The sequence below is a fragment of the Cibotium barometz genome, chromosome 8 (assembly GCF_041138505.1).
Source record: "Cibotium barometz isolate CiBa-2024 chromosome 8, ASM4113850v1, whole genome shotgun sequence".
Taxonomy (NCBI): domain Eukaryota; kingdom Viridiplantae; phylum Streptophyta; class Polypodiopsida; order Cyatheales; family Cibotiaceae; genus Cibotium; species Cibotium barometz.
The window spans coordinates 39,494,226-39,638,404 of NC_141053.1; the positions used below are offsets into that span (position 1 = coordinate 39,494,226).

The 144,179-nt window shown below is 45.2% G+C and overlaps 2 protein-coding genes across 5 annotated transcripts; one reads left to right on the forward strand and one right to left on the reverse strand.

Moving 5' to 3' along the window:
• The first annotated feature begins 28,974 nt into the window (after window positions 1-28,974).
• LOC147636246 (copper-transporting ATPase PAA2, chloroplastic) lies at window positions 28,975-117,580 on the forward strand. 4 transcript variants are annotated; one of them, XR_015266508.1, is made up of 17 exons: window positions 28,975-30,162; window positions 30,406-30,483; window positions 33,262-33,359; window positions 33,505-33,558; window positions 33,696-33,782; window positions 33,882-34,049; window positions 34,163-34,273; window positions 35,081-35,149; window positions 63,788-63,897; window positions 63,995-64,100; window positions 64,199-64,265; window positions 66,785-66,864; window positions 67,351-67,838; window positions 67,964-68,145; window positions 69,492-69,623; window positions 100,539-100,689; window positions 117,003-117,580. XR_015266508.1 is itself a non-coding variant. In XM_086801680.1 (17 exons), exons 1-17 carry the CDS (start codon window positions 29,448-29,450, stop codon window positions 117,089-117,091), a joined length of 2,772 nt encoding a protein of 923 aa, XP_086657806.1. In that variant the 5' UTR covers window positions 28,975-29,447; the 3' UTR covers window positions 117,092-117,580. The 4 variants fall into 4 exon arrangements, 2 of the variants coding, with proteins under 2 accessions (XP_086657806.1, XP_086657807.1); XM_086801680.1 differs by having other exon boundaries at window positions 67,977-68,145; XR_015266509.1 differs by lacking the exon at window positions 69,492-69,623.
• A 16,884-nt stretch (window positions 117,581-134,464) lies between these two features.
• LOC147636247 (GDSL esterase/lipase At5g08460-like) lies at window positions 134,465-137,668 on the reverse strand. Its single transcript, XM_086801682.1, has 5 exons — window positions 137,171-137,668; window positions 136,650-136,768; window positions 136,126-136,380; window positions 135,448-135,697; window positions 134,465-135,027 (listed from the first exon to the last, which is right to left on the reverse strand). Exons 1-5 carry the CDS (start codon window positions 137,427-137,429, stop codon window positions 134,804-134,806), a joined length of 1,107 nt encoding a protein of 368 aa, XP_086657808.1. The 5' UTR covers window positions 137,430-137,668; the 3' UTR covers window positions 134,465-134,803.
• Window positions 137,669-144,179: the final 6,511 nt, after the last annotated feature.

Here is a 144,179-nt window from a genome sequence, read left to right on the forward strand (position 1 = left end):
ATTTTGGTGTAGAGGAGTCAATGGTTGGAAAAACTATTGGAACTTCTTGGGAAGTCTGCTCCCCAATAGATTCATATGTGGACTCTACAGCATGTTTTGGTCTTCGTTTATGAGCTCTTTGATTCTTCTTTTTTGGAGTAGTCGATGGATAAGTTGAGGTCGAAGAATCTTCTATTGACAATGGTCTAGAGGGGGTTGAGCAACTAGCTTTAAATCCATTTGATGGCAATGCTCCCTCCTTGTAATCATCCTTGAGAGCTAGCAACTTCACTGAAGGTTGCATAAGGACCAGAGTTTTGCAGTTAGGATGTTCTACCATATGTTCAATCTCTTTTACTACTACAGAGTCACTTCTACCTCTTGCACTTGTCAACCAATTGTAACCAAGGGCGATTGGCCCTTTGAAGTTACCTTTAGCAAGACTAGGAAGTCACACAAGGTGCTGATTATCATAATAAGGTGTCAATTTTTAACAAACCAAACATTTTTGTAGTTTTCTTCTTGCTACCCTTCACTCTAGCTTCACTAGGTTGAAGCTCGGGCTTTCCTAGTTGGCACTAAGCAATACAGCTAGACTACACTGACTAGTCCACACCTACCCACTCCACTTTAGCGTGTTCACATTATGAACCGCTTGTATATACTCTAGTATGTGTGTTAGTCACTTTATCTCCTTTGTAGACCTCTTTTGTTGAAGAAGAAGAAGAACAAATTTTCAGCCTCTCACCTTGTATCTTCTCTTCTAGAGTTTGTGAGAGTGTGTGTGCGCTTGCAAGAGCTCAGGCTCCCTTCTCCCCTGCATCTTTTCAAGTTTCATGAACTGCAAGGTTAAGGCTAGGTTTTCATGCGTGATTGTGTGCACTAGATTAGGGTTTCTCTAGCGATTGAGAAATCAACATTCTCCATCAACTGGGGCGCTTCTATTGTCTTGTTGATCATTTATATTTTTAAGATATTCTTTGTACACTCTTCATTATATAATTGAGCTTAGGTTTTCACAATTTATACCGGATCGGAGCAGGCGCTTGCGTGTTTGTGTTTGCATAAATCTTCCGCTGTGATTCTCTTTGTTAACACTCTCATAGCATCACTGGTGTCAGCCCCTTTGGTTCCTACAAAATTTTCATTTCCAGCATCTTGTGTGTGTTATCGCCTTGATTAGGGTAGAATCAAGGGAACATAGTAGGGTTTGGAAAAGTCTCTTTTGGGTACTGTTTGCTGTTACCACTTTTATCCATCATGTCTATAGATGAGTGGATAGTGGCCCTGGCTGAGATGACGATGACCAAGATCTCCACTCTTGGTAACTAGATGGCACACTCCTCTCAGGTCAAACCGATCCAATAGGTCATCCTTCATCTCTAACTTCTTTCCTTGAGCAAACAGAGCTAACGAAACAAGAGCAACATGCAACAGGTGTGTCTGAAGACTTGAAGGAATGTCCCCTTGGCGCAGGTGAAGACAATGTACCCAAAACAATCTGACTGGCTGCACCTGGCAAAATGTTTCAGACCTTTGAGGTTGCGCTCACTGTAAAATCCCCAACAATTGTCAACATAAAAAGCTTCCTTTTGAATGTATCCTCCCCGCGCCCCCGCCCCCCTCCACCAAAGGAGGCCGTTGCCCAAATATGTAGCTTCATTTTTCTCTACAGGCGGACCTAAGTCCCTTTTTGATGCAAACTCTGGTTTTCCTGCTGTGCCCACAAATGGAGGGGCTCTTCCATCGAAGTTTATATATATATATATATATATATATTAGCTGGCAGTGCTGTGGGGGAGTCTATGAAAGCACCAATGACTAGCAGAGAGAAAAAAAGCCAGCTAGAGAAAGCAAAGGAGAATCCTAGCTACAACTCCTTAATTCCCCAAGTGGATGGCCATAGTTATATATATAAAAATAGTCAAATGCCACAATCAAGGTCCAAGCATCCCCTAAGAGTGATTAGCACTAATCACTATGCTAAGCCAAAAAACTAAAAATTTTCAATCCAAAAACCTCTTCGGTCCAGGCATCCAAACTAAGCACAAATGTTATTGTTTCACACACATGCAAATACAACTTGACTAATTTGCATGCTCCGGATGCAATGGTGGTGTTTGTTTTCCCTGATTCTACCGTTTAGGGGCTCAATTGAGCATTTTTTTTCTTTTTTGAAAAAAAATATGCAAAAATTAAACAAAATTGAAAACAAACTTGAAACTGCAAGGATTAAGCGTAACAAGAAGTGACGAGAAACATGAAAAACATGAAATTGATGCAAAAAACAACAAAAACATATGATTTCGGGAGATATTCGTTAATTCAATCATTCCTTTTCTCATTAAGTAACATAAATCAAGCATGCAAGCAATGCAAGGATGCTTGGCAAGAGATTGGTGTCTCGGTAATGGAACCATTTATGTCGGGCCTTTCGGCTACTTACGCCTGGGGGAGCCTAAACTCCAACCCAAACCCAATATGCCATGGGAAACATGAAATGCATTAGTGAAGAAACTCTCACTTACCTTTATTCGTTTGCTTGAATCAGGGACCCCTCATGGTAGCTATGTCAATGGAAGCACACCAAAGTAGCTCAACAAAGCCCCACCACCATGCCTCAAGTGTAGACACTACTCTCTCTCACTCCCTCCCTCCCAAACACTCACACAAGCATTGAAGGCAAGAGATAGGCAAGGTTTGAGAGAAGAATAGAGCACTATTTTTGCTTCTTGAGAGCATATAAGAGTACATGAAAGAATGCATACAAGAATGAGGATTTAAAGTTACACTTTGACCTTTATACTTGGCTCATAGTGTTCACACTTGGCCGGCCAATCTTAAAAATGAGGTTCTAGTGCATCGAAGACTGCCTGGACTAGTGCAAACACCTTATCCGAGCTAGTAACTCTAACCTTATTATCCCATAGCGCGCCTTTCATATACAAGCAACGATCGCACATGTAAAATAATCCATTACAAGAGAAATATGAATTCTCCAATGCTTAGGCTAGTCAAAATATGTGGTCGTCGACTGTAGTGTCGTAGAAGTCTTCGACAGAGTCTTCGACGACTCTTAACATATGGATAACAAACATGCCCTTTTTGTCCCATTTTGCTAGAGCTTCAGTAGTTAGATTAGTTGGTCTCCCATCTCCAATAATCTTGGAAGAATAATAGTGACTCCATATTCAGTTTCCAGGTTGCATAGTTTGTACTATTTAGGTTTTTAGCTCCCTCCAAGTGTAGGCTACTTAGGTTGGGTGCCATTGAGTCAGTAGAATATACAATTTATTGCACCTTTGGATTTCGACAGTTGAAGGCTGACTCCGAAAGCTATTCCTAACTGTGGTAAACTTGACCAAATGAGTAAACTTGGCCAAATGAGTAAACCTCACCAAATGCTGAATGTCGATTCTAGAATGTGAAAAGATGTGCGACAACAGGTGGTGACTGTTAGTAGCAGGTCGACGGCTTGACAGTATAGCAGGTCGATGATGGTGACTGTCAACAATAACAAGTCGACGGCTTGACAGTATAGCAGGTCGACGGCTTGACAGTATAGCAGGTCGATGATGGTGACTGTCAACAATAACAAGTCGCTGAAGTTAGCAGAGCAGGGTCGACGGTTGTCTCAGTAGTAGTAGGTCGACGACTTGTTAGTAGTAGCAGGGGTTGATGGCTTTGTTAGCATAGCCTTGCGAACATGGGGGAAAACACATGCTCCTACACACATAGCCATGGAGTACACATGTACACATGAACATGGTGTAAGAGACATGGATTAAGAACAAGATAAAAGATACAAGATAAAGACACACGCAAAATATCATAGTGTATTCCATATCCATCATTTATATTGTATTGTGTATCCAATTTATATTACAAGAGGGGCTTTATATAGCCATCCAACCATGTAACTCTTGGGATACCCATGTGACTATTGGGCTCCCATGACTTCCGCTGGCATAAGATCCTAACTCCCCACTAGCCCTCTTGTAACCACTTCTTCATATGGCATCTTTTAATGACCAAATCCCAGAACTCATTAGCCTAAGCTAATGCTAGTAATGCTAGGGGGTGTTCACACCCAAGCTAATGCTAAAAATGCTAGGGGGTGTTCACACCCAAGCTTTTACCAAAAATTCTAGGGAGCGTTCACACCCGTCAACACCTCTCTTCCCCTTTATTTAGTTAGGGATGTGCTATCTCCTATCAATGCTAAGTACATCATGAAAATTTGTGAATAAGTGGCTGCTATAGAAGGTACAATACAAGCCATTTCAAGTCATATAATATATCATGTAGAACCACATAAAACTGATGGTAGACCAAAGAGATGGTGGGAAGATGATTTCCACCAATTTGATGAAGAGTCCACAAGTATATACTGATAAAGAATCTCGTCCATGGGCACTCAAGTGTGCTACTTTTTGTGTCGATGTAGCCACCTACTTCTTCTCCATGTGTCCGGGAAGTCAGCTTTATCTCCAAAACTCCACAAAGTGAGTCATCCCCCTTGGCTCCTGAAATTACAACACCCAACAAGTAACTACATTTTAGAAATCATTACATCATTTTTCTCTATAATTGTCTTATGCTTTTAACATTTTCCTTTTTGGTTTATATTTTGTTTGTTCCTTTTCCTTATAGGCAACTTGGTAGGTACCTGAGATTTTCCTCCGGACCTCATGCCTTTTCACTCGATCTTATAGGCATCTTGTGGTAGGTATCTCACTGAGCTTTCTCGTCCGCCTTTCATGCCACTTATCTAGGACTTATAGGCAACTCAGTAGGGATCTTTAACTGGGCTTCTTTCAGACCTCATGCCTTCTCACTCGGTCTTATAGGCATCATTGTAGTATCATCATCGAGAGTCTCCTCCGGCCCTCTCATGCCTCATTCTTTCAATATTAATATCGTGGTTGGGACACCATTGGGCTTCCTCTAGACCTCATGCTTTCTCACTCGGTCTTATAGGCATCATTGTAGTATCATCATCGAGAGTCTCCTCCGGCCCTCTCATGCCTCATTCTTTCAATATTAATATCGTGGTTGGGACACCATTGGGCTTCCTCTAGACCTCATGCTTTCTCACTCGGTCTTACAGGCGTCTCAGTAGTATCCTCAGCTAAGCATCTCCTCCGGCCCTCTCATACTTCATTCTTGCAATATTCATATCATTTTTTCATTCACACAATTTTTCAAGACAATACTTCAATAATTGTATGTATTTGAATTGGCCAATTACTTACCATTCAAGCTCATTAGGTTGTCCACCCCGAGTTGCCCACAAAGGTGAAGGATGCATTCCGTGTACTCTGTGCAGTAGTCATAGATGAGTTGGATCATCAAAGCCAACATGTCATATGCCATATGTGTGCTTTAATGTGCTCATGAAATCCTTTAGATTTTTAATTGTCTTCTTTCTTATGTGATTTAGATTTTTGAAACTCATACAAGATTCTTGTGAACTCATTCTACAATGATAGTGCTTACACGGATAGAATTAACAATTTTTAGTGTGGTTATTCTTGTCGTGACACAACTCACACTTTCTTTCCTTAAAAAAATAAAAATTGTTTGATTTGATCAAAGTCCTTGCAACTAGTGCACCACACTAGCGTAAGACCAAGTGTGCTTCTAATAAGTAGAGCTTGGTGCAATACCAAGGTTCTTGCCATTCACACACAAAGGCTACTTGATCTTAACTTTTAGTGTTCATTTTGTAAAAAAAACCACTTTGCTTATGTCTATTTCCCGTGCATGGAAAGGCATTATAACCCCATCATTACAAGGTGCCCAAGGAATCATAATAAATGTATCATTCTCAATGACGTGAGGATCATCACAACGAGTAGCCCATGTGCATCATCGGCCATGGCTACATCTACATCAAAGAACACATCATCATCATCCTCAACTATGTGAGGGATAGCATTAAGTAGCCCATGTGCATCATTGGCTATGGCTACATCAAGTAAAATAGCTACATCCTCAGTAAGGTGAGGGAACCCATCGAGTAGACCATGTGCATCATCGGCCATCATTGGCTACATCATTACAAATAAACATAACAACATTAGCAAGTGAGGTGGTGGAATGCTCTTCACCCCCCTCATTAATACATACAATAGGAGTTGCAAAAGACTCAAGACGGATGCGTCAAGTATCCCCATGGATCTATATAATAGAATCTAGCCACTCTGAGTCGAGTATGCACCATGCACCTTGTTAAATTCCACCACAAAAATGCTCTCGCCTTTGGCAAGGTGCTCATGCCTTTACCCATGACACGATATTGCCCTCGGTCATGGTAAAGCTCAATGCGAGCATTAATATCTCCCACAACCTTGAGCTCACAACATAAGAAGGCACACTCTATAAACAAATCAACAAGAGGCAGCTAGTCCCTCCTAGAAGAAAATCAGAGCTTGCATAACAAGCTGAATAGAGAAAAGAGGAGGAAAAGAGAAGGCCATGCTTCTCCCAGCACACCATGGAATGTATTTGATGTAGTAAGAATCCATGGAGACACAATGGTGCCTTGTATCTTCTTTGTAAGAGTTGGCCCCTTTCGTTTTGTAGAGGAAATGCATTGGAAGTAAGGTTAGAAAAAATCCCTTATATCATCAACGGTGTGATCTACTAAAGCAAGCAAAGATCCCCCTTTGGTGGGGAGGATAAGGGCAACAGAAGTCTCGTCCAATGGTAGAAAGAGGCCCATTATTGTAGGAGGGCATGGGTGCTACATGAGAGGTCTCCTATAGAGGCAAGAGGGGATCAACTAGACTACTATCCATGGAAATTGGCATAGGTGTTATGCCTAGGTAGGGTTCTGTAAATAAGCAATGTCACTTGAAGGCATGCTACTTCTGCTCTCAAGATATGCCGCATCATTACACATGACACTCTTGAACACATGGTAAAAAATGTCATAGGTCACTCTTAAGGCTACCTCCCATAGCAAAGGCTATTGTAAGAACTTTGCCATAGATTGCGTTGAAAGGAGGACTACAAAAAATGCACACTTTTGCCGAGGCCCTGTAGGTCTCTGTTCCCTAGACTGCTGGAGAGCTCGTTGGTCTGGGGTGCGAAAAGGATAAGGGTGACCACCGAGACGAGGGTGGGTGCATTCATTCTCCATGAACTCATTAACCATGGCAAAGAGGCAGATGGAGCTCGGATTGATGTCGTTGCCACTATTGCTATAGTATGGCACTATCTTCTCTACGCAAGGCCTCGATCCCCACATCCCTACCTTGGCAACCTCGGCCCCACGCGGGCATCCTTGAACCTTGCCCCACGTGGAAGCAAGAGTATACACAATATTGAGTGAAAGGGATGCCATGAATGGCCTCAATGCATCCTATGACTCCTCATATATACCTAGGTTTGAGATAGGCTATAGTGCAGCATGGGAGATAGCTCTTTCCTAATAATAAATATGCATGGGGTAGTAGTCGTCCAGAAGGGATTTGGGCGCATTATGGCAAGGATTTGGGTGCATTATGGCAAGGATTATTCATGACCTCGATGGCGAACACCTTGGCAAAGCTCTTATTAGTGTGGACCAGACGCACCGTCCACTCTAGCCACTTGTAGGCTCCCTCGTACTGAGAGTCCTGGTAGAAGGCGACAGAGGGGGAAAGGTCTGGCTCAAGGGAAGGTGCTAGTAATTTTTATGATCTGCCATCTATGTTGCCAGAGCAGAGAGGACGGGGCTTGCTTCATCACACAGCAGCCCCTTTTGCTGTGAAGAGAGGAGAGTGGCATGGCGTGGAGGGAGAATTGTGAGGCGCGCACAGGGTAGCATCGTAATTCCGATGTAGAGAGGCGCAGCATGGATCAGGATTCTCCATGTGGCACTATCAAGGGCTTTCCACATTACAAGCAAGGGGAGCTCTGTTATATATAGAGAGAGAGATATTGGAGCTCTGTTATATATATAGAGAGAGAGAGAGGTATTAACGTCGATAGGATGCAACGCGAGGGCATATATGACCACCAGCGGTGGGACTTGAACTCAAAGACACAAAGAGACAAATTTGAGATTCCTTTTCACCAAACATTACTGCCATTTTCATGAATTATGTGTAATTGATTGCCCAATGGCTTCCTTAGCTAGGAAAGAAAGCGATAACCTTGACCTCATGTTTTCTTTTGTGTAGATATCAGAGAGCTCAATGAACAATTCCATTCTTATGAGAATCATAACTGGGAGATTATGATTGCTTTCCACCACAGAATGCTCCTATGTGCAGTTGGGAGGATGACGTACTTAGGACCGTTATATTTTGGACTGCTTCAAAGCTCACCGAAAGCTAAGGAGCTTGCCAAATGTGCTTTTGCAGATGCAAGGCCTAAGTATCATCCCATTACCCAATCTGTTGTATAGGGCTTACTACAAAAGTTTGATCAGTAAGCCAATTATCAAACCTTTTAATAGACTAAAACAGCCCCCTTGTGGTCTCTCCATGCATTAGTGACCATTCCACACTCGGAGCATGTGAATTTTGGCATCTTCCCTATGGTACATGTGGGTGTGGCCATGTCCGTATATAATGGCCATACACAGCAAGTTGGGCACACTAAACACTGGAGATTAATAAACAAAGGGAAAGAGAGAAAAGATAAACATTATGGGTAATCTATAATCAAGAAAATAAAGAAAGAATCATGTATGCTACTAATCTCTCTTTTGGTAAGAAATGCTTAAGGATTATGCATTTGACTTCTAAGAGCTTGTGGGCAAGGAGAAGATCAAAGCTTGTGGTGCCGTGATGGCCAAGTGTTAGCATAGCCTTGCTAACATGGGAGAAAACACATGCTCCTATAGATATAGCCATGGAGTACACATGTACACATGAACATGGTGAAGAGACATGGATCAAGAATAAGATAAAAGATACAAGAAAAACATCATAGTGTATTCCATATCCATCATCTATATTGTATTGTGTATCCAATTTGCATACAAGAGGGGATTTATAAAGCCATCCAACCATGTGACTCTTGGGATACCCGTGTGACTATTGGGCTCCCATAACCTCCACAAGATCCTAACTCCCCACTAGCCCTCTTGTAACCACTTCTTGATATGACATCTTTTAATGACCAAATCCCAGAAATCATTAGCCAAAGCTAATTCTAGTAATACTAAGGTGTGTTCACACCCAAGCTAGTCACACCTGTCTCAATAGGCTTGTCAGTCATAGTAGGTTGACTCAGATGGATGACTATGACAGTCAATGTAGATGGCTGATTTTGTCAGCTGATTTAGGAAGTTGATTTTGGCAGCTGGCTTCGGTAGTTGGTTCAGATAGCTAGCTCCAATAGCTCTTTTAGATAGTGGATTCAGTTAACTATTTCAGATAGTTGACTTTGATGATGACCGAAAGATGATGTAGCATTAGTAGGTTGAAAGATGATGTGGCTTCAGCAGGTTGGAAGATGATGTGGCATCAATAGATTGGAAGATGATGTGGCATCAATACGTCAGAAGTTGACGTTACTTGAGTAGATCAAAAGATGATGATGTGGCATCAGCAAATCAGAAGCAGATCAGAAGATGACTTGGTAGTATCAACATGTTTAATGATGATGTGGCTTCAGCATATCGAAAGATGACATGGCATCGGTAAATGAGAAGATGATGTGGCATCAGCAAGTCAAAAGTTGATACAAATTTTGTAGATCTGAGTTTGTAGATGAAAGTTCCTGATGCTAAATTTACAACCCAAGTGAAAAATGATGAATGCAAGAATGCAGAAGACTAACTTAGCAGTTTGTGTAGCATCGACACGAAGAAGAACGGTTACAGATCTGAGGCAACGTGTGATTGAAGCTAGCAAATGCTGGTGTGCTTTGATCTCAAAGGCTAGGTGGTGCCTAGGTAGACTCTACACAATGGAGTAAACAATAATCTGGTACCATGTTAAAATTATGAGGACATGTATTCACTTCAGTTCACCCAATACATTATCAGCAGCAGTTGTGTACAAAACTGGATTTTATAATGATCCAAGATGAGCAGTTTGATGAAAAAGTAACACTTTCATAAAAGTAATAAAAAATTCTTTTATGCATAAAAATCAATTTTGATGAAAGTAACACTTTTATAATAAAAAAATTCTTTAACGGATCTATTTATGCATAAAAATAAATTTTGATGAAAGTAACACTTTTACAATTAAAAAAATCTTTTATGCATCTATTTATGCATAAAAGTCAATTTTGATGAAAGTAACACTTTTATAATAAAAAAATTCTTTTACGCATCTATTTATGTATAAAAATCAATTTTGATGAAAGTAACACTTTTATAATTTAAAAAAAATCTTTTATGCATAAAAATCAATTTTGATGTAACACTTTTATAATAAAACAATTTCTTTTATGCATAAAAAATCAATTTTGATGAAAGTAACACTTTTATAATTAAAAAATTCTTTTATGCATCTATTTATGCATAAAAATCAATTTTGATGAAAGTAACACTATGGTCGAGTCGTACTTTGTGATTGTGGCAGTTAGGTAAGCTATGCAAAATTATCTTCTGAGACAATGGCAACCTGCAATTCCCCCTTTGATGTAGGGATCGATTTCTACCAAACAGACAGCACATCTGCAAGGCTTAGGAAACCTTAGAATGGTGTGAATCTTGAATCTTTTAACAATTACTACGAGTAATAGGTCTTATTAACCTTGAGCCTACAAATATTAATATCCAACAAAACTAGTAAACTCTTTACATGATAATTAGCATCTCAAAATAGTGTAAAAAAGACTATCGTTAATGGAACTTTTCTAGTTTGGTTAGTTTGGTTGATATGGGACACAACTCCTCCCTACCAGATTGTATTGAGCACAACACCCAAAAATGTCACTATTATTTTCATTTCATGTAACAAAATCATTGTAAACTCGTATAGTTTTTATATGGATATTTATGCAAATCACGGAGGTTTCCTTTATTGAGTCACTTGATGACAATACTGAGGATTCTTTCACAGCATGACTTTAGAAGAACAATAGGATGATATTGAAAACTCCTTAGATTCTTTATCTCAAAATGATGAGTCACCAATAGTGGACTCCTTTGAAGATACCAACACTACCAAAGAGGATATAACACTTGTTTCAACATTATCCACATGAGATGACACAATTGACACCAATTGCAAGAGGATTTCCCTACTTTTTAGTTCCTGCTCATGCATATAAATTCCACATGAGATGACACAATTGACACCAATCGTAAGAGGATTTCCCTACTTTTCAATTCCTGCTCATGCATATAAATTCCAAGTCATTTTTGTTCCATAATTTGATGCATTCTCATTTCTTGGAATGTGAGCATAGGCCCCTCCCATTCCCTGAGAGTATTTTACATGCCTTGCATAACTTCAATGGATTAGAGGTTTGCAGGGCACAATCTTTGGCTTCCTTATTGAGGGACTGTTTCCCACTAGGCTTGGAGTTTTCTTTACATGGATGAGGGGTTTTAGGGATATACATCTAATTACCTTCAAAAAATTGACAGGGACTCCTCCTGACTTGGTAATGACTTTTTCTTGCCAAATAAAATTGTGGGGTGTATGTATCTTCCATAGTTTTCAATTCCTGTTGGCATAGAAAGTCCAAGTTATTTTGTTCCATGATCTGATGCATTTACTTTTCTTGCAATGTGAGCATACGTCACTCACATCATGAGATTATTTTACATGCCTTATGATGCATAGCTTCAATTTATTTTTGCAACAACAGGGTATTGATTAGAGGTTTTCAAGGTATGAGCTATGGCTTCCCTCTTGAGGAGATCTTGACCACTAGGCTAGCAGTTTTCTTTACACAGATGAGGGGTTTTAGGGATATACATCTTACCTTCAAAAATAGAGAGAGACTCCTCCCAACTTGGTGAGTGCTCTCTCTTGCGAACGAGATATTTTGGCTTCCATGTCAATGTGATGTCATTGCTGGATCCCTTTAGAGGGGAATTCTTCTAGGGTTGTCTTGTTGGCCTCTTTTCAAGAATGGAGGAGAGTGGGGTTCCAATTTTCTCATCTGTTAGGAAGAATAAGGAAGTTTCTCTAGAGTTTATGAGGGTATTCTTTAACAAAGTGACTAGTCTCCTTGAACTTGTAGAGTCTAGGAAGGTGCCGAACCTTATGGCCATAGAGAACTAGATGCCTTTAGGGGTGACCAAGTCCATCTCCTTTGGTGTATCATTTCCCTTGTCCCACATGATGCATTCCCTTCTTGCATTGCGACCTTCATTCTCATCAATTGATAGAATATAAAGCACCTGGTCCAGTCGACCGGTGTGAGGCTAGAAAAATAAACCAAAAGAAGCATGTATATATGTATAGAACTTTGGAGTTTGTATGTCAGCAATGATGGTTGGCTGCACTTGGGATAGGTGCTACTACATGTTTGATCTTGAGAGTGGGGGGGGGGGGTTGTATCTTGAGAATGCATCTTTACATTTTTGTAAATATAGCATTGTGCTCTATGCATTGTGTGTGGGAGGTGATTAGGTGGAGTGACGACCAAAGTATGATAATGCTAAGGCTAGGCTAATGGTGGTAATAGGGTTTTAAAAAACATTGTATGTAAAAATTTTACAAGGTTTTTGTAAGTTTTTCACACCAAGAACCTATTTCAAGCACCTTTGGTTTTTCAATTGTGCTGATATGCGGAGATTTTTCACTTTTCCATGAGTTTCCACATGAAGGTGTTAAAAATTTTGTGGAGCAATTGGAAATCCCTTGCTTGATAAAAAACAAGTAAGAGCCTATCTTTATACTAAGGATTCTTTGTTACTACTAATAGGATGAGGCCCAACAATGGTTGAAGGTCTATGAAGGTTCTTTGGAAATAAGAGATCCTCCACAAGAGCTCACCTATGAAGCTACAAAACAAGAGTTCCTTCAACATTATCAGAAGACTGAATATCCAAATCAAGTGTGGCATGAAATTCTGGGGTTAACGCAGAAAGGTAATGTGGATGTCTATGTTCAACACTTCACAAAGTTGTGGGATAGGTGGTGTGTTGCTTTAGGGAATGAAACCCCTCCATCTATGTTGAAAAAAGATAGATTTGTTGTTGGTTTAAGGGGGAATTTAAGGTTAAAATTGGAGTTGAAGAATATTCAAACTTTTTAAGAAGCTATGGAAATAGATAAGGAGAAAGAATGGAAGATGATGGGGTTGGTTCAACTTGGGAAAGAAGTAAGCCATAGTGTGGAGATTATGGAAGAGGTGGTCAAAGGAGAAGTCAAAAATTTAGTACCAACCTCACCTCAACTATTGGTGAAAAACCAAGATGATGACGAATTAAAAAAGGAGATGCATGTAGTCAGTTTCTTCAAAAACCTTAGTTTGAATTTGCTAGGGGGTGAAAGAGGAAGAGGAAGAGGTAGAGGATACATACCACTTGGTCTAGGACATGAAGTATATGGAGAAGGACATAGTGAAGGGAATGTTAGAGGTAGAGGAGTGCTAGAATAAGGTTTGAACCTTATAATTGTTTTAATTGTGGTGAATGGGGCCATACAAGCCCTAATTGTGATAAACTTTCTAGAAGAGGGGGAGATATGTATCCTTTACCACCAACCTTATCTAATGATTTTGTAGCACAAATCAAAGACAAGCCAATATCTAGCGGCGTGACACCTGAAGAGAAAGGCAAAGCAGTTACATGAGTGTAATACAAATAAAAGAAGTGACAACAAATCAAGAGCTTAATGTTATGTCGTGAAGAGATCTTGAGAGAAAGAGTCTAAAGGTGATCAAGCAAAGGCTAAGAAGGGGAAACGACAAGAGGAAGCATCAACAAGCAAAAAGAAAGCCAAGCCAAGAAGACACTATCAAGCAGCAGACTTACCTCTTGGAGATGGTCAAACAAATTATGTGCTAAAGGAGGATCTTCTCAACAAAAAAGTGGACATTTCATATGGCTAACTTATGTCTAAGATTAAGAAGATAATGGAAGAGATTGGTGAATCCCTTCTCCTCCCATTAGTAACAACTCCTCTAAACATGGCACTGGGGCTCAGAGAGGGTATGGAACGTAAGGCTGCCTCCTCGACTCCATGGTCGAGTATGTATCTATCAAGATTCTTCTGGTAGGCTCAAATGATGTGATTTGCATCAGCACCTTGAACATGAGTTTTGGTTTCAAGAGTGGGTTGTCTACGCAGATGAAGCCCTCATATTCTGCAGAGCTGTCAAAGACTTAAGAATATTTTCATTAGAGAAATCTTGGATATTATAAGGGTGATGGTTGTGTATCTCACCTCGATCGGCCTTGGTGGAGATAGAGTTGGTGCCAACATCTCCTTGAGGGCAAGAGTGTTAGTGGGAAAATCAATGGGGAGAGAAGAGAAGCGAGAGAATATGCAATCTGCCTCAGTTTTGTAGTTGGAGATACATTAGGAAAGGAGTTTAATAACTTAGTGGCAATGGAAGAGAACACTGGATAAGTAAAAGATGAGGAAGTTCCTTGTGTTTCTTCTTGACCCTCTCTGGAACTTGGGGGTAGGAGGCTGGGCTTGTTAGTTTTTATAAATTCCTAGAGATCACTTATATCATTGGTGGTTATATGAGGATATTATATATGCTCTTTATCAAAATTAAAAATCACATTTGTGAGCATAGCCTCCAAATGTTTATGGATATTTTGATAAAGTTTGATAATACCAAAATGATGATATAATTTAGATTCGGAGAGGTTTGGATGCTGATGGTGAGCATAGCCTCCAAATGTTTATGGATATTTTGATAAAGTTTGATAATACCAAAATGATGATATAATTTAGATTCGGAGAGGTTTAGATGCTGATGGTGGGTATTATATACTTTAGTCCATCCATGGTGGCTAATAACCCATTGGTAACTTCGTGCAACCACCTCGTAGTTGGCCGGTGTCATTGGGATATTATCTGGGAGAAACAGGTCAAGTTTATCAACATTGTCATCTAGGATTTTTTGCTGTTATAGCACTCGATACCAACTACGAAGGTTTAGCACTATGGGATGCAAAGGGAAAAAGAAAATATTAGCTAGGTTAGTTAGAACTATATCCCCCCTGTAGGATTCCCATTATGATGCTTGGGTTAGCATTCCTTTTTATATTTTAGTGAATGAGGGTTAGGTCTCCTAGACTGAGGTCTTTACTTAAGTTAATTTCATATTGAAGAAGAGAGAGGGTTAGTGTAGATAAAAACACTGTTAGAGTTTGAGGAGGGGCACGTCGAGGAGTTACTAGTAGCAAAAACGAACCTATCTTCGAGGTGAGCTAGCGTAATTCATCTGGTTGGTCAGTTCATTGGGATCTTTGTTGGAGGGCGAGCTGGCATTCAAGATCCTATATTCTTGAGTCTTTGGTGGTGAGAAGAGTGTGGAGATGACAACTTCCCGCACATCTTGAGCACTAGCCAGTTCTGCATATCTTCTATTCGCTTCCTTTGCTACAATACTGGAAGTTGTGGCCTGATCATAAGCTTCTTCAAGTAGTCTTTACCACTCCTCTGCCATAATTTGGCTTGTAGTCACTGGTGTACATGCTCAAGCACATGTTGATGGCTAACCAGCATCTGATCTATCTCTTAGGACTTTGCAGTGATCACTTAATTGAGGGCCTTCAGTTTCTCAGCATGTGCTTTGTTTATCTACTCTCTTTCTGTTTGAAGGCTTACCACTCTATGTTCTGCTTGAGTAATTGCCTCAGTGAGTGTTTTGATTTGTCATGTATATCCATCTTCCTTTGCTTGAAATGTGGCATGTGCTTCGAGTCTAGTTGCTTCGTATATTGTGCTTCCTTCTCCTTGTTATATGCCACTTCCTTTTACAATTAGACCTTGTCTTGTTTTAATCTTGCCTTGAGCTCCTCGTTTTCTTTGGTGGTATAGACTATGGTCTTGCTGATGAACCTGTTATTACCTTCCAAGGTTTGCAGGCTTGCCTCTTGTTCCTTGGCTGCCTTTAAGCTCTTTAGGATCACTTCTGTGTGTATGGAATCCGTGTGCTATCTGCTCCTTAAGTGCTTTCACTTGGTCCGTGGACTCTTGGACATGTTTCCATAAGGTAGCATTCCTGTGATGCAACATGTGAGTGGTAAGCAAGTGACCTATCCATACTCTTTGCTCTTGGGTGTAAAGATCTGCACTTGTGGAGGTTGAGCTTTTTGTTTGGTGCACCAACACTGTATCAAGGCCTTCCATGGTTTCTTTGAGAAAGCGATGAGTGTCAAGATTTTGCAAGAAGGATCCTTCTTCAATTGTGCCCTCAGCTTCCAATCGCCTTCGCTTACTTGGACTTGTGGTATCATCAGTTCTCTTCCTCTTCTCCGCCTCTTGAGCCTCTTGAGATTCTGGGTGTGCTGAGGTGGCCTCTTCATTCCTTCCGCCCTCATCTTTGTGGCACTTGTGTGTTGCTGGAGCTTGTGTTGCACCAACCTAAATCATGAAGTAGCAGCAGGCTGTGAAATGGCTGAGCACATGAAGTGTAAAGATGTGAAAGGCTTAAGCTGTGAAATGCTTAACCCGTGAAGGGCTTAAGCCATGAAAGGCTTAACCTTTGAAGGAGCATGCATTAATTAGTAAAAGAGCAAGTGTTAATTCATGAGAGCAGGTGTGTTAGATTATTGGTGTTGATGGGTAGCCTAGATGTAAGTAATCCAATTTTAGCCATTTTGCTATATTTTTCCCAAAATAGTATACCGCTATTTCACGCGGGTCACACCCGTATGCATTTATGATGAGATTTGGATGGTGACAAGATGAAAACAAGGATGACAAGATGAATGAAAATAAGAATGACACTGATTTTGTTAATGTGTGCGGCAGACAAGAGATGACTTAATGAAAATGAATGAAACCATGGTTCCCACTGATGAAAACGAATGAAACCATCAAAAGTGTGTGAAGAGCTCCTACTTGGGAATCGATGCGGCTGCAAGCAATCATGGGAGGAAGCACACTGTCAAATGCAATCTAGATGGTGATGCAGACAAGGATAACAAGCAGTGAGGCAAGCCAGACGATGAAAAATAACAAAAACGGGAAAAAGATGTATTTATGATCTATCCGTCGGCCCCTTGCAGCCATCTTAATTGGGTATGCCACGTGTTTGCCCGCGATTTGTGGAGGTTCTTTTACCGTTTCACTGCATGAAGTGGCACGAGTCGGTTCATGACGTGAACCATTTTGAATTGTTTCACGGTGTGAAACATTCCTGAGTGGTTCACGGTGTGAACTAGCTTGAACCGGTTCACAACGTGAAACAGCTTGTACCCTTATGCATGCAAATATTGATACCCTATTGTTTTCTATATGCTCAAGCACTCCAAGGCTATATGTTATGCATTCTAGGGAGTAGAAGTGTACATGTGAAACGAATGAACATGTTTCATGGCATGAAAAGCATACCCTTTTACCTTGTACCCAGTTGTTGGAGCTGGGTAGCCTTTGTCATCCTCCTTTCTTTTAGTGCCACGAGAGTCAATGTTGTACTTTGGAGCCTGTGGGTATGTGTTGTTGCAACCGCTTAAGTTCAGAGTGATAAATTTTGATTTTCCCCTCCATCAAGTGGGAGGAGTACATCCACGGAATCCTAGTGAAGTTGTTTTGCTTCCTGTGCATGTGAGTGCACGTCTTTCTCACCCTGGTCCACGACTTGGTTCAATTTTTCCTCCTTGGTGGATGTCATTGGTAGCCTCGCTCTCCCTTTGATTACTTGGTTGAGCTCGTTTCTTTTTACAAATCAACTTTGGTGCACATTTGATTTAGTTGGGACTTGGTCCTGTCTGTGCTTATGGTACTCTTCTATTTTTCTAGAAGTACATGTGGAATTGGGTTTTGGATTTGTTTTTGGTACCCAACCGTTTTGCTTACTTGATAATAGCCTTGTGCCGCTAGTAAGTCTTTTTGGACCCACCACTGTTGAATGCTGAGTTGTGTGCAGGGTTGCTTTGAATAAAACTTCCTATCCTTGTCTGGCTTTCCTTGTCTCTTGCTTGTAGTATGTCTTTTTTGCTTTGTCACCCATGAGGCTTTGTATGTCTCATAGTATCCTTGTGCTCGAAGCTGGGCCTTGGGAACCCACTGTTTTTTGCATGGATACTTTTGCTGCCTTTGCTTAGGTTTTCTTGAAGAGAAATGACCTTTTGATGTGGATGCTTGTTTTGTTAAACCTTTTGTTTTTCGTGGCATTGGAGATTCCATGTTGCATTCCAATGCATGTTTCCCCTTATTCAATGGACTCCATAATGGCACGGTGATGGTGTCTTTGCCATCATCAAGTTGTACCTCTCATTTTTCCCATTGGATGTGGCAGTTGTTGCTGGTGCAAATCCAGGTTCATCGAAGAAGCATGTCCTCTTCCATTGTTCCTGCAAGCATAACAAACACCTTCCTGACCAAGGGATTATTTTTGACAGAGATGTTTATATTCAAAAGACCTATTGTATGTGTAACAAATGGATGCACTTTAAAGGGTTTAAGGATATAAGATATAAATGACATCTTTCAAACACCTTCCTCAAGAAAGCCAAGTGCTCAGTCTCTAGCATGAGTGTACACACAGATCGTCAATGAATACCTCCAACCACTTTTGCAAGTAGTCCTTGAAGGCCATGCACATTAGTTGTTGGAAAGTTGCTGGGGCATTGGTGAGGCAAAAAGGCATAACCTTATAAGCATATGTCTCCCACATCGTATTGAAGGCTGTCTTATGATGGTCTTCTGGTGCTATGAATACCTGATTATACCATGAAATCCATCTAGGAAGCTGTAGGCTTCTCACCTGCTACCCATTCTAATACATGTTCTGTATATGGCAATGGGTAGTGGTCTTTCTTGGTGGTTGCATTGACCTTTTTGAGATTAACAGAGAATCTCAATCTTTCATTTTTCTTTGGCACAATCATGATTAGTAAAAGCCAATCTATGTGCTTGATTTCAAAGATGAAATCCACAACAATGAGTTTATTAATTTCGTCCTTTACAATTGCCGCATATTTTGGATTCATTTGATACGGTTTTTACCTGGATGGTCTCAATCCTTCCATGATCAGGATAGTGTGTTGAACCACCGTTGAACCACCTTGGATGGTACACCCATCATTTTCATGTATTTACAAGCAAAATAGTCCTTGAATTCTTTTAAGAGAGCAATGATCTCTTCTTCTTCAGCCATAGTTAAGTCTTTAGCAATGTAGATAGGTTTGGTTTTCTCTCCTAGCTCTGAAATATCAACCTCCTTAACTTCAACTAGACCATTGTAAGATGTGGATTGGACATCTTTCTTTACTCTTGTAGAGCCGTCAATTGGGCCACCTTTCGTTTATCAATGGTGTATGTTTTGAAATGGTCCAGCACTGAGAGTAGGTGGGGCTTGTCATCCTCCTCATTGTTTGTTCGAGTCATTGGGCCTTCTTTGCCTTCGCGCTCATCAGCTTCAGCCAGAGCCTTATTTTTTTTTCTACATCCTACTTTAGTGGGTTTATGCATTTTCGGGTCTTGTGGCATAGTCTTTTTCTCTCATTTTCCTTCCGGGGTTATCTTACTCAACTCCTCACCCCAATTCTTAGAAAACTTCTCATGCACCTTAGTGACCTCGAGATATCTTAGACACTGGGCATCCATGGGTTTACTTTGTAGTAGGGAATTTTGTCGATTGATATAACTTTTTTATTTATGCCATTTCCTGAGGTGTTGGTGGGTACTATTGCGACCTTGTGATCCAGACCCCTCTATGTTGGAGGCTTTATCCTCTATTTCCTCTTCTATTGGTTGCACATCAACCATGCGTACTGAGGTGGTAGGAATGTTTCATGATTCAATGTAATAGGTTCCTCTGGGAGACAACACATCTATAGTGGCAAGCACGTGCATCCAGTTTTTGCTAAAATCCAGAGGTGGAAGAAATGCGTACATTATGGCCTCTTCCTCTTCCTATGAATTCTCCTCAACTAGTTGGCAAACTTGTAAGGATGTGATTTTCTCTGTGATGACCGAATCATTTCCAAACAATTGCCCTTTTATGGGGTGTGCCTTCCATGTATGTAGATCAATTTTCAGAATTTGCGAATTCTTTTGAACATACACCTAATCTAACGCCCAATCACAAATTTGGCTCCCCTCATGAAGGGTCTGCCCAAGATAATGTCATATGAATTTGGCTGGCGCAGAAAGTCCATTACAACAAATGTATGATGGTAGCGGATGAAAAAGACCTTAAGTCTAATTCTTTTCAGCAGCCCCATTGGTCTTGAGAATGTTCCATTTGCCATCTTGACAATTAGATCTTCTCTTTCCAATTCTGGTTTTTCCCAGTTTTCCCAACATCATTTGGTAATAATGCTCACACCCACACCTCCATCTAGGATAGCTAGTGCTTGGTACCCATTGTGGTGGATTGGAATTGTGGCATTCGTATCATCACTCTCATAATACCAGCCCAATTGGTTGACAGGTATTTTGACGAATTTGGGTGTTCCTTCTTCCTTATTCACTAGGTTTTCACTACTAGAGGTGACTGCCTCCCCTCTGTAGTGGACATTGGGTTCAATCTTCCTTCTACCCAGTCCTTGACATCTGCCCACAATGCCGGCGTGTTGCATAGCAATGGTCCTAGCGGCATTTTGACAGTTGTAGACAATATGGCTGTGAGACTACTATGTCTCTAGGTCCCCTAGCAAGTGAGGGCTCCTTACACGTGTTTGTTGCATATTCAATCCTAGGGAATGAATGGATTGACAAATCTTGTTCTGTTTTCTCAAACATTCTTGCCATGTGGTCACTTTGAGTCCCTTTCTCGGACTCTTTTGAGATTGGAGTAGGCACATCCATTCTCCTTTCCTTTAACAGCTCAGTTCTTGGATACAATGTATCCCTAGCCTGGTAATTAGCCCTTAACTTGGCTTCGTGATTGCGTTGACACTCCTCAACCAGGGCCTTAGCTTTTTCAAGCTTTCTTATTTCTTCTTCAGTATTTGGATATTCCCCAATCTCCTTAGGAGTTGTTGGTCGCTCTCTTACAGATTCTTGGGCATGCCCATCCTGTTTTGGAACTTGGTCACCTTCTTCCTTTGATTGGGTGGATTCGGTGTCAATGGTATCTTCTTCGGATCCATCCTGAATTATGACCATGGTATCTCCCTTGCCCACTTTTTTCAGCCTTCTCCTTCTCCCAATCTTAGAGGTTGTAACACCTCTTCGGTTTTTCCCTTTGTCCACTTGTTTCTCTTGCACTCGTGTCAGGACATTTAGTGACATGATATTCCGAGGTTGCACACTTATAGTCCTAATAGTGTCATGGTTAGAAGTAGAAGCAGAACTACTGGCACCATATGGTTAGTCTTTGATCAAATGATCGACACCACACTTCACACATGAAAGTGTAGGCATCATATTGGTCTGTGTTGCGACTAGTTGAGCTTGGCCAGCATTAGCCACATTCTTAAAAGAACACTCTGCTACTCGATGAGGTCCATATTACAATGAAAATATTTTATGGGTCCCCTTCTCATAGCTGAGTTTATGTCTTTTCCTTTCCATTGTACCATGGGTTGAAACACTTGTACTGGTGTGCTGTTCTGTAAGACAATACTCTGGTGTGATCTCCATGGGCTCCTCATAGTAGTCATTATTGACTTCTACCTTGTGCATGATTTCTCCCTCATCCAAGGGCTCCTCAATATTGACACATGGTTGATTTTGGCCTGTGGTGGCTGTGGCGGGTTGAATAGGTGGTAGAAAAGGAGACATGTCCTGCATTCGGAACATCCCTCCTGGTAGGTAGGTATTTGGATGCCTTGCAGGCAGCAGTCACATTGGTTTGCACTGGTGTGGTGATGGCAAGGCTAGCGACACTCTAGGTGTGCTGGAAGTTATGCTAAGGCTAGACCCTTAGATATCTGCACATGGCAATGTCATGGTTTCCCAATCTCTGACAGAGAGCACAATAGAGTAATTGACTTGGTCTTAAGTGAGGGCAATCGGTGCTTGTGTGATTTTGTCTGCAAATTGACTTGGTCTTAAGTGACTTGGTCTTAAGTGAGGGCATTCGATGCTTGTGTGATTTTGTCTGCAAATTGACTTGGTCTTGAGTGAGGGCATTCGGTGCTTGTGTGATTTTGTCTGCAAATTGAGCACCAAATCAATTCTCTCCGGGGGTAGAGATGAGAGTTTCCTGATGCTTCTCTCCCATCCCTGACTTTTAATTTCTCCAAGATGGCATTATTGAGTTCTTCCATTGTCATATTGCCAACTTGCTTGCTCTTGGTTCCTATGTCCTAATGATTGGAGACTCGTGATGTTTCCACTCTCCTGAAGCTGCCTTGGCATCTTTTAGTTGTGGTGGCAACTCAAGCATATTATCCTCATATTCAATTGCCAGATTACAGAAAGTATCTAGAGTAGCTGGTCGGGCTAACACTAGATAATCATACATCTCATGATCTTGAACTCCTCTCTGGAAGCAAGGCAATAATTGATCATCAGTTAGCCTTTCCCTCAACTTGCATCTTGAATTTAAGTGCTTGAGCTGAGAAACATAATCTTGCATGGACTCATTTTCCTTTTGCTTGATATTGTGGAGCTAAGCCACAGGACTCCATTTGTCACCACTTCGAGCAAAGCTCACTATGAGCACATTTTTAAGTCAAGTGAAATTGACTTTATCCTCAAGTTTCAGGGTTTGATACCGTTGGTGAGCCTTCCCTTCAGGGTTTGATACCGTTGGTGAGCCTTCCCTTCTAGGGTCAGAGAAAAAGCATGTATCATGGCTATGTTGCTCACTCGACTACATGTTTTACAGGTAGACTCAAAGACCTCTACATGTTGGATTGGGTCCCCATATCCCGAAAATTTTTGCACAAGCTTTGAAACAATATGTGGCTTCATCTGGGATGGTCTGGATTCCAAGGCAATGCCTAGCTCCCTACTAGCCATACCTTGGCCCATTTTCGTGGCCATATTTAGCAGATCCGCCCTTGTGACTGCGTTTAGGTCTGTGTTAGGATCTACAATTGGCCTCTGAGGAGCTACCCCCCACCTAGACCACGCCCTCTTCCTGTATAGGTTCTTCTATTCAATTCAGGTCTATTGTTGGGTCTGGGTAATTCCTCATTGCTTGGCTCATTGTTGGCAGCCTCAGCCCACACCTTTGTAGGATCAGGAGTTCCATGCTCTACAAGAATGTGGGATCATTGATCATTTCTTGTATATCCTCTCTTGTATAGAGAAGATCTTCACCTCTTGCAGGTGCCCTAGGTAGATTGTCCTCATCTTCTTGTGTTTCAAGGATTTTGTCAGCCCTTGGTTCCTCATTGATGGGCTCTAGAGTTGGTATCACTCCTATTATTCCCATCCACATTCTATCTGTGGCATTTCTAGATGTTTTTGGTTCTTTGCCACGTGGTTGGAACTGATTCAAATCCTCCATTTTCCTCTATTCAGCCCTTGTTCTTCACGTATTGAGCTCTTGTTTTCTTCAGCTCAATAGTCGCTTGCTCTTTCTCAGCCCTCTTCAAGTTCATTTCCATTTCTTTTAATGTGGAAAAGAATACTTGACGTGTCCTAGTGACGCTTTCCTTATCCCTTCTAACCCTGGGAGTCATCCCACTAATCCTCACTGTGTTACCATTCCTAAGGCCAGAAGGTTAGATCGGTAAATCCGATCTGAGACTGTCCTGCACTTGTTGATGGACTTGTGCCCCACAGATTGCGCTTCATCTTTTGTGCCAAGCTAGAGACCAAAAAAATCCCTTGGCCATATCAAAGATTTTGCTGGGCCTTGCAAGAGAAGAGGGTTTTTCTTCATCTCCAAGGCCAGAGAATCTTAGCCCTTCTTCTACAGATTTTTCACTACTTGTTTCTATGGTGGCCAGATTCCTCCAAGCTAAAACACTTAATTGAGTGCTCGTCGAGTGGCCTGAGTCAACACTTTTTTGGTAGGAAGAACCTGGGACTGTCATCGGGGGTAAGGTTGTCTCCAATGAGTTTCCCGGACCTCAAGTGCATGAGAATGTGTTTCAACAGGTGAAACCACTACTCCAATTATTTCACCTAGTTTTTTGCCAAACTGTCTTTTCTGGTCGCGTGAAATAGCAGATCTCCGTGAAACAACAGACAATGGTTCACATCGTGAAGTAGCACCAGGTAGTAGCAGTTCACGCCATGAAACAGAATGTTGTTCATGTCATGAACTGTTTTTCACGTTGCGCGGCAGCTGGTGTTTCACATTTCGAATTTTTTAGCTCATAATTACTTTAATTTGAGTCGGATAGACTCCAATGGTGCTCTCTTATCTTTGATTAATAACCCTTAATTCATGAACTAGCAGTCCGTGAAAGGTTATTTTGTGAACTGCTAACACGTGAAGCGTTAGTTTGTGAAGGGTTAACTCATGAAGTAGCAGGTTATGTTTCATGCCGTGAAGTAAAAAATTACAGTTCACGTCGTGAAACAACAGACAATGCTTCACGCTGTGAAACAGAATGTCTTTCATGTCGTGAAGTGCTTCGTTGCTATTTCACGAGATAAGGATTTTTTGTTTCGTTGTGTCAGATATGTCAAGATAAGGTGCCCTAATTTAGTAAGGTAATCCCAAGATTCCTGGCACTGATTGCAGAAAGTGTTTCACGCTGTGAAGTAGTAGGTTATGTTTCATGCCGTGAAGAATGGTTTCTTGCACTTTCACATGCTAACAGCCATGTCAACCAAATGATGGTGGTCAAAATGTGATTTCCCTATCTAATTGATCTAGAAAGGGTGATATCTTTTGTTCTCATAGCTCTATTGGATTCATACCAAGGTTTTACATCCACACTTCAGCTCATGTGATAAAGGGTGACCCCAACGCACTTACTTTTGATGAGTTGGTTGCAGTTCTCTTGCAAGAAAGTAATCTCGGCAAAACCGAACTAGGATGCATGTGGGAGATCAGGCATTTGCTGCCAGTCAAAAAGGTAAAAGCCTTTTCTCGAGGCGGCTATAAGCCAAAGGTAGAATCAGTCTAATCTTCTAAAAAGGATGCTGAGAAGGGGGGTGATAAGTCTAAGAAGAAAGATAAATCCAACTATTGTCAGAAGCCAAGCCATTACATCAATGAATGCAAAAAAAGGCTAGAGGAAAGAGTCAAGCATGGATGTGGTTGATGCATCAACACCAAGTGCTAAAAAGAAGGAGTCGATGCACTATGCACATGATTAGGCATTCATTGTGCACTACAACAATTATATGATCCTTTTGTCCATGATGTATGCATGTCAATGATAGATTATCATGTCTGGTACTTTGATAGTGGAGACATCATTGTGGCATCTAGTACTCTAAGCCATGGGCTTTATAGGTTGGACATGTATGTGAGATTGGCATATACTGCGTGTTTAGTTATTACCACACGTGATATGAGTGACACGAAGCTATGGCATGCCCGCTTTGGTCACCTAATTTTTGGTAGTTTGTTGTGCCTTAAAAGACAAGAGATGGTGTCAGAGTTGCCAAAGCTTAAGGCCCCTGTCAAACATGTATGTGGAGTGCATTTTGGGCAAGATACAATGGGAATCATTCCTAATCAATTAGGGCTATCCAACAATTATAGCTTATATATAGTGATGTATCTGATTCCATGAGGACACAATATATTGGGGGATATCTCTACTAGTAAAGTAGGTTTACCAAAAATATTACAAAGGGCAAAAAGTTATATATAGCAATGAGGAAGTCACGACAACAATCACAACAACACTATTATCAAAAGTTAGGAGCCCCATATTTAATCACAACAACCAATGCTCACGTGTAATTTTCCCCGTTGAAATTCAAAAATCTCAGTTAGAATTCCACATTGTCTTTCATTTTAACGGATGAAATCTGTACATTTAGTTATAAATCTCGGCATTTGTATGATTTTTTTTTAGTGATTTTCAAGTCTAAATAGCAATTATGCCTAAGCATTACCTTTAATTTTATGGGTTGAAAAAAGTTTTTGTTTGTTTGTTTTTTTTTTCGAGCACAGAGATTCACTAAAAAATCAGTAACCCCACGTTTAATCAAAGGAATTTTGTGCTGTTAATGACGACCCTGAGGGAGGCTGTAACACTTCTAAAACTAATCAAGGCTTTTAAAAGTTGGTCGTAATGCCGCAGCGAAGGAAGCAATTCTCAACTCGATTGAATTGTAACGAACGCTCCACGCAAAAAAAAAACAAAACAAAACAAAAAAAAACATGTGCTATAACTTTAAAAATAAAATAGAAAACGTATATTACCCCCGTATGGAGTCCTCTACTATTACTTGGCCAACAAGCCTAAAATGATTCTACTATGCCCCATCATCATCAACAAATATTTTTACAACATACTCATGGCATTGTTGATGGTCATTGCATCAACCCTTTGCTATCCCCAACCTTGTGTATAAGATGTCATATTATTGGGGAGGGTGGCCAAGGTCTAGGAGCTAAGGCAATAGGGCAATATGTTCAAGCCATGAGCTTGGTGGCCAAGGTCTAGGAGCTAAGGTGGTAGGATAATATGTTCAAGCCATGAGCTTGGGACATACGCCCTAGCCGACACTAAGGAGGAGTGTTAGAAATTGTGGTGATGGAAATTATGTGTTTAGGGGGGGAATATAGTCCATGTGTGAAGTTCTATATAAGGCCTTGGAAATTGTGATGATGGAAATTATACGTTTAGAGGGGGAACATAGTCCTTGCATTTTTTATGAACATGTGTGAAGTTATGTAAGGCCTTGGATTCAACGTTATTTGTTGAGGTTTGGTGAATGTAAGAGGATAAGAAAAGTAGAGATTCCTTGTGTCATGGATGATGTCATAGATCACATGGGCTAGTAGACACATGGATTTTATTTAGATCACATGGGCTGTGCAAGTCTCATTGAGTGTGTGAGTGTAACTAATGCCCTTGGAGCTATAAAGGATGTACTTAGGGCTTTCATTTCAATAAAGAAATTTAAGGAGTACATTGATGTGATTTGTGAGCTTATTGTCTTGCTAAACCTTCTTTTGACTAAATCCTTAATTGTCTTCATTATTATTATGTGAAGTTGATTATTCTTTTGATCCTCCCTAGCTGTGATAATTTCCAAATGCTATAATATTCACCTTTCAACACCTCTACTACTACGTGTAAACAAGTATAAATTTTTGAGGTCAAAACTTAAAAAAGCTAATTGATTTTTTTGATTGCCATCTAAGAAACTTGGGTATTTTAGTGAACTCAGTTGGTTGGGAAAATGTTTTTTGGTAGGCATTAGTGATGCTTTCTGAGTAAAGTCAAGACTATATTTGAAAAAGGGTAACATGCTATTTCTTGAGCACCCTTAAAAAAAGCACCTACTACTATTTCAAGTTTAAGATTCTTTTGATTACTTTGCTTTTTTTTTTTCCCGAGGGTTTGTGCTATCAAAAAGCTAGTCTTGAGGAAATTGATATGTAAAAATGGTCACAAGATATGCATAAATCAACCCTTGTGACCTCAAGGTTTGGTCTAATATAATTATGGTGTTGTAATTTCAAAATTGATTTTTTTGTTTTTTGTAAAGGAGTTAGTTCGCTATTTCTTGATGAATCTAGTGAGATTTCCTTGGTTGGGGTTTTGTTCGAGGGGTTTTTCTTAAAAATTTTGAGGCTGGTGGTGGCCCATTATCCTAGTGGTACTACAACACCACACCACACCACACCCCCTGCCCCCCCGCCCTTGACATTCCTCACCTCCCTCACCCCTCCTCTTCTCTCTCTCTCTCTCTCTCTCTCTCATAAGGTACCTTTTCTAAGGCTAAGTAAACTTGATTAAAGTGCATTTAATAGCATGCCAATAAACTTGGTCATCACAAACTAAATTATATCCATTTTTTATTTTGGCAGAGTGATGTTTTCCATTCAAAACTTGGCCTCAACATCACTCTCTCATCACCAAAAGGCATGAAACCCATTGTCAAAGGCAGATCTACACCTGGGATACACACCAAAAGTAAAGTTCCTTTTGACCATCTTGACCCCTAGGGCAGAGCAGTCATCATAACTTTCCACAAAAACATCTTCATCCTCATTGGGATGTCCCATTTAAACTTTCAAGGGGGTTTGGGAAGGTCTTTCTTTTGCTTGTCTAATAATAAAAAATGCCCCAACCTGCAAGCTCATGTGCCAAGCCTAGAAGGGTGTAATGGGACTGACTGAATGGAAAGGCTATACTAGATCTATTGGCAACTCCTTTTTTAATTGAGTATTTGGTGGTCTCAAAGATTCAAGCCGCTCTGACTCATCTTGATTTGGCAACTACTAAGAGGTTAAACAATAAGGGTCTGAAATGTTTTGGTGACTTATGGGATGGACCCTTACTTGGATGGATGGTGCTCAAGCTGATTGTACGTATCATATATCTAACAAGGATCTGTGGGGGTGGTTAGGTAGGTATTGGCTATCTTCTTCTACAAGGAGCTAGTGGTCACATGCATTAATGCCGTGTACTGTAACAGAGTATGGAGACTCAATTGGGGGCTTGCTTGATTAAAAGTGCATTTGATAGCATGCTAGTAAACTCGGCCTAGATCGTATTTTGGCAAAGTGATGTTTTCCATTCAAAACTTGGCCACAACATCACTCTCTCATCACTAAGATGTGTGTGGTGGGAATTGACTTGCCAGAGCCGTAGTAAATGCCATTTTTGATTCCATGGCAATGGGAATAATTTTATCACACACGCGCACACGCACACACAAACACAATAACGCGCTAATGCAAGCGTAGAGCCACAATAAATACCATTTTTGAGTCCAGGGCTATGGGAATAATTTTACGACACACACAATATAACACACGCATGCAAGCCCACACAATAACGCGCGCATGCAAGCCCACACAACAACACATATGCATGTTATACACACAAACACACACACACACAGCGCAACCTGCTGACATGGGACACCATGTTAGGAATGGAGTTTCGCCGTGGGCGCTCTTGACAGAAGGGTGGGCGGCGGAAAGCCACTAGGATTCACAATTTGTTGGGGACCCACAATTGATGATGAGTTGTCATGCTGATCGGGCGCGACCAAGAGCATGCTGCTTTGCGTGCGCACGCGCAAGCAAGCACACTTACTCATCAATCTCTTTTGTGGTCCAACTGACGGCAAGTAACGGCAATCCACTTCACATCGTTTCTATTGAAGGGCGAAGCTTAGCATTCAATTGCCTGTCCATCTTTCTGGAGAAAACAGTGCTGCTCGCAGTTAGAATTGCCGCAGAAGCTCTCATTTTGGCTCCAGCAGGAGTTCGCACGTTGGGTTTTGAACAGAACACCCCGCATTCAGGGTCTCAGCAGTTCCTCCAGCAGGACCCTAACAGTACACTCTGCAAAACATAAAGCACGGAGTTTCACAGGAGGTTTTCTGAAAAACCTTAACCCTCTTCCTTACTGTGATCGTTCCTTGTGGATGGCCTGCAACAAAGCGCTGCAGCAATATGATTCTCGCACTGCCCCTTGCTACGTTTTTGCCCTGGGAGGCCCTAATGCCGGCCTCCTACGACATCCTTTTTGCAGGCGAAGATCATCCCTCAGGATCCAATTACGTACATACTTAACAAAAGTTACCATTGGAAATCCTAATTTGAGAGGCAAATCAGCTGACAGAAGGCCTGGAACCATACTTGCAGTGAAAGCAGAGCCATTAAGGCCTGATGTTCATGTAAATGGAGAGCTTGAAACCAGCCATGCTGACTCTCTCTCGGTAGTGCTTGATGTGGAGGGGATGATGTGTGGAGGATGTGTTGCACGGGTTCGAAATGTGCTGAAAGCAGAACGCAATGTGGAGAATGTGGCTGTGAACATGCTCACAGAGACTGCGGTGGTATGGCTCTCCCCATCGTTGTTGCCATTGGCATCGTCATCAAGCACTCTGCAGGGTAGCAATGCTTTGGCTGAGAGCTTGGCAGCACGCCTCACAGAATGCGGTTTCCCTTCTAAGAGGAGACAAGCATCCCAAGACAGCAGCTCACTGAAGAAGATCTCTGACCTGACAAAGAAAAGAGAGGCGTCTCTAGCTAAAAGCAGCGCTCGCGTTGCCTTTGCGTGGAGTCTAGTTGCACTTTGCTGTGGAACCCATGCAACTCATTGGCTGCACTCCCTTGGCTTTCACTTTGCAGCTCATGGTAAGAATGCTTGCTCATAAGTATGGTGATTTTATGTGTTATTTCAATTTGTGATGGTCTCATGGCATGGCTACTGTCGTAGGTTTCAGGTTGTCATCCTGTCTTATGACTGTCAAGGCATGGATATGCATGCCATTTTCCATCATCTTCCATATCCTACCGTTCAGGCTTTCAATTATTTGTGACTGTTGGGTAGTGCATACAAAAAATGAAGCCCTAATATACTACTATTATTTTAAGCAGGCTCACCAATCAGCTTCCTCCACAATCCGGTTTTCAAGTGCGCGGTTGCGCTAACGACCTTGATTGGACCAGCTCGAGGTACTTGAAAGTTTAAACTCAGCTTGCTACTTCTTACTGTCCTTGCCTATAATCACATTAAGTAGGCTTATAATTGCAAACTTGTTAGGTTGGTGTGCTCACATTATTATATAAAAATTTGGTTTTTGTATCTTTTAACGGTTGAAATAGTATCACATGATGGCAATGTTTCTCCTCAGAGTGGTTGTGCCGCAAATGCAATTTCTTGTAGTCATGAACTCATTGAATCAAGAAAGGACAGTGCATTATGCTTGTGGTCATGTCAGGGTGGAGTTTTCTCAAGTTGAGACTTTGACTCCGTATGCATAAAGCTAAGATGTTTGGGATCTAGACCTATGGCTTATGGGGGGGGGGTTGGGGTTGTGGGGGGCGCTTCAGAGTGTTATTGGGACCCCTTCAAGCTTCCTAATGTAACACCTATATCCTATATGCACGAAGTCTAGAGAACACATGGAAGGATTGCGTGTGATAAGTACTATGGATGAGTCTCACATCGTATCAGCTTCATCTATTCAACATAGTTCCATTATTGCTCTTGCATTTTGTCTTTAGAGTTGATGTAAGGAGTATCACACCAGCAATAGAGGATGTTGAAACATAAAAAACAGTGTTTTTATCCCAAAACATACCTCTCGGAAAGTCGTGCATGGCTATCCTTAAAATCATTTGGAAACGCTATTGCCATAAGGGGCTCTAAATGAAGATGAAGTCGTGGGTAGAAGAACTAGATACACAAACAAACTTTGCTGGATATGGGTTTCCTTAAATACTTGTCTCTTTAAAAGTTTCAATTTATTATACAGAGTCGAAGAGGTGGTGACTCCGATGGTGCGAAGGAATTAGGCCAGGTCTTTAAATTTTGTGGCTTGTGATGTTGCTTATGATCTTCCATGCTTTATCCTGTAGAGATTTGGAGATTGAAGGCATTGAGGTCAGAGTAGTAGTTAAGTCAGAAGTGGGGTAGCTACAGGTCCCATCACCTTACAGCGCACTTGAGGTTCAATGCTTGAAATCCAAGTGACAGCTTCCCATGTAATCAAGACCTGCTTTTGCACTTTGGCCATGAAATGTGATCCTTTGTCACACCTTCATCACCTCTTTGGAGCTTAGAGGTGATGCCTAACCTCTGTTTGTCATGGAGATATAAGGTGAGACTCCTTGGACCATTCTCTAATGGTTGACAGTAATGTTTTGGAATCTATTCTAAGCACCGCTAAAGCTGTTCAATATGCCTTATCAAGTTTATGAAGCCCACTAGTCCCACTCCAAGGTTTCCTTTGCACGCTCATGAACTTCTTTCCAATCATAGTCAAAGCAAGTACGTGGGGCATCTTTGTGGGACATTAAACACACTCCTTTGAAACGATTATTGCCTGTCAAATATCCATAATCTCCATGCAAAATCAACTTTTTGGACAGACTTTAAGAAACACTTGCAGCAATATATAGACTGTGATTTAACCAAATGATCCAGCAGAGGAGGTGTTACGGTTCACTTGCAGGAGGTGTTATGGTTCACTTCTTGGAGACCTCGAGATTCTCGTTGAGATGAGAGAACTCCGTGCTTGCAGAGATGTTGGCCACCTCTCGTGTGATTACTTGGCCAGATAAGAATAATTGTAGACGACAATTCAATCGTATGGCGAGACTAGGTGTTGTGAGGATGTGTTGCCCGAGTGGCTGCGAATGTTATCATTCCGCCATGCTCGTAGATCTCGTGTGCCCCAAGCTTACAGGTGTATTTGGTTGCAGTTGCAGCAACAAGTGCAGTCTCTGGGCGTCTTCCTAGGATGGATTCTTCTCATGCATGGGATGATTGGGTGTTGGGTCGCAAGACCAGGCTGTTGAAGGCTTCCGCTAATGTTGTATATCATCTTTTGGTCCAAGAGAAGAGATGGCTTTTAGAAAAAGCTAATAAAGTATGGAACGTTAAGAAAATGGCCTCCTGGTGGAAGCGCATCCTATTTAGTGGTTGGCATTCCAAGCTTCCTTTTCAGGGCAAAGTGTATATTTGGCGAGTCATGGTTGGGGGCCTGCCTTTGGCCACTGTCCTTCGGTGTCGGAGACTTTCGAATGGCAACTGTTTCTTTTGCGAGACTTGTCTAGAAAAAGTCGGCACAGGTTTATTTCTTGCCCGGTGGCTCACTAGATATGGGAGTTCATCTCTTCATTGTGGCAAATGGTGACTGGACACACTTTGTCACCGAGGCATTGGGTATTTGGACATGATCAGCCCGGGGGGGAACAATCAGCAACATGAGGGCTTCTTTGTTTTCTTTCGATGGTTGGGTCTTTGGCATAATTGGCTCATGCGAAATGCTTTCATCTTTGATTCACAATCAGGGGGGAAAGGTCATGTCGAGTGTGTTTGTGGTCTATTGCTTTGGCAAGTTTCTTCTTTGATCGATGCACAAGTTATCACCAGGGCGCAAGCTGACCCCTGGTTACAGGGCATGCTTCATGTGGCCTTTTAGTGTGTGCGGTTTGACGGCCTCTATGTACATGTTTGTATAGCTGGTCATGCGACCTTTTCTTTGTATTACATTTTCGTAATCTAATCAACCAACCATTATGAAAAAAAAAAAAGAAGATTGTGATTGTTGCTTTCCACAAAATTTTGACTTGGGCTTAAGTGTACATGCCATAGAATGGATTGTGTTTTATACATGAATGTTTTTAAGAATGCATTGACCTATTGTTTTTGTTGTTGTCCATTTTGCTTATAGCCATCGCGAACCACAAATCATGATGTGTTTATCTTGTGTTTGCTGGCTTTAGACCTACTGATAGATGGATATAAGGCTTTTTGGAAGAGGTCTCCCAACATGAACACACTTGTTGGCTTTGGTGCAACTGCAGCATTTTCAATTAGTGCTGTAAGTTGACAGCCTGATTGACTATACTTAGGATTATTACATGTTTGTGTTTGCATGCAAATGCATATGCCTTAGTGACTGGCTCTATCTCTATTGATAATTGCACTATTCAAGGCCACTAAAAACTGCATTTCGTTTTGAGCAGGTTTCCTTGGCAAACCCTGATCTCCATTGGGATGCTTCCTTTTTTGATGAACCGGTGCATTTTTTTGTCCTATTTTGGCCTTCAAATATTGGGAAGTTAATTTAGTTTCATGTGATTGTATGAGTGAATTCCTTGACCTTTTTTTAGCTATGCTTGTACTCACGCTTTCATTTTTGAATTATTATGTCCAGGTCATGCTTCTGGCATTTGTGCTGCTAGGAAGGGCTCTTGAGGAACGTGCACGAATCCAAGCCTCTAGTGACATGCATGATCTTTTGGTGAGTTAGTGGTGATTCCATTGCACTTGCTTTCTTATTAAAAAAAATCTTATGCCACTTGGGATTTTACATGTTGCTTGGATTTTTTTATGTAATCAGTCTCTAGTGCCTTCTGAGTCGCGCTTAGTGATCTATGAGGATGGTGAAGGACCTGATCAATCAGGAGAGCTTCTTGTAAGTCAGGCCATGTCCGTGAAAGTGCCAACAAATCAAGTACGACCTGGAGACTGTGTGCTTGTGCTGCCGGGCGAGACTATTCCTGTGGATGTACGCTTATAGAATCTCATTTTCCTTTTTCTTCATATGGATGTATGCACATGTGGATGAGCTTGTTCTTTCTAAGTTGTAATTGCAATAACGAAGGGACCTGGTTGTGACAGGGTTCTGTTGTTGCAGGAAGGAGTGCTGTGGATGAGTCCATGCTTACTGGTGAGCCAATGCCAGTATCCAAAACAAAGGGTGCCACTGTGTCTGCGGGGACAGTTAATTGGGTAAGGCTTTATCAGTTGCATAATAATGAATGAAGTCCTATTAAGGAACCGGATCATGCAGATGCATACATTTCAAAGAGTGGTTTGTGGTTGTGTGCATGCATGGATGCATGTGCGTGCTTGTGTATGGTGAGACCACCTTACCTGCTATCTGTTTTGTGTGCTGTAGAGTGACTTAGGTATGGGAACAAGGGTCAGCATTGTCTAGAAACCTCTGAGTGAAACTAGTTCCGCCCACTGCAAGGTCTTTACCTTTCCTGAAATTATGAACTAGATTCTTGTGTGAGCTTTGTATCAGGGATCTCCTCAGTACCGTGTGTCACCCTTTGTTATAACATCTCAAGCTGGGGTCCTTACTGGTGCTAGTCTGATTCTAACATGGCGATCTATGCATTGGTGTCCTGCACTATGTTGTCCCACCTCTGGGCAGAAATAGGTAAGCAGTGAATCATGAATTCATTTACAATTTCTATGAGGAGTTGTCACTTTCCCTTGCAGTGGGGAACACGATGGTGGGGATGGTTATTTATCCATGACTTATTCATTCCTTAGTCTGTGTAAAGGATCTCATAGGTAAGACTGTCGCCGCCCCTAACCAGCTGCACATGGTGACGTGAATTGCAGGAAAATACTTGATATTGCTTCTCAGCAGTTTGTTTCGTTATGCTTAAGTGTTATGCTTGTGTCTGTAAACATAAATGTGTAGTAGTCCTGTCCTTCTTTTGGATTTTACTGAGTATGTGCTGTTATTTACGAGCCAAATTTGTAGTCTTGTTTCCTGATGAAGTGATTGTTACCTTGACACAGGAGGGACCAATAAGGGTAAAGGCATTGACGACTGGGGCAAAGTGTGTGGTTTCTGACATTGTTCAAATGGTGAAGAATGCTCTAAACCTTTTGCTTTTCACCACCCCCCTCCACTTTTCCGTTTTCCCTTCTTTTCTGAAGATTAGTAGGGATACCATAATGTTTGCTACACAGGAACTGCATACACTAGTAAATAGTTGTAGGTTTAAATTGTTGGATAGTTGGAGGTACCTTTATGGAGAGCATCGCATAGGTGAGTGCCACATGGGCATGGATCTCAAAGCAGGCTTGAGGGCAAATGTAACGGGAAGCGGACGCGTGTATTGGAATCGTATAAATGTGAACAAGATTCTGAGTACTTAACACTTGAGCATTACAACCACAAAGCTGAAAATGACAGTACACCACATAAAGGGGCCGATGAGATAGGCTGACCCCCCCCTTTAGGTTATATTACCAAAAGAGTCTGCAAAGTACAAGATTACGGGTGCTGGGGATTCACCACCAGCCTGCACCTGATTCTTCCAAATAAGAGAATCTGTAGGTACATCCGCCCTACACACAGGTACATCCGCCCTGCACAAGCCTCTTCACAGGTACATCCGCCCTGCACAAGAGTATCACAATCCTCACAGGTACTCCGCCCTGCACAAGATGTAAATGGATCTTTAGGTCCTGTTTCCACGCGAGAAACTGATCCATAAACCTGTGTTCTCCGCGAGCAAGTGTCCCCAATGCTTGCCCTAAGCACCTGCTATACCAGGAATCCTTGAGACACATCCATGCTCACATATTCCGTTGCTGTCCGGCCTGTTTTGTGCAATAACCAGTCCAAAACAGCAACTTTCTGTCGCGAGAAATCCACCTGTAAAGGGTCCTACAGCCCTGTGGAGGTCCCTAGAGCTGTCCTGTACTGTCCAAGTTGACTTTGGACACCTGTAACCAGCCCAAAACTGGCAATAACCAGAAATTGCAGGTCTGAAATTTACCAACCAGCCCTTTAGAAGAGTGTGGGGATCGTTGTCCAAGCTTGTGTGAGTCCGGGAAGCAAGCAACCAGCCCTGTAGCAACTCCCAAAGCTCCAACCAGCTCTCCAATATGTTGAATAATAATGAGTAGAACAGCCCAAAAGGGCCTCTTGAGGGAGGCGCCTTTTTCAGGTGCCACCTCAGGGGCCTGGTGATGGGTACACATGCTGGCTGACATGTGTCCCCATAAGGTGTCCAGGTAGGTGTCCAGCCCATAGTGCTCCATTTGTCCTGTTTCTATAAGTTTAGGTCCAACCAAATGGGAAATGGCCATAAGCTGTCCGGACTTCATTAATTTTGGTCCAACCAAATGCGAACGCATTATAAGTTTTCCAGCCACTTATTAATGAGTGTGGACCTGCAAACCAATAAACCTCAGTAGTAAATGAAGTAAGCTGTAAATCGAGTGTGGACGCACTTACCACCTGCAAAACCCATAAGCCCACAGTTTTAGGCCCAAACAGGAGTGCACACACGTGTCCACAAGGTGCCCGGGCGTCCCCGGTCCCTCGGACTTCACCAGCCAAAATAACAAGCATTGTCCAGGCAGCAAGACCGCCTGCCATCATAACACACCATGTGTGCATGGCCGGAATCCACTCGGGCACCGCCCGAAAGTCCACAAATGTCCTGCCATGTCCTTGGACTCATATGCATCCACTCATATGATCCATACACATGCCCAGGTATAATACATACATGCATCCGCATGTTTCTAGGCCTGACATGCATTCGCATGTCCCTAGAATATAGGGGTTTGTGACATTCCCCCCGGCTTCTAATTAGTTGACCGCAACTGAAAAGCCTCCAGATAGGCCTTCAAAAGATCTAGGTAATCCTCGAAGTAGGCCTCATCCATCCATTTCGCATCCAAAGCTGAATAATTCTTGAACTTACGAACAAGTTTGCCTCCCGCAGAAAGACATCACCCTTCTTGTAGCTCGCTGAAGCTCCCGCCTCCACCCTGCACTGCACGCGCCCGCCTGTCCCCCCTCTCTCTGTCGCCTTTTCGCCCCCCACCTCTCCGCCTTTTCGCCCCTCCACCCCCCGCCTGCCTTCTTCTCGCCGTTGCGCCCCCCCCCTCCTGCCTCGCTGCTGCGCCTCCCCCCTCATCGCCATTTCGTCCCCCCCTCCTAGCCGCCTCTTCGCATTTTCGCCCCCATCCTCCTCTTCGCCTGTTCGCCGCCTCCCACCTCTCCGCCTGTTCTCGCCCGCCTCCCCTCAGCAGCGCCCTCCCCTTTCGCTTCTTTTTTGTTGCCGCCCCCCCCCCCCTCTGGGCTTCTCCTTCGTTTTCCCCCCTCCCTCCTCTTTCGTGCTGCGTTTCACCCCCAGGGGGTTTTTGTTTTTCTTCATTTTCATCCGGTCTTCCGCCTCTTTGTGTGCAGCCCTTTTCTTGCAGGTTTCCCGCATTCGCCTCGCCTTCGCCTTCGCCTGAGCTTCAGACTCTGATGGAGACTCCTCCCGCCTCGCCTCAGAGGGACTCATCCGCAGCCCCCTCGCCCGCCCCCGAGGACATCCCCATCAGGCTTTCTCTTTCGCCGGAAGAGGAAGCGAGCCCCACCGCAGAGGTGGAATGCCTCCAGGCTCATTCCACCATCTGCCGTATAGTCGGCACTCGCCCCAGCAGAGGGGAGATCAGGGATCTTCTTCAGGCTCGCCTTCTTGCAGATGTGGGCAAGATCTTGGATGTACAGCTCCTGGGCCGGGGCCATTATCAGATCGAATTCGAGGCCGCCCAGAGCGTTGCCAAGGTCCTTGCCATGAGTCCTCTGGACATCAGGGGTGCTCGGGCTTTCTTCAGACCTTGGCAGCATGGATTTGACCCAGCAGCGGCGGAGCAGGGAGAGCGCCTCTTCCATATTACAGTTTGTTTCCCTGGTCTCCGCCAGGAGTATCTTCCGCTCCTCTCCAGGCTCGGAGCATTGGTGGGCTCGGTACTAGAGACGGGCCCCTCAGCAGCTTCAGTGGTGGCCAGAGCAGCTGGGCTACCTTCGGTCAGAGTGTTGGTGTCTGACATCTCCTCCCTTCCTAAGGTCATTCAGCTACCTAGGATAGGGGGGGGGGTGGATAGATCAGAGAGTGGAGTTTTCGGGGCTCCCGAACCAGTGCTTCATTTGCAGGCAGGTCGGTCATCTGGCCAAGGCCTGCCCTCGCAGGAGACCTCGACCCGCACCACAGCAGCAGGCTACTGATGGCCCGCCCACAGATTCGGCTCGGCAGGCTGCCTCAGGGACACCTGCTCAGGCCACAGAGACCTCGGAGTGGCAGCCTGGACAGGGGCGCCGCCGAGGGAGACAGCCACAGCAGCACGCACAGAGACCGCTGCAGCAGCAGCCACAGTCTTAGCCTCACTGGGTTCCTGTGAGGAACAGCTTTGCTCCCCTTCAGGAGGAGACCCCTGCAGCGACCGAGGACCAGGAGATGCCAGCTCCCCCTCCTTCACCTCCCCCACCCCCGTCCCCTCCCACCGCCTCGCTTCCACCTTCGCCTCCTCCCGCTCCCGCTCCGGTTTCGGCAGCGGCTCCCTCTCCACCTCCCTCGCCTCCCCCTCCTCCCCCTCCGCCCGCCTCACCTTCCCGGGAGACCCTGGCAGTTCCCTGGCGCTCGCCTGCAGTCCGGAGAGCGCTGAGCACTGACCTCGCTCGAGCATCACAGAGGAGATCTATGCCGATTAGGGCCTCACGGATTTCATCTATTCGCAGTCGGCTGAGTCGCCTTGGCATTAGACAGCGCTCGGAGGCCTTTGATTATACCTTTACACGGCTTTTTGGAGCAGAGGGCCCCCATGAGCCAGCACCCATTCGAGTTCATGTAGTGATACCTCCGGCCCGCGGGGAGGAGGCACTAGACTCAGCGGTGGCCTTCTCGTTCCCTCTATGTGGACCTTGTGATCGGGAGTGGACTCTAGAGCTCGCTCTCAGCACTTTGAAGACTCAAGCAGTTGAGTTTTCTCACCACATGAGCGATCTGGAGGTGACTGATGTGATAGGCCGACTTTGGGAGTTGGGCTCATTTTTTCTTGGATCCCGGGAGTGTGGATACCTCAGGGATTCGGCATTTGGTCGTGCGCATAGTGGCAGACTTGGCACGCGACCCTGGATATGTGAGTATACACGAGGTTTCTCTGTCAGAGCAGGAGGCAGTCGCCATGGGCCACAGCCACTGGCGCCTGATCCGGGATTCTTGTAGTATACCGGGTGGGCAGATTCGTAGCCGTTCGGATGGGGACTACTCTCCATCCAAGCCGCTTGCGAAGGCCCGCCGTACAGCTGAGACAGCATCCACCTCAGCAGGGCATCCATGAGGATCATCTCATGGAATGTACAGGGCCTTGGCGGAGCACACTTTATACGCTATCGAGGTTGCTTGAGGCAGGAGCTTCAGAGATGCCTGGTTGGTGGCAGCATTGACATTTTGATGATGCAGGAGCACCACTTGGGTGAGAGCAGGATCCGGAGATATGGTTCGGTGATGCCTGGTAGATGGGACACTTTCTGGTCTGCAGGGTTTGGTCCTTTGGGTGGACAGGGAGGAGTATGCATGGTTATTGCAGATGTATGGCGGCAGGCCATTGTGGATCGAGGGATCATTGTGCCAGGTAGAGCACAGTATGTCATTCTGAGGATGCATGATGAGCTATTGGGTGTGCTCAACATCTATGCGCCCAATCATGCTAGTGCCAGAGCAGAGTTCTGGACTCAGGTTACAGATGCATTGCCAGAGGCCGCACATTGGTGTGTTGGGGGAGACTTCAACATGCTTGAGGACCCGGCAGATAGGGTGGGAGGCAGTCATGTTACAGGGCACGGCACGGAGCTTGCAGCTTGGGACCGGTTTTGCATGTCACTGAGGATCACTGATGCATGGCAGCATGGGGCTTTCTCCCGGTCTCAGGACAGTCTTAGTTTCTCTCGGTCGGATCGCCGGCAGGGAGGGACTAATCTATCACGGATTGATCGCTTTTATGTGGGCGATTGGTTAGGGGAGCGAGGGGGCTCCGTCGGCATTCTCGCTGGCACCTCATTTTCAGATCATGCGCCAGTTATATTGACCTTGGAGGAGGGGACACGGGAGCCCAGCTTGCAGTTGAGGATCCCAGAGAGGGTACTTGTAGATCCCAGTCTCGCTGAGGACATTGAGAGGATCTGGCATGATAGTCAGTGCTCTGACCAGGATGCAGCGGGCCAGTGTGCCCAGGGACTCATTGATCTTAGCTCTTTTCTACACGCTGCAGCTTTGACTCGACTGGGAGAGATTCGCGAGCGGGAGCAACGGCTGAGACGCAGCCTTGCTTCGCTACAGCGCCTTCAGGAGCAGCAGCCTGCATGTGAGTGGGTGGCGTCCCAGCTGAGCCAGGCACGCCAGGAGGTTAGAGAGGTAGAGGAGTAGAGACATGAGTTTTACTTTCGTCGTCAGGCCTCTCAGTGGACGCAGCTTGGTGATAGAGTGACTGGGGAGTTTTTTGAGATCACTGGACCCCGTCATGCGCGAGCAGGAGTCCGTCAGCTTGGTAGACCGGATGGATCGGTAGCTACTGAGCTCGGGGAGATCAGAGCCATTGCCACTGCTTTTTATAGTGACCTGCTTTCAGCAGAGCCAGCCACTGAGGATCGAGATGTTTGCAGATAGACTGTGTGGGCCCATGTGCAGAGGAGGGTCACAGACCATATGCGTACAGTTCTAGGTGCGCCTCTGTCAGAGATTGAGCTTGCCGAGGCCTTGAGGGTCCTACCGCGACATAGTTGCCCAGGGGAGGACGGACTGACGCCGGCCTTTCTTATGCGCTATTGGGACCTTTTGGGGCCAGGCCTCCGCAGGGGCTTTCAGCATGTTTTGGACACTGGGGTGATGCCGCAGAGCTTTTCAGAGGGCTTGATCTATCTTATCCCCAAGGGGGAGGGAGTATCAGATGACATTCGGCATTGGAGGCCTATTACGATCCTCAATACTGTCTACAAGGTCTTAGCAAAGGCCTTGAGTTTGAGGATCCAGCCCTTCCTGGGGGAGTTGATTCATGCTACTCAGACAGGATTTGTCAAGGAGCGCAATATCCTTGACAACATCTTTACTTTCTGGGAGGCGACGGCCCGAGTTAGGTTTCTTGGCGAGGACTTGGTCGTGATGCTTCTCGATTTTGAGAAGGCATACGATAGAGTTGATTGGGGATTCTTAGAGGGCACTATGCTTCGCCTGGGCTTTGAGCCAGGATGGATCAGAGGGGTGGCAGCTCTGTATTCCACAGCTCGCAGCCAGGTGCTGATTGCAGGAGGTCGGGGGCCGAGTTTTGAGCTGACCAGATCAGTCCGTCAGGGGTGTCCTCTCGCCCCTTTCCTTTTTCTCTTCTTTGCGGAGGCTATGAGTATGTACTTGACGGCAGAGGAGGTTGGTTTGAGAGGACTTCAGCTCCCAGTCCGGGGGGAGGATTTGCTTGATGCTGAGTTTGCAGACGACACGGGCTTATTTTTGCATGGCCAAGAGGCCAATCTTATTCGGGCTGAGCAGTCGCTCCAGGTTTTTAGTGCAGCTTCGGGAGCATTGATCAATTGGCGCAAGACAGTGGCCTTTTGGATCAGTCGTGCTCCCACTCCGGCATGGAGCCCGGACCCCGGTTTTAGATGGATTCCTCCAGGCACAGCAGTGCGGTATTTGGGATGCCAGGTTGGCCTCGATTTGTCACCTGAGCAGCAGATTGCCCCGCTTCTTTTGAGCATTCGGAAGAAGCTCTTGTATTGGAGTACAGCTCGACTATCCTTGGCTGGGAGGGTGGTGGTGGCAAATCAGGTGCTGTTAGCGACCATGTGGTACATTACGTCTTGCTGGATTTTCTCGAGCTCTTGCATCAGCCAGGTACAGAGGCTGATCAGGAACTTTCTGTGGTCTGGGCGGGACGGTCAGCCAGCTCGGGCAAAGGTTGCATGGGCAGTTATTACACTTCCGCTGGCTCAGGGCGGTTTGGGCATTATAGATCCAGTCGATCAGAGTAGAGCCTTATTGGGGAAGCTTATTGTTCGGGGGTTGCTTCCAGGCGCTGAGCCTTGGAAAGAGCTCCTCTTGCAGCGACTGCAGGCTCGGGCGCCCCCTGCAGGGGGTACTTGGGCACCAGAGATTCGCTGGATCTTCATAGAGATGAGGAGGACAGGCCTCAGTAGAGGATGGGAGGACAGATTTGCTTTGAGTATCCTGAGAGCTTGGGAGCTGCTGAGACCGGGGCTCTCTCAGCGGCCTCCTTCTTGTGTTGAGGAGCGGGCCAGGCAGCCGCTCATCTGGAGCCCAGCGGTTCGTACGGAGCAGGGTCATATGCTGGGTTCTCGGCCTCGTCTAGCCTGGGGACTTTTAGCGGCAGGCCCAGCTCGTAGTTTTGGAGATTGGCAGGCTTTCTGCAGTCTACCAGAGGAGATCCAGGTGGAGAGGCTGAGTCACTTCAGAGGGGGGTTGATTATGAGGGATGATATTCAGGAGGCACTTACAGAGGAGTGGTTCACACCTCTCGAGCCAGTGGCCCCACGGTGGATGGGAGCCTTTACACAGTTGGAGATCCTGATTGCTGTCAGAGCTAGCACTGAGGATGGCAGATGCCTCTACTATGAGATTCAGGATGAGGGCAGACTCCAGAGAGTGGAGGTGGAGTCGCCTTTGGTTGCAGAGTGCACCTTTCAGAGGATCCGGGTAGTGGCTGCCGCTTCTCGGAAGTGGCATATTGACCCCGACCCTGCTGATGTTCTCCCGGATTGGCGCATATGGGCATATGCAGCGCGCCCCTTGGCCCGGCTACAGTGGGACCCCGGGGAGTATGAGTGGCATGATCCTCATGCATCCCTTGAGGCCACAGAGATCACCTTTTTCCAGTATACTGTTCGGCTGGGACGGCATATTTTGACGGCGAGGAGGACGGTTTCTCCAGCGGCAGCGGGGCATTGGCGATTGCAGGGACTCTCACAGGAGTTCCTGGAGGATTTCTGGGCTCGGCTCTGGGCTAGTCGACAGGCCCGCAGGATCTCGGCTTTTCAGTGGCTGGTCGCCCACAGGGGCTCAGCAGTTGGCACTTGGCTTGTTTACAGCGGTCTTCCGGCGGCCTGCATCCGATGCGGCCACCCTATGGAGACACAGAGACATTGCCTTTGGGACTGCCCTCAGGCACAACAGATTTGGCTGCGGATGCTGCGTATTCTGGCCCCCCTCTCTCCAGAGGGTATGTTTACGTGGGGTGCCGCTGCTTGGTCGACTTCGTCAGGGCCTGCTATGGGCTATGAGATGGAGCAGGGCAGTCAGGCCATCAGATTTATTAGGGGCCAGCCTCGCCTGGTTCTGGCACCGGATTTCTCGTCCGCCAGCTGGACACAGGAGAGGGATTTACGATGGGAGCTCCTCAGCAGCCTCACCATCTGGTTCACCTGGAGGGCCCGGTGCTTTACGACCTTCGAGGGGAGATTAGAGCCACCAGCAGAGACTGTTCGGGGGATTTGGCAGGAGTTGATCCACACCCTGCGAGGACAGTACGACCGCATCCGGGGAGACTCGGATGAGGCGATCTTACGACGCCAGTATTGGAGAGCTTTGGGAGTTGCTACAGGGCTGGTTGCTTGCTTCCCGGACTCACACAAGCTTGGACAACGATCCCCACACTCTTCTAAAGGGCTGGTTGGTAAATTTCAGACCTGCAATTTCTGGTTATTGCCAGTTTTGGGCTGGTTACAGGTGTCCAAAGTCAACTTGGACAGTACAGGACAGCTCTAGGGACCTCCACAGGGCTGTAGGACCCTTTACAGGTGGATTTCTCGCGACAGAAAGTTGCTGTTTTGGACTGGTTATTGCACAAAACAGGCCGGACAGCAATGGAATATGTGAGCATGGATGTGTCTCAAGGATTCCTGGTATAGCAGGTGCTTAGGGCAAGCATTGGGGACAATTGCTCGCGGAGAACACAGGTTTTTGGATCAGTTTCTCGCGTGGAAACAGGACCTAAAGATCCATTTACATCTTGTGCAGGGCGGAGTACCTGTGAGGATTGTGATACTCTTGTGCAGGGCGGATGTACCTGTGAAGAGGCTTGTGCAGGGCGGATGTACCTGTGTGTAGGGCGGATGTACCTACAGATTCTCTTGTTTGAAATGTATTCATTCATAATGTATTTGGAAGAATTAGGTGCAGGCTGGTGGTGAATCCCCAGGCACCCGTAATCTTGTACTTTGCAGACTCTTTTGGTAATATAACCTAAAGGGGGGGGGTCAGCCTATCATCGGCCCCTTTATGTGGTGTACTGTCATTTTCAGCTTTGTGGTTGTAATGCTCAAGTGTTAAGTACTCAGAATCTTGTTCACATTTATACGATTCCAATACACGCGTCCGCTTCCCGTTACATTGGTATCAAAGCTCGGTTTTTTTCTCCTCATTGGAAAACGGTCTAAGGCTTGGAATCATAACTCGTGACCTGATTTGAGTGTCATGGACAGCCACATTTCTGACAGTGTGGAGAACACACAGGACCGTGAATTTCATGGTACAAGGGATGCAAGAGATGCTGCAGGCAATGATGTCTATGGAGATGCAGGTACTCATGACACTATGCATTCTGATTTGGAATCTTTGAGGCAAAGTGCGACGCTATAGGGCTGAAACCGAAGAGCTCAGGTCATTGAAAAATGACCCGGATGTACAAAGGGTGTTGGCTGCGAAGACAAAGGCTTCGGTCCATGAAGTCACTTTTGAAGCAATTGCAAAGGAAATGGATGTTGAGAAACCCCGAGAGCTTGCACTTGCATACCTAATGGGGTTAAGGGTGATGTATACACCGAAGCAGATGGTAGATTGGCTTTCAAGAAGCCACCCCTCATGGCTGCCCGTGGTGGTGCACATGATGCACAACAAGCAGGAAGAGCACAGCAAGTGCCAAATGCTAAAAGGACGAGTCCCTGGTGCTAGGCTTGATGCAGGTCAAGAGAAGAGTAAGGATGAGGGATCCTCTACTCATTCCCGCTTTGCTCCAAGAAGACATATCCGTTCTCGTGTTGAGCTTTCCACTCATTCGGAGAGTGTGGCTCAAGAGAGAACGAAGAGGGATCGTGAATCTTCATCGCGGCATCATCACCATGGAGATGAACAGGATGTACATAGGGATGCGCACATAGAAGGAAGAAGCCTCGAGAGTTCAAGTCCGGTGACAAGGATGTAAAGTTTGAAAACTTTCAGGGACGGATGGACCAAAGCACTTGCTTTCATTAGACAGTTTGAGATAGCTTTTTGCAATGAAGACTTTTCGGAAAAGTCTATGCTCAGGCATGTGGGAATGCATCTCAAGGATACGGCAAGTGATTGGTGGCTTGCAAAAATACTTGATGGAAGTGCTGCCCCAACTTGGTCTTCTTTCAAAATTCAGTTTTATGATCAATTCTTACCACCAAACTTTGCAAAGGATGTACGCAAGGAGTGGGATTGGCTGTCCCAAGATGAGGGAGAGTCCCTTACTTCATACATAGCAAAGTTTTGGAAAGTCCTTCTCAAGATTACTCCCTTCATGAAGATTGGAGAGGACGAGAAGAAGAGAAAGTTTGAATCGGGGCTCCATCACATCATCCAACAAAGCTTGGGAGTGTACCCAAATAAGACCATACAAGAGATTATACACTCAGCCATGATTGCGGAGAACTTGCACATGAAAGCACCCACAAATTAGTTCTAGTGTTGATGTTAGTACATTAGATCAAGACAAGCTTAACTTTTTGAATGAGTTCAAAGATTGTTTTGCGAATGCTTTGCCAGCAAGGTTGCCACCCGAGAGGCCGGAAGATCATTGCATAGATCTAATTCCCGGTAGCTCTCCACCTAATAGGCCACCATACAGGGTGAGTGCTAGTCAACAAGAAGAGACTATGGCACAGGTGAATGAACTTTTGGAAAAGGGTTTGATTCGGCCTAGTTCCTCGCCTTATTGCTCGCCGGTACTTCTTGTTCAAAAGAAGGATGGTACTTACAGGATGTGTGTTGATTACCGTGCCCTCAATAAGATAACCATCAAGAATCGGTTTCCGATTCCGCGCATTGATGACATCTTGGACAAGCTTGAAGGTTCGGCATGTTTCAGCCGAATAGACCTCAAGAGTGGGTATCATCAAGTGAGAGTGGCACCTCAAGATGTACACAAGACTGCATTTAGGACAGCCTTTGGTCTTTATGAGTTTTTGGTGGTGCCTTTTGGCCTTACATATGCACCCGCTACCTTCAACAGGATGATGGACAGGGTGTTCAGAAAGCATAGAAAGTTCACGGGTATATTCTTTGATGACATTATTGTATTCTCAAAGAATGAAGCCCAACATCGTGAGCACCAGGAAAATCAGCTCTACATAAATGCAAAAAAGAGTGAATTCTTCCTCCCAGAGATTCACTATCTTGGTCACATTGTATCAAAGGATGGTGTGCGCATGGATCCCGCAAAGATACAAGCCATGCAAGAATGGCCAGAGCTGAAATCAGTCCATGAAGTGAGGAGCTTCCTTGGTTTATGTGCTTACTATAGGAGGTTCGTCAAGCATTTTGCTTTCATTGCCGCTCCGTTACATGAGTTAACGAAGAAGAAAGCAATCTTTAAATGGACACAAGAAGAGAGAGATGCCTTTCAAAAGTTGAAGAGTGCAATCATCTCGGGACCGGTACTCATTATTCCGGATTTGCACAAACCTTTTGTGGTGGAATGTGATGCATGTGGGGACTGCATAGGGGCTGTTTTGAACCAAGAAGGACATGCCATTGCCTATGAGAGCAGACGCTTGCAACATGCAGAACTTCACTTACAGGTTTATGAGAAGGAGTTGTTGGCTGTAATTCATGCCCTTACTATTTGGAAACACTATCTTTTAGGGGCTGATTTTATGGTCAAAACTGATCATCAAAGTTTGAGATACTTTTTGACTCAAAGTAAGCTCTCAAAGAAGCATATGAGATGGGCAAATTTCCTCTCAATGTTTCATTTTCAGATTTTACACACTCCAGGGAAAAAGAATGTGGTGGCAGATGCCTTATCTAGACGACCACAGGTTCATGCTATTACAGTTGCATACCATGAGGACTTATCGGATATGCGTAATACTTATCATCTAGATGAGGATTTTGCACATGTATGGGCTGATTTGCAAGAGGGTATTACTGTCCCATCTTATGTCATAAGAGATGGATATCTCATGATGCAAAATCGTATGTGTGTGGTAAAGAACCTTCGCCATAAGGTTATGGATGAGTGCCATGCTCCTCCATATGCAGGTCATAGAGGCATTTTGGCCACAGCACAAGCTTTGGAGAGGTATTTCTTTTGGCCAGATATTCGCAAGGATATTGAAGCATATGTACGTGAATGTATGGTATGTCAAAAGGTCAAGTTTGATCGACATAAAGCACCTGGATTGCTTCAGCCTTTGCCTATACCAAATGAACCATAGGAAAGCATTGCTATGGATTTCATTATGGATTTGCCAAGGACGCCACAGGGAAATGATGCTATTTGGACCATCATTGACAAGTTTAGTAAGCAGGCACATTTCATTCCCGTGCGCAAGACAATAAAGCCAGATCATATGGCTAGGATGTTTTTGGCACAGATATTCAAACACCATGGCATGCCTAAATCTATTGTGGGGGATAGAGATCCTAGAACCACAAGCTTATTTTGGCGCGCATTGTTTGACAATATGGGTACAAAGCTGAACTTCTCATCAGCTTACCATCCACAGACAGATGGGCAAAGTGAAATAGCAAATTCAGCCATCCTCGACTTGCTGAAATCTTATGTATCCGACCGCAAATCGGATTGGGAAAAGTATTTACCACTTGTGGAGTTTGCCTACAACAATACGGTACATACTTCTACAGACAAGGCGCCCTTTGAGATTATCTATGGCAAGGTGGTACTACCACCCATCCTTCGTACAAAGGATGAGATATTTGCAGCAGATGAGTATGTCAGAGACTTGGATACTGCATTTGCACAGGTACGGACAGCCATAGAGAGGTCTCAAACCAAGAATAAAAAGGCAGCTGATAAGCATAGAAGGGATGTACAGTTCAAACAAGGTGATTGGGTCTTGCTGAAATTTGAAAAGGCACGCCTTCGGAAGAGGCCAGGGAAAGAGGGAAAGTATCCTAAACTTTCCAACAGGTACTATGGACCTTTTCAGATCTTGGAGAAGATCAATGATGTTGCATTTCAGCTTGTACTCCCAGATCATTGGAACATGCATAATGCTTTTCATGTGAGCCTATTGAGGCCTTATGTGGGACCCACACCGTTTGAGCCGGTTTTGGAAGACCCACCCGAGGTGGATGAACTGGAAGAGATTCTTCAACCTGAACAGATTGTTTTTCACAAGGAATGAAAGCTTGCGGGAGGCAAACTTTTTTTTTTTTTCCGAGAAAAGATCCTTTCATTAGTTATATAAAAACGCCCGTAGGGCTACAAAAGATCTCTCCTGCTCCTGAGAGAGAGAAGAGCAGTGAATACATCATGGCAGCCCGGGAGACTCTCCCTAGGTGCTGCAAAATACAAGCATCAGTATAAAGAACTGAGCGGCTAAATCATACAATAGGGGGGGGGAAGAGCCAAACAGGTGCCCTGTAGTGCCAACGGGGGGATCCCGTGTGTAGGGTGTAGAACGGGCCGCAGCGCCAAGTGGTGTGAAAGGCCTGAATAATAATGAGTAGAACAGCCCAAAAGGGCCTCTTGAGGGAGGCGCCTTTTTCAGGTGCCACCTCAGGGGCCTGGTGATGGGTACACATGCTGGCTGACATGTGTCCCCATTGTTAGCACTTTCATCCCCAGTTTCTGCTCTGTATGGTGCCCATTTGGTCCCCTTTTGCATGGCCCTTGTTTGTGGGCTGGCCACCCCTTTTTTAGTATTTTTCTGGGATTTTTCCCAGCCTTTCTGGCATTTTTCTAGGGAGCCATGTCCAACAGCTCCAGTCGGCCTGTTTTCATGCTCCAGTCGGCCAGCTCTTCCCTACTATAAATAGTGGGTGCTGGCCTCTCATTTTTCATAGAGTCTTGTAGTTATTTGCTCCCTCACTTATGAGACTATCACTGTCTCTTGCTTGGGACTGTTTTGGTTCAGTATATTCAGCATAGTTTGCTCCATATCTCTCTCTCTCTTGCACTCTCTGTTCAGCACATTCTAGTGCCACTCTGCTTCCGCTCTGTGCACTCTTTCATGGTATCATCGCTCTAGGTTAGCAACCTTTCTGCTGCCCCAGTTCAGCCCTGTTTTCAGCACTTCTCCTCTGCGTTTTCTTCCAGATCCATAGCTTTTTGCTGCTGCGTTTTCTGGACAGCACTCTGCTGGTCGGTTCCTCTTCAGATTGGCTTCACCGATTCAGCCGTCTGGCTCTTGGAGATCAGTGTTTCATTGCCCACTTGGAGATTGGACTGCAGGCGGCCTGTTTTCTACAGGACAGCACTTCTTCATTGCTGCGTTTTTCCTCTCCAGTGGTTCTTTCCCTTTGCAGAGGGGGCTTGTGGTGTTGCAGGCTTTGGTGGCACACTTGGTACCTGTGGAGGACACCTTTTTCAGAGATTGTGCATTTCTTGAGATTGAGCCCAAGCTCTTGTGATGGCTGCTCCCACTTCTCTTCATATGTTTGCAGAGTCTGCCAAGTTGGATGGTTCCAACTACACCCTATGGAAGGTGAAGGTGAAATCGGCCTTGCGTGGCGTGGATCTCTGGGATTGGCTTGTTACACCCGCCAATGCCACCCCTCCCACCCTTGCTTCCGGTGGTGTGACTCAGGCACATATTGATATTTGGCAGTCGAATGATCGACGTGTTTTTTCCTTTCTGATGTTGAACTGTCAGGATGCTGTTCTCTCTCATGTGCGTACAGCTGATGCTGCACATGAAGTTTGGAAGGCTTTTGCAGATCTCTATGAGATTAAGTCTCCGGGTCGGATTTTGGCATTGGAAAAGCAACTTATGAACTTATCAGTTTCTGCGTTTCCATCTTTATCTGCTTTCATCTCGAAGATGAAAGATCTCCGGGACGAGCTTGCTGTTTGTGGCAAGGACATCTCCACAGAGGATATGGCTATTCGGCTGCTCTCCAAACTTCCAGAGAGGTTTGATGCATACTTTCAGTCTCTGGTTTCTTCTCCTCGTCCTGTTCCAGTTACTTGGGAGGATGTTCTCCCCTCCATTATGCAGATAGAGTCTCGCTTTGAGGAGCGGACTGGCACCTCCGGTGGCCCTGATGGAGCTTTGGCAGCACGAGATAAAGGGAAGTCTCAACAAAAGAAAGGTAAAGGGGGTTCTGACAAGAACTCCAAGGATTCCGATAAGGATAAAGACAACAAATCTTCAAAGAATAAAGACATTGAATGTCACTATTGTGGCAAGAAGGGTCACAAGTCACCCCAATGTCACAAGAAGAAGCGTGATGAAGCAGCAAAGAACTCTTCCTCAACGGCGGTGTCTCAACCCAAGAAGGATGATGGAATACTTCTCTTAGCAGGTACTCGGCGTATACTTGCTCTTGTGACTTCTCAGTCACGGTCTTGGATTGTTGATAGCGGTGCTACTGCTCATATGACACCCCATCGAGATTGGTTCGAGGACTTCACTGCCAGATCAGGCGAGATCACTCTGGGTGATTCTTCTTCTGTGCCAGTGCATGGTCATGGCACTATCCCCATCTTCCGTTCTGAAGAGGACAAGAGGTACTTCTCTGACGTTCTGTATATTCCAGATTTGGCTTTTAACCTTTTGTCAGTGAGTGCTCTTACAGCTCAGGGTGCGGAGGTGATCTTTTCTCGTTATGAGATTACCATTCGTGATAAAGCGACTGGTAGCATCTTGGCTCAGGGAGTCCAAGATAGTGGTCTCTACAAACTGACCGCTCTGCTTTCTTCTGGTGCTTCTTCTGCTCTTTGGCATGCTCGGTTTGGCCATTTGAGCTATCAGCTTCTACAGCGAGCTTCGAAGGATGGGTTGGTTGATGGATTACCAACCATCAAGGCTCCGTCTTCTCCTTGTTCCTCTTGTTTACAGGGGAAGCAGCACCGAGCCGCCTTTCCGAAGGAGGCGACACACAGATCTTCGACATCACTTGCTCTCATTCATGCAGACTTATGTGGTCCTATGAGTACCGCGTCTTTGAGTAAGGCGTTGTACATGCTCGTGATGGTGGATGATTTTACCAGATATACTTGGGTTTTCTTTCTGAAGACCAAGGATGAGACTTTTCATCACTTCTGTGATTGGAAAGCCGAGGTGGAAAAAGAGACCGGTCACTCGGTCAAGGCTCTCAGGACCGATGGAGGGGGTGAGTTTACATCCCAGGAGTTTAAGCAATATTGCAAGACACATGGCATTCGGAGACAGCTTACTACAGCATATACTCCATCTCAGAATGGAGTTGCCGAGAGGAAGAATAGGACCATTATGGAGATGGCCCGTGCTATGCTTGAGCATTCTTCATTACCTCGACGTTTCTGGGCTGAGGCGGCTTCCACTGCTGTCTACATTCAGAATAGGTCTCCTACTGCTGCTCTTCCCGACAAAACTCCATATGAGGCTTTCCATGGTGAGAAGCCCTCTGTTGTTCATTTCCGGATATTTGGATGTACCGCGTATGTTCATGTGCCTAAGGAGCACCGCTCCAAGTTGGACTCGAAGTCTCAGCGCATGACTTTTCTCGGATACAGCACTGTGTCCAAGGCATATCGTCTTTATGATCCTCAAGCCGGTAAAGTTATTGTGAGCCGTGATGTGGTGTTCGACGAGACTCCTACATCTTCAGAGGGGGGTGGTGAGCTTGGTGAGCTTCTTCTTCCTGCACCTCCTTCTCCTCCTCCTACTCATCCTCCTGCTCCCGCTGTTACTGTCACACCTCCAGCTGAGGATTCTCAGTCAGATGATGATGACCCTGCTCCTCCTCCGGCGAGTTCGAGCAGATCTGTACCTGGTTGGTATTATCAGACAGTTCGTGACTCTGGGTTACGTGAGCTTCCTTCTGCTCCTCCGCCTGGTTCTCTTCGGCGTTCTTCCAGAGTTACAGGGAAACAAATTCATGAGGGCAACATGTTTGTTAATTATGCTCTTATGTCTACAATCATTAATGGTCCTTCTGATCCCACTTCTGTAGACGAGGCTCTTTCACATGAGTCTTGGCGTCATGCTATGCAGACAGAGCTGGATGCTATCGAACGGAATGGCACTTGGATTTTGGTGCCTCGGCCTCTGCAGCGTAAGGTGATTGGTGTGCGTTGGATTTTCAAATCAAAGTTCCGAGCTGATGGCAGCTTGGACAAGCACAAGGCGAGGTTGGTTGCCAAGGGTTATGCTCAGCGCCCTGGTGTCGACTTCGATGAGACTTTCGCTCCAACGGCCCGGATGACTACCATTCGTACCGTTCTTGCACTTGCAGGACATCATAGATGGCCCGTTTTCCAGATGGACGTCAAGTCGGCTTTCTTGAATGGAGAGCTTACACAGGAGGTTTATGTTGATCAGCCGCCAGGATTTGTTGTTCCGGGCAAACAGGATCATGTGTACCGGCTGAAGAAGGCTTTATATGGTCTAAAGCAGGCTCCGCGGGCTTGGTACCAGCGGATTGATGAGTTCTTTCAGAAGCTCGGCCTGCGCCGTTCTCATGCAGATTCGAACCTTTATATCCTCCTTGAGAGGGGGTTGATTGTTATCATTGTGGTCTATGTTGATGACCTCATCTTTACAGGTTCTTATTCTGTGCGGATCCGTTCTGTTATGGATGCTTTGGAGACAGAGTTTGAGATGACGGATCTGGGCCTCTTGCACTATTTTCTTGGCTTTGAGATTTGGCAGACCTCGAAGGGCATTTTCTTCTCTCAGCAGAAGTACACTCGGGAGATTCTCGACAGATTTCAGATGACTGGGTGCAAACCAGTATCTTCTCCTTTGGATATTGGTGAGAAGCTTTCTTCACTTGATGCTTCTCCAGGGACTGATCAGGGACAGTATCGGGTTCTCGTCGGTTGTTTGGTATGGTTGACCTACTCCCGATTGGACATATGCTTCGCAGTCAGTTTATTGAGTTCCTTCTCATCCAAACCCCGTCAGCAGCATTGGCGGTGTGCTCTCAGAGTTCTTCGGTACTTACGTGGCACTCTGGATTTTGGCATCTTTTATGGCCAAGGACGCACTCTTGTTGGATGGTCTGACTCAGACTGGGCTGGAGATCCAGATACACGGCGTTCGACCACTGGTTGTGTTTTTTCACTTGGGTCTGGAGCCATTTCTTGGAGCAGTAAAAAGCAGCCTACTGTGGCGCTTTCCTCTACCGAGGCGGAGTACCGTGCAGTTTGCTATGCTGCATGTGAGGCGATATGGTTGCGGAGATTATTGGAGGAGCTTGGCTGTCCTCCTACCGGATCTACTCTTCTTTGGTGTGACAATCAGAGTTGCATCGCCATCGCCAAGAACCCTGTGTTTCATGCTCGTACGAAACACATTGAGATTCAGTATCACTATGTTCGTGAACGGGTTCTTGCTGGAGATTTGCGTTTGGAGTATTGTCCTTCCGCGGAGAATGCTGCAGATTTGTTCACCAAGCCGGTTTCTCAGGCTTCCTTGGCTCCTCATCTTCGGCTTCTCGGAGTTTGTTCAGCATCTGGTGCTGAGAGGGGGTGTTAGCACTTTCATCCCCAGTTTCTGCTCTGTATGGTGCCCATTTGGTCCCCTTTTGCATGGCCCTTGTTTGTGGGCTGGCCACCCCTTTTTTAGTATTTTTCTGGGATTTTTCCCAGCCTTTCTGGCATTTTTCTAGGGAGCCATGTCCAACAGCTCCAGTCGGCCTGTTTTCATGCTCCAGTCGGCCAGCTCTTCCCCACTATAAATAGTGGGTGCTGGCCTCTCATTTTTCATAGAGTCTTGTAGTTATTTGCTCCCTCACTTATGAGACTATCACTGTCTCTTGCTTGGGACTGTTTTGGTTCAGTATATTCAGCATAGTTTGCTCCATATCTCTCTCTCTCTTGCACTCTCTGTTCAGCACATTCTAGTGCCACTCTGCTTCCGCTCTGTGCACTCTTTCACCCATAAGGTGTCCAGGTAGGTGTCCAGCCCATAGTGCTCCATTTGTCCTGTTTCTATAAGTTTAGGTCCAACCAAATGGGAAATGGCCATAAGCTGTCCGGACTTCATTAATTTTGGTCCAACCAAATGCGAACGCATTATAAGTTTTCCAGCCACTTATTAATGAGTGTGGACCTGCAAACCAATAAACCTCAGTAGTAAATGAAGTAAGCTGTAAATCGAGTGTGGACGCACTTACCACCTGCAAAACCCATAAGCCCACAGTTTTAGGCCCAAACAGGAGTGCACACACGTGTCCACAAGGTGCCCGGGCGTCCCCGGTCCCTCGGACTTCACCAGCCAAAATAACAAGCATTGTCCAGGCAACAAGACAATGTCACACAAAGTAAAATAAAGTTATGGCATGCATCATTTATGCATTGTGCACATGTAAACTTGGAGAACCACCTATCATCATTCTTGTACTTGAAAATATTCCGCCTGCCATCATAACACACCATGTGTGCATGGCCGGAATCCACACGGGCACCGCCCGAAAGTCCACAAATGTCCTGCCATGTCCTTGGACTCATATGCATCCACTCATATGATCCATACACATGCCCAGGTATAATACATACATGCATCCGCATGTTTCTAGGCCTGACACGCATCCGCATGTCCCTAGAATATAGGGGTTTGTGACAGCAAATGAATTCGTTTCCGGTGTGGACATTGCCTGCATTTCAATCCGTGAATGTCCACGGGGTTGGGGATTCCCAGGAACCCTGAGGGTATTAGGTGCATAGTCACAGGAAACAGCCGTTTCAGCCTCTAAAAACACGTTCCTCTGTTTCAGGACCCCATCCGTTTCCATGGCCGTTTCTCATTTCCCAAGTGATGTTGTCACAGGAAACGGCCGTTTCCACCCCTAAAAACTCGTTTCCCCGCTTCCATCCCTCAAACGTTTCCGTTCCCTTTTCTCGTTTCTGGTGACTATGATTAGGTGGTGCATTTAATCCCAAGGCCCAATTTTATTTGTATAAGGTTTTATGGCCAGAAGTGTGCTTGGCATGTACACATTTCATTCACATATGGGCGGACAACTTATTGGAAAGGACAAGCCAGTAATGTTGGGCTCCCCTTTTGAAAAAATGGATGACAAACTCCTTGGTCTTGGGCACACCCACTTGAGCATGCACCTAATGTTGGCAGCTGTGCCAAGTGGCAGGGGCTCGTGTACGGGCACCCAGTTGAGTTGTTGTAGGATATTCAATCAGACCCAGCTGCACCAAATTCTGTATGACCTAAAGTGCTGCTACAGTGGACGGTACGGTCAGTCCTCTCTTGCTTCCTGTGAACTGCATTTTCATCTGGTTGCTGCCCACAAGCTGTGCAGTGCTCATCTCTCTCATTGGTGGCTGTACAGCTATCTCCCCTCTTCTCTTTGGTGTATATTGCTGTCCAAGCATCAGGGATTCTGTTTTGTTAGTTGGAGAGCCCTTCTCTGAATTGGGGGCTATCAAAGCTCATATTGAAGCTTCTAGAAGACTATTTGAAATCCTTTAAGACTCTTTGAAGATAATTGGAGGACATTCTAGATTGAATTGGAGATATCTTTGTGGAGAACCAATCTACCTGGGCTCAAGAAAAGGGTCCCAAAGGCACAGGTAGGTTTGTGACTAAGCTTTGGAGAGCTGGGGTTTCTCATATTTCAGTAGGTAGCCTTTTCATTGAGAACCACCCTTGGCTACTTTTCTTTAGACAGATGACTGGGATAGACCCCGTGAGTCTAGAGAATTGAATCCCTTGTTTGCAAATTGCCAACAAGGTGGTTCATTTAAAGATTCCGCTCTACAACAACCATACTTCGTGTTGGCAGGTAGTCTTCATTGTATTGCTGGTTTTGGACAAATCCCGTGTACTGGCTAGGGATTTCTTCAGACACCCTCAAATCTTGTACTCTATAAATCTTCCTTTGGCAATACAAATATAACCCCCCGGCGGGGGGTGGGGGTGGGGGGGAGGGGGGGTTAGCCCATCTTTGACCCCAAGGCCGTATCTTGTGTTCTCTATTTTCATTTGATACATTTATGGTGGTTAATCGTGTTGTTGGTTTAGTAAATGATTTAAAGCTCTCGGATTCATGCTGCCCTTACATTGGACACAGAGCCATCGATTTCTCATTCATTCTTGGGAGGAAATGATTTTTAATCTTGTGAGGTTTGATTATTTACTTTTCTAGCACATAACGGCCAACTGCTTGCAAGTGAAGTGGAAGCCATGAACAAAAGAAAATTATGACACAAGTTAACGAATTTTTGGAGAAAGGGCTGATCCAACCAAGGATGCATGATTTCTTGGATGAATTGAAAGAGTCATCTCATTCCAGCCGTATCGATTTGAAGAATGGCAATCATAGACTTTTTTTAAAGACATCTTGGTTTTTCTCCAAATTAGAGGAAAAACATTGAGCTCTTTCAAAGGATGGTATATGATGGATCAAGAGAACAAGGCAATAAGTTAATGGCCGGAGTTGCAATCGGTTCACATCACATGAAATCAAGAGTTTTCTTGGGCTTCCAAAGCCTCATAGTTTGTTTTGAAACAAAGCCTCAACCTCAGAACGTTTTTGGTGACTAACCATAGTGCCAAATGTGCCACCAAGGACTAGGGCTACAAGTGCGAAGAAAAGCCTATTGCCTCTTTTGCATGGCTCAGGAGCTGCCTTGAATTGGTCCAGATAGCTGGGATGACCTCTATAGGAGGTCATATATGTTGGAATTAGGGTTAGGGTTGCAACAATGCACACACACAAGATAAACCTCCTAGTGAGGGAAAAAGTACCCTGGCGGTCCTCAGTGTGTTCACACACATCACTACCATATAATGCTACAAATCCCCCTTGGAGTGATGATGTGAACATGTCACATGCCTTCTGCACTCAGTGCATGGTGACAAGATGGCTCATCATCAGCAGTGCAACATTTGCACATTATTAGAACCTAGAAGGATGATATTTGTCGTACGCCGTGACCCCATTGTACATCCTCAGTCTAGGATAAGTCAGGCACGAGCTACGTAGGTCACTCCTCAGCCTTAGCGGTATCAGTCCGTCAAGTCCCTTAATCCACTTGGAGAGAATCATTCATGCATGTAGAGACAGTAGAAGCCTTAGGGTTTGTATCAGAAAGCAATCTGCATTTTGCATAATGTGCATTCATATGCCTGTGCATCATTTAGAACATCTCGGAAGCCTTAGGAAATTCACTAGGATTTATCTGGTATTTTTTCAATATTTTATGATATTTATTTAGCATTTAATGTCATTTATAAACATAAAGTTTATTAAATTATGACCAGCGACCAACCCCTAGTTAGTATAAATAGGCTTGCACAGGGCTTAGACATTCATTCAGTCTTCAGTGAGCTAGGTGCCTTCCTCCTCAGCACTAGGAGCATTCCCCGCCTTCAGCCTAGACTAATCACATCCTCTTGAAGCTTCTGCTTTTGCTTCTCCAGCCTTTGAGAACCAGCGTTTGCTTCAGTCAGCAGTCTTACACAGCAGTACAGTCCCTACAGTCATCAGGCGCAGCCAATCAGTACCTTAACGCAGCAGTTCAGTCCCTACAGCCATAGGCGCTTGCATACAACACCCTTCCAGGCCCCAGGACAGCAGTTTGCCCTCTGCGTTTGAGCCCATATCACCACCAGCAGCTATTCAGTCCATACAGACCTGCGTTTACAGTTCTACAGCAGTCCTACCTGCGTTTTCAGTCCAGCATCAGTTCCACAACAGTATTCTGCCTTCTGTGCATCATCCATACATGCAACAGTCATCTGGTGAAGGTAACATATCATTCATAAGCATTTACAGCATAGTTACATAGCTTAGAATAGTCCACCGCAGTCCTTTCTCAGCCTCACGTGTGCAGCCCTTCCTCATGCCCTTGGGAAGAGTGCATAGGCTAGAGATCAGTTCATTGAGGTGTTTCTACAGCCGTGTACAGTTCAGCCAGGCTTCCGATCCTCTGAGATCTTGCGTTTGGCTTATCTACAGTCCACAATCATTCTCTCTAAAGTAATAAAGTAAATACTATCTCGTTATCGGGATAGGGGGCCCTTCAGTGGGTAATTTGGGACCCAATCTGGTGTACAGTTCTCATATATCTCTCTCTCATCTCTTTAAAGTTTGAAGTATTAAAGTGGATTGCTAAACTCACGAAACTTAGGATACAGAAGACGGTGTGAGCATTTGTGTGACAGGATCGTCCAATACAAAGACTTCCACTGCATATTACAGAACATGTACAGTGTATGGCCGATCAATCCTGAAAAGGCAGTAGGTCCAAAGCTTTACGAAAAGCTTCGGACTTTTCACGAGGAAGAGCCTTCGTGAATAAATCTACCATGTTGTCATGTGTAGGCACATAGACTAAGTTGATCTCTGCTTCAGAGAGTCTTTCCCTGACATAGTGGTAATGCACCTCAATGTGCTTAGTGCGAGCATGAAACACTGGGTTCCTCGCAACTGCTAATGCGCTTTGGCTTGGATAAAACAATCCAAAATACTGAGTGCCCTGAATATAGCGGAAATCCAAAATACTGAGTGCCCTGTAGCGGAAAACCCGTTTAACAGCCTGCCAATGCTTCGTACTTGGGCTATGCATAAATCTGCTCAACTTTGAGACCGCATACTGTATATCTGGCCTCGTGTTGCATACATAAAGAAGGGATCCAACAGCCTGCTGATACAAACTAGCATCAAAAGAGTCTCCTGCATCTTGAAGACTAAGTCGAGTACCTATCTCCATAGGTGTAGCCACAGGTTTACAATCTTCAAGATTAAACCTCTTCAATAGCTTTTGTATATATTTAGATTGTAGCATAACAATGCCATCATTGCGCTACATAAATTGAATCCCCAAATAGTAATGCAACGGCTCCAAATCTGACATCTCAAACGATGATTGCAAATTAGCCTTGAAGGGTGAAATTTTATCTATATCAGGTCCCGTGAGTAGCATGTCATCAACGTATAAAACGATGACCAAGAATGTGTCCTTACTCCTCTTCACATAGAAGGTACTCTCTAATGGATTGTTGCAAAAATCATTTGCAACCAAGTATGTATGAATCTTCTCATACCAAGGAGCCTGCTTAAAGTCATAAAGAGCCTTTTCAACCTGCATACTTTAGACTCTTCTCCTTTCACAAAACCAGGAGGCTGCGATACATACACCTCCTCATGTAGATCACCATTCAAGAATGCAGTCTTAATGTCCAACTGATGTACATTCCACCCATGATGTGCTGCCAAAGCAATGAGACACCTAATGGTAGTCATACGAGATGTGGGTGCAAAGGTCTCATCATAATCAATGTCCTTTTGTTGGGCATATCCCTTTGCAACAAGTCTGGCCTTGTAGCGATCAATGCTACCATCTGCTTTGCGTTTTAACTTGTAAACCCACTTAGTACCAATGGCCTTCTTGCCGTGAGGTAGATCTGTCAAATACGAGGTGTCATTCTTGAGTATAGAGTTATACTCATCCTGCATAGCATGCATCCAATAATCATTATCCTGTGCTTCCTCAAAGGAAACAGGTTTCTCCTCATTACATAAAGTAGAAATGAGAACATGATCCACATGAGAATAATGAGCATGATGAGAACCTGCACGAGTTCTGCTAGGTAAAGTAGCTGCCAGCATACATTCTGCTTTTGTTTTGCATGAAAGTATGGACTGAACTGAGTTTTCGACAAAAACAACATCTCTACTTACCAAAATCTCCTTTGAGGCTGGATGGTAGAGTCTATATCCCTTGGTTTCTGAACTGTATCCCACAAATATGCATTTAATTGCCTTATCATCAAGCTTACTGCGTTGTTGCTCAGGCACAAGAGCATAAGCAAGACAACCAAAACACGTAAATGAGCCACAGAAGGCTTCCTGCCATGCCAAGCTTCATAAGGAGTTTTAGACTGCAAGGCCTTGGTAGGGCATTTGTTCAACACATAGTTTGCGCACATAGTTGCTTCTAACCAAAAACCATGAGGTAAATCTTGGGCTTTCACCATACATCGTGCCATCTCCATGAGAGACCTGTTCTTCCTCTGAACCACACCATTTTGCTGAGGTGTGTATGGCACTGTACATTGATGCCTTATGCCTTTTCCAGCCATATATGCATGAAATTCCTTGGACATATACTCCCTCCCTCGATCTGAACGAAGGGTGTCAACTTTACATTCATATGCATTTTCAGCCATGGATACGAAGTGCCTAAAGCACATAAAAACCTCTGACTTCTGCTTTAATGGATACACCTAGCTATATCTAGAGTAATCATCAATAAAAAGTGATGAAGTAGTGATATCCCCTAATAGATGGTGTCCTCATACGACCACATACATCACTATGTATAAGCTGTAATTTCTTAACAGCTCTCACAGATCCTCCTTTGGAAATGATGCCCGATGCATTTTACCAAGAATACACCTCTCACATACATGTCTAGTAGGGGTCTTAAGAGTTGGCAACTCAGACACCATATCATGCCTTTGAAGGCGTAACAAACTGCCATAATTCAGATGGCCAAATCGTGCATGTCATAATTCTGCATCACTCATAGCGCACGAGTTGTAGAGACTGAGGAAGCATCATGTTGCAACTTCTCAAATACATCCATCTTGTATAGGCCATGAAACAAGGTACCTGAGGCAATGATAGAATAATCATTATTTCTATTCTAAACTGTACATCTGTCATCCACAAATTTCACTGTCAAGCCTGATAAGGCTAAGGCTGAAACTGACAATAAGTTCTTCCTAATGCCTGGCACATATAAAACTTTAGAAAGAGTAAATGCGCCCCCATTTGTAGTAGTGAGCACAACTCTACCAACTCCTTTGACAGGATATGAGGAACCATTTGCACATGTGACGGTTTCTGCACTTGGGACAAATTCCAGAGGCGAGAACAATTTTTTTTGTGAAGTAATGTGCTTCCTAGCATCACTGTCAAACTACCGAGCATCTGATTCTTCCACTGACATGCATGCATTATGAACAGAAGGGTCATAACTGCAATGTACAGTCCATGCTCAATCATCTTGAGCAAAACTTGCAGTTTTCTTCTTCTCTGTACTTGGTGCAGATGCATCAGTCCCACAGCTATGCCCGATTCTTTCTTTTTTTCCTTCTCTAGCCTTTTCTTGCACTCATGTATGTAGTGTCCTGGTTTCCTGCAATAGTGACACTTGCCCTTCTTTGTAGGCTTATCACCTTCTTTCTGTGCATCCTTATCTGAGGATTCTGATTTTGGCTTATAGCCACCTTTGTCTTTTTGATTGGCAACAAAAGCTTGGTCACCAACTCGCATATTAGATCTGTTTTGCCTAGATTGCTCTTCTTGCAAGAGTACTGAAACCAGTTCATCAAATGTAAGGGCATTTGGATTTCCTTTCATCATGAGTCTAAGGGTAGAGGCAAAACACTGATAAGAATCCGGCAATGCATTGAGAACTGTGGGCACCAATGTACTATCAGGATATATCTCATCCACACTAGCAAGCTGCTCCTTTAAATCTTTGATCTTGGTCAAGAAGCTGTCCATTGAGTCTCCCTCATTCATGTGCTCAGACTTCAACTGTTTGCGCAGATATGCAACACGTGCTTCATTGTGCACCTGGTATAATGCAGCAAGTGCATCGCATGTCTGTTTTGAAGTCTTACATGACTGAATACGAGAAATAATGCTTCGCTTCACAGAAAGTGCAAGCAATGCATGTGCCTGTGCATCTCTTCCATCCCATCTCGTTTGAGCAACAATGGGAGGTACTGGTGGTGCATGTGGAGGAGCCACATCTGTATCAGATTCTATTTCGGATGTACCTGCTGCACTAGGTTGCACTGGTAGTTGTGAAACAGGACGAGTTTCACTACCACTGACCACCTTCCAAAGGCCTTTAGCAACCAGTACATGCCTCATCATATAGGACCACAATGGGTAGTTAGTCCCATCAAGTTTGTCCTCCCCCGCAGACAACATGTTGAATACATCACTACTGCTAGCCATGACTTTCTATCAAATGCAAAATCTTTCAAGACACTGTAAGTACTCAGTATTCACTGAATGCAACCGTAGATGGCTGTCAATTGACTGAATCACTTGCAAAGTGTATGAAAAATAACACACAGTAGAGAATAGAGTGTTATTGGTGAAAGTATGATGGTCGATGTTGTTGAAGACACTGTAGATGCTGTTGCACACCAAATCTTTGCCGCTACACAGCCCAAACACCCAAAATCGAGCAGAATCAATCCAAAATGACGCCTCTCCAGAACGTCTGCAGAAACCTTGCGGTGCCCAAAACGTGCCCGAATCGCGCTGTGGACCCTGAAAACTCTGTATACTTCTCCTAAGAGGGTATCTCAATCGGAAATAGAAAAATCAGAGACTCAATAAGAGGGTATCTCAATCGGAGACAGAAAACACAGGGTCGTGAAGAGGGAGGCAGACTACTAGATCAAGTGTCAAGGAAGCTTTGATACCAATTGTTGGAATTAGGGTTAGGGTTGCAACAATGCACACACACAAGATAGAGAAGCTTGAGAGCACACAAACTCACTAGATTAGAATGAACAAATGTGTGCCAAATACAAAAGATAAGTACACACCCCAAAATGAGTAGATAAGAGGGTGTACATACGCACAGGGGGAAAAACCTCCTAGTGAGGGAAAAAGTGCCCCGGTGGTCCTAAGTCTGTTCACACACATCACTACCATATAACACATCACTACCATATAATGCTACATGTAATGGATTGCTTTTTCTTTGGTATTGATTAAAGTGCCCCGGTGGTCCTAAGTGTGTTCACACACATCACTACCATATAATGCTACATGTAATGGATTGTTTTTTCTTTGGTATTGATTAAGGTTTTCAAGCTTGCAATTTAAACTTAATAATATGCCTCAAGAAATCAGCTCCATTTGTGATCATTACGGTTAACAATGTGCAGCAGACTTGAGGGCTTTCATTTAAAATTCTCACTTATGTTTACATAGGACATCAAAACAATTTCAGACAAGCTCAATGTGCAGCAGACTTGAGGGCTTTCATTTAAAATTCTCACTTATGTTTACATAGGACATCAAAACAATTTCAGACAAGCTCAATTCTGACAAAATCAGCCTCCAAACTTTGATTTTTGAATCCTCATAGCAACATAGACGTTCCACAGTTCTATCTTCATGGACTCTTGTTAAAGTATAGTTTGATGGAGGTCTCCGGAAGAGAGCAGCATATGGCGGGCTTAGAGTGGGAATATTCTCTTTCTTGATTCCATGGGATCTTTAGTTTTATGGATAGGAAATTATGGTGTTGAGATATAATACCCTAGCAGACAGCCACGTTAAAAAGCTTAGCTACAGCAGGGGCAATTATCTCCCATCCATTAGCAAAGAACTTTGTCTGTTTCCCCTTGCGATCCCCAGCTCTCCCATTATGGAAGAGAGGAGGAAGGGAGGGAGAAAGGGAGAGAGTGGCTATGATATCTGTTGTTGGGGCTGTGCGAGGAGTAGGCACCTAACAAGTGTTGAACATGCAGGGTTTCTTACTGCACTCGACTTTCAATATAATGTCTTACAGGTAGAAGAAGCTCAAGCAAGGGAGGCGCCAGTACAAAGGCTGGCGGATTCTATAGCAGGCCCCTTTGCCTATACGATAATGGCAGCCTCTGCTGCGACCTTTCTTTTTTGGTGTGTTCTTGGTTAATAGATACTTGCTTTTTGTTAATGACTTGCACATAAGAAGGTACTTTGACTGATTTTTTTGATTGAATGATAACCTTTGTAGGGATTTTCTTGGTGGAAACCTCTTTCCAGATGTTTTTCTAAATGACGTTGTGAATCCTGAAGGCGGTAGCCTTTTTCTAAGCGTAAAGCTTGGCATTGATGTGTTGGTATCTCTCTCCCTCCCCCTTTTTTGTACATTTGTGCTGTTGTTGAATATGCACGAGTGTTTGTGGCATCACTGCTTGGCTTGATGGTATTGTTGCAGGTGGTTGCATGTCCGTGTGCACTGGGCCTTGCAACCCCGACTGCAGTTCTTGTTGGGACTTCCATGGGTAAGGCTGAAGTCGCTGAATGCAACTGCACTACCATTTTTCTTGCCCTGTTCCTTTATGCTTCTTGTTGTTAGACGCTTGGTTTCTCTCAAGGCTGACAAAACTCTTGATGTCCTTGTATTCTTTGCAGAACTTTTTGTAGTGTTTTCTTTGCTTTGTGCATGTTGCAAAATTCCTTTGCAGTTAGGCCCGCTTCAATGCTCTCCAGGTAGAAGGTGGTGATGTGGCATCACTATGGCAGACGGCAGACACATGGCCATGTCCAGCCTCCAGTCGATACACAAACCTTAGAAAAAAGCTGCCTATCTCTTTACAACAAATGAGGACAGCCTAGTTGTAAAGGTGTTTGTGCAGCAAGACCAGGTCGCTATGTTGAAATATGCCATGTGTGGGATCTGTCACAGATACCCATCATTTTTCACCTTGTGTCCGGATTAGCAGCTGGACACGTTTTTGCAGTGGCTGCTTTGTGGGCCTAACATACAGGGGATGTGGAGGTTGTGAACGAGCTCCTCTTCCGGGGACATAACTGCCAGTGAAATGGTGCCATGTTAGCTTGTCCAGACTTCTGTGAATCTGGCCTACTCTCTCAATTTGTAAGCTTGGGTATATTTTCCTCCCCTCCCCTGCCCTCTCTTTCTTGCTGTCACTTAAAGGCTGTCTGGTGCCATGTATGCCATGATGCTGCCCTTGATGCTTCTGTTTGGTGGTCATGTGGCTGTTTGGCAGATTTGTTAGGCAGGCCCAGCACATGCACATGTGCATTCACATTGTTCCCATGACATTCCATGGTACACTTGTTTGTGTAGGGTCTGAAAGATATACTGGAGCTGAGGATAACCTTGTTACCCCTCAGGAACTTGTCGAGGTTTAGGACTTGTCCTATGTTCCACATGAACCCAAGAGGGTGATAGATTTAAGGGAAAGGCAACTTAGGAACAAGTTGATCCCTGAATATAAGATTAAGGGGAAAGATAGGGCAGAGGACTCAACTTGGGAGTCGGTTGGACTCAACTTGGGAGTCAGCTAGTTGAGTAAGCGCTTCCCTAATTTCATTCTGCTTGAAGAGCGGAAGTATGTTATGTAGTGGATACTAATCTGCGGATTATGAATCTAATCTAGTGAGGTTAGGGGGCCCCCAATGTTAGAGGCTAGCAGGTAAATACTCAGCTAGGATTCCTAGATTGATAAAACAGGCTTAATGGCTGTTTATAGCAAGTTAGCTATTTATGGCATAGTTATCACTATACAAGTGAGAGCCTAGGTTATTATGAGACACTGTTGTGCAGATACACCATTGAAGGTCTAGCTTGGACCAAGAGAGTAGACATGCTTATTCCATGCACATGGTAAGTACATAGGTTGGCATATCGAAGGCCTTTGGGTAGGCATCGGTGGTATGGGGTGCCGGAGTTAGACATGGGTCTATGGGATTGTGGAGGAGCCATAGCTTTGGCTCAGGGGAGATCGGTGGATGTTGGTCATGGTTGGGAGGTGAGTTAGCTTGCTACCTCATGATTTGTTTTAGTACTAACCGTGTTTCAGTTGTGAGTAGGGCAGTGATTAGGGCTGATCTTGGGAAGGACTTTACAACGCAGGAAGCAATAGGATGAAGAAAGAAAGAACACATGTTGAATTGATATGAAGCACTTATTCCATTGATTGGGTGTGAAGGTGGTTATCACCCTTCACACGAACATGATCTACATCCATACATTCATGCCCTTTCATATCACCCATACATGCATCGTTTCTTTCTCCTCGTATAGCTCACACATCATCCATTTGCAAGTGACCTTGGACCATTACATTTGATAAATCAACCCAGGCAAAGTTTCTTCAACAAATATAGTCATGCATGGCAAGTTACAAAACCTTCATACAACGCTCTCAACATAGGCTCCTAGAGCAAGGGTGTCAGTCTCTATACTTCGGAGGGCTTGCTGAAGGTTCTCTTGTAGAACCGTCTTACTACTGCGTAGGCAATCCTGTACAGAAGAAGTAGGTAAACATTAGATCGCTTGCCTTAATAGCTGCAAATTTGTATAGTATTTCAATTTGTCATTTTTACTAGAGGAAAGGACCATGCTTGGAAGTCTGACAAACAGGTTATCTTAAGGGCGAGAGTGGGCTGATCCTCATTTGTTTCCACCTGAATCTTTTCTGTATTGTTGCCATGGATGCAGTGTACAGCAAAATCTTCAATAACACTTTTAAACATTTTATGAGTTTCTTGCCATATATTTCTTTCTTATATCACAATCTTACACATGTTATCATCTTTAAGAGGACGTCAGAACACTCTTAAAAAGGGAAGAGTCTGGTGAAGCCTTTGGCTGTTGCCCTTATGCCATTCTATGATAAAGGGACAATGGACTATTCAATAGATGTAAAATTGTTTTTTTGATTGATGTTTGATACAGCCACAGGATTGTGGTAACTCGTTTGTGTATTTTCTGGTTTCAAGGTGTTGAAAATCTGTACTGGACATAATCCAAGTGTAAGGTTACTGTTTTCAGGTGCTAAGAGAGGACTCCTATTGCGTGGTGGTGACGTGCTGGAACGATTGGCTGGTGTGGATAAGATCATCTTTGATAAGGTCATGTAGCACCTCGAACCTTGAACTGTTGGGCTCACGAGTTAAATTGATCAATATTGATTAAATTTTGTTTGTTTTTATGCAAAGCGGTGCAGCTTCCCTATGAGCTATGCTGTGTGTGTGTGTGTGTGTGTGTGTGTGTGTGTGTGTGTGTGTGTGTGTGGATGTGTTCTCTTTAGTGCTAGTCTTATTCATGACTGAGTCTTCTCTTCACCTTTGAGAGGTGATAGAAACTCAGTATGGTGCTTTATCTATGAAGATTTGTCCATTAAGGTGGACATATCTTTATGCATGAACTTGCACCTACTCTTGGGCACTGATGACACGAATGGGGATCTCCTAGCATGAGGAGGTCTATGGTATGCATGATGGAGTTGTTGATTTGTAGCTTTAGGCTCTTATGGTGTCAAGACTGCACTTTGAATTTTGTTAAGTTTGGGAAATAACCAGAACTTTCCATTGGTAATGTTGAGTTTTGGTATTCAGACAGGAACATTAACTGTAGGTAAGCCAACTTTGTCTGGGGTAGCTACCATTGGAGGATATGGCAACCAGGCTGTTTTGAGACTAGCTGCTGCTGTTGAAAGACATACTAGTCATCCAATTGCCTCAGCAATACTCACAAAGGTTGAGGCAATGGGTCTGGATCTACCCTCAAGCAGTGGTCATTTGACTGAGCCAGGCTATGGTGCCCTGGCAGAGGTAGAAGGAAAGATTGTGGCTGTTGGCTTGCTTGAATGGGTTCATGGTTGCTGTCAAAGAAAATCTTCGAAGGATATTGCAGTGGGAGTTATCCCAGTGGAATTGAGAGGTTTGGCGACACAGCTAAACAAGGTTCTCGATGCAAAGTTGGGCTCCATGTCTATTAGTCAATCAAAGACTACTGTATATGTGGGGATGGAAGGTTTTGGGATTATAGGAGCAATAGCTGTGACAGATACTCTGCGCGAAGATGCAAAGCAAACTGTTTTGAGGTGGTTCTTTTTTTCCTCGTCAAGTTAGTGTGCAATCCATGTATGCATGTCTTCTATCATCATGATTAATGTTACCGGCTTTATGTTTTCTATTTTCTAGCAAGCATTTATTGATTTCCCTCAAGGTTTCTTCTCCAGATTGCAGGAAATGGGTATGGAGACTTTGGTGCTATCTGGTGACAGGGAAGAGGCAGTTGCAAGCATTGCGAAGAGTGTTGGCATACAGCACATACATGCTGGGTTAAGGCCCAAAGATAAAGCTGATTTCATAGCTGATTTACAAAAGCAAGGATTCTCTGTTGCAATGGTAATTGCAAAATGCCCAATTTGAGCAACATGCATGATTTTTTAAAGGTTAATGGTGGGCAATTCTTGCTTGTTTTCATAACATGTAGTTAAATTGACTTTTTACTTAATTAAGCACTTGATGGTGTGGCACTGATCTAGTTAACGAGGAGTGTCTATGGGAGGGAGATTTTTTCAAACCTTCATCCACGATCTGAGTGATTTGGATACTTACATTCATGAAAAGGGGTCCAAACCATGCAAATTTTTAGACGTGAATATCTAAAGATATTCATGCCTTGAAAAACCACTGTGGTTTTTTACGTCAAGAAAACAATTCAAGAATGACACTTTCCACAGTGATCACATCTTCTTTTGCATAAATTGATCATTCTAACATAATTGTGCCCCAAGATGCTGACATCATATTGACATGAATAACTCAACATATTCACGCCGTCACAGCAGATGTAACCCTTCCAAATGACTTCACAAACAATTATTGTGTTATTTGTCTTTTGTTTGGGTATTGTTTGTATAGCTCTTACTAGCTTTGGCCATGGAAAGAATCTGGAGAAAAAAAGGTTAAATAAAGCTAGACACTACTTGGTACTGTTTAAGTGACTATGCAAGGGTTTTAAAGGGAAGGTTAGTCTAAAGGAAGGGATGTCTTTGTTGGGTGATTTCCAAGTACACATACTCCATGGGGTGAACGGTTGGAGTACTGTCCTATCAGACTCGCATCAGACTCGCATCAGACTCGCATGAGAACCCCATCGGGGGTATTTAGCCAGAAGTGTCAAAGTTGGGCAAGAGAACCCATATAATTCCTGAGGAAAAAAGCACTCTTTATCCATTCACCATGGTTACCAGGATTCATGCGTGACTGATGCACGGCCTAGACTAAGTGGTAAATAAACATGGTCATGCATAACAGGTTGGGATTGCTTTGTGGTAATAGCAGATGTGTTATGCCATATAGAAAAGGCCTGGAGAAGAAGGGACTGGCAAAGTCCAGTAAGGCAGCCTTCTATGCCATGCATAATGCAGAAAAACTGCCTGAGGTTTCAAATTCTGGAGTGCAGCTATGTAAAAGTATGGGACTGCTCATTTAGTGTTTTGTGTGGTGGCTGTGAAACTCATGTATGGGTAACTCTTTTTTTTTTTGATAGGTTTTGGATTGCTAGCAATACTCCTGAATGGCAGTCTAATGAGATCTAGGAAATGACTATATTTGGTGATTTTTCTAGGATGGGATATTGAAATTTTGGTTTTATTGAAACATTTGGAGTATATAGAGTGCTTAAAGCTGACACAGGTTGCTTGTTTCTTTGTTTGTTTATGTATTTTTATTATCAATCTATCAAGGTAGGAGATGGTGTGAATGATGCCCCAGCGCTTGCAGCTGCTGATGTGGGCATGGCTTTGAAGATGCAAAAAAGTGAAGATGCTGCTTCAGACGCAGCGTCTGCAATCCTTCTTGGCAATTCCTTGTCTCAGGTTAGTCTCTCTATGGTAACGCCATACCTTATTTAGTCAGCTGCTTTATATTGTTACTTGCTTCAAGAATGAGGCTGAGTACAGAACAGTCCGCTTGTCAGCTTGGCCGCCCATCGGGGATGGAGTGGAAATCTAGTCCAGCCTGTCCCAGTGTGATCCGATAATACTTGGATGGCTGGGGGCTGTTCTGTACCCAACCTGACTATAATGCATTAGAGAGAGAGAGAAAGAAAGAAAGAAAGAAAGATATATTAACGTCTATGAGAGGCCAAAGTCGGCCTATGAGACAAAAAATAATACAACTCTGTTCTTCCGGTCATCGGAAGAAAAGGAAAAGAAAGAAAAGAAAAAGTGTGCATGTGTCTGGATACAGCTGTGAATCATCATGGATCGGTGGAGCCCATATACAAACAATATAAAGGGGGGTGGGGATGTGGATGGAGTGCTAAGGCAAGATGCATCTCTATATGCTGAAGGGGTAGTACAAGCATGCTATGCAGATCTATGTCTAACTCCATCCAGTGCCATAAGAGGGATATAAGATATCATATATTGCTGATGCTGAGGCTGTGAGAGAGAGAGAGAGAGAGAGAAAGAGAGAGAGAGAGAGAGAGATTTTGTCCAAGTCATGCCACAATTTTTGGTTTTGAGGTATAGTTTACTAAGGTTCATTTGTCAAGGTTAAATGAGGTGATAAGGGATATGAAGGGATTTGTACATGAGTGTTTTATGTGGGTAGCCCAAGTGGCAAAACTTTGCACATTCCTTATGAAGGCTTTAAGCAAGCCAAGGCACAAGCAATCAGTAATCAAGTTCTTCTTTTTGCAATGCAAGCTAATCGATGCTTTGTTAATTGTTCAATCACCTGCTTAATTGCTGAATTTATTCCACCAAATTAGTATTAGAGCAATCAATTTCTGTGGCCTATGGGAGAAGAAGAAGAGAGTGAGAAATCTTGGAAATTCAGTAGTCGTGGACAGATTTAATAAGAGCTTGATCTTGGCCTGGACAATTCTCCAGGCAGATGGAGAAGTGCAAGTGATGAGACCGGCTGGTCGGCTGGCATGAGAAGATGTCGGTGGAGGCCGTAAGCCTGTGGAGTCATTGCCAAGCAATGTTTTCTTCCGAAAATCTGATTTTAAAACAAACAAGTTGCAAAAGGCCAGGAAAAGAAAGACAAATATTCAGATGCCCAATTGGTAATCTTTCTAACAAGCGAGAACATGGATAAGTGTCTAAAATGCTTGGGCGGTCATTTTTTAAATGAACTGTGGACCCACAAATACAAATACAAAACAGAGAGCAAATTTTAGTCTGTTTCAGGCATAAAAATCAATAAAAAGGGGCTTTTCAATCAGTTTCCTGGTGTGGGATGCCAACATTTCTGGGGAGATGACAAGTGTCCTCTCCCTCAGTTACAAGCTGATCGAGCATAATTCAAGAGATTGGAGATGGGAAACAAAGAGAAGAGGCTCCCTCAAGAACAAGCCCACATTAACAGAGACGTAGATCATCATGTGTTCCGTCCATATTGGCGCCATGTTTGGCAAGAGATTGTGGCCATTCTTAAATATATTGCCGGAAAGATCCTTCACCTTGCATCTATGTTCCGGGGAGAATAATTGTGAAGAACTGGGAGGAATCGGAACAAATTTAGGATGTGGATGTGGTGAGCATTGTGTTTAAGGGTCTACCTCTTAGTTATTATATAGTTTTCGTAGGGCTCTAATGGTTTGCGAGAATTATCTCTTCTTTTAAGAACTTTCATGTATTTTACTTCAGCACAAAAGGGATGAATCTCAAGGATTCAAAGGGGAGTGAAGAAGTATACAATGTGCAGTTGAACTTTCCAAGAGCAAGGGGAGGTTGAGGCTGTGGAAGACGTAATTTCAAAAATGCTTTCGGTTGATCAATGCAAAGCCAAGATGAGAACTCTTCCTTAGGGCAACAAGGACAACAAATACAAAAGTTTAATTAAACCTTTAAGTCTAGAAGAAGAGAAAATTTCAAACCATTCAGCAACAAGCAATGCAAAGCAAAGGCCCTTAATTGTTTATGGGCATATTGAGAGGAACTGCTGCATCAAGCATTAAGCACAACAGGTTGATGAAGCAAGAGGAAGAAGAAACTTTCTCAACCGGGGAAGGAAATCATTAAACTTTGTTGATCAACGAGAGCACAAGAACGAGTTCTTACTCATTGTAATTAGCAACAGATATCTCTGTTGGAATGGATTCTTGCCCTCCTGTTCCTCACGCTGCCATGTGGCAGTGTATTATCCCAAATAGTGGGTTGGGGTCTAATTGACGACTCTATATAGGGCTGTATATAGGGCTGAATGCCCATTGGTCTCCCTCATCCCCCACCTTTATGGTGGTTTCACAGGATCTTTGGGGGGGGGGGGGGGGGGACCTAGCCTGTTGTTGGCCTCCGTCCGTGTACTATGCTTGTGTTCGCGTGATGCTCTGATGTTCCGCGTTCTTTCATGGTATCAGAGCCTCATTGGCACCTGCTTGACATCGGGCTTTGCATCCAGGGGGTATTGGAATGGATTCTTGCCCTCCTGCTCCTCGTGTTGCCATGTGGCAGTGTAATATCCCACATAGTGGGTTGGGGTCTAATTGATGACTCTATATAGGTCTAAATGCCCATTGGTCTCCCCTCATCCCCCACCTTTATGGTGGTTTCACGGGATCTTCGGGTGGGGGGGAACCCGGCTGGTTGTTGGCTCCCATCCGCGTGCTATGCTTTTGCTCGCATGATGCTCTGATGTTCTGCGTTCTTTCAATCTCAACTCAAGATGGTGAGTGGTTCCTTCATTCCACTGCATCTTCTCATATGACTTCCCAGAAGGATTGGTTGTCAAATTGTATGGAAGAAGGCTGTAAGAATCGTGTTATTCTTAGACCAGGACATGCTCCACTGCCATCGAGCTACCTTTCCATGTGACATAGCTGAGGGAGACCTGTCGGCCATACTCGTCAGCCCCATGCTTGACATTTTGGAGAGTGGTATACCATCTACTCGGAGCTGATGTTGCTCCCATGTTTTTATGTTCTTAGTATTCCATGATGAGTTTCCATGGACAATTTTGTATCACCCCAGTGAGATAGCTATATCTATGTTTTCTTTCTGTTTTATTTTCCATTCCATGATGAGATATGCCATGGACATTATTGTATCACTTTGGTCTCATAGGCCCATTGGGTCTTTAGTAGACGCTTAATATATCTTTCTTTAGATCTCCGCACCACTGAGGATGGCTTTATACTTAGACCGAGCTACATGGATACCCATCTGTCTCATGGATTGAGGTGCGCCATTGGGCAGATCCGCACCTCTTCACATCAGTTAGAGATAGAGACAGGCAGATTTAGAGGCATACCTCCAGGGGACAGGATTTGTCAGATTTGTTGGATAGAGCTAGAGACGGAGGAGCACTACATCTGTCGTTGCACAACATATTATGAGATTCGAGGGCGCTACCATTGCCTTTTCAGAGAGGGATTTGGACCACTGGCTAGAGTCATGGACTACTGTGATCATCGATGCTTGGGTTTTTATCTCCTGGAGATCCGCAGGCTCAGAGAGTCCATTATCAAGAGCAGACGCCCGACTGGCAGGGAGTCCACACAGAGACAGATTACTGACTTCTTTAGAGGGACTACCCGGGAGGACACACAGCCGGCAGCCCAGCAGTGGACACCCCGTGGGACTCTAGTTGAGAGAGCTATCCAGTTGGGCAGATCTAGACGCCCGAGGGTTCGCGGATCCCCACATCGGAGACGGTGCCTACACCGGAGGATTTAGAGCATCATTGCGAGGCATTGGGCTCGTCCGACCAGGCATCTCACTATGGCAGATATCCAGGCCATCCGGGAGAGACCCATGCTAGAGCTCCTAGGATGATTACGACTCCAGCCATATACTGTTGTACTCATTGTCACTTTTGTACTCCCCCATGTTCATGTATTCAGGTATCCATGTACTCATGTACCCCATTTTGGCTAGTAGCATTAGCTTCCCCCCTACTGATATATTGTGGGGCTATCTCCTTTCTTTTCCAAACAGTGTATCAAATGTCACATGGTTGTAACTTTGGTCTCATAGGTCACTTTGGCCTTTTGAAGACGTTAATATAACATTTCATTTCATTTCATTTCATTTCTCTCTCTCTCTCTCTCTCTCTCTCTGCGCCCCCCTCCTCCCACTACCCCCTTCGCTCACCTCTCCCGCTGCCCCCCCCCTCCCGCTGCGCCCACCCCTCCCGCTGCCTGCCTGCGCCCCCCTTCGCTCTCTCTCCCGCTGCCCGCCTGCGCCCCCCCCCCCCAGTCGCTCTCCCTCCCGCTGCCTGCCCTCCGCCCCTCCCTCCTGCTGCCTGCCTGCGCCCCCCCCCCACTTTGCCCACATCTCTCCCTCCCCTCCTCCCCGCCTGTGCGCCTTCTTGCCTGCCCGCACCCCGCTTTTTGACCCCTCCATCTCTCTCTCTCTCTCTGCCCATGCTGCCATTTATGTTTCTAGCTGCGTTTTAGGGTTTGGCTGCACTTTCTGAATTTCAGATCTGCAATCTCTCTCTCTCTCTCTCTCTCTCTCTCTCTCTCTCCCAGCACTGTTCGCCCCCCTTTCACCACCCACCCCTGCTCAGGCCCCCAAGGCAGCAACATAACTCTCTCTCTCTCTCTCTCTCTCTCTCCTCCCACCCTGTGGGAAGGACTGCAGAGTGATCCGGAGGAATGGCCCCGAGTCTCCAAGAGAAACTCGAGGCCCTCGAGATGGCAATGAAGGCACTAATCAAGGAGAACAAGAAGACATCCGATTCCAACCTCAATGAGGTGGAAAACAAACTACACCGGCACATCATAGCTCTCGAAGCACGGGTCACGAACCTCGAACAAGAGAACACGGCACTCAAGGAGGAGGTGAGTGCATTGAAAGTGGAAATGGTAGCCATCAAGAATACTGAGAAGGAAGAAGGGGAGATCAATGACAACACTCTCACGGCCATCAAAGAAGAGATCTCCAAGGAGATCACAAAGGACATGGAGGGAAAGCTCGAAGCCAAGTAATCAGGATGGGTCGAGGTGGTGAAGAAGAACATCCGTAAAGAAGTGCGGGAGGAGACTGAAAGGGAAGAACACCAAATCATTCACACCACCGTTGAGGAGGAGAAGATGAGGCATGCCCGCCGCCTCAACATTCGAGTCACAGGTATAGCCGAGACACCCGACTCCACTCCCGAGAAGGACGGACAGCTTCTATGCATGAAGCTTGGCTACAAGGAAGAGCACCCTCTCCCCTTCACCAAAGCATGGAGAGCCGGGAAAGACTCAACACGCAAGCGAGCCCTCATCCTACAGTTTGCAGGAGAGACGGAGAGGGTCACCTTCATGAGGAAGAGGGTCATACTATGGGGGTTAGAGGGAGCTCCTATTTTCTTGGATGATGATCTCACGAGGATGCAGCTTGAGCATAGGAGAACTTGCATGCCACGAGTCTTACACGCGAGGAGAGAAGGCAAGAAGGCCTTCTATCGAGATGGTCGGGTCATCATTGATGGCCGGCCCATGGATTAGCGGTTTGGGGCCTATGGGACACAGACCAGGCCACTGACAGAGATACACATGGCAGTATGGAACTGTAATGGTTCACTATGGGTGTAGCCTGGACGACTGGAGCATGTTATGGTGGGGAGAGACATCATACTTCTGACAGAGACACATCAGAGCCCAGAGAGAGGGCTACCTCGAGTAGAGGGATTCCAGTGGGAGTCAGCATACAGGAGGACCACACGCCAGGGTACCTCGAGAGGGTTGGGGGGAGAAGCAGTTCCATTCAGACGGGAGCTACAGGGGAGATTGAGAGTGGTAGCACAGGATCCAGAGGCGAGATACATGTGGATCAGCTTACAGCTCTCACAGGACAGGGTTATATACATAGCTTTATGTTACTTTTCTCCATCAGGATCCTCCTATGTCATTACAGAGGACATGCCACAGGACGAGGAGACAGGAGCCTCGCCATACACTTGTCTGTCAGAGGAGATTATGCATTATTCTACACTAGGGGAAGTATTTCTTACGGGCGACTTCAATGCCCACACACAGAGCAGACAGTGTGAGGTGTATGACTATGATGACATGGAGATCCTCCACCCTGTGGATCCAGAGGAGATAAGGGCTATCAGAGGACACTGGACCAGACAGAGGACATTATGGGGACCACTTACTAGAGTTGGGAGCCAGGCATCGTCTCGTTATTTATAACGGGATGCTACAGTGGCCGGGATCAGGAGGGCTGACATGCTTCCCACATGGGGGTCATACACGGACCGGAGGCACGGTGGTAGACTACATTATGGGGTCTTTGGAGGCATCACAGCTTGTCACCTCATTCTCCATCCCACCTCGTCCTATTGGGGCAGATCATACATACTTGGCATTTTCACTAGATCACCAGTATCACCAGGCCCCCACATACCGACGCCACACACTACCATCTACTTCACACATGACATGGCAGACATATACACTGGCAGAGTAGAGGATGGGCTCCTACTCATGGATCCCCTGGCACCTATGGATACCATTACAGCCCAACTGGCATCACTCCTACACACGGCTGCATTACAGAGCTTCCCACATTGTGTACACTCAGGAGAGCCTGCGAGACCTGGGACTATGCCCCAGAACAGATGGTATGATGACGAGTGCAGAGCCCTATACTCACGGCTTCGCATACAGAGAGCCTTGGGAGCCATCACAGAGCAGGAGTCGAGGAGAGAGATGAGGAGACTTACTCGCCGCAAAAGGCGGGCCTTCGCAGAGATACAGGAGCTAGAGATCTTTCATTTCTTCATGAGTAGAGATAGCCCTGTCTCATGGCGGCACTTCAGAGAGCCCCGGACACCGACACCTATTGCAGACCCACAGACATGGCACACATATGCAGAGGGCCTATACCATGCCCCACAGCAGCCACCTATACCTCAGCCACCCACAGGAGCCTCGACCTACCACAGCTAGCTTCTTTACCCACTCGATGGTACAGGAAGCTATCCGCCGCCTACAGCATGGACAGGCCGCCGACCATATGGGCCTGCAGGGTGAGCATCTCATATATGCAGTAGATTCTTTAGCTCCTTTTCTTGCACACCTGTTTAATAGGGCACTAGCAGAGGGTTTGCCTGCGGAGTGGACGATGCACACCATTGTGCCGATTCACAAAACAGGGGATATGCTCGATCCGAGCAACTACAGGACGGTTATGGTTGGCCACGTGCTGGCCAAACTCTATGGTGCAGTGCTGGAGCAAGAGCTTAGCTTATATGCTGAGCGAGCAGGTTTACGCTCATCAGGGCAGGTAGGCTTCAGGAGAGCTTTCTCTACCACTGACCATGTATTCACTTTGAGATGTATGATTGATCAGGCCAGAGTGAGGAAGAGAAAACTCTATTGCTGCTTTGTGGATTTCCGCAAGGCATTTGACACAGTACCACGAGAGAGGCTCTTTTAGCGCCTGCAGTCTCTTGGCATACCAGCAGATATGACATGGGGCATCTATGCATTATATGAGCAGGTTTTTGGGCGAGTCGGATGTCCAGGAGGTATGTCCGAGACTATTGCTAGCACCATTGGTGTGAAGCAAGGATGCCCACTTTCCCCCACGCTATTTGGGTTATACATTGATGAGGTGGCTCACTTCATTACACGGGGAGGCGGAGATGGAGTTGATTTAGTAGGTACCTCAGTACATATTATGCTCTATGCTGATGATATTGTATTAGTGTCTGAGTCTCCAGGTGGTCTACAGTAGCATCTACATGCACTCGATGATTTCTGCACACAGAGGGGTCTTACTGTGAACCTTGGGAAAACCAAGGTTATGGTCTTTCATACATGGAGACAGGGCAGGAGTCAGCTGACATTCACTCTCGCAGGATGCCAGGTGGAGGTGGTGACATCATACGTGTACCTAGGGGTTACCTTCTCTGTAGCAGCCACACGCTTCACCATGGGTTCAGCAGCCAGAGCTAGATTGACACGGGGATATGCAGCATTGGCTATGCTAGAGAGACAGTGCCACCAGGCGCATTTTCAGGAGCCCCGGACGAAGGGGTGGCTATTTGACACATTAGTCACACCGGCATTGATGTATGGAGCAGCGGTATGGGCGCCAGGCCTTGCTACCCATTGGTGGACACAGATAGAGAGACCACAGGCCCTCATGATGGCACGCATGATACGCAACAAACCATTAGTACCTCATGACATTATTCGAGCAGAGTTTGCTGCGCCTCCTATGATGGTAGAGGCCATATTTCAGACTATATGCCTGCTAGAAAGATTCAGAGAGATGCCACATGACAGATTGTCATACAGAGCTTTTGAGGCATCTAGACAGCTGGCTGAGGCAGGAGATAGAGGATCATGGTATGCACAGGTCACACATTGGTTCTCACAGCATGGCCTAGACATGGATCATCTACCACCATTCCAGTATGACAGGGATGCACCACATATCCGTCTCTCTCATAGTGAGAGGAACAGAGTATTGAGACAGGATCTATGGCAGCTCTATACACGAGAGACATGGATATCGCCTACACAGCCTCTTCCACCGAAGATGCTATACTACAGAGATCACTTCATGAGTATCACTGATGATGGATTTATAGAGAGGCCTAGATACATGGAGGGCTTTTTACCACACGGCTCCCGAGTGGCTATTGGTCAGCTCAGAGTTTCATCACACCGACTGGAGATTGAGACTGGCAGAGCAGCACGGATCCCCCGAGAGGAGAGGGTATGCAGATTGTGCAGAGAAGAGGTGGAGAGTGAGGAGCATTATGTATGCAGATGCAGAGCATATACAGCCATCAGAGAGAGATATCCCATTTTATTCAGAGAGCCACATTCCCTACGCCAGATCTTTGAGGCAGCAGACCAGCGCATACTGGAGAGATTCATTCTAGACATACAGCGCCACAGAGAGACATTATTACAGGCTCAGACAGCTCCAGAGGGGGGGCGACAGACACAGATTACTACATTTTTTCAGAGATCCATCCCCCTCCCAGCCCCTACACGGCAGGGAATTACTCTCCAGAGAGCAGAGACACTTAGAGCCCGCAGGAGACAGAGGACACCTGGCTTTCGGACACCACGCCTATACCAGAGAGAGATGACAGAGATCAGAGCTCAATTTCACAGAGAGGGTGCGGAGCGACTGGCTCGCTTCAGAGCACACCCAGGCATGTTCTTCAGGGAGCTGTGGACACCCCCTTCACTGATGTATACCATTTTATACCCCCAGTATGGTACAGGATGGAGCTAGCTAGGTTGCATATCATGATTGTATACTCCATGCATATAGCTTTGCATTCTCCTAGTAGTAGAGCTCCATCCCCTGCACACTCAGATTCAGCTTTTTTGTTCAGTACTTTTTCATTTTGTTGAGATGACAGAGGATACCCCATACAGGTACTCCGATTTGTCTCATAGGCCGAGTTCGGTCTTTTGGAAGACGTTAATAAAATCTTTTTTTCTTTCTTTCTTTCTCTCTCTCGCTTCTTCCATGGCTTCCCCCTTGCGCAACCCGACGAAGGCAACTTTTATGGTCACAAACAAGAGGATAACAAATGTGGAAAAGGAGATGAAGGAATGGAAGGCGGAGATGGAGGGATGGTGGAAGGAGAAAGCCAACTTTCTCCAAATGGTATTCAATGAGGGTAAGCGGTGGAAAGAGGATGAGGACCTCATAGCAGAAGTGAAAGACCTTCACGGGGAAGTCAACTCGCTTAAAGGCGTAATTTCAGCTCTTCAGAGGGAGCTTGCAAAGGCTAAGGCAAATGGTGGACTTGAAGAAGGTGAAATTCAGCCATCCATGATAGAAGAGCTCAAGGTTATCAAGGAACAAGTACGGGCAATTAAGGAAGAAGAGAAGCAACACGAAGCAAAGACTTCCTCATGGGTGGAAGTCATCACCAAGACTCAAAGGAAGATGGATGAAGCGGAGAAGTGGATAGAGGTCGCCAAGAAGGGTAAAGGTAAGGTGATAACAACCCCTACACCTACAATCATTAACATGACTTTGGAAGAGGAACAACGAAGACGTACACGTGCTTTGCATGTGAGGATTACCGGCCTTAAAGACGGGGATAAAGTTGAAGAGGAGGTGAAAGAGCTTATGGTGTTGATGGGGATTGACAGTCCGGCACACGCAAAAGCCTGGAGAGTGGGCAAAAAAAGCGGAGGCAACGGGGAAACATCAAAGGAAAGAGCTCTCATACTTCGCTTCCCCTCTATTGAGGTGAAGGAGGAGGTCTTGAAGAGGCGACCCACTTTAAAGAATATAGGCATTTTTCTTGGTGACGATCTTACTCTTTCATAGCTTGCACATATGAAGGAAGTCATGCCAGAGATTAGGGCGGCAAGAGAAAAGGGAAAGAGAGCATTTTATAGAGAAGGGAGGGTGGTCATCGTGGAGCGACGCTCTACATGACGGGGCGAGACCTATGGGACCAAATTAAAGCTGGCAGCCTGGAACTGCAATGGATCCCTCAGACTTGATGTAGGTGCCTTTGAGGACAGCTTTAGAGATAGAGATATAGTCTTCTACTCGGAGACTCACCAGGTCCCTGGTCAGATGATGCCACAGGTGACAGGATACAGATGGGAGACAGCTTGCAGAGTAGGGACGAGATCGGTACATAGTAGTAGAGGATTAGAGGGGGTGGCAGTTCTTTTCAGGGAGGAGCTGCAACCGCTTCTACACATTGTTCGGAGAGATGATCAGGCCAGATATATGTGGGTGAGACTGAGGGCCGACACATGCAGATTCCTGTATATTGCCATATGCTATTTTTCTCCTAGTACATCGACATATGCAACACCTAGAGGGCAGTCTCCTTTCTCTGTGCTAGATGATGACATATGGGAGTTCTCTAGGGATGGAGACATCATCCTGTTAGGGGACTTTAATGCCCGGACGGGCAACCACCAGACAGCCTTTTATGATACCTCAGAGGAGATGCTGAGAGAGCTGGACACTCTGGATATGGGATTAGACAGACGCTCACAGGATGTGGAGTGCACAGAGTATGGGAGATATCTGGTAGATATGGGGACTGTACATGGGTTGGCCATACTTAATGGCTTGCAGAGGTTTCCGTCAGCAGCTGGATTTACTTGCTTTCCAAATAGACATGGTGCTAGCACAGTGGATTATGTTATGGCTATGCCTGTTGAGATATCGAGCTCTAGTGAGGCGGTGGACACTGATGACCCGCCTGGGGGATAGGCCCCGCACTTACACCACTGGCATGGTTGGTGAGATCTTGGGTGATATGCGGCCAGTGGGATGACAGGCTGTGTGACAGCCACTCTAGAGACTGGCATAGTTATAGCGCCAGCTCATTTAGTCGGGTTCACACTATAGAGAACCCGTGTATGTATTTGGTTGAGTACCTTTCATATTGTGTGTACTCTTATTCTTGTATATGGTGTGTTGAGTGTTGAGTAGAGAAGAAGAAGATTTTCAGCCTCTCAACTTGTGTGTTCTCTATTAGGGTTTGTGAGTGTGTGTGTGTGCTTGCAAGAGCTCAAGCTCTCTTCCCCCCTGCATCTTTTCATGGTATCAGAGCCTGGTTCGTGCTAAGGGCTGAGCTGCAAGCAAGAGAACCACAGGAAGCGGTACGAGGGTAAGAGCTTCAACTACTCTTCCCTATTGTGTTGGTGACTACACCCTTGTCGGGAGCTCTACGGGAGGCACCGGCAAACGATCTCCGATTGAGGAGCTTTCTTCGCGGGAGTGAAGCTATAGGGCAACTATACAGTCCTTTGGACTGAGATTTTCGGGCCGAAAACGCGTTTCGGGCGCGTCTGGACCTCCGTTTTTCAGAAAGCAGGCGATTTCAAGCACTGCGGGTAAGTCATCGATTCTCTGCAGAACTCTGTTTTAAGAACTGCAGGAAGACAGATTGACTGTGCAGACACTGTGGGTGCTGCAAAGAGGTCTACAGTTGCCATTGGGTGTATGTATGCACATTGAAGTCACTGATTGTGACATTTGAGTACTCCAGTACCGCTGTGCAGAAAATACTGCAGGTTGTGCAGAAAAACCAGAGTGCAGTTTCTGGTAAAATTGTGTGTTTGGCAAGATGTCTAATGATGGCATAACACAGATTGTGGCTGAGAAGCTGGACAAGAATAACTTCCATGCTTGGAGGTTCAGGTTAACGAATTTCCTGATGGGAAAAGGTTATTGGGACTACATAGAAGGTGAGCATGAAGAGGCACCGGAGATACCGGATATAAATCCGACTGCTGCAGATGTGAAAGAGTTTAAAGATTGGAACCAAGGAGCCAGGAAAGTAATGTATTGGCTTTCCATTAGTATACAGGACACCATGATTGGGCACATTCAGGATGCCAAGTCCCCCAAGGAGGCGTGGGACACCTTGGTAAAGCTTTATGAAACAAATACCAAGGCACGTAAGATACAGTTGAAGAATGAACTTCATACTGTGGAGAAAAAGAGCATGTCTGTGAATGACTATGCGTTGAAGATAAAGGGCATTGTGGAATCCCTTGCATCTATTGGTGTGTCAGTAGATGATGATGACAAGGTGGAAGTCTGTTTACGTGGTCTCGGGCCACAATACAAGGCGTTTAAGACGTCTATTCAGACTCGGGAAAACATTCCCAACTTTACAGATTTGGTGTCTATGCTGATTATCGAAGAGAAGAGCTTGGGTGAAGACCAACAGTCTTCACAAAGCAAGAACAGTTCAGAGCAACAGGCCTTCTACACGAGTTCAGGAAGAGGACGAGGTAGAGGAGGCCGTGGACGCGGTCAAGGAGGTGGCCGAACAGGTAATCAGAATTATGGTCAGCAGCAGCAGCAGCAACAACAGTCCCAGAATCAACAACAACAACAACAACACGCAGGTGGAAGAGGCAAATTCAGAGGCAGGGGGAGTCAAAGAGGCCGTGGAAATTGGCAAAGGCAATATAATGATGCACGTGAATGCTACTATTGTGGTAAGCCAGGACATGTGCAGTCAGAATGTTATAAGAAGCAGGCTGACATGCAAAATGGGAAAGTACAGCAAAACAACTATGCATCCTCAAGCAGAAATAATGAGGACAATGAAAGGTTGTTTGTTATGCAGCATGTTGTGAATGCCATGTCTGAAAATGCTGATGCAGCACAAAAAGATAATGTATGGTATGTGGATTCAGGCGCTTCGAACCACATGACGAGTCATGGGGAGTGGTTCAAGGAGATGAAGAACCCGGAAAGACCAGGTTTTGTGGAAACAGGGGATGACACTGCTCATCCAATTGCCCACGTTGGAGATGTGCCATTATCTATGCAGGATGGCAAAGTGAAGTACCTTGCAGATGTACTTCATGTACCGAACATAACAAAGAATCTGGTTTCAGTTGGCCAGATGATTGAGCAGGGGTTGCAGGTTCGGTTTAACCCTGATGGGTGTTATGTTGAAGATTTCAAAGACAAGTGCAGGTTGGTTGCAAAAGGCAACAGAGTGGGCAGAATGTTTACGTTGGATGTAGACATGCCTGAAATGAGTGCTGCGATGTTTGCAAATGGTTCAGGAGTTGTTGCAGACACAGACATATGGCATAAAAGAATTGGACATGTAAATGTGCAGAGATTGAAGTCTATGCAGACAAAAGGAATTGTGACAGGGCTGCCAAAATTTAAAGTGGAAGGTATGCAGAAAATATGTGAAGCATGCCAATTTGGGAAGCAAACAAAGCATGTGTTTCCACGTAATAGATATGTGAGCAGAAATGCACTAGATGTTGTGCATTCAGATGTATGGGGTCCTACGAAGACCGTGTCTATGGGAGGCTGCAGGTACTATGTCACTTTCATTGATGACCACACAAGGAAAGTGTGGGTATATTTCATGAAGGAGAAGAGTGAGGTTTTCACTCACTTTCAGAATTTCAGAGTTTTGGTTGAAAAGCAAACAGGAAAATATGTCAAGTGCCTAAGGTCAGATGGAGGGGGAGAATACTTCTCCAATGAGTTCTCTGAATTTCTGAAGAAGAATGGAATTCGGAGACAGTATACATGCAGATACACTCCGCAGCAAAATGGAGTTGCTGAGCGGAAAAACAGGCACATTGCTGAGATTGCGCGGGCATTGATGGAAGAGAAAAATATGCCGCATTGCTATTGGGCTGAGGCTGTTTCTACAGCAGTATACATCATGAACAGGACTCCAACTGCAGCCATACATGATGTAACTCCAGAGGAGAGGTTTACTGGCAGAAAACCAGATTTATCTCATCTGAAAGTTTTTGGATGCATTGCATATGTGCATGTGCCAGATGAGTTGAGAACCAAGCTGGATCCGAAAGCTGAAAAATGTGTGTTTATTGGATATTCCCTTGAGCAAAAGGGATACAGGTGTTATAACCCTGCTACACGTGAGTTGAGGGTAAGCAGGGATGTTGTCTTTGATGAGATGAGCAGCTGGTATGCTGCTGGAAAAGAAGCTATTGGGGCTGATGTGAGTGGAAGTGTGGTTGCACAGAATGCAGGTCAGCAATCACAGTCTTTGAGTGGACCAGGAGAGTCCTCATCTAGTGGGTCTGTTGATAGACCATGGAGTGGCAGGCTGCGTCATAATACCAGCCCTGCAAATGTGATTAGTACATCACGTAAAGGAAAAGAGAAAGTGGTTGAGCCCCTTGGTATGCCTGACATTTCTGCAGGGCATTCTCATGTTGATGGAGAGTCCAGTGGCTCAGATATGAGCCTTGATGAGGAGCTTGGGATCCCAGCTATGAGAACACCTGGTGTAAAGAAGGCTATGGAAGCCATGAATGAAAAACTGCGAAGATCAGGGAGAGTGAAGAACCCTGTGCAGAGATTTACATATGATGGTTATGTGGCACATCACTATGCATATATGGCAAAGGTTGTGCAGGTTGTTGAACCCACATGCATTGATGAGGCTGTTGGAAATGTGAATTGGGAGAAAGCCATGGACGAGGAGATGGATGCACTATATGGAAATGAAACTTGGGATTTAGTGCAATTGCCAGAAGGCAAGAAAGCCATTGGATGCAAGTGGGTGTACAAAGTTAAACATAACAGTGATGGGAGCATAAACAGGTACAAGGCTAGATTGGTAGCCAAAGGATATGCACAGACATATGGGATTGATTATGAGGAAACTTTCAGCCCAGTTGCCAAGATGGCAACGGTGAGAGTTGTGATAGCAGTGGCTGCGTCAAAGCAATGGTCTTTACATCAGATGGATGTAAAGAATGCATTCTTGCATGGGGATTTGCAAGAAGAGGTGTATATGTTGCAGCCACCTGGTTATGAGGATGTGGGTCACCCCGAGCATGTTTGCAGGTTGAAGAAAGCCTTGTATGGCTTAAAGCAAGCACCAAGAGCATGGTCTAACAAGATTTCTGAATATCTTGTCACTATTGGCTTTCATGTAGCCAATGCAGATTTCTCATTGTACGTGAGACATGGTGATAGAGGAGTTGTGCTTGTTGTCATCTATGTAGATGACTTGATCATTACGGGGGACCATGATGCAGAGATCTTTGATGTAAAGATTCTGCTAAGACAGAAGTTCGAGATGAAGGATCTGGGAGAGCTCAGATATTTCTTGGGCATTGAGGTGATTAGGTCACCACATGGTATTGGATTACTGCAGAGACAGTATGGCTTGGACATGTTGTCCAAGTATGGTATGACAGGCTGTAAGCCTATTTCTGTGCCATTGGATCAGAATGGCAAGTTGAGTGCAGATTCAGGAGAGATCTTGGAGGACCCTACTATGTACAGACGCATAGTAGGAAGTTTGATCTACATGACGATCACCAGACCAGATTTGAGCTATGCTGTTGGGTTGGTGAGTCAGTTTATGCAGGTTCCACGGAAACCGCATTTGGATGCAGTGAGACGCATACTGAGGTATGTGAGGTCTACTTTGCATTGTGGACTATTCTATGAGACTGGGACAGAGATATGTGTACATGGGTACACAGATGCTGATTGGGCTGGTAGTATCTCAGATAGAAGATCTACCAGTGGATTCATGTTTTCTTTGGGGAGTGCTGCTGTGACTTGGAGCAGCAAGAAGCAACCTACGGTTGCTCTATCGAGTACAGAGGCCGAGTACAGAGGAGCTGCTATGGCAGCATGTGAGGTAGCTTGGTTGAGAAAGCTACTTGCAGATTTGGGTCTATCAGTGGATAGACAAGTTGTCATTTTCTGTGACAACATTAGTAGTATACAGTTGGCCAGGAACCCAGTCTTTCATGCTCGTACGAAGCACATAGAGGTCCACTACCACTTCGTCAGAGAGAAGGTCTTGGCAGGAGACCTTGACCTTGTTTATGTCAGCACAGAGGATCAGGTAGCTGACATCTTCACCAAAGCATTGGGTACAGAGAAGCTCCGCAGATTCAGGGCTTCGCTTGGTGTACATGAGATGGAGTTGAGCTCGAGGGGGAGTGTTGAGATATCGAGCTCTAGTGAGGCGGTGGACACTGATGACCCGCCTGGGGGATAGGCCCCGCACTTACACCACTGGCATGGTTGGTGAGATCTTGGGTGATATGCGGCCAGTGGGATGACAGGCTGTGTGACAGCCACTCTAGAGACTGGCATAGTTATAGCGCCAGCTCATTTAGTCGGGTTCACACTATAGAGAACCCGTGTATGTATTTGGTTGAGTACCTTTCATATTGTGTGTACTCTTATTCTTGTATATGGTGTGTTGAGTGTTGAGTAGAGAAGAAGAAGATTTTCAGCCTCTCAACTTGTGTGTTCTCTATTAGGGTTTGTGAGTGTGTGTGTGTGCTTGCAAGAGCTCAAGCTCTCTTCCCCCCTGCATCTTTTCAATGCCGAGCTTTGTTTCATGCATTGAGGACTTCACAGTTGGTGGATCTCGGCCCATTGGGGTAGTAGTGGATCATGCATTGTTGACATTGACCATCTCTTTTCACTTTACCACAGCTCAGAGGACACGAGGGGCAGATCGCACTCGATATACTTTTACTTCAGAGACTGATGCTGTCTACAGAGATGGGATTTATAGACGTCTGTACACAGAGGAGCCAGGGAGACCTTTGGAGGAGCTGACCCATATACTAACAGAGACTTTACAGGATGCAACGAGAGAGGCATATCCACATACTCAGCCTGGACAGAGACAGCGTTCTGGGTGTATGCCCCAGAACAGCTGGTATGATGAGGAGTGTAGAGAGACAAGAGCCCGACTGATGCGGGAGGTTGCTTTGGGAGTCACTACTCACCCCGACAGTCACGTATTGCCTTCCGGCGCCTTGTGCGAGGGAAGAAGCGGGCCTTCCTTGCTCAGCTAGAGCAGGAATTATACCAGCTGTTCTTGAGCCAGGATTCGAGGGAGGCTTGGTGTTTGTTTCATGAGTCCTCCCCTGCTTTGGCCATCACTTCTACAGAGGTCAGGGGTAGTTATGCAGCATCTCTATATACAGTTCCTGGACAGACGCCTTTTCCTGACCCGCCAGCACCATGCCCACAGACATGTACTTTCGTTACCGCAGTAAGGAAGGCCATTGATAGGATGAAGACTAGGAGAGCATATGATCATGATGGATTGGTTGCTGAGCACTTTATTCATGCGAGAGACATGCTGGCAGAGCTTCTAGCAGTGATGTTCAATCGTGCTATGTGTGAAGGCTTACCCGAGACTTGAAGTATGTCCACCATCGTGCCTATCTTCAAGTCAGGGACCCTATGGAGCCAGGGAATTGTCGCACTATTATGATTGGTCACACACTAGCACGATTGTATGCATCCATTCTTGAGCAGCAGTTGAGTAGATGGGCAGAGAGAGAGGGCATTCGAGCAGAGGGACAGGCAGGGTTCAGGAGAGGTTTCTCTACTCTTGACCACATCTTGACTCTGCGGGCCATTATTGAGGAGGGCAGGTCGCATGGGCGACAGATTTATTGTAGCTTTGTGGACTTCCGCAAAGCATTTGATACAGTGCCGAGAGCCAGATTGATGAGGCGATTACAGGAGATGGGGGTACCCACAGAGCTCATATGGGGGATTATGGCTTTATATAGATTAGTTGCAGGACAGGTACGCACCCCAGAGGGGGTCTCTACTTTGGTTCACTCCACTATAGGAGTGAAGCAAGGTTGCCCGTTATCTCCTTCATTGTTTGGTATGTATGTGGATGAGGCTTCTGACTACATTGAGGGATTGGGAGACAGAGGAGCCCAGCTAGCAGGTACATGGATCCCACTATTGTTATAGGCTGATGATATTGTGTTGATCTCTGACTCCCCTGGGAGTATGCAGCGTCATCTGGATGCTTTACATGAGTTTGCACATGATAGTGGATTGTCTGTCAACCTTGGCAAAACCAAGGTTATGGTGTTTAACACCATGCCACAGTGGGTTAGGCGATCGGCTCCCACATTTACATATGGGCAGGAGATTGTGGAGTATACAGATGCATATACATATCTTGGGGTAGTATTCAGTGGGCCAGTGTTTTCGATGAGGAGAGGAGCAGAGACTAGATTGACTAGAGCACATGCAGCCCTGGGTGGTTTGGAGAGGATGTGTTCGCAGGTTTAGTTTCAGGAACCTCGAACGAAACTTTGTCTTTTTGACACTCTAGTGACATCAGCTATGCTTTATGGAGTGCAGATATGGGGACCTTCAGTGGGTCATCACAGCGCAGGCGGGTGGAGAGGTATGGAGAGGCCTTTGGTATCTATGATTGCTAGGATTATAAGAGCCAAGGCCGTGGTACCTCATGAGATTATTCGAGCAGAGCTGGCGGCTGCCCCTTTGGTGATTGAGGTTCTTACGAGATCAGTCTCCTACATACATGGCTTGTGGGATCTCCCTCGAGATAGATATGCACGCCTCGCCCTTGAGTCCTCCCGACAGTTAGCTTTACAGGGAGACACGGCTTGTTGGTATGGATAGATGACATCTTGGTTCCAGGCACATGGTTTTAGCATGGACAGATTGCCTCCCTTCCAGTATTCTCTGGAGGCACCCTCTCTCACTCTCACACGGATAGAGATTACCAGACTCATCCATCAGGATTTAGTTTAGCTGGACATTAGGAGGACATGGATACAGGCGACTGAGGAGCTGGGCACGAAGATGGCTTTCTACAGAGAGCATTTTCTTCAGCTCACAGCAGATGGCTTTGTGATCAGACCCAGTTACATGGATGTACACTTGTCTCATGCAGTACGATGTGCTATTGGTTAGATTCGCACATCCTCACACCAGCTTGAGATTGAGATTGGCCGATATAGAGGTATACCAGCTGAGGCCAAGATATGTCGAGTATGCCATGGGGAGCCAAAGACAGAGCTGCATTATATATGCCATTGTATTGCATACTATGAGATACGTGGTCGTTTCCACTGTTTATTCAGAGAGGGTTTTGGACCACTTTCCAGAGTCATGAGGTTCCAGGACCAGAGGTGTTTGGGATTGTTCTTGCTTGAGCTGCGGAGATATAGAGATAGCCTGCTTAGGTGCACAGAGAGCCAGACTCAGAGGCACATTACAGACTTCTTTAGTCCAGCCATCACTGCCCCAGATGGACCACAGCAGGACATGGATACCGCCCACACTAGCGGTACAGTGATTGATCGTGCGATTGAGCTTGGGTGGTCCAGACGCCCACGACTACGGAGGAGGGCATTCCAGCATAGACGGAGGTTGCAGCGGCGGATTCGGATTATTCTTGCGAGACATGCGGGACACCCAGTCAGGGTGCTGACCACAGAGGATATTGAGGAGATCCGCCAGCGTTCGATGCGGCACATATTATGAGATGGAGGCACCTCCATAGTGTACCCCCCCGTCCCACATGATATTGTATCCCCTCACTGTACTCCACTCACCTCCATAGCATACCCCCCCCCCCCCTCCCCCCCTCACTATATTCACACCCTATAAGGGTTTCTGTTTACCTTCTAGTTCCAGTTTCATTTTCTAGGTGCTAGTAGTATCATCTTTATTTTTCATTTTCAGGTTTTTTATCCAGACATTGTATTAGATCCACCATGATGTAACTTTTTGGTCTCATAGGTCATTATGGCCTTTTGAAGACGTTAATATAACATTTCATTTCTCTCTCTCTCTCCCCCGCTGCGCCCACCCCTCCCGCTTCGCTCTGCGCCCACCCCTCCCGCTTCGCTCTGCGCCCACCCCTCCCGCTGCTTGCCTGCGCCCCCCCTCCCGCTCCTTGCCTGCGCCCCCCCTCCCGCTACGCCCACCCCTCCCGTTTCGCTTTGCGCCCACCCCTCCCGTTGCCTGCTGCGCCTCTCTTTCACTGTTCGCCTGCATTCGCCCCCCCTCCCGCTGCTTGCCTGCGCCCCCCCCTCCCGCTGCGCCCACCCCTCCCGTTTCGCTCTGCGCCCACCCCTCCCGCTGCCTGCTTGCGCCTCTCTTTCACTGTTCGCCTGCATTCGCCCCCTCCGTCTGCGCCCTTTTCCCACCCACCCTTGCTCAGGCCCCCAAGGCAGCAACATAATGGGGACTTGAATTTCATCCATTTCTTCTCTCTCTCTCTCTCCCACATATTTACCTGCTCCTTTCAAACATTCCCTCCCTCTACAACGGGAGGGTCTGTAGATGACAAAATCAGCCAGCTTGATCATATCCTTAGGGATCTTATCAAGGACCAGAAGAAGACATTGGACAGCACCATCACCACCATCATGAAGGACTTATTGACGCGCATGGGGAAGCTGGAGGCCGAAGCCGAAATATGGAAGGAAGAGAAGCTTACCATGCAAGAGGAGTGGGAGAAGGAAAAGCTCGCCATGCAGGAGGAAATCAACCTTTTGACGGGCGAAGTGGCATCCTTACGCGATCGTCCACGGGAGGAAGGAGAGACTCTTGAGGTGGACAAAGAGGCAATCAAAGAAGAGATCACCAAAACCCTCACCCACACAATCGAGGGGAAAATGGAGGCGGCCCGCGAAGGATGGGTAGAAGTGATGAAGAAGAACATCAAAAAGGAGGTGCAAGAAGATGTACAAGTGATGAAGAAGAACATCAAGAAGGAGGTACAAGAAGATGTACACATGATGCCGTCTACTCTTGATGAAGAGAAGATGCGACATATCCGGCGCCTCAACATCCGAGTCACAGGGATACCAGAGAGCACTACCTCCACGCCCGAGATTGACGGGCGGAACCTATGTACCAAGCTAGGACTAAAGGAGGATGAACCGCTCCCATTCACTAGAGTATGGAGGACAACCCCAAAGGACTCCACCAAAGGCAAGGCCTTAGTGCTACAGTTCCCGGATGAGGAGAGTAGGATGAGCTTTATGAGAAGACGGGCTATCTTGAGGAGCTTGCCAGGAGACCCCATCTACTTTGATGACGACCTCACATGGATGCAACTGGAGCACAGAAGATTATGCATGCCGAAGATCAAGGCGGCACGCAAAGAAGGGAAGAAGGCACATTATAGGGATGGTCACATCTACATTGATGGGAAGAGGGTCGAATAGCGCCATCTGGCCTATGAGACACGGAGGAAACAACATGAAGACAAAGAGATACACATAGCAATTTGGAACTGTAATGGAGTCCTATGGACACATCCAGGGAGACTTGAGGAGGTGATGGAGTGCCGGGATATCATCTTGATGACAGAGACACATGAGAGCCCGCAGAGGGGCTTACCACGGGTTGAGGGTTATCAGTGGGAGTCAGCTCACCGACACGGGATGAGACAGGCCACCTCCCGAGGTTCAGGAGGTATTGCAGTGCTTTTTAGGCATGGATTACATGAGCATGTTCGAGTCGTAGCACGAGACTCGGAGGCGAGATACATGTGGATTAGCTTACGCCTCTCGGAGACCAGGTGGATTTATATCGCCCTTTGCTACTTTCCTCCGAAGGGGTCGCAGTTTGCCACCACCGAGGAGCCGGGTGGAGGAGAGGCTAGTGAGTCTCCATACTCTGTCTTATCTGAGGAGATCTTACACTATTCGACACTGGGAGAAGTCTTCTTGATGGGGGACTTCAATGCACGGACTCAGAGCAGACAGTGCGAGATCTATGACTTTGAGGGTCCCCTGAGACTAGAGCCGCTAGCTACAGAGGATACAGGGACCACTCGGATCTCCGCTGATGGAGGAGCTGACAGCACTGGATATGGGCAACATTTGCTGGAGCTTGGGGCCCGACACCATCTCGTTATTTATAACGGGATGACTCAGTGGCCAGATTCAGGTGGGTTGACTTGCTTTCCAGTGGGAGGCGACAGTAGTACAGTGGATTATGTGATGGGATCCCGAGAGGCAGCAGATATGGTGTCTCACTTCACCGTACCACCATGCCCCATTAGGGCGGATCATACATACCTATCCCTCACTTTCAGGAGCTTATTGGAGACCCACCCACCCATCATACAGCCACCACGCACTATTTTTCACTTCACTCAGGACCTAGCCGAGGTGTACGACTATCATGTTCATGATCAGCTATTTGCCTTAGATCCATCGGCACCCATGGCCATGCTCACCTCCTAGCTCTCACATGTACTACACTCCGCAGCCGCGAGGAGTTTCCCATACCACATACAGACAGGACGGCCACCTACATCTGGGAGCATGCCCCAGAACCGATGGTATGATGATGAGTGCAGAAACCTTTACCGCAGTCTCCGAGTGCAGAGGGCTCGTGGGGAGATCACCCGGAGGCAGGCATGCAGGAGGATGCATACTCTCACCCGCCGTAAGCGGCGAGCTTATGAGAAGGCTCACTATTGGGACACATATCACATGCTCATGAGCAGAGATGCTGCTGCTGCTTGGAGGAGACTCAGAGAGCCCTGTCCTCCCACACCTATTGCCGATCCTCAGACCTGGCAGACATATGCAGAGAGACTTTATGATGTGCCTGCACAGCCCCCTATACCACAGCCCACAGAGCCATGCTCCACAGTCTCCACCTTCTTCACCCCACCTATGGTTAGGAGGGCCATATGCCGACTCCAACATGGACGGGCGACAGATCATACCGGATTACAGGGAGAGCATCTCATCTGGACGCTTCTCCATGGCTCAGGCAGTCCGAGACAGAGTGACCCGGGGGTATGCAGCTCTTGCTGGCCTTGAGCGTCAGTGTCATCAGGCACATTTTCAGGAACCCCGCACGGAGGGGTGGCTCTTTGATACATTAGTGACACCAGCCTTGATGTATGCAGCAGCGGTTTGGGCACCAGGGCTTGCAGCCTCCACATGGGTACAGCTGGAGAGACGACAGATCTTGATGCTCTCGAGGATGATACGCAGCAAACCATCTGTCCCGCACGACATTGTTCGAGCTGAGTTTGCTGCACCACCTATGGCAGTGGAGGCATTGTTCCAGACTATCTCCTTTATATACAGGATGAGGGAGATGCCCATGGAGAGATTATCCCGCCGAGCTTTTGAGGCATCCAGACAGCTGGCCGAGGCTGGACACACTAGATCTTGGTATGCACAGATGCTACAGTGGTTCTCACATCATGGTATAGACATTGAGCGGTTGCCACCTTTTCAGTATGATCAGTCTGCTCCACGGGGTTACCTCTCTCTCAATGAGAGGAACAGAGTGATGAGACAGGACATATGGCAGCACTACATACAGGAGACATGGACAGCACCAGAGAGCCCACTACCACCGAAGATGCTGTATTACAGAGACCACTTTATGAGCATCTCAGGGGATGGGTTTATACATCGACCGCGGTACATGGATGTATACATGCCACACAGCTCTCGCGTTGCTATTGGACCGCTACGAGTCTCATCACATTAGCTAGAGATAGAGGCTGGGAGAGCGGCACGGGTTCCTAGAGCTGAGCGGATATGCAGATTGTGCCGTGAGGAGGTGGAGACTGAGGATCACTTTGTATGTAGATGTAGAGCCCACCAGGGGGTCAGAGATAGATATGCAGGATTGTTTGAGGAGCACTCTTCACTACATCAGTTGATGGAGGCCTCGGACCAGCGACATCTTGGCAGACTACTACTAGAGCTTCATAGTTCTCGAGAGAGACTCCTCCAGACACCCGCTCCCACTAGGGGTGGGAGACAGTCCCAGCTCAGATTTCTTCTAGAGAGCTATGCCAGTGCCAGCTGATGTACCACGTGGGGTGACCGCACAGAGAGCAGAGGAATTGAGAGCCAGGAGGAGACCTAGACAGATTGGACATAGAGCACCCCGACTCCGTCACCGAGAGATAGCAGCTATCCGAATGAGACACCAGATGGAAACACAGGAGAGGCTAGCTCGCTTTCATTCAGACTCAGGGTACATGTTCATGCCATTCACAGCCTCAGCATCGGCGATGTATGATATCTTATATCCCTCTTATGGCACTGGATGGAGTTAGACATAGATCTGCATAGCATGCTTGTACTACCCCTTCAGCATATAGAGATGCATCTTGCCTTAGCACTCCATCCACTTCCCCACCCCCTTATATTGTTTGTATATGGGCTCCACCGATCCATGATGATTCACAGTTGTATCCAGACACATGCACACTTTTTCTTTTGTTTCTTTTCTTCCGATGACCGGAAGAACACAGTTGTATTATTTTGTCTCTCATAGGCCGACTTTGGCCTCTCGTAGACGTTAATATATCTTTCTTTCTCTCTCTCTCTCTCTCTCTCTCTCTCTCTCTCTCACCCCTGCCCTGCCAGTTCTCTCTCTCGCGCCGCGTTTCCGCTCTGTGCATATTGTGCTCACCTCCCTTTTCCCACCCACCCTTGCTCAGGCCCCCAAGGCAGAAACTAGGGGAAAATAGCCACAATGAATCTAGAGGGAAAACAGTTGGAAGGCCTCTGCAAGGAGATACAGGGAAAGAACAACAAGATTGAAGAATTGGCAGCACCAGGAAGAGGTCATTTAGATGTTGAAAGAGACCCAGCTGCAACAAACAGGAATGCCAGAGGCTGCCCCAATGGAACTCAGATGTTGATAGGGGAACTCCGGGAAGAAATGGAAGCCCTAAATAAAGGCTACGATCAAGGACCATACAGTGGAGGAAGGGGAACTGAATATTCAGGGTCTAAGGACGGACTTGGAGCAGTTGAAAGCTGTGGGAAGAGCTGCAGACCACTAAGAAAGGTTGGGTGGAGGTGGTGAAAAGCACAAACCCCCACAGAGCATCATACATGAGACTCTCGAGGAGGAGAAACGCAGGAAGGATAGGGCCCTCCATGTGCGAGTGTGGGGGCTACAGGCGGGGGCTTCCCCCAAGGAGGATGCCATGATGCTTGGCCAGATGCTAGGAGTGGACGGGATCGCACCCCCCCCCCTTACAAATACATGGAGGGCAGGCAAGGATATGACACGAGAGAGGCCCCTCATCATTAGATTCCCTGATGCCACCAGTAGACAGGCGGGCTGCCCTCAAGGGCACACAGGTGTACATGGGAGATGATCTGACTCCAGCACAGGTGCACACTGGCGTGAGGCGATGGTGACAGTTCATGAGGCCCGCAGAGCAGGCAAGTGGGCTATCTACAGAGATGGTAGGGTCATTATCACTGAGTGCCGTCCCAAATAGGGACGCAGGGTCTATGAGACCAAACACATGAGGTTGGTAGTATGGAACTGCAATGGCGTGCTGTGGTCGAATCCAGGAGGCTTGAGCGAGATTCTCACAAGCAGGGATGTCATTTTTTATACAGAGACTCAGAGCCCTGAGAGGGGCTTACCATACATAGCCGGGTATGAGTGGGAGTCGGCTTTCCGAGGCGAGACCCGCACATCAAGAGGAGTACGTGGCTCTAGAGGGGTAGCTGTCCTTTTTAGATCCCATCTCCAACAGATTCTTAGCATCGTCCGGAAGGACAAGGATGCACGGTATCTTTGGGTGTGGCTACAGCTTAGCAGTGATAGAGTCAACCACATTGCTGTGTGTTATTTTGCACCATGCCACTTCCCTTACGCCGCACAGCATGGCCAGTCACCGTACTTATCATTATACGGGGATATCATAGAGTTCTCACAGCTGGGGGAAGTCCTCCTGCTCGGGGATTTCAACGCCAGGACGGGAAGTCAGCAGGTCCCACTACTCAATCTAGACGACCCTATCAGACTACAGGCGCTGGACATCACTGACACAGGGCTGCAGCGATCATCACAGGATCGTGAGGAGGTCACAGTGTATGGGAGATATTTCTTAGAGCTGGGAGCTGCACATGGTCTCGTTATCTATAACGAGATGTCCCGATGGCCCTCCTCCGGCGCCCTCACCTCCTTCCCTCACTCAAGAGGTACTAGCACCGTGGACTACCTTATGGGATCTCCGGCTTTGGCACACCTTCTCCCCGACTTCTCCATCGCGCCACCCCTTTTGAAGCTGATCATGCCTACCTCTCTTTCACTCTTACCTGCACACCACCCGTCCCTCCACCACCACCACCCCCCATCTCACATTACACTTAGGTCCTTTTTGATCACAAGCTTGACCTTGTTTACTCCAACCACATCTAACGGCAACTCTAGGATGTGGAACCTACTGTCCCCCTATCCACCCTCACATCGCAGCTCACCACCATACTCCACACACCCGCCACCGCTTCTTTCATCTGCACACAGCGGTCTACCGCCAAGCCACCTTGCGGTTCCATGTCCCAGAACTGTTGGTATGATGACGAATGCCGGGCCACACGCTCCCATCTTAAGCATGAGGTACGGTTTGGGCAAATCACGAAGCGCCAAGCGCAATGGATTTCTCAACGGCTCACCCAATGCAAGAAACGGGAGTTCTATGCTCGGAAAGAGGATGAGTTATACCAACTTTTCTTAGGGCCGAACTGCAAGAGGCCTAGAGGAAACTCCGAGAACATCACCCTCCCACACCTATCACCTGCCCGGACACATGACACTCCTATGTACGCTCCCTCTATCATATCCCCCATTAGCCACCCCTACCCCTACCACCAGATCCCCATACCTTCTTCACAAAGGGCATGGTCCTCAAGGCCATTTGTAGACTACGCAATGGGCAAGCCCAGGATCATGAGGGACTCACCCTCTTGGTCCACCAACACCATCACCCCCATCCTCAAAGCCAGAGATCCATTTGATCCTAATAATTACAGGATGATAATGATTGGCCACACATTGGCCAAACTCTATGGATCAGTGCTAGAGGTGGAGCTCAGTTCATTTGCAGAGAGCCAGGGATGCAGAGCCTCCAGACAGGCTGGCTTTCGGAGGAGCTATTCTACCCTTGACCACATCTTCACCCTCTGTGCCATCATCGAGGAGGGTAGAGCTTGACATTAGAGGATTTATTGCTGCTTTGTAGATTTCCGCAAAGCTTTTGATACTGTACCCTGAGCCCGCCTCCTACACCGTCTATAGGAGATCGGAGTCCCATTTGACATGGTTTGGAGCATGATCGCCCTCTATGAGTCCATCACCGGACGAGTGAGAGCCCCAACAGGTACATCACATGAGATTTCTAGCACAATTGGGGTGAAACAGGGCTGCTCTCTATCACCCACTCTTTTCGGCCTCTACATTGATGAGATCTCGAGCTTCATTGACGGATTAGGCAGGGCTGGTCCCACACTGGCAGGCATATTGATTCCCATACTACTTTATGCAGATGACATCGTCCTGCTCTCAGACTCAGCCGAAGGGCTTCAAAGATAGTTGGACGCCTTACATGACTTTTGCACTCAGCGGGACCTCTATGTTAACCTTGGTAAAACCAAGGTAATGGTCTTCAATACCTCTCGCCCCTTCACATCCAGATTGAGCTTCACATATAGAGGGGATCATGTGGAGATCGTCTCATCCTATGTCTACCTTGGTGTCACTTTCAGTGGCCCACGCTTTACCATGGTTCCCGCAGCATGTGCCAGAGTGACACAGGGATATGCAGCCTTGAGCTTACTTGAGCGGCAGTGCTTCCAGGCACATTTCCAGGAGCCTAGGACAAAGGGCTGGCCTTTTGACACCCTCGTCACACCAGCCTTGATGTATGGAGCAGCCTTCTGGGGGCCAGATTTATCCGATGAGGATTAGCAGTGAGTTGAGAGGCCCCAGGTCATGATGTTCTCCCGTACGATCCACAGCAAACCGCAGTCCCACACCAGATTATCCAGGCAGAGTTTGCTGCCGCCCCGATGCTAAGGATGCACTCTTCCAGACGGTCACATACCTCCATCACATCAGTCGCATGGATCCCCATAGGTACCCGAGGCTTGCCTTGGAGTCCTCCAGATAGCTAGTACTTGAGGGCCACTTTGGAGTATGGTATGCACTAGTTTCCACTTGGTTCTCAGTATATGGGCTCTGCATGGACCGCCTACCCCTCCCTCAGTACAGTTTGGACTCCCCTTTTCTTCGGCTATCTCACGAGGATACCAATTGGGTTATCCGGTTAGATCTTCTCAGCCTCTACACCCATTGCACATGGGTCACACCTCCGGAGCTCCCCACGAAGATGCACTTCTACAGAGATCACTTCCTCACACTCACTGAGGATGGATTCATCCAGCAGCCGGGCTACTTGAGTGTTCACATGTCCCATGCCATGCGGATTGCGATTGGCCAGATACGGGTTTCATCTCACCGCCTCAGAGTGGAGACAGGTAGAGCTAAGTGCATCTTCAGAGCCGGGAAACTCATACGGAGACCCAGAGAGGAGAGGATCTGCCGATTATGCCACACAGAGGTTGAGACGGAGGAGCATTACATATGCCGCTGCCCAGTATACTATGAGATCCGCGGGAGGTTTCACTGTCTATTTCGTGAGGGATTTGGTCCACTCTCCAGGATCATTGACTTCCAGGACCAGCGTTGCCTAGGCCTCTTCCTGCTTGAGCTCCGCACCACCTTCTTGAGAGAGCTTTGGCCCTAGCGACCCCGCCCCCTCCCTCGCGAGCCAACCATCGCTAGTTTCTTCCGGACCCAGGAGGTGGAGGACACCGACATAGTGGATCTTGTGGACCCTCCACGAGCTGCTCTGGACCTACCTTCCCTGAGAGGAGTTACCTTGGACCAAGCCTCTGCACTCTAGCGTGCTCGATGCCCTCGCCCCTCCCGTTGGCCACGATCACCTCGTCAGCTCTAGATCCAGGACATGCTCCACCGCCATCGAGCTACCTTTCCACGTGACATAGCTGAGGGAGACCTCTCGACCATACTCATTAGCCCCATGCTTGATATTTTGGAGAGTGGTATACCATCTACTCGGAGCTGAGTTTGCTTTCATGTTTCTATGTTCTTAGTATTCCATGATGAGTTTCCATGGACAGTTTTGTATCACTCCAGGGAGATAGCTATGTTTATGTTTTCTTTCTGTTTTATTTTCCATTCCATGATGAGATATGCCATGGACATTATTGTATCACTTTGGTCTCATAGGCCCATTGGGTCTTTAGTAGACGCTTAATATATCTTTCTTTCTTTCTTTCTACAATACACTCTCATGGAGGTTAATCATATTTTATCATGTGACATGTTTATTGATGATTTCCCATGGAAGTATTGGGTGTATTTCTTGAAGCACAAGCCCGAAGATTTTGAGTGCTTTCAAGAGCTCAAAGCAAGGCCAAAAATCAGGTTGGAAAGCAGATTAAGACTTTGAGAACAAACAGAGGAGGTGAGTATAAATGACTTTTACAAAGAGCGTGGAATTCACAATCAACTTACAATAGCCTAAACTCCTCAACAAATTGATGTGGCAAAGCGCAAGAACCGTATTTTACTTGAATATGCGAGGAGTTTATCCATGATCAATAGAACACATGAAATAGAAAAGAAAGGAAAATCTATTACATAACTTTATCATTTGGTTTCGTAAGGTTATCTTCTTCTCCTACGTAACTTTATCTTTTGCACATCTATCAGTTAGAGATTGAGAGTACTTGACAACCGTCACCCTCAAATTTGGAGTCATAATACTTCCGTGTGTTTATGCTCCTTGACCTTTGTGTGAATGATCTGGAGATTATTTGAAAGCCTAATTAGTGTCTGGACTTCTTTGTCTAGATTTCCAACACCCTCTTGAAGTGTGTCTTGAATTGTGCATACACCTTTGATAGGATTGCGTCTATGGGCGTTACATCTTGTTCTAACTCAAGGGAGGGAGTGAGGAAGGAAGAAAGAGACTCTTTTGGCAGAGCAGATTCATGATAGTTCATCTATGCTGATGTAGTTGAATCTAGAACGAACTTGGTGATTAGAGAGAGAGACATTGAGCCATTGAAGGTCAGTTATTTCTCAATCAGTACAAGGGATGCAATATTGCAATGCTGTAAGTTTTGTGCTTGGTATTGTTGATCAGATATATATTCTTATACCTTCAAGAGGCACAAGGGGTTGACGTTGAGAGCTCTTGTAAGCCTCAAGGATCTTAAACATAAGAATTACTCCTGTATTAATGGGACTTTCCTAAGGACGGGTGCGTGGCTACGCCAATGTTTTATTGTCAATGTAAAAATAAAAGGTTTAGGGGATGGCCAAAGCTTTTATGCTTCCCATAGGACTTCTCTTTACATTGGCCATGGCAAAGATTGCCCTAGCCCTCTAGACTCCCTACTCACACGCCTGCCCTTCAAAGAATCCTGCCAATACAGGACATGTAAAACAGCTTATATAATCCAACATGGTTAGCAAATCAGAAAAATGTAAGTTAATGCACTAAACTTGACATAAATGAGGTAATAAAACTTGATGCTTTCCTTCTCTTGTATCCTTTCAATATTTATTTTTTGTGCATATTCTTTAATATGATGTTCTAGCTGTTGTCTTAGAGCCAGTTTTGACAACCTATTGGCACTTCTTACACATACGAAATTGAAATAATAATCATTAATTTTTCAAAAACTTCTGTGAGCTTTGCAGGTTGTAGAAGCTATAGAGTTGTCACGAGCAACCATTCGAAAAGTGCAACAAAATCTTGGATGGGCTTTGGCTTATAATGCAGTGGCTATTCCTCTTGCTGCTGGCGCTCTCCTCCCAAAGTTTGATTTCACCATGTCTCCATCTGTAGCAGGTAAGAATTCCTCTCGTTTGTTTTATCCCGACATTGTTGTATGTTTTATGCTCACACCACATGCACTGTTGCACTAGGGTGCCACGTGGCCACGTGGCCATACTCGTAGAAAGTACACCGCCAGGTTACCTTTTGGATGTGCATTGACCATGTGTTGAGTCGCTAGTCCAGGGACAAGTCGCGAGTTGCCATCATGTTTAGGTCATAGGTGACACGTCAGTGCGTTGTCCCGCACACAGTCACAACGCACTTGGATTACTCTCTGTACAAAAATCTAGGCAGCTTATTAGACCAAGAGCCGGGCACCAACCATGGTGTAAATCGGGCTTAGGACCTACAGGACAGTGGATAGGCTAAATCCTCAATTTCTAGGCTCAACAGGAAAATTTCTTCAAGATGTGGGATTACTTCAGCATAGTCTGGTGTGGTCAGAAGCGTGGCCAACCCACAGGTCAGTGGGTATAGCCAGCAGAGCAAAGGTCAGGCAAATCGCATGTGAAAGGCAGCTTATTTTGGGACCAGGCAGCCCATTTCTGATTGCAAAGGTCTGGGCTTCCACATGTGTGATGGCCGACGTAAAAATAAGGTCAGAGAATAATGATCAGAAGCACACGCCTTGTTTAATGTGCAACCGACCAGCTTCAATCGTGCCCAGACAGGTTGTTTTGGTAGCCCAAAACCTCCACGACCTGCACAGGGCAAGGCGGGATTATAAAGGGGACCCTTGTCCCTCCTCAGTCGGGATCTCACAATTTTTGAAGAGCTTCAGCACTCAGCCTTCAGCTCCAGAGATCAACAGTCTGGAGTCACCAAGGTCTGCATGTTAAGGTCTTCCCAGCACAAGTAGGCCATCCGTATTGGCACAGACAAGCAGCTGGGTGTCCATAGTTGCTGACTGTTGGCGTGGGATTCAACCAATGCACTTCCTCAGAGGTCTAGACACTCCATCAGGCCATCATTGTGGTAACACTTATTTGAACTCAGTTCCAGTAATACAAAGAAATACATGGGAAGGTGGGGGCCCTTACGTGAATGGATTGGGGGTTCATTGCCACTTGCTTGGGTCAGAGATGCTTGGGGATATGTACATACTAGAGATGCGATTGAGAGACTGATGCGACACCACACACAGAGGAGAGGACAACAGGACTTCAACCAGGCCTTCATCACAGATTTCTTCAGTTCCCAGCAACAGATAAGAGACGCCTGTACCCACCAAGGCACTGACTAGCCACATGTAGCATGTGAGACACACCCAGCAGACCGGTCCCCTCATGATCGATCTCATGAGGTCTTGGCTACTCGAGTCATCAGAGATTGGGAAGCCTCCTTCGAGAGGACTGGACGTGTGGAGTCATGAGAGAGAGAGAGAAAGAAAGAAAGATATATTAAGCGTCTACTAAAGACCCAATGGGCCTATGAGACCAAAGTGATACAATAATGTCCATGGAATGGAAAATAAAACAGAAAGAAAACATAAACATAGCTATCTCACTGGGGTGATACAAAACTGTCCATGGAAACTAATCATGGAATACTAAAAAGAATATAGAAACATGAGAGCAACATCAGCTCCGAGTAGATGGTATACCACACTCCAAAATATCAAGCGAGAGCAAGAAAGAAAGAAAGAAAGAAAGATAGATTTTATTAACGTTTTCCAAAAGACCGAACTCGGCCTATGAGACAAATCGGAGTACCTGTATGGGGTATCCTCTGTCATCCCAACAAAATGAAAAAGTACTGAACTAAAAAGCTGAATCTGGGTGTGCAATAAGTACAATGAGTGGTGAAGGGGATGGAGCTCTACTACAATGAGTGGTGAAGAGGATGGAGCTCTACTACTAGGAGAATGCAAAGCTATATGCATGGAGTATACAATCATGATATGCAACCTAGCTAGCTCCATCCTGTACCATACTAGGGGTATAAAATGGTATACATCAGTGAAGGGGGTGTCCACAGCTCCCTGAAGAACATGCTTGGGTGTGCTCTGAAGCGAGCCAGTCGCTCCGCACCCTCTCTGTGAAACTGAGCTCTGATCTCTGTCATCTCTCTCTGGTATAGGCGTGGTGTCCGAAAGCCAGGTGTCCTCTGTCTCCTGCGGGCTCTAAGTGTCTCTGCTCTCTGGAGAGTAATTCCCTGCCGTGTAGTGCGCTGGTCTGCTGCCTCAAAGATCTGGCGTAGGGAATGTGGCTCTCTGAATAAAATGGGATCTCTCTCTCTCATGGCTGTATATGCTCTGCATCTGCATACATAATGCTCCTCCCTCTCCACCTCCTCTCTGCACAATCTGCATACCCTCTCCTCTCGGGCGATCCGTGCTGCTCTGCCACTCTCACTCTCCAATCGGTGTGATGAAACTCTAAGCTGACCAATAGCCACTCGGGAGCCGTGTGGTAAAAAGCCCTCCATGTATCTAGGCCTCTCTATAAATCCATCATCAGTGATACTTATGAAGTGATCTCTGTAGTATAGCCTCTTCAGTGGAAGAGGCTGTGTAGGCGATATCCATGTCTCTCGTGTATAGAGCTGCCATAGATCCTGTCTCAATACTCTGTTCCTCTCACTATGAGAGAGACGGATATGTGGTGCATCCCTGTCATACTGGAATGGTGGTAGATGATCCATGTCTAGGCCATGCTGTGAGAACCAATGTGTGACCTGTGCATACCATGATCCTCTATCTCCTGCCTCAGCCAGCTGTCCAGATGCCTCAAAAGCTCTGTATGACAATCTGTCATGTGGCATCTCTCTGAATCTGTCTAGCAGGCATATAGTCTGAAATATGGCCTCTACCATCATAGGAGGCGCAACAAACTCTGCTCGAATAATGTCATGAGGTACTAATGGTTTGCTGCGTATCATGCGTGCCATCATGAGGGCCTGTGGTCTCTCTATCTGTGTCCACCAATGGGTAGCAAGGCCTGGCGCCCATACCACTGCTCCATACATCAATGCCGGTGTGACTAATGTGTCAAATAGCCACCCCTTCGTCCGGGGCTCCTGAAAATGCGCCTGGTGGCACTGTCTCTCTAGCATAGCCAATGCTGCATATCCCCGTGTCAATCTAGCTCTGGCTGCTGAACCCATGGTGAAGCGTGTGGCTGCTGCAGAGAAGGTAACCCCTAGGTACACGTATGATGTCACCACCTCCACTTGGCATCCTGCGAGAGTGAATGTCAGCTGACTCCTACCCTGTCTCGATGTATGAAAGACCATAACCTTGGTTTTCCCAAGGTTCACAGTAAGACCCCTCTGTGTGCAAAAATCATCGAGTGCATGTAGATGCTCTGTAGACCACCTGGAGACTCAGACACTAATACAATATCATCAGCATAGAGCATAATATGTACTGAGGTACCTGCTAAATCAACTCCATCTCCGCCTCCCCGTGTAATGAAGTCAGCCACCTCATCAATGTATAACCCAAATAGCGTGGGGGCAGCCACCTCATCAATGTATAACCCAAATAGCGTGGGGGAAAGTGGGCATCCTTGCTTCACACCAATGGTGCTAGCAATAATCTCGGACATATCTCCTGGACATTTGACTCGCCCAAAAACCTACTCATATAATGCATAGATGCCCCATGTCATATCTGCTGGTATGTCAAGAGACTGCAGGCGCTGAAATAGAAAGCTCTCCTGAAGCCTGCTTGCCCTGATGAGCGTAAACCTGCTCGCTCAGATATATAAACTAAGCTCTTGCTCAAGCACTGCACCATAGAGTTTGGCCAGCACATGGGCAACCATAACCGTCCTGTAGTTGCTCGGATCGAGCATATCCCTTGATTTAAGAATCGACAGAATGGTGTGCATCGTCCACTCGGCAGGCAAACCCTCTGCTAGTGCCCTGTTAAACAGGTGTGCAAGAAAAGGAGCTAAAGAATCTACTGCATATATGAGATGCTCACCCTGCAGACCCATATGGTTGGCGGCCCGTCCATGCTGTAGGCGGCGGATAGCTTCCTGTACCATCGAGTGGGTAAAGAAGCTAGCTGTGGTAGGTCGAGGCTCATGTGGCTGAGGTATAGGTTGCTGCTGTGGGGCGTGGTATAGGCCCTCTGCATATGTGTGCCATGTCTGTGGGTCTGCAATAGGTGTCGGTGTCCGGGGCTCTCTGAAGTGCCGCCATGAGACAAGGCTGTCTCTACTCATGAAGAAATGAAAGATCTTTAGCTCCTGTATCTGTGCGAAGGCCCACCTTTCGCGGCGAGTAAGTCTCGTCATCTCTCTCCTCGTCTCCTGCTCTGTGATGTCTTCCAAGGCTCTCTGTATGCGGAGCCGTGAGTATAGGGCTTTGCACTCGTCATCATACCATCTGTTCTGGGGCATAGTCCCAGGTCTCGCAGGCTCTCCTGAGTGTACACAATGTGGGAAGCTCTGTAATGCAGCCGTGTGTAGGAGTGATACCAGCTGGGCTGTAATGGTATCCATAGGTGCCAGGGGATCCATGAGTAGGAGCCCATCCTCTACTCTGCCAGTGTATATGTCTGCCATGTCATGTGTGAAGTAGATGGTAGTGTGTGGCGTTGGTATGTGGGGGACTGGTGATACTGGTGATCCGGCTAGTGAAAATGCCAAGTATGTATGATCTGCCCCAATAGGACGAGGTGGAATGGAGAATGAGGTGACAAGCTGTGATGCCTCCAAAGACCCCATAGTGTAGTCTACCACCGTGCCTGTGGTCCGTGTATGACCCCCATGTGGGAAGCATGTCAGGCCTTCTGATCCCGGCCACTGTAGCATCCATAAATAACGAGATGATGCCTGGCTCCCAACTCTAGTAAGTGGTCCCCATAATGTCCTCTGTCTGGTCCAGTGTCCTCCGATGCCCGACTAGCCCCTATCTCCTTTGGATCCACAGGGTGGAGGATCTCCATGTCATCATAGTCATACACCTCACACTGTCTGCTCTGTGTGTGGGCATTGAAGTCGCCCGTAAGAAATACTTCCCCTAGTGTAGAATAATGCATAATCTCCTCTGATAGACAAGTGTATGGCGAGGCTCCTGTCTCCTCGTCCTGTGGCATGTCCTCTGTAATGACATAGGAGGATCCTGATGGAGAAAAGTAACATAAAGCTATGTATATAACCCTGTCCTGTGAGAGCTGTAAGCTGATCCACATGTATCTGGCCTCTGGATCCTGTGCTACCACTCTCAGTCTCCCCTGTAGCTCCCGTCTGAAGAGAACTGCTTCTCCCCCCGACCCTCTCGAGGTACCCTGGCGTGTGGTCCTCCTGTATGCTGACTCCCACTGGAATCCCTCTACTCGAGGTAGCCCTCTCTCTGTCAGAAGTATGATGTCTCTCCCCACCATAACATGCTCCAGTCGTCCAGGCTGCACCCATAGGGAACCATTACAGTTCCATACTGCCATGTGTATCTCTGTCACTGGCCTGGTTTGTGTCCCATAGGCCCCAAACCGCTAATCCATGGGCCGGCCATCAATGATGACCCGACCATCTCGATAGAAGGCCTTCTTGCCTTCTCTCCTCGCGTGTAAGACTCGTGGCATGCAAGTTCTCCTATGCTCAAGCTGCATCCTCGTGAGATTATCATCCAAGAAAATAGGAGCTCCCTCTAACCCCCATAGTATGACCCTCTTCCTCATGAAGGTGACCCTCTCCGTCTCTCCTGCAAACTGTAGGATGAGGGCTCGCTTGCGTGTTGAGTCTTTCCCGGCTCTCCATGCTTTGGTGAAGGGGAGAGGGTGCTCTTCCTTGTAGCCAAGCTTCATGCATAGAAGCTGTCCGTCCTTCTCGGGAGTGGAGTCGGGTGTCTCGGCTATACCTGTGACTCGAATGTTGAGGCGGCGGGCATGCCTCATCTTCTCCTCCTCAATGGTGGTGTGAATGATTTGGTGTTCTTCCCTTTGAGTCTCCTCCCTCACTTCTTTAAAGATGTTCTTCTTCACCACCTCAACCCATCTTGACTGCTTGCTTCGAGCTTTCCCTCCATGTCCTTTGTGATCTCCTTGGAGATCTCTTCTTTGATGGCCGTGAGAGTGTTGTCATTGATCTCCCCTTCTTCCTTCTCAGTATTCTTGATGGCTACCATTTCCACTTTCAATGCACTCACCTCCTCCTTGAGTGCCGTGTTCTCTTGTTCGAGGTTCGTGACCCGTGCTTCGAGAGCCATGATGTGCCGGTGTAGTTTGTTCTCCACCTCATTGAGGTTGGAATCATGAAGATCAGACTTTGAACCAGATTCAGGAGCTACTGCAACAGTATTGGCAAGAAAGACTTTTAAATGGATCAGGACGCTGTCAGCGTTCAACAAATCAAGAAGATATCTTGAGTTAGGTACAACAAGATGTCCAGGCACCTAGCCGACAGCAGGTTGGTCAGTCCAATTTTGCTTCGAAGGCCTATAGATAGCAAGGCAAGGCTCATAGTTAGGCATTCAGTTTTATAGGGGCTGACTTAGTAGACTAGGACTTTTAGGAGTCAAGAATCCTTTTGATGGGGCATCCTATGGCTTGCCAAGATTGTACTACCTTTTTGTACATTATCAATATAATGAAACTCAGCTACCTCTCTCACTTCTCTCCATCTTCTACTTGCGTTTTGCATCAAGTATGTTCCAGAAAAGGTGTTTAGGGCTGAAAGAAGACTTCGAGAGAGCTTCCGCATGTGACATTGGACTACTGACTTTGACACTTTGCCTGAACACCTTCCACTTCTGATCTTCCACTTCCAAGTCTTGCTGAAGAACTGAGCATTTGTTCCACTGTTGTCCCCATGCTTGCTATCCCTAACCCTTAACACAACGGCGGGTCACCTAGTGGAACTGATCATGCATGTTGCTTGGCCTTTGGAACCGATTTGAGAGCTAATGATGTACTGATTCTGAGTACACACTCCCAGAGAATGCTTTCCTTCAGCTTTGCTTGCTACAGACTACTCCATATGCTACCTTGGCTGCATTCTTCTGATGGATCTGTGCACCTCCTTTAGTGACTAAGCTTGAATGCTCTGATACCAATGTTGCATGTGTGGAAGCTTTACTGCTTAATCGAGTGTGCTAAACTTAATTAAGAACAAGATGTTGATTAGTGAGATGATTAAGACAGAGGAGAGGAGAGAGAGAGTTGGTGTCAGGATTTTCTTTGTATTACAATACAAAAAGGTGACATAAATGTCTACATATTCTAGGCCCTTGGTCTACCCAATAGGGTGACCTATGTCCTTCTACATGTTTCTCTACTGACTTCTAAGCTTCTTCAAAAGGTTATATCTTAATGCAAATGATGACTTCTATTTATATATGGGCTGAAGGTACAGGTTGGTCCATTCAACTACTGTCGGCCTGTTGTGGACAAAGAATATTCCATAAAATATCATTTAAATGCTGTGCTGATTTCAATGCTTGTCCAATCTGGTGGTCGACTGACTGGCACCTGGCCGACTGCTTGCCTGGGTGCCCCATTGGCAGTCGATTGTTGTATGGAAGCTCTTATGTTCCGACTGGGTGCCCGTGCCCTCGAGGATGCTTATGATGCTATCCTAAACAGGGATTATACTGAAATATGTTGAGATTATGCCATGGAACGGGCGTGCATGTGACATGTGATCTATCATTTTTGAGTCCTCGGATGGCTCAGGCCACCATGGCGGGTGTGGAAAAGGTGGATGTGATGGTGGTGGCATGGGGGGCTGATCTGGTATCTTGTACAAGGATCGTTTATGTGTGCCATGGTGGGCGTTTCTCCTGGATTTTCTTCCAGCCCTCATTACAGTTCACATCTTTGAGAGATTGATGTAAGTTCTTGTATTAGCCCTTAACATGTGCTCGCTTCTTACATCTGGTTGTGTATATGTTAATCATTTGAGCATCTTGCTCTCGGATTTGGCTAGTTGCAACCCTCGCGTAGGAGACGCTCACGTGTTGTGCGGCATTCCTCGTCATACCAATCGTTTTGGGGCATGGTGCTGGTAGGGGGTCTGGTAGTGGATCGGCTAGTGGATGGAAATGCGGCTATGGTGGAGGTGTGTAAGATTGTGGTGAGCTAAGAGGTGAGGTTGGCCAGTGGGGGATTGGGGTCTGCATATGTTAGATGTCGGTAGAGATGGTCGGAGTAAGTGGAGACCCCATCATGGTGGAAGTGAATCTCGGTGTAGTGGGAGATGGGTGGTGGCCAGTGTGACATGTAACCTTACCCACATAAAGCGTGCCTATGTGTCCCTGCGGACTATGGTGATCATGGGCTGTAGGTGTGTTGTGAACAGTACCGCCACTCTGCCAGACCTGCGTACCCCACCGCGTGTCTCCTCTCGGTAGGCGGATGCCCACTCATAGCCAGAAATGCATGGTAGCCCGCTCTTTGGGCTGTGGTGGGTCTCTATGAAGAAGATGACGTCCCTCTCTACCGAAACTGCCCTAAATCCCCCAATGTCCGACCATAGTGCACCATTGCAGTTTCAAACTATCAGCTCCAGGTGTGTGGCCTTGTAGATCCCGCACACCCCTATTTGGGATGCCACTCTGTGATGATGACTCGCCCATCCTTGTATACTGCCCACTTCCCCACCTTGCGGGCTTCGTGCACCTTGGGCATGTTCACCCATGTGTGCCCTACCTGGGTTTGGAGAAGATCATCCCCTAGGTATATCTTCTCCCCTCGGAGAGCTGTCCGTGTACCCCTAAAGGCCTCTCGGCTAGCAAGGTCTGAGAATTTCAAGATGAGGGGACACTCCTGTGAGGTGTCCCGTCCCACACGCCATGTTTCCACATAAGGGGTCCCTTCCACGTTGGATTTCTTGCATAGGACTAGAGTGTTAGCGTTGGGGGATTCCCCCTCCTTAAGTCATGCCACCCTCACATGAAGAGCACGGCCCTTCCTCTTCTTCTCCTCTTCCATGGTATCATGTATGATGGGGGTGGGTGGGGTGTTTTTTTTTTCCCGGGAAAAGATCCTTCTATTAGTTAACTAAAAAAACCAGCAACAAAGGGCTAGATACAAATTTGCCACCATGTATGGGGCGGGGATCAGAGGATCAAGGGGTGGAGAAAGTTGCACTTCTCCTCCGGCTGGCCGCTATATATGAGGAGAAGGCTATCTCATAAGGGAGGGGGGGATAACCACACAAGTGGTCTGTAATGCCAAGTGGGATCACCACCTCTATCTGTGAGAAAAGGGCCAAGCCGCCAGAGCCTCAAGAAGGCTTCCCGCCACTTCCGCATGCGGTCAGTGCCACCCTGCAACTTCCCCCACCGACCGTGGAGGGTATGAATGATGTCAAGCCAAATGGTCCTAATGGAATCCGTAGGCGGAGTGTGGGTACCCTCGATGGCTTTGCTGCATCTAGCTCTCCATATGTGCCAGGCTGCAATGCTACTACAAATCTCCCATCTCCGACACGAGCCTGGACTAGCGGTGGGTGAGCATGTCGGTGATGCGAAGATCATGAAGATGGTGTGAGAGCTCTACTGCCTGCCCTTGGATGGCGGCAGCCACAAACTCTCAATCCCACTCAGTCCCCAAGGCTTCACTCAAGGGAAAGGAGAAGATCATCGCGCCACTATCTGGCGTAGAAGGTCTGGAATGATGAAACACCACACAAGTCCGAATGGGAGCTACTGTCTCCTCAAAAATATCCGTTTCTTCCACCGAAAGACATCGGAAGAAACTGTAATCCACAGGCAGTCCCAAGATCCTAGGGGGCCCACCTCGGGACTCTAGTGGGAGTGTCCTCACCGGGGAAGCGAGGATGGTCATCTCTACTAGCTCCGAGAACCGATGAATCAAGTGGCGGACGGAGCTTGCTGGCTGCCTCTGCTCTGGGTTGGGTGCTATAGGAGGGGGGCGGGAGTTCTCTAGAGAGGTGGAGGGAGGGGGGAGTGTGGGGCTAGATGAAGAGGATGGGGTAGAGGGGGCTGCTGTGGGAAGAGTCAGAGGCGAAGAGGGTGGGGAGGCGGAGAAGAGGGAAATGGGAGCAGCTGGGAGTGATCCATCGAAGAGGGAGGGTGTTGGGAAGGGTTCGTCGGGGGTTCAGTGGACCAGCTGGCCTCATTGGAAACGGAGAACCGAAGGAGTCTTGGCGGGGCAATGGTCGCCAAACCGAAGGGGCCGAAGGGACCCTCCCAGTGAGACTGGAGGGGGTCTATCACCGACGGGTGGGTGCTGCGATAAATGTTCAAACAGTTCTATGAGAGAACTGAATCCTCCTGTACTCGGCCAGTGTGATGCATGCGGTGGTGGCGCTCAGCTTTGGTAGTCGATTGACGGCCTTGGCGCGGGTCAATGGTCTGCCGCTCTCTAATAGCACAGTTGTCTGTGGTCGGGTCCTGGTGCTTGGCTGCCTGAGAGCTTGCTTCTCTCTCTACCCCCTGGTGAGAATCTGAACAGGGGAGGGGGACCATTGGGGGAAGTCTCCTGGACTGTCGCCGAGGGCAAGCTCTGGCAAGGTGTCCTTGAGGTCTTCAATTTGTGCTTTCCACTTTCCCACTTCGGTCGCATGGGCTTCCTTGAGCTCATTGATTTCCCTATCTTGTGTATCTTCCTGGCATATCAAGATGTTCCTGACAACTTTCAGCCTGTCTTTCGCCCATCTGCCTAGGGGGTGCTTCTGTGGCTTCTCTGAGCTAGTGAGCACGTGTTTCTACATCTTGTCAATGATTGTATTCAGTTCTTAATGTAGGGCCTTGAAGCATTTCCGGGATCTCTTCATCTTGGTGCGAGAGAGAGAGAGAGAGAGAGAGAGAGAGAGAGAGAGCCCGTCTACTAAAGACGCAATGGCCCTATGAAACCAAAGTGATACAATAATGTCCTTGGCATATCTCATCATGGAATGGAAAACCAAACAGAAAGAAAACATAAATATAGCTCTCTCATTGGAGAGAGAGAGAGAGAGAGAGAGAGAGAGAGAGAGAGAGAGAGAGAGAGAGAGAGAGAATGAGAATGAAATGAAATGATATATTAACGTCTTCAGAAGGCCAAAATGACCTATGAGACCAAAAAGGTTACAACAATTGGTGGATCTGATACAATGTCTGTGTAAGAAAAGCTAAAAACAACTAAACAACTAACTGAAACTGAAACAACTATGAGGAAAAGTACGGTACTAGGAGCTCCTAATGGATAACATCTGGGAGGAAAACTCCTGCAACATAGGTAAGCATCATACACATCACTATCCAAAGATGTCTCTCATCGGTCGATGGCGGATATCCTCAATGTCCTCCATGGTGAGTACTCTGACTGGACGTCTCCCATGCCGTGCTAGTATGGTCCTGATCCTCTGTTGTAGTCTCCGCCGGTGTCGAGATGGGCCTCTCATCTTGGGGCGCCTGGACCGCCCTAGCTCTATCAGTGTACCTCTTGTGCGGCTATACTCTGGGGCTAGCTGCAATGCCTACTGGCCTGACTGCTCAATCTCTGGTCGAAAGAAGTCTGTAATCTGCCTCTGTAGGTGTCTCTTCCTCTTTGATCCCGTCCCTCTCAAGAGACCCTCTCTATGTCTACGCAGCTCCAGCAAGTATAATCCGAGGCATCTCTGATCCTGGTATCTCATGACTCTAGAAAGTGGTCCGAAACCCTCTCTAAACAGGCAGTGAAAACAGCCTCGTATCTCATAATATATTGGACAGTGACATATGTAATGTAACTCTGTCTCTGGCTCCATCTGGCAAAGCTGACAAATCCTGGCCTCAGCTGGTACTCCTGTGAATCTGCTAGTCTCAATCTCTAGCTGGTGTGAGGATGTGTGCATCTGACCAATAGCACACCGTACCCCATGAGAAAGATGAGTGTCCATGTAGCTGGGTCTAATCACAAACCCATCCTCCATGAGCTGGAGAAGATGATCTCTATAGAAAGCCATCTTTGTACCAAGCTCGTGTGTCGGCTGTATCCATGTCCTCCTAGTGTCCAGCTGAGTCAAGTCCTGCCTGATAAGTCTGGTAATCTCTGCCCGTGTGAGAGAGAGGGAGGGTGCATCCAGGGAGTACTGAAATGGAGGTAGCCTGTCCATACTGAAGCCATGCAGTTGGAACCAAGCTGTCAACTGTGCATACCAACATGATCCGTCTCCCTGTGATGCCAACTGTCTCGTGAAGACTCCAGGGCTAAGCGAGCATATCTGTCTCTAGGGAGAGCCCAAGTGCTATGTATAAAGGAGACTGATCGAGTGAGTGCCTCTACTACCAATGGGGGGGCAGCCATCTCTGCACGGATAATATCATGTGGTACGGAGGCCTTGGCCCTAATCATCCGGGAAATCATAGAAACCAAGGGCCTCTCCATACGTCTCCATCCATCAGTGCTACCAGCTCGGCTGTGGTGATCCACTGAGGGTCCCCATATCTCCACTCCATACAGCATGGCTGAAGTGACCAAAGTGTCAAAGAGCCAGAGCTTTGTTCGAGGTTCCTGAAACTGAACCTGCGAACACATCCTCTCTAGTCTCCCCAATGCTGCATAAGCTCTGGTCAATCTGGTCTTTGCTGCTCTCCTCAAGGAAAATAGTGGGCCACTAAAAACCACACCAAGGTAAGTATATGCATCTGTATACTCCACTGTCTCCTGACCATATGTAAAGGTAGGTACTGACCTCCTAACCCACTGTGCTGTGGTGTTAAACACCATCACCTTGGTTTTACCAAGGTTAACAGACAATCCACTGTCCTGTGCAAACGTGTGCAATGCATCCAAATGATGCTGCATCCCTGTTGGAGAATCTGAGATCAGCACAATATCATCAGCATACAATAACAGCGGAATCCATGTCCCTGCTAGCTGTGCTCCTCTGTCACCCTCCCGCTCTACATAGTCCGAAACCTCATCCACATACATCCCAAATAAGGTGGGAGAAAGGGGGCAGCCCTGTTTCACCCCAATAGTGGAGTGAACCATCTCAAATATACCCCGAGTAGTACGTACTTGCCCCACAACTGTCCTGTATAAAGCCATGATTCCCCAAATCAGCTATGTGGGCACTCCCATCTCTCATATAATCTGCCCTCCTCAATAATAGCTCTGAGTGTCAAGATATGGTCAAGAGTGGAGAAACCTCTCCTGAACCCGGCCTGCCTTGATGCACGTATGCCCTCTCTCTCTGCCCATCTACTCAACTCTTGCTCAAGAATAGATGCATATATTCTAGCCAATGTGTGACCAATCATGATGGTATGATAATTCCCAGGAAGCATGGGATCCCCTGACTTGAAGATAGGCACAATCGTGGACATATTCCAAGTCTCAGGAAAACCCTCACACATGGCTCGGTTAAACATCATAGCAATAAGCTCTGCAAGCATATCTCTGGCATGAATAAAGTGCTCTGCTACCAAACCATCATGATCATATGCTCTCCCAGTCCTCATCTTGTCAATAGCTTTCCTTACCATCTTAGCAGTAAAGAAAGCACACGTCTTTGGGCATGGCTCCGATGGGTCTGGCAAGAGAGAGAGGTGTTATTGTTCACTTCTTGGAGACCTCCAGATTCTCTCCCTGCCTGCAGAGGTGTTGGCCATCTCTCGTGTGATTACTTGGCCAGAGAAGAATAATTGTAGACGGCAATTCAATCGTATGGTGAGATTGGGTGTTGTGAGGATGTCTATACTTTGTTGCCTGAGGGGCTGCGAATGTTATCATTCCGCCGTGCTCGTCATAGATTTCGTGTGCCCCGAGGTTACAAGTGTATTTGGTTGCAGTTGCCGTAAAAGTGCAGTCTCTGGGGCGCCTTCCTAGGATGGATTCTTCTCACGCATGGGATGATTGGGTGTTGGGTCGCAAAACCAGGCTATTGAAGGCTTCCGCTAATGTTGTATATCATCTTTTGGTCCAAGAGAAGAGATGGCTTGCTGCAAAAGCTAATAAAGTATGGAATGTTAAGAAAACGGCTTCCTGGTGGAAGCGCATCCTATTATGTGATTGGCATTCCAAGCTTCCTTTTCAGGTGAAAGTGTTTATTTGGTGAGTCATGGTTGGGGGCCTGCCTTTGGCCATTGCCCTTCGGCGTCAGAGACTTTCGAATGGCAACTGTTTCTTGTTCCAGACTTGTCCAGAATCTAGTCGGCATAGGTTTATTTCTTGCCTGGTGGCTCGCCAGATATGGGAGTTCATCTCTTTAGTGTGGCAAATGGTGATTGCAAATGGCAAATACCCAGGCAGTGGGTTTTTGGACATGATCAGCCCGGGGGGGAACAATCTGCAGCAAGAGGTCTTCTTTGTTTTCTTTCGATGGTTGGGTCTTTGGCATAATTGGCTCATGCGAAATGCTTTCATCTTTGATTCACAATCAGGGGTGAAAGGTCATGTCCAACGTGTTCGTGGTCTATTGCATTGGCAAGTTTCTTCTTTGATTGATGCACATGTTATCACCAGGGCGCAAGCTGACCCCTGGTTACATGCTCTTCGTACGGTGGGCATGCCTCATGTGGCCTTTTAGTGTGTGCAGTCTGACGGCATCTATGTACATGTTTGTATAGTTGGTCAGGCGACCTTTGCTTTGTAGAGAGAGAGAGAGAGAGAGAGAGAGAGAAGATTATGTTGCTGCCTTGGGGGCCTGAGCAAGGGTAGTAGGGACGCGTGCAGAGCAGGTGGAGGGACGCGGTCAGTGCCAGTGTGCAGCCAGAACAGGGTGCCTGTGTGCGTCCAGAACAGAGGCTAGGGGCGGAGGCACACGCCATGCGCAATCTTAAGCACGGCTAATAGAGGATCTTTTGGTACGTGTGTAATAGCTCAAGAACGAATAAAAAGTGAATACTGAGCCATTCAATGTTGAAAATGGAAGCCACAATGTGGATAATTTCTACTATTATATATGTGTGTGTGTGTGCTGTCCTCTCTCTCTCTCTCCTCTTTGTACCAATCTGGAGATGTTTCTGCACATGTATCCATCACTATGATGATGTTGCTGATGATTTCAGTGTGTTGGAACTCTTCCCATCGTGTTGTAGTGCATTGAATCCAAATATGTTGATGCGTTTCTTTGACGACCACAGCCCAGTATCACATGGAACCCTTCTTCTACTTTTGGTCCCATAGACCCAATAGGGTCTTTTGAAGACAATCTCTGAAGCTCCCTCTCAGACAGTGCCATGCACTTATACTACATGCATTGGCAGCAGTTGGTTTTCTCTTTCAGTTTGTTTCTTTCTATGGCTTAGTATTTCCATGGTAGTATTGTATCAACTTTTGGTCCTGTAGACCCTTGGGTGTTTTGTAGATGCTAATACTACTCTCTCTCTCTCTCTCTCTCTCTCTCTCACGCACATGCGCATGTGTGCATACACACATAATTAAATAAATATAAATTTATTTGTCATATGTTTTTGAGACTGGTGGGATTGTAGACCGAGGAAAGGATGACAGAGAGTGTTGGAAAATTCTGGGTACACGGGCTTTTACCGTTAGGGGACTGCACCTTTGCCAAACTTGCACATCCTTGGGTGTGGAGGATAGGCACTTGACCATTATCACATGTTGGGAAAGGAAGAGGGAGGGAGGGAGGGAGGGAGGGGGGGGGAGGTGGTGAAGTAAGGAGTACACATGTGGGCCAACTTTCAGGCTGAAATTGGCTCAGAACTGGGCTGAATTGGAAAGAAGAGTGTGTGTCGGTCTCATCCCAATGTCGCAGGAAGGGGGGGGGGGGGGGGGGGGCGGGGGGGCGCACCAACTCTCAGCACTATTAATCAATGCCTATCCCAAAATGGAATCAGTTAGCTTATGTGTCCACATGTCGTTGATGCCATTTGCCTTTCACCAGTAATTTTTACCTTTTACAAACGGCTCTCAAATTCTAGTTGAGGTAAGTTCCCTGCATCCTTATAAAAGCCAATAAGATTCCGCTGCCATTTGGCAGTCTTAGTATGTTATCTCGAGGTAGAGTAAATGGCCCGCCCTTGTTGCAAAAAAGTTAGGATGTCCTGATATTATTGATGAAAAGTACATGCTTCTTGTCTAATTTCCTTGTTGATGTATGGTGATCCACTGGGAGAAAGCTAGCATACACAAAACTAGGTTGGGTTCCTTCTTCTTGATCTTCGTCTAGAAATGTAGGAGGGAGAAAACACAGCTACTCCACCATGATGCATATCACAAATCTAGCATACTCACATCTCTCAATTCCCTTGTGTGATTGCCTTGTCTCCCAGCTTCAATATGGGTTTGTCTAATTTGACCTATGGAGATCCAAAATGCATGAATATGTAGAGGTTGTAAGAACATTGATTTTTCTAGTGGTTAAACACTAGCATGTTTTTCTGTCGGTGCTTGTGTGATCTGGCCTCCTCAGTGACGGCACAGAGAGAGAGAGAGAGAGAGAGAGAGAGAGAGATTTGAAGCAGCTGACTTTGTTTTGTAGGTGCAATGATGGCCATGAGTTCTATCATTGTTGTTTCAAACTCTCTATCGTTGCGACTCCATCCTCTTGCTCAGTCGCAGAATCAATAAAGTCGTGAAAACTGAAGAGAATCTTTTATACAAGAATATGCTTTAATTCCTACAGAAGCAGGGCAGAGCACGTAGAAGAAAGCCCATTTATTTACTGTAATAAGAGGCTGTCGGGAAAGTGCAAACTTCATGGAGGTTACTGGTTTGGAATGTCTATTATGCAAAAATCATCAAAATATTGGAAACCTAGTATCCAAATAGTACGTCAAATCTACAGAATGAATTGCTTATCTATACAAGAGCTAGTCAAGGTATCTTGTGAGGTTTTAAAATTTGACACTGTTGTACTGTATGATATCCTACATCCATATACTTACCGTCGATGGGATATACAGTAGAGATCCTACATATACATGTTTTCTGTACATCAAGATGTGAAATAATGAAGCTCAAGGTTCTCTAATATAGTGAGACCTTGAAGTGAGACTTTGTTCAAGGGGGAGATACCAGTGTTGAGAGCTTAATGAAACTTAAAGGTGTTGTATCAAAGTTACAGACTCAGACTTCAGCAAAAATCGTATGTGTCAAGCAATTGTTACTCATGATTATCATGGATTAATCAGTGCAGCACCTTTCGATTCCTATTTCTGGATGCAAAATCTGATTAAGGGGGTTGATTCTATAAGCGCTAAGGTTTTGAAAAGAGAGACATGGGATGTGTTTTGATGCCCTCTCTGCCGAACCAGAGACATAGCACATGGAGTTAATTTCCTGGGGAACTTAGGCCCTTGCCTTTATGGTTTGTTCACTTTTGCCACTTATAAATGCTGTGGAGGGTTGGAGGGGTTAATACCTCATAAGCTGATGAGCATCTCCTTTCAGGGCTACCCTTGGTCTGTAAGCAAGTTGCTTGGCTGGATTTTACTTTGCATTGGGACTCCAGCCTAGCTATTCTCCATGGGTTGGCATATATAATCGCTTATCATGCTTGGCCTAGTAGGTATTTATAGTACACCAAGGTTCTACTCCCGGACTTTTACAACAACAGTAACTTTTACCTCTAGGCCATGATCCCTCTTTGAGCAAAACACGTATGATTCATCAATTCATAGAAATGTTAGCTCACCCTACAGGTAAGCCTTAGGATATGTGATAGAGGATCTTAGATCTCCATTTATTTTTACTTTTGTAGAAGACTAGATCTCGACTAAATGGCAAGCAACATTCTTGGAGGAGACTAAGGTGAAGTCTTAAACAAAACACAAGATCTTCCAAAGAAGCTTGAGTATAGACGAGACTTCCTCTTTCCCTTCCTCTTCTCTGTGTGTCTATGTCTCTCTCGTGTCTCATATCATAGTCAATAACACATGGATTCAACCGAACTATCCGGTTTGAGCACATGGATTGCACCTTCAGAGTTTCCATCGAAGATGCACTTTTACAAAGACTAATTTCCTAGGCTCACAAAGGATACCTTCATCCAGGAGCCAGGCTACTTGGGTATTCACATGTCACATGCCATGCGAATTGTGGCTGGCTAGCTACCCGTTAGTAAGAAGCATTCCGGTGTGACAATGAAGTGAGGACATGACGAACGCACCCACTTAGGGAAGTTGCGATTGCGACTCTACAGTAAGGCCCAATGACACATGCTCTGGCAAGGTTGAGGTCACACTCCGAATAACATACGGTATTGGAGCCTTGGATGTGTTAGCCTTGTTGCTTTTGATTTTGATGTGAAGTTTATATGCATTAGGGCGTTATATTTTCATATCATGGAAGAGGAAAATTGTGGTTTCTTGTTAATTTATATGATTGTAAAGCTAAAAAGACTTAGATTTCATTGCATTGAGTCAAGGAATAGCTTAGCGATTGTGATTAGGAGTGAAATTTTGTTTTAAGTCAAGAGCTCATCTTTGTCTTGCCGAAGCATATGCTTTGCATATGCAACTTCCATATGTGGGTGCGCTAAAAGAGATTGCCTTTCACGATGACTTTCACAAAAAACGGGACAAGAAGGTAATGGAAGAGAGAAAGCTACAAGTAAACCTTTTCACGCAAGCATTCATCTAGCATGCATGAACCTAATAGCATACAAGAAAGCAAGAAAAGGGAAGAAAGAGAGAGTTCACAAGTAAACTATTTGCAAGGGAATGATTGCCCATTGCTTATTGTAAAAAATGACTTATATACAAATGACTAGTTTTCACATTAGGTCGGCCAAACTTAAAAATAGTTTGGCCTCTATTACTAGTCTTAAGCAACTATTTATATAGAGTCTATAAATTTTTCCTATTTGACATTGAGCACATGGTTCGGTCGCTTTGTATGTGCCGGCACCGCCTTACAGAGGATGAGTGTCTGTTCGAGTAGGTAAAAGATGGCAAAGTGTGTTAACTGTAGGAGTGGTTAACATACTCCCCTCCCTAATGGTGATCGCATCCTCACGTCACTCGAGTCGGTGGTGAAGCTGCTATTAGGATAGAAGGTGTGAATGGTCGAGGATACGCCATGAAATTGGTGATTGAGGTTAAGTGGTATAGTTTGGGGCCGCGGATGTAGGGTAAAGTGGTGTAAAGATTTGGATAGCCTTGATGGTAGACAATTTGTCAAGGTGGCGTGCAAAGTGATAGGCAATGTAGATGTTCTTCATGCAAGGTCTCCATTGGTTGTGGAAGTGGTGTGGACTGTTCAACATGGGGTGGTTGATAGAAGCATCCTACATCCTGTGATCGGTGGAATCAGTGCCAGAACCACGATGGAATGATTTGCATGGGTTCTCTAAGGGATAGGTCGTCGTACCATGGGCCAAGCTTGTGCTTGCCATGGTCCTCCCATAAGGAGATGTATCTAGAGGGTTGGTGTTGATGAGGATAGTTGTAGGTGCATGTGTTTGTGTGTTCTTGAGATGTGAGAAGTGGAAAAAATGTGATGCCCATAGTGAAATATGCAGGTGACGTGTATGGAAATGGACGGAAGTGTGCTAACACGAAGACTTCTCCAACCTAACTGCTTTCTTCGACTCTCTTTGCTACTTTCTTTGACATTTACTAGATATCTCTTTTCGTTGGGAAGTCAAGATCATTGAATTGTTTGAGGCATGGCATCGGACTTGTGCATGGTTGTGTCCACAACTACAATGGAGCTAGGCCACCTTTGTGGCTGGAGGGATTTGGCGTTGTCGAACACTCGGGAACAAATGGGATAGAGGCAGTGTGGATCAAATGGATGGTATGGTGGAAGGCAAGGCCATGGAGGTTCATGATGCTGTGCCCACAACTGTAATGAAGCTAGACGGCCTCTTTGGCTCGAGGGATTTGATGTTGTCGAGCACTTGGGATAGAGACAGTGCAAATTAAATGGATGGTGTAGTGGAAGGCGAGGCCATGGAGGTTCCTGATGATTTGTGGAATATCCAAGCGATGGGTAGCACCATAGGCGAGGCTTGCACTCATCGTGGTCTCCACATCGCGAAATGTACCTAGATGACTATTGGTGATGATGCTTAATGCAAGTTCGTAAAAGAACAATGTCGTGTGTCTATTATATGCACAGCCCGTGGATATATTGTGGTGGCATGCACATGCATTGGACAAAATGTGGGTCCATGTAGAAGTTTCTTTTGATGAAAACTTCAACACATTGCTTTCTTCGACTCTTACACATGGTATGAGATAGGTGTTGATGCGTAACAAGCTTCGCCGAGATAAGGTGGGTGTTGTTAGACATCATCCCCTACTTGTTGGCTTCCTATTTGGTGTCCTATTTTAGCCTCTAGGGTTGACCATGTTAGCCTGAGGGGCTGGTCACCCCTCACATATATTTTCCCATTTTATGGAGTCCTGGGTATTTTCCCAGTCGCGTAGGTATTTTAGCTCCAGTCGGCTGCCTTCATGTAGAGGTATATATAGCCGGCATGCCTCCCTCATATTTCACTACTTAGCATTGCTTGTCTAGATGCAGTCCCTCACTTATTACGAGGTTCTCCCCTCTTGCTTGGGATATGTATTCCTTTTGGTGATGATATTGAGAGCAGGCTCTCACCTGTGTGGAGGCTCAATACTGGTACATCTACCACATGCTCATGAGCAAAGATGCAGCCACCACTGCTTGGCGACGACTCAGAGAGCCACGCCCCCCCACCCCGATTACTGATCCTCAACGCTGGCAGAGTTATGTAGAAGGGCTTTATGATGTTCCGCACCAGCCACTCATCCCTCGCCCCACTGAGACTGACGCACATATGAGGAGGCTCAATACTGGGACATCTACCACATGCTCATGAGCAAAGATGCAGCCACTGCTTGGCGACGACTCAGAGAGCCACACCCCCCCACCCTGATTACTGATCCTCAACGTTGGCAGAGTTATGCAGAAGGGCTTTATGATGTTCCGCACCAGCCACTCATCCCTCGCCCCACCGAGACTCCACCGACCTCATCGGTTTTCTTTACTACCGATATGGTATCTCTAGCTATACATAGATTCCAACATGGGAGAGCTGAGGATCACACCGGCTTACAGGGTGAGCATTTCATTTATGCAACTGAGACACTCTCTCCTTTTATTGCTTACCTCTTTAACAGGGCTCTGGTAGAAGGTTTCCCGGCTGAGTGGACGATGCACACTATTGTACCGATCCACAAAGCTGGGGACATGTTGGACCCCGGTAATTACAGGACTATCATGATTGGTTATACCTTGGCCAAACTCTATGGGGCTATCCTGGAGGCAGAATTGAGCACACATGCTGAGAGGGAGAGGCTTCGTGCCACTGGTCAGGCAGGTTTTCGGCGGCGAGCCTTCTCTACTATTGATCACATTTTCACCTTGAGATGCCTGATTGACCAAACTCGGGCACGGAGACAGAGACTCTATTGCTGTTTTGTGGACTTCTGCAAAGCCTTCGACACAGTCCCGAGAGAGCGCCTCTTCCACCGCGTACAGACACTGGGCATACCCCCCGACATGATGTGGGGGATTTACAGATTATATGAGCAAGTGTTTGGACGAGTTAGATGCCCAGGGGGACTATCAGATATGATTGCCAGCACCATTGGTGTGAAGCAGGGCTGCTCTCCCCAACACTCTTTGGCTTATACATCGACGAGGTAGCAGACTACATCATACACGGAGGAGGCTCTGGGATTGACATCTCAGGTACGACTGTACACATTCTATTATATGCTGATGATATCATTCTTGTGTCGGATACTCGGACAGGGCTACAAAGGCATCTACAGGCTCTGGATACTTTTCTGTGCGGAGCGAGGACTCACAGTGAACTTTGGGAAAACCAAGGTTATGGTCTTTCATACATCAGCAGCAGCAGCAGTCAGCAGACTATCCTTACACACTAGGCCGGGGACAGGTAGAGGTGGTGGGCTCATATGTATACCTTGGGGTCACATTTACCAGCTCATCAGGGAGATTCTCTATGGCACAGGTAGCCAGAGACAGAGTGACACGAGGGTACACAGCACTAGCAATTTTGGAACGCCAGTGTCACCAGACAGGCACACTTCCAGAAGCCCCGTACTAAGGGGTGGCTATTTGATACACTAGTTACTCCAGCATTGATGTATGCAGCAGCAGTATGTGCACCAGGTTTCGCTACATCATGGACACAGATAGAGCGCCCTCAGATTTTGATGCTCTCACGGATGATCCACAGCAAACCTTCAGTACCACATGATATCCTTCGAGCGGAGTTTGCTGTACCACCTATGTTAGTAGAGGCCATGTTCCAGACTATATCTTTTATACACAGGATGCGGGAGCTCCCACTAAATCGGGTATCTCGGGCTGCTTTTAAGGCATCCAGATAGCTTGCTGAGGAGGGACATACCTGGTCATGGTACTCCTAGGTGTGGTACAGTGGATATCATCACACAGGATTGATATTGACAAATTACCACCCTTACAGTATGACCTAGCTGCACCACACAGACACCTCTCTCAGACAGAGAGGAACAGAGTCATGAGACATGACATTTGGCATTTGGCAGGGCCACATACAGGAGACTTTGGCTATCTCCTAGTCAGCCACTCCCGACGAAGATGCTCTACTACAGAGACCACTTCTTGAGCACCTTCACAGACGGTTTCATCCAGCGACCACGATACTTGAAGGTCCACTTATCACATGGAGCCAGAGTAGCCATTGGGCGCCTAAGGGTCTCATCACACCAACTAGAGATCGAGACTAGGAGAGCAGCACGCATCCCTCGAGCAGAGCGCATTTGCAGATTATGCCAGACGGGGATAGAGACAGAGGAGCATTTTGTTTGCCAGTGTGGTGCTTTGCAGGAGATCAGGGCATGCTATCCTGAGGTTTTTAGAGGGACCACATCACTTTTGGGAGAGATTGGACCAGAGACAGCTAGGCAGACTGCTACTAGCACTACAGAGACACAGGGAGATCTTACTTCAGACACCCACACATCATAGCGGAGGAAGACAGTCCCAGTTGATTGACTTCTTCCAGAGATTGGCACCAGTAGCCCAGCCACATACATTGGGAGTGACATCTCAGCGATTGAGTGGAGGAGATTCGAGCTAGGCGACGATCTAGACTAGCCGGCTACCAGACACCACGGGTACACCACAAAGAGATCACGGCCATCTCGACACCAGCAGGAGGTCGAGGAGCAGCTGGCACATTTTCACTCTGATCCAGGGACGCATGTTCTAGACATTTACGGCATCCTCAGATCGGATGTATGACATATTGTACCCAGACTATGGGACTGGATGGAGTTAGGAGTAAGAAGAGATGCATCAAAGGGCTACCACAACTGAAAGGCATTTTTACGCACTCACCCGTAAAAAAAGGAGGAAATACCTGTTGGATAAAGACTGGGAGGATGCAACTGAATTTGCCAAAAATCCAAGAGGTACATGGAGAGGCACCAAAGGGAAGAAAACTGATATAATGGGAGATTTCACTGAGGATGAAATGCTCCAATATGTCAAAAAATTGTATACACACCCGCATGCTCCACACAACCACAGTCCACCTCCATGATGAGGCAGTTTTCTCATTAGAAGATGTGAAGGAAGATTTAAAGAAAATGGCTAATGGAAAGGCCGCTGATACACTACACCTCAATGCTGAGCTAATCAAATGGACAGAAGAGAACACACAAAAATGTATTGCCCGCCTATTGAATGATGCAATTGTTAATTGTTTTCCGCCAGATTGGCAAGAGAATTGGATTAAACCTATATATAAAGGAGGAGATCGAAACCAGCTTACCAACTATAGAACCATAATGGTTGGATCCACTATGGCGAAGCTATTTAGCACAATAGTTGAGAGCAAACTCAGTTTGTGGACAGAAATGCACAAAAAAAGAGCCATTGGACAAGCTGGTTTTCGAAAAGACCACAATACTGCGGATCATCTGGTCACAATACGAGTTCTCATGGAGGAGAGCCGCTTGCAAGGAAAGCCCCTCTTCTGTTGCTTTATAGACTTCAAGAAAGCATTTGACACAGTGCCAAGAAATAGTTTGTGGGAGAGAATGGTACACTTAGGGGTGCCAAACGACATGAGAGTGGCAGTAAATAAGTTGTATGAGAAGGTGGTGTGTCAACTTAAAGCCACAAATGGGATGTCGTCCATTTTCCACAGCAACATGGGTGTTAAACAGGGCTGCCCGTTGTCACCAACATTGTTTGGTTTATGCATTGACAAGCTGGAAGAGATGATCAAGCAAACAACATCTGCTCAACAGATTGAAGGCCCTAAACTCTTGGAAAACACAATATTACTGCTATTATATGTAGATGATGTAGTGTTCTTCTCATACACAGCAGAAAACATGCAGCGAATGATGCACACACTTCAAAATTTCTGCAAGGAAAGTGGTCTAGCAGTAAATGTAATAAAACCAAAATAATGGTAGTGAAAACACTGCAGCCTACCAAAGCTCCAGATATTATGTACAATGGTCAGCAAATTCAAATGGTGCACTCATTTAAATATTTAGGAGTTGATATTCCAGCAAACCACAGATGGAATCAGTGCATTCAAAGAAGGATTGATGCTGGATGGGAAAAATATTACCGCTTTGAGAATGATTGCAACAACATTAACATCAGGAGATGGCACATGAGACGTATCTTATTTGATGCTTATGTCATACAAACTATGCTATACGAAGTAGAGGTATGTGGTGGAAGTATCTCACCATTAACATGGAATGACATTGAGAAGATGCAAAAGGCGTTCCTCAGAAGACACCTAGGAGTCAAAACCACCACACCTTACTCTATATTAATGCTTGAAACAGGCAGCAGACCCATCGAGCTTGAACACTCCAAAGGGTTTTCAAGTACATGAAGAAGGTCAAGTCCATGCATATGGGGAGACTACTGAAAGCTTTGCTAACAAGTAAAAGACCTTAGAAAACAAACAAAAGCAAGATGCTATCTTTAGGATGGATGCATGACATCAACGGCTGGTTTCAAAGATGGGAGAGGTAGACTCCTATCTGAATGCAGCATCAGATGAAGTAGATGAGAAGGCATTTCATCAAGCACTATTGGAAGCACTCCACTGTTAATGGCAATCATTAGAAAAAAGGGCTAAATTTGAATATTATGGCTCACACATCAACCCAAACTATTGGGTCACATACTCAAGTGAAGAAGACAATGCTCAGAAATACATAAGCATGCCTATTCCCGCCAATGCAAGGAGACGTCTTGCACTTATCTGAAATAGGTCACACACACTCAAGATTGAAAAGGGAGCATGGAGCAATATCCCAAAAGAGAAAAGACTATGCAAAGTATGCACTTTGGGAGCAGTGGAGACGGAGGAACATGTCCTTTTAACATGCCCACAATATGACCACATAAGAAAGGACTTTAGTACCATTCTAGAAGGATATCATGACTTGATGGATCTGCTCACACATGCCAAGCTTGCTGCTGTAGGCATTTATATCACCAAGATTCTTAAACATTGTCATGTGCACAGTGTGTATCTACCGTGTGCTACACGCACGCAAGACTAGTTTCAAGGCTTGGGGAAGCTTGGAACTAGGCAGGCTGATTGACGAGCTGAGTTAGGGATAAAAGGGTGGCCAAGGTTAGTTATTGGGATATAGAGAGTCTCGTGAGTTTGTGAGAGCTCTATGGTCTTGGAGCCTGGATCTAGTGTGCAGACGTGCACCTGCTTTACGCAGCCGAGGCCGGCAGCAGCAGTCTCGAGGCCCGCGAGGGCAGCTTCATGGCGGTATGGGACGTCGCGAGGAGGAGATTGGTCGGTACGTCAACCTAGTTAGCTCAGCTCGTGGCTCAGTGGGGACAGCCAAGACTGTGGGCTCACCCATGGCTGTCATGGTTGTTGGGAGGTGAGTTAGGCTTGCACCCCCTTGTTGTTTGTTTATTCGTTTGTTTGCAAGTTTCGAGTCTCGAACCAAGATTGATCATGAGGAGATCCGTGGGGATTTGACAGTGGTATCAGAGCATACCTCGTGAGTGAACGAGCAAGTCGGTAGGTAGTAGAGAAGATGAGGTCGAAGAAACGTATGTGTTAAAAAGCTTGCTGTTTTTTCTGTGCTGCATACTGCTGTTTTTAGATTCAGTATGTGTTTTTTCTTCATCAAAGAGACGCATGTTGATGGGAGATGGTAGTCTTAGAAGGGTCGTTTGCTTTGCAAAGAAGAGAAGAGTTTGTTGGTGCAGTCGCATGAACTGCAGGGAGAGAATCAAAACTTTTCTCGGTTTTGTTGTTTTTCTTCGAAAATCTGTACGGGAGTACTCTCAGCTCACACTACCGATGACCGACTTATTGAAAGTCGTGGACGTAAGTCAAATCAGCCTATCACTTGGAATAACGATTTGGATATGGCCTTCAGACTTTTGAAAGATAAAGTCAAGGAAGCACCTATCTTAGCATTACCTGATCCTAGTCGGCCTTATGTTCTTGAAACTGATGCCAGTGACTATGCTATCGGGGCTGCTTTATTTCAAGATGGTAGACCGGTTGCTTTTGGAAGTAAAAAGCTAGACGACACTCAATCCCGTTGGCCAACCCTTGAGAAGGAGCTTTATGCTGTGATTCATGCTCTCAAGGTTTGGAGACATTATTTATATGGCTCCAAGTTTGTGGTATTGATGTGACTGATCATCAGTCAATCAAGTATGTGTGTGATGCGGATGATTTGAGAGGCAGGAAAGCTCGTTGGACGGAGTTAATGCAAGATTTTGATTTTGAGATCCGTTTATCGGAAAGGGTCCATGAATAGTATTGCAGATGCGCTTAGTCGGATTAGAGACTGACTTATTTCAGTCATTGAGAGGGCTTTGCAGGACTGATAGTTATTTTGGTCCATTTTGGCAGAAGATCTAGGACGGGAGCTCATTGATTGACCAAGACTCGATGACTGAGTAGTCTACCATTCAGGCTGCAGGAGGCCAGTGGATGATTCGGAATGGTTTACTATTCCGTAATGACAAAATTTGTGTACCACAGATCCCGGACATTAGGTCCAAGATTCTTAAGGAGTGTCACAACGCCCCTTCTGCTGGACACCCTGGGGTACACAGGACGTTATCGTTAGTAAAACACACTTTTTATTGGCCAAAGATGAAAGGGTATGTAGAAGATTATGTTCTCAAGTGTCAAATTTGTCAGGCAAATAAAGCTGAACGCTTTAGATAGGCTGGGTTGTTGCATCCTTTGCAAATCCCAGTAATAAATGGGAAAGTATTTCCATGGATTTTATTACCGGATTGCCAAGAACACATCAAGGCCATGATTCTATTTGGGTTGTGGTAGATCGCTTGACAAAAATGGCTAGATTTTTACCGACCCGGGAGACTATTACAGCTACGTAATTAGCACGGCAGTTTATCGAGCAATTGTTTAGACTGTACGCATTACCGCAGGACATAGTCAGTGATGATAGGGACTCAGTTTACGAGTGATTTTTGGAAACTTGTTTTTGAGAAGTTGGAAACAACTTTGAATTTGAGTTCCTCTGATCATCCTCAATCTGATGGTGGCTAGACTGAAAGAGTGAATCAGATTTTGGAGGATATGCTTCGAGCATATGTATCCAAAAGACAGAGTTCATGGGAGGATTATCTTCCTATGTTAGAATTTGCATATAACAGTACTAAGCATATGAGTACAGGGTTTAGTCCTTTCATGCTTATGTATGGTTTTCAACCTAGATCACCTGTTACAGTAGGATTCTCAGGACTTCATCATGATGCAGCACATAATTTTTTACAAGATATGCAGGAAATGTTACAAGTTGCGAAGGAATCTATTAGAAGTGCTCAAGACCGAGATAGGTTTTATTATAATAGACATCGTTTACAGAGAGAGTTCTCTGAAGGAACGATGGTGTATTTGCGCGTTTCAAAAATTTTCAGATAGGTCGATCTCTGAAATTATCCCCTAGATACTGTGGACCATTTTGTGTTACGACGATTGGTTTAGTTGTTGCATATGAATTGGATTTGCCTTCTCATGTGAAAGTTCATCCTGTATTTCATGTCAGTAGACTTAAGGAAGTATTGGGTGGAGCAGATCAGTTAGTTACTCCTCAAGAAATTATAGATGTCCAGGACATGACATTTGTTCCACACGAACCTGAAAAGATTCTTGGATTTCGTGAAAGAAGATTGCGTAATATGCTTATCACGGAATACAAGATCAAGTGGAAGGATCGTGTTGAGGAGGACGCTACATGGGAGACATTGACTACTCTTCAGAGAGATTACCCTGGCTTTTTAGTGAGCTCTTAGAGGAAGGGGAGTATGTCATGTGCACAGTGTGTATCTACCATGTGCTACACGCACGCAAGACTAGTTTTGAGGCTTGGGGAAGCTTGGAACTAGGCAGGCTGATTGGCGAGCTGAGTTAGGGATAAACTAACGAGCGGGCACCCAAGTATGGATGGGCGGGCGCCCAAGTGTGGACGCCCGATGATCGGCCAAGAGCCTATAAAAGGGTGGCCAAGGTTAGTTATTGGGATATAGAGAGTCTCGCGAGTTTGTGAGAGCTCTATTATCTTGGAGCCTGGATCTAGTGCAGACGTGCACCTGCTTTACGCAGCCAAGGCCGGCAGCAGTCTCGAGGCCCGCGAGGGCAGCTTCGTGGCGGTATGGGACGTCGCGAGGAGGAGATTGGTCGGTACATCAACCTAGTTAGAAGCTCGTGGCTCGGTGGGGACAGCCAAGACTGTGGGCTCGCCCACGGCTGTCATGGTTGGGAGGTGAGTCAGGCCTGCACCCCCCTTGTTGTTTGTTTGTTCGTTTGTTTGCAGGTTTCGAGTCTCGAACCAAGATCGATCACGAGGAGATCCGTGGGGATTTGACAAACATCATGGCTACATTCCATGATGTAGAGAAATACCTCGCACTCTTGCTGGTTCTTTTAAACTCAAGCACATATCGATCTTGGAGTATCCTTCAGTCCATCTTGTTGTCTGCTATAGAATTTTGCGTGTCCCAAAGGATGCATGCCCTTCTTGCACCGCGGTCCCTTTGTTCTCTTCGGTCTCATCGAGCACCTTGCTCATCAGTACATTGGTGGGGTGGAGAAGACTTCCCCAAGATATTAGGGGAGATTGGAAAAATGGACCTAGACTAGACATCAATTTTGTAGGATATGTTTTGATGCGAAGCAAGGGAAGCATAGCATAACATGCACCATATCACCACTATAAGTAGAGGTGATGACATGTTGGGTGTGATGGAGGCAATCAAAACTTGATAGAATCATTGTCCTACTACAAAGGGGAATTTTTGGAGGAGCACCTAGCCTTGAAAGGTGGAAAAGAGGACCACCCTTAAATTTATTGTCAGTGGGAACTCCTCCCATGAAGTAGAGAAAATATGTCAGTGGGAACTCCTCCCATGAAGTAGAGAAAATATGTCATGCACTTGTTGGTTCTTTTAAACTAAGCTTATATTGATCTTTAAGTAGAAGATGACCTTCTTGGCATAGAGGAGCTCGCTTAAGAGGGCTTAAGTTTGCAGTTCTGAAGCTTATTGGTGGGGCCACATCTTGATGAAGTTCCTACATTGTTAGCTTAGAGATAGCGCCCATGACAACCTTGTTGGCATAGGACAAGGGGGAGGCAAGATCATCGTCACATTCGTGGGGCATTAGTGCCAGTTTAAAGGTGCCATGCTTTAAGTTTATCTCTCATGGTACTCTCACATATGATGGGGAGGCATGATGCCACATGGGTGGCATGCATGAATAGTCCCTTCAACCTTAAATTTCTCTCAAAACCTAGAAACCCCAAGTTTCCCCTTCTTCTCTTCGAGTTCACACACATAGGTGTCAAGTGTTTGGTTATAATCATCTAAGGGACCTTACTAGAGACTGTCTTTCTAAGAAAACTACCTGATGATGTATCCATTTTCCAAAAAGGTTACTTATTTTGATGATAATTAGGATTATGTGAGATTTCATATATTATGATCTTATCCATTAAACATCAAGATAGACTTTCTAGTGCAGCACGTTATAAACAAACCTTTTGAGATGAATTTTCAAAACTTAACCAAATTATGATCAACACCCAAGTAAACTCAAATTTTGATATAGATAATGATTAGGGATTTAAATTTGACATAGATAACAATTGGGTAGTGCTTATAAAGCTATGAAAACCCAATAGAATTCTTTGGTTTTAACCTAGGGTTTTTTGTGGATGGGTGCAGGTGAGGTGCTAACCTCAATTCATGTGAGGTGCTACCTTGAGTGATAATTTTTCTATTTATTTTGAAGCTTGTTGCCTTTGTAAAGATGCATGTGGTGGAAACTACCCAATACATGCCCTTCAATACTCCTTCAATGCAAATCTTGCACGCTAAAACATAACTTTTTAAGTATGGTATTGCAAATGAATGCAACATCTTGTTATATACCTTGATATTATATAACTTGCAAATAAATGCAACATTTGTATACCTTGGGATCTCTACTACTTGGTACTAAAAACCTCATGGTGTCTCAAAGCTAAAGGATGGTCTAGTTCTACCTTCTTGTTGAAAAATATGAGTTCATATAAAGATCTGTGGACAGTGAAACATATAACTACTTTGAGGAGTTGTGAAGCTAATACTAACATACCGTGCTAATCACGTAATAGTGTGAAGGGATGAAGAAGTTATCTCTCAAAAAGAAAGATAGTATGGAAAGAATAATAGACATTCTATAATCCTTTCATCATAGATCATGATGATTTCAAATTCAGACTCAAATGGCCATTACAAGCACCTAGTTTCATGCTCACTTTTCCACCAAAAGAACTAATAATAGCGTAGTGAGATCAATAAGCATGAAAGGCTCTCATTGTGCATACTGATCTTAAAGGAAGGCTCTCCAATCAATGGCCTCCTAAAGGAATCTGTTTGTTTTTACATTTTGTATGTCCACTCCAAAGGTGTACACCTTTTTTAAAACATGAATAGATTTACTTATTTTTTAGATGTTACCCACCCCCCTTAGTAGAGTGGGAGGGAGGGGTGAGTTTTGAACTCATGAACTTAGTTTTGGAGTGCAAGCTCTACCAATGGGTTATTTTACATACCTTAACTTCTTAAAAATACTATAAAGTTTCACAGTGTCGTGTCTTTTACTACTATGGTTACTATTCTTTTCTAAGGTAAGATTTTAATGCACACACCCACAAGTGCCCTTTCCCCCACCCACGCCTTCCACTCCTTACATCATCGTGATGCACCACACCATAGCGACTTTGGTTTAAACCTATGACCTCTTCCTTGGGATGCCAATCCTCCTGCCAGGTTGACTATGTAGACTCTCTCTCTCTCTCTCTCTCTCTCTCTCCGACTCTCTCTCTCTCATAGCCAATATTTATTATAACATATAGGCCAGAGATTGAATAAATTATCTAAATTTTTTTATAAACCACCATTAAAAAAACTCTTCACAGTACATTAGGGCTTTCGTACTTCTTAATCATCCACACACCCATAGTGTTTCTTTTTTCCAAGGAGTCACATTTGATGGCTTCCAACACAGCTCCTATCCAAACAAGAGCCCAAGTCCTAGGGTTCTCTCTCCTAGGGTGCATATCTATATCTTCAAGTCTGACCTATTGCATAGGCCTTTGTGCTCCTCACTAATTAGACTACACTTAGACTAGCAGTAACAAACATAAGCATAGGATGATTTGTTGTCTGTATGAGCATATGACACAAATCTTGGACATAGTTTACTGCATAAGGATAGCTTTGATCTACAAGGAGTTGGATTTCTCATAGATTGTGCCACCTTCTTTGGTTGATGATGGAATTACATATACGCATGTCACATTGATAACGAAGTTGCATAGGTATGTTATCCAAGTAAATGCCTTGAGGTGGCAAGCTTGCATGAAACATAGGATGATTGATTGCCTCTATTTGATTCACAGAGTTAACTTTCTCATAGATTGTGCCACCTCTTTGAATTACACATATATTCATGTCACACTGATGAAGATGTTGTGCAACATGTCCAAGTAAGTTCCATATGTGGAAACCTTGCAAGAAAGCAAACACAATCTTGCTTTAAATTTGTGTTCTAGTTTGCCTATTGCCTATGCATTGATCATGAAGATGTCATCAAATTCTTGTTCCAAGGATAATTCTATCTCCATTGTTGAAATTGCAAGAAAGAAAACACAAGGTTTCTTGAAACTAGTGTCCGATAGTGCCTATGTATTTGATCATGTAGTTGTCAGATTCTTGTTCCAAGGATAATTCTATCTCCATCATTGAAATTTTTGATAAGATGTAGATTAGCGTCTTTGATAACTCTACACTCACATCCATGTGTGCATGCACTTTCGATGCTCTCATCAAAATACACATGCACTCCATAATGGCACTCCTCATTTTGAGCTCTATGGGAAAGACCCAATATCCTAACATTTCTACATGTCCATCATCACAATTCTAGTCCATGTCCCTATGTTCATGCTGATATACTTGAGGAGACATATGATCCTACTTTTGGTGGCGATTTTGGCTATTATAGGAATCTTACACATACTATACATGCCAATGATGATGTATGCATTGGTAGGGAGCATGTGGATTTTGAGAATGATGCTTATGTTCATACCGAAGCTAGTACCTTCGAGCTTTGTGGATGCCAAAGTGATTTTGTGGTTTATGAGATTGGAGCATTCATTTTTGGATGAACCACTTGTCATGTGAGATGCATGGTGTATGACTATGTGGCATGCCATGGGTTTGGTGTATTACCCTCGGATGATGGAGGTACTCTTGCACATGGCGTATTGGATTTATGTTTCGGATTGATGGATATACCAATATGCTTTCCTTTCGACCCCGATATATGTGGTAGCATTGTATGGATTGGAGATTATAGTATCTATCCTTTTGATCTGGGTGGCTACTTGTGCTTGAGGAGGTTTGATCATTGGTCTCTCAATTTGCCTTTTAATCTCGGAGGTCAAAGCTTTTGATAAGTTGTCCTTTGGCTACCTTTGAAGAGTCAATCGGTGCATTAAAATAGTGATTATGGGTTGCTGGAATTTTTGAAAATCAATGTTCAGAGACAGCCCTATACCTTTTGATTTTGGATGCGTAATGCATGAAAGCTTCATGAAGTGCATATGCCATTATGAAGTACATGATATGGCTTGATTTGAGGGCGTTGGGGGTAGTTTACAACCATACATATATTTTTCGGCTCCACATACATGGCTCATGCTGGTATTCTCCATCCATGCGAGTTTGTACATGTATACCTAAGGTTTCGAGGACAAAACCTCTTAGGGGATGGTTTTTAACAAAGTGAAAGGGACTTAAGTCAATTTGGGCCCAAGGCCAAGGGATGAAGAGGATGTGAAAGGGGCCAAGGGTTGGACTAGGATTGGGCATGCCCATGGATACTTTTAAGTGTAGCGTGAAAGGGTGGCCCAGTGTATAAGTGAATATAGGCCCTAATCTCTTGTTAACTTTGATAATTACTTGAATATGAGAAATTACCCTTTTCTCCTCTCTAAACCTAGGCTGGTCTCTCTAATCTAGGCTAATCTAGATGTTGCTTTCTTTCAATAAGATGTAGATTGGCATCTCCAATAACTCTATACTCACATCCATGTGTGCATGCACTTTCGATGCTCTCGTCAAAACACACATGCATTCCATGATGGCACTCCTCATTTCGAGCTCCATGGGAAAGACCCAATATCCCAACATTCCAATGTGTCCACCATCACAATTCTAGTCCATGTCCGTGTGTTCGTGCTCAAAGGAGACCTCAATTTATGTTTCCAAAGGCTTAGAGACTTAATGCAAAATCATGGCCTTAGTAAAACATGCCTTTGAAGAAAGCAACATAATGACACACTTGCATATATTCAGCAGTGCTTGCGAACAAACTTGAAAGTTGTGGTGAGCGAGAAAAGTCAATAAGCAAGAGCACATTTGTGTACCATTTCCAAACCACAAGTACATTATAAACTTTGGAAATTCATTTGGTTAAAACAGGGGGCACAAGCACAATTCATGAAGACAAAGCAAGAGCAATAAATGAATGAAGGAAAGATTCCAAAGAGCAAGGGGTGCATGGAGGCGTCATATTTGCAAATGCATGGGTGTGGTGTGACAAAGGTGGGGGGGTGTACCATGTTCCTACGGGGACATATTTGGTTGTCACGAGAGCTCTGCATGCTTTTTTTTATTCTGGCGGAAAGCAAGCGCTGCGCCCACCATGGCAAGCTGGTCACGGGTTCACATATGGCGTACTGCTCAGAGGAGCGACAGTTGTTGGAAGTTGAGAGGTGTGATGTCCTCTTCCGTGCCCGCCCACAGGCGCTCGGCCACAACGCGGTAGGCGGCGCTCGTCGGGTGGACATAATCCCAGAACACGTGCTCCGACGCGTTTGCGCACACCTGATCGATCAGAGGAATGCATGGTGTGGCGCCATTGTACTCCCCCCACCCGCAACATGCCGTCTTCGCATCGCTCATTCCTGATCAATAATTATAATTATCAACCCATGCGCCTAATCAATGAGTCCATTAGCACACAAAACACGATTAATATACTGTGAATTTGCGCTGTATCCAAAACATCAGCTTATAATTATAGTGTGCTGGGTTAATTAACGGTTTTTTATTATCCTCATTTGGCAGTACGTCTCACAAGCTGCTTAGGCTAATGATTAACATAGTTCGAGATCATAATCGCCGTAATAATACGTTTATAGCTCGAACTATCTTGATCATTAGGGTAGTTATAATTAGCCGGTGTTAATTAAGGGTTAAGATCTTACCATATGATGTTCGAGATCATAATTACCGTAATACGTTAGCTCGAACTATCTTGATCATTAGCGTAGTTGCAGAAGTTAGAATTAGACGGTGTTAATCAAGGGTTAAGATCTAATTACCATATGCGGTGGAGTTGCGCAGCATTTTTAATGCTAAATCGAAAGCATTGCCATAGACCAAGTGTGCGTCTGATAGGTTGCCTGCTTGCAGACATTTTATGTTTTCGAGCAATGCGGCGTTGTAGCTCTTGACTGCTTCGTTGAGAGCGGAAGCACATTGGCCCTGACATTTGTAGAGCATGTACGGCACACAACCCACTGCCGGAACTGAAAACACCACAATTTTGCGTGCACCGAGGGCATATAAATCCTGTTTCCCAATACCACGTAGAAAGTTAATCAAGTATTAATATTAATTAAGCATGCAAAGATTCTAACCAAACTTGCAAGAAAAGGTTTAGCACCCATACAGCTAGACCTTAATTAAAGATGGTTTTAACACCGTTCTTAATTTTAGGAAACACACACACACACACTTCCTTTTCACTCTTGATGAAACCCACAAATATTGAAGAAAATAATCAAACTTTTGGGCAGATTTTGCACTATTATTGCATTTTCTACAATCTGTGCTAGAAGAGGTTTAAGACCCATGATAACCTTAAAAGCAGGTTTTAGACCACAAGACAGATTTTTATCCAAACTTGCTAGAAAAGGTTCAAGGCCCATACTAGACCTTAAAGTTGGGTTTTAGACCATTATTAGTTAGTATAGCTTTTCAAGGCAATAAAAAGCTACCTGTATCTTCTCCAGCAGTTGAGACAAGAGATTTTCTTGAAATGTTGGTGGAAACTGTTGAAAATCACTTTGATTAGAATTAATAACGATGGAGCTTGCATGGTAGTAGCTGAAGAAGTCATTGCTCCCAGTAATAATAACATAGAGGGACTTGGAGATGAGTAGTGAAGCTTGCTCAGCACCGAGGGTGGTGTTTAGTTTTGTCCTCACTTCATTGAAATTCTTAATTTGCTGTGATAATGGTATATGCTGTCCCTGAAAGGTTGTTTTGAAGGGGGAAAAAAATGCAAAATTTGATTCACCAAATGTAGTTAGTAGTTAAACTCACAAGAAGCTGAATTAATGGAGTATTTGAGTACATTGCCATGCAACAGTAGATATTATTTATTGCTGGCTTACATAAAGAGCTTAATTAATGGAGTACTTAAGTACATTGCCATTAATCAAGCTAATAAGGAGCTTAATTAATGGAGTATTTGAGTACATTGCCATGCAACAGTAGATATTATTCATTGCTGGCTTACATAAAGATCTCCTGTGGTATCAAGTATTCCTGATCCTGCTGATGCAAAGCATACTCCATGCATAATGTTATCCCCAGCAAGCGCATAAGGGGGCACAAGTGGAAGCCCAAGAAATGTGGCTGCATATGAAATTGTAATCCATCATGAATTGTAATTTTTCTAATAAATTCTAATTCATGCAAAGCCTTTGCACTTAGTCACAAATAAAATAGAGATTAAAAAAAAAAACACAGACCAAATGTAATGTCAATTAAACCCTTGATAAGCTAGAATTTTTGCTAGCTCTGTGTGATATATATAATATTTTATTCTACTTATAAATTTTTAAAATCTCAGGAACATATTGTATTAATGGAGCCTCAATCATGTAGCCATGTCCCAATAAAAAAATTCCTTGATAAAAAAAGCTATGTCAAAGAAAAAGAAGATGGGGTGGTATTGATATATTATTACAGGCAGTTAATAATATTACCCATCAGCATACACTCTGATAGTTAACTGCATTTTTCTTTAAAACTCACCAAGATAATCAACGGCCAGCAGGCCATCTGTGAATCGTCCAGTGGGGACACTATCCATGAAATTCTCTCCATAAGGAGAGAAATCAGCTCTGGCTAATGTGAAGAGCCAGTTATTGTTGCCAGTGTCAGCAATAGAATCTCCAAAGAGGAACAATGCAGGGATGTTATTAACTGCAGCTTCTTGTGTGTGCGCAAGCTTGAGAAGTGTGATAAGATTAAAAACAATTAGCTGCAGGAGCAGTAGCTGCTGATTGGCCATATCTAATAATTAAGGCGTATGATTTGAATTAATTTCTTCTCTAATGATACTGCAGCTAATTAGGCTGCGAAGAAGAGAAGATCATTAAATCGAATTAAGGCGGATGATTAGAATCAATTTCTTCTCTAATGATACTACAGCTAATTAGGCTGCGAAGAAGAGAAGATCATTAAATCTATGATACAGCACGCGCGCGCGCGAGTGTGTGTGTGTGTGTGTGTGTGGAGATGAATCGCAACACTACCTGTAGCCACCTTATAATAGTGCTGTTGCTCCCATGCAGACAAATGCAATACGACACTTACGTACATTTTAGAAAAAAAGCCTGTTCTGGTCACAAGCTCGCCTTTTCTTGATATTTTGATCACCTTTAGTAGGTACTCCTTAGCTCTTAGCCTGCTGCACGCGCCTTGATTTTTTATCGTAGTATCTCCAAGCAACAACATTGTATCATCAAAACAATAATATAAAATTATTAGCGTACTAGTTCCGCTTTTGCTGATCATCATCATCACGGTTAAACATGTGTGATTTGCACCATCCTCTCTTGCTTAATCAAGAAGAAAGTCCAGTTGGTTTGATTTTAAAGACGTTGAAAGGCACAAGTAAGAGCAACACACACACACACACAAGTTGTATGTGTGTAACAAGTTGTGTGCCCCCTCCCCAACACACACACACACACACACACACACACACACACACGAGTACACAAGTTGTATGTTGTGTACCCTCCCTTCCCCAACACACACACACACACTTATAATTTTACAACACATACACACATGTATATAATTTTACAACACGCACACATGTATATAATTTTACAACCCAATTCATGCACACAAAGTAAGATTGTAAAGCCTTCCACTACTAGCTCCTTTTCTCACATCAACCTCCTTTTTCAAAAACAACGGATCACACTCATATTTAGGTTTGTCCATTTTACCCAAGTATGCACTACAATAGTTTTCATCTACTTTTTGTGAAGGTACCACCCTCTCACACTCCATATCTTTCTTTGAGATATTTTAGGTTGAGCTCTTAGATAATTAAACCTCACAAGAACACCTTAAACAATTGTTCTAGGAACTTACATGTGGTACCCCCAAGTTGCTTGGAATGGGTATGCTTGTGACTAGACACATTTAATACAAGGTAGCAAAGGATATGGAACCTTGTGAATTTTTTCAACTTGCATTGGTGGACTAAACAAGGGTATTCAAAAAGGTTCTTAAAAGCACATAAATTCACAAAAAATCAAAAGAAAGGTAAAGCAAATGTACATGTTCTTGATTCATAGTGATGTTTAAACTCTTTGGATCTGATTGGCTAGACATGTGTAAGACATTCACCTACATGACCCATTTATCACATTTGACCTCTCTATGGGCACAAATTTGAGATAGAAAATCTTGTAGCATCTACCATGGAAGATATAAGGTGCTAGGTGTTATTCAATATAATATATACATAAGAACACAATCACGTAAGCAAATGTTGTGTATGTAGGGAGCCTCTTTCAAATCTTGTTGATGACTATTTGAAAATTAACCTTTTAATGTCAATATACAAATATTTAAAGGGCTGAAAAAAGTTTTCATTTTATTATCAGTCAAGCTTTGGAAAAAACCCAACCTTGGTATTTCATAAAAAAAGAGAACTTCCACAACCTTGACTATTAATAGAATAATGGAAGGAAGCTGAAATTTGTTGTGTATAAAAAAAGTCTTTGTAAACGATTTGATCTTCTTTTGCCACATTAGGCAAGGAGATGATTTTTTTTTTGTGAGAGAGGTTTCCAATGGGAACATAATTCCATGGAAAGAGTTCAATATTGTTATACGTGGATCACATGGATGAGCTGAACACCATGCATGTACATTGATAGCCTATATGTCCCTCAATGGCAAGAGGAACCCTAGGAATAATGTAAAGGAGCCGGTAAAAAAGCATCTAACTTTATTGTATAATCATATTGATGTGAATAAGATTTTCTTAAGGGTTTTGCAAGATAAAGGCATTACACAACTTTGTACACTTGCAACAACCGAATTCAAGGTGGATTGTGAGACCACACTGACCAATGACAATCCTCGATGGGTAATCAGAAAAAACCTAAGCATGCTTGAGAATTGAGGTTTTCCTTAAATTAAGCTGAAGTTGTAAAGCTATAGGTTGTGTGTGGTTTTCTTAAGAATGAAACTGTAGGTTGTGTATGGGAAGCGTGATTAGGTTTCTCTTGAGTGAATCGGTAAACTCTCTTGCTTGAAATCTTTACCTTGAGTGAAGTGAAGCTAGGGTATGAGAAGTGAGTGGGACTAGCCAGCTATGCGAGATTAGCATAGGTTATATTTTGGGAAGCCAAATAAAATTGTGGGATTATGAAAATGCTAGCATGTGTCCCATTGGAAGTGTAATCTTGCATTTTATATTCATCTTGTGTAGCATGGAGTGGGAAGGATTATGCATAAGTAGGTAATTTTTTGGGAAGGAAGTAGGAGGAGAGTAGAATAGGCATAACTTGTTTCTCTTAAGGTGACCCACTTGCCTTGCATTTGTCTTGCATTTGTCTTGCACTCATCTCGCACTTGCATTGATATGCATCCTTAAGTTGTTCCAGAAGAAGTAGATAAGCCTTATGGAGCTCACTTATTTAGATTCTTTGAGGAACATGATCACTGATGCATAGAAACCCTGGATGAACCACCACTTAGAAGAGTATGAGGGAGAAGATATTAGTAGGAGTAGGAGCATGTAGAATTATGGTGTTGATCACCAATCCATTAGTTAGGTGCAAACTCTTTTGAGTGATATCTAGAAGAAGGAGGAATGAGTAGACCTAGTGAACCACCGTTAGCCTTCTCTAGCCCCACCACAATAGTGTAGCTACTCACATTGATGGTGAACCTTGGGAAGACGCTTGTGTGCCTATAACTATTTGGTAAAGAAAATTTTGGTGTCATTTCCAAGGAGTTTTCACCACTATAAGGTTAAGTCCAATCAAGTTCTTGGTTAAATGGACCTTGAGGAGGGATTCAACAAAGGCAATAACTCTTACATATTAGGTGAAACCAAAATTTCCTATCGCATTATGTATGACTTTAAGGTTTGGTGTAACACTTATCTCTACATTTACATAAAGAGTAAACGTGGAATAACCAACTAACATCTCATAAGGTAAATATGTGTGGAAAGGTTAAGGTAAAGGTGTGGAAAGGTCAAGTTTTTCAACTTGCATTGGTGGAATAAACAATGCTTTTCAAAAAGATTCTTTGAAAGCACATAAATTCCCAAAAAGCTAGAAGAAAGGTAAAGCAAATGTACATGTTCTTGGTTCATAGTGATATTCAAACTACTTGGATGTAACTTGCTATAGTAGACATGTGTAAGATGTTCACTTGCACAACCCAATTATTCATTAGGAAAATTCTGGACTCAAAAGAGGGTTGTTTCAATAATAATATAATAATAGACACATAGATTGAGTGACATGAAATCTACGAACGATATTCACCGGTGGTGGGACCTCTGTATAAACCCACCTAAAACGTGGAGAATCTCTTATCTTCATGAAATATTAAAAAAAACCATCACCTTGTCTTAAAATATTTAAAACCGTTTTTTTGTCAGCACCTAACACAATAAAAGAATGTTTTCCACATTCCTGTGTTAGACGTGGAGCACTAAAAAATTCTTTCCACCACCCCTAGAACTAATGAAGCTTGAATGCTTGGAATAGATAGATACACATTCTCCTGGTTATTCCCTCAACTTGGTTCCACTTTTGAATCTCGAAACATCTTTGGTGCCCAAAAGAACACACCGTCCCTCATTTCTTCTTCCCTCCTTGATCCACAAAAGTGGTTAGCTCAGTCATCCACTTTCTGCTACTTCTTCTTTCTCATACGTCTGTTAGTCTCTCATTGCACCCGAAAGTGGACTGAAACGAGCAAGGAGCAGTATCTCATCTGTTGTGTTGTATAACATAAAAGACGAGAATAAAGAATGGATTCCCCAAGTATACATGAAGTACTCTTGGGTCACTATGCAGCCAGGAAAACATGGCCACTACTGAGTGAAGGGAAAGGCATTTGAAGACTTGGCCAAACATTGGAAAGGAAGGATCCTTGACTTTAAGATGGCACTAGGAGGGAAAACTGTCAAAGAAGTGTTGATCTAGCATGTATTCATGCAAAAAGAGATCAACGTGGGACCATTGAAAGGACTTCCAAGACGTAGACCACATTGTAAGTGCTTGTGTTTTGTATTTCAATGTTGCAAATAAGGTGTATACATTTTTTTGCCTTGCACAGATTTGTACCCATCCAATCTTCAGGAGTGGGAGTCTGCACAATGCTTGACGGGATTCTTGGATGTCATACATGGTGAGGTGGGGGAACTTCAATATGAAGGTCATGCACCAAGTGATCTCGCAAGAAGTAGAACATATTTCTATGACTCATTTTATACCTTGCCCACTCAATCGAGTCGACATGGAAAGTTGAAACGTATTCCGTTGCCCGCACTTGATAGTCCTGAGTGGCCATTGCTTGATACAGAAGTGATAGAGTCATACAGGACCAAAATGTTTAATGATATTAAATGTGCTATGAAGCCTAGCATTGGTGCAAGAAATGTCCACTTAAGTTTGTTTGTTCCAATTGCATGCTTTGTTGATTTATTTTTTGATTGTAAACAATTGAGAAAAACTAGAACAACTTTTGTGTGCAAAGATATAGATGAAGCCTGGCTTGATCATTTGTTTGACAAAGGTTGGAGAGTGAAATCATCAAAGGGAGATGATTTGATCGAATGTCGATTGAACACCTCCGACATTGCATTTCGGTGAGTGTTATAACATTTAAATGTATTTTTGTGAAACAGTTACAACACTTATTTGATTATACTCAAAAAATTATCCTAATGATATTTTGGAATCAGATACTATATTGCCAGGCAACATCTGTGCATGTCATTTACTTATAGAAGGTGGCGATGGATCAACAACAACTGGGAAAGCATGGACCAAGATACAAGAGATGGCAGCCACTCTTGCTTGATAGATATAGTTATGATTCAACAGGGTCACCCATCATTGACATTGGAAGTGGAAGAGAATTGGACTCTCGAATATGTTAGGAAGGAATTAGAAGTAGCTATTCAGAATCCTCTAGATCAATTTTGCTTCAAGCTCGATGGTCGGAAGCTAAGTAAAAGAAGAGAGCATCAGATCATTTGTAAAGATGTTGCAGCCCCACATGAATTGGAGGCACTAGAAGATATATGATGTGACCATGTATACGGTGATAATATATTTTCCATATGCAATAAACTTATCTATTCAGAACATTGCTTTTGTAATGCTTTATTGTTTAAAACAATGTAATGAAGATAAAAATTTCCCAATTGAATTTTTATGTACACAAAAAAGGCTTAAAGTAAGAAAACAAGCAATGAAGGAACACAGTAGCAAATTTGATCCTCTGATTTTCGAATTAAAAGTGCATTTACAATTGATGTTCTCTCTCCAATAACACTAAATATGTGTAAAAAAATATAAATGTACATGTGTAGCTGCATATTTACAAACGTACATTTGTTGGAAGAAGGAAAAAACTATTTATTACTGGAACCCATAGGTATCGGCTTCAGGATGGAGCCATGGCTCTTCTCCCAAGTACGGAGCCCATGTAAGAGGCTCAGGGGGGCCTATCCCCCCTCGTGGATTGGGCGGGATGAAGTCCACTGGGCCGTCTGGAGGCATAACTTCAGCGACCTCGATCAATTTCGTAATCGTTTCCTGCCTAAACATTTGGACGTCTAGGTCCACGTAGCGAGACATTGATGGAAACTGCCATCACAATTCATCAAGGCATAAATAAGATCAACATGACAATATACAAGAAGATAAATAAGAGTACGCATGCGTGAGCTGAAAAATGCTTACATCCTCTGAAGGGAGCTGAAAAATGCTGACAGGTACTCGACTTAGTCTTCAAGATGCAGGAGACTATTTTGATGCTAGTTTGTATCAGCAGGTTATTGGATCCCTTCTTTATGTATGCAACACGAGGCCATATATATAGTATGCAGTCTCACAGTTGAGCAGATTTATGCATAGCTCAAGTACAAAGCAATGGAAAGCTATTAAGTAGGTTTTTTGCTATTTACAGGGCACTCAATATTTTGGATTATTTTATCCAAAAGGAGGGTGACTTAGAGCTGCATGCTTTTAGTGATTTAGATTGGGCCGGATGTTATGACACACGAGTGTCCACTAGTGGATTTTTTTGTTTGCCTTGTTGGTGATTCATGTATGTCATGGCTTAGCAAGAAGCAGCCTACATTGGCCACTTCTAGCTGTGAAGTTGAGTACAAGGCAGCTTTTACAGATACAGTTGAGTGTGTGTGGCTGAGACATCTTATGACTGATTTGGGTGTTGAACAGTCGTCTAGCACTACGATTTTCACTGACAGCCAGAGCGCATTAGCAGTTGTGATGAGGAACCCAGTGTTCATGCTCACACTAAGCACATTGAGGTACATTACCACTTTGTCAGGAAAAGACTCTTTGCAACAGAGATCAGCTTGGTCTATGCGCCTACACATGACAGGAAATGGTCTCTTGTGCATCTTGGCTATGAAAGGACATAGGTACTATCAATAATTGGTCAAGCATCTCATGCCCTAGAAATCATCTATAAACTCACCTCTACTGCTATCCATAATAGACATAGTGTGTTGGTA

What these genes read in the sequence shown, in the direction of transcription:
- LOC147636246 (XM_086801680.1), top strand. Translation starts at nt 29,448, where the DNA reads ATGGCCTGCAACAAAGCGCTGCAGCAATATGATTCTCGCACTGCCCCT. An exon ending in AGCTTGGCATTGATGTGTTG is followed by an intron (nt 64,101 to 64,198) that starts GTATCTCTCTCC and finishes GTATTGTTGCAG; the next exon opens with GTGGTTGCATGTCCGTGTGC. An exon ending in TTGGCAATTCCTTGTCTCAG is followed by an intron (nt 69,624 to 100,538) that starts GTTAGTCTCTCT and finishes TGAGCTTTGCAG; the next exon opens with GTTGTAGAAGCTATAGAGTT.
- LOC147636247 (XM_086801682.1), bottom strand. Translation starts at nt 137,429, where the DNA reads ATGGCCAATCAGCAGCTACTGCTCCTGCAGCTAATTGTTTTTAATCTT. An exon ending in GCTGGCCGTTGATTATCTTG is followed by an intron (nt 136,769 to 137,170) that starts GTGAGTTTTAAA and finishes TTTCATATGCAG; the next exon opens with CCACATTTCTTGGGCTTCCA. An exon ending in ATACCACAGGAGATCTTTAT is followed by an intron (nt 136,381 to 136,649) that starts GTAAGCCAGCAA and finishes ACAACCTTTCAG; the next exon opens with GGACAGCATATACCATTATC.